Source organism: Oculina patagonica, chromosome 1 (genome assembly GCF_052425735.1).
Source record: "Oculina patagonica isolate OP01 chromosome 1, crgOcupat, whole genome shotgun sequence".
Lineage (NCBI taxonomy): Eukaryota > Metazoa > Cnidaria > Anthozoa > Scleractinia > Oculinidae > Oculina > Oculina patagonica.
Window position 1 is genome coordinate 37411218 of NC_135758.1, and position 122830 is coordinate 37534047.

The 122830-nt window shown below is 39.2% G+C and overlaps 7 protein-coding genes, 7 non-coding genes and 3 pseudogenes across 16 annotated transcripts; 9 read left to right on the forward strand and 8 right to left on the reverse strand.

Moving 5' to 3' along the window:
* Window positions 1-1832: 1832 nt before the first annotated feature.
* Window positions 1833-9745, reverse strand: LOC144628616 (calcium channel flower homolog). The gene is made up of 5 exons (XM_078486756.1): window positions 9514-9745; window positions 6843-6915; window positions 6313-6441; window positions 5831-5938; window positions 1833-4881 (listed from the first exon to the last, which is right to left on the reverse strand). The coding sequence occupies exons 1-5, from the start codon at window positions 9593-9595 to the stop codon at window positions 4776-4778; spliced, it is 498 nt and encodes a 165-aa protein (XP_078342882.1). The 5' UTR covers window positions 9596-9745; the 3' UTR covers window positions 1833-4775.
* Window positions 9746-9794: 49 nt separating this feature from the next.
* On the forward strand, window positions 9795-20568 carry LOC144628610 (ubiquitin-associated domain-containing protein 1-like). Its single transcript, XM_078486744.1, has 11 exons — window positions 9795-10202; window positions 10281-10336; window positions 11490-11609; window positions 13399-13492; window positions 13701-13735; window positions 16026-16096; window positions 16731-16863; window positions 17269-17355; window positions 17892-17959; window positions 18055-18125; window positions 18777-20568. Exons 1-11 carry the CDS (start codon window positions 9950-9952, stop codon window positions 18887-18889), a joined length of 1101 nt encoding a protein of 366 aa, XP_078342870.1. The 5' UTR covers window positions 9795-9949; the 3' UTR covers window positions 18890-20568.
* Window positions 20569-21035: 467 nt separating this feature from the next.
* LOC144628655 (uncharacterized) lies at window positions 21036-26886 on the forward strand. The gene is made up of 2 exons (XM_078486798.1): window positions 21036-21106; window positions 23821-26886. The coding sequence occupies exon 2, from the start codon at window positions 23823-23825 to the stop codon at window positions 26259-26261; it is 2439 nt and encodes an 812-aa protein (XP_078342924.1). The 5' UTR covers window positions 21036-21106; window positions 23821-23822; the 3' UTR covers window positions 26262-26886.
* An 864-nt stretch (window positions 26887-27750) lies between these two features.
* Window positions 27751-44368, reverse strand: LOC144628626 (A disintegrin and metalloproteinase with thrombospondin motifs 6-like). The gene is made up of 23 exons (XM_078486769.1): window positions 44090-44368; window positions 43902-43968; window positions 40695-41026; window positions 39987-40167; window positions 39307-39470; window positions 38460-38543; window positions 37581-37705; window positions 37271-37329; window positions 36651-36756; window positions 36240-36374; window positions 35242-35392; window positions 34520-34618; window positions 32915-33063; window positions 32673-32736; window positions 32074-32191; window positions 31436-31578; window positions 30882-31008; window positions 30472-30555; window positions 30139-30305; window positions 29429-29600; window positions 29104-29230; window positions 28740-28950; window positions 27751-28390 (listed from the first exon to the last, which is right to left on the reverse strand). The coding sequence occupies exons 1-23, from the start codon at window positions 44159-44161 to the stop codon at window positions 28238-28240; spliced, it is 3090 nt and encodes a 1029-aa protein (XP_078342895.1). The 5' UTR covers window positions 44162-44368; the 3' UTR covers window positions 27751-28237.
* Window positions 44369-48610: 4242 nt separating this feature from the next.
* LOC144628634 (A disintegrin and metalloproteinase with thrombospondin motifs 6-like) lies at window positions 48611-66022 on the reverse strand (annotated as a pseudogene). Its single transcript, XR_013566274.1, has 23 exons — window positions 65828-66022; window positions 65666-65732; window positions 64347-64681; window positions 63601-63787; window positions 62495-62661; window positions 61774-61857; window positions 61503-61627; window positions 60000-60055; window positions 59618-59723; window positions 58683-58817; window positions 57784-57934; window positions 57172-57267; window positions 56523-56671; window positions 56187-56250; window positions 55984-56089; window positions 55583-55713; window positions 54407-54530; window positions 53896-53982; window positions 53247-53413; window positions 52596-52784; window positions 51963-52173; window positions 50732-50909; window positions 48611-50327 (listed from the first exon to the last, which is right to left on the reverse strand). The product of XR_013566274.1 is annotated as an A disintegrin and metalloproteinase with thrombospondin motifs 6-like (transcript).
* Window positions 66023-67495: 1473 nt separating this feature from the next.
* Window positions 67496-87565, forward strand: LOC144628644 (phospholipase A-2-activating protein-like). The gene is made up of 29 exons (XM_078486791.1): window positions 67496-67801; window positions 68552-68611; window positions 69537-69627; window positions 70667-70773; window positions 72338-72467; window positions 73199-73270; window positions 73700-73773; window positions 74178-74268; window positions 74744-74807; window positions 74926-74975; window positions 75177-75238; window positions 76052-76110; window positions 76756-76785; window positions 77046-77120; window positions 77562-77634; window positions 77826-77972; window positions 78502-78588; window positions 79996-80067; window positions 80266-80357; window positions 80825-80905; window positions 82104-82143; window positions 82443-82550; window positions 83235-83340; window positions 84136-84238; window positions 84661-84737; window positions 85359-85428; window positions 85513-85575; window positions 86020-86112; window positions 86537-87565. Exons 1-29 carry the CDS (start codon window positions 67570-67572, stop codon window positions 86582-86584), a joined length of 2457 nt encoding a protein of 818 aa, XP_078342917.1. The 5' UTR covers window positions 67496-67569; the 3' UTR covers window positions 86585-87565.
* Window positions 87566-93068: 5503 nt separating this feature from the next.
* Window positions 93069-102728, forward strand: LOC144628665 (octopamine receptor beta-2R-like). Of its 2 annotated transcripts, none has more exons than XM_078486804.1 (2): window positions 93069-93337; window positions 99871-102728. In XM_078486804.1, exon 2 carries the CDS (start codon window positions 100209-100211, stop codon window positions 101325-101327), a length of 1119 nt encoding a protein of 372 aa, XP_078342930.1. In that variant the 5' UTR covers window positions 93069-93337; window positions 99871-100208; the 3' UTR covers window positions 101328-102728. The 2 variants fall into 2 exon arrangements, with proteins under 2 accessions (XP_078342930.1, XP_078342936.1); XM_078486810.1 differs by lacking the exon at window positions 93069-93337 and adding an exon at window positions 96930-97066.
* Window positions 102729-104158: 1430 nt separating this feature from the next.
* Window positions 104159-104230, forward strand: Trnad-guc (transfer RNA aspartic acid (anticodon GUC)). Its single transcript has one exon. It is a non-coding gene; the product is annotated as a tRNA-Asp (tRNA).
* A 363-nt stretch (window positions 104231-104593) lies between these two features.
* Window positions 104594-104665, reverse strand: Trnad-guc (transfer RNA aspartic acid (anticodon GUC)). The gene has a single exon. It is a non-coding gene; the product is annotated as a tRNA-Asp (tRNA).
* Window positions 104666-105164: 499 nt separating this feature from the next.
* Trnad-guc (transfer RNA aspartic acid (anticodon GUC)) lies at window positions 105165-105236 on the forward strand. The gene has a single exon. It is a non-coding gene; the product is annotated as a tRNA-Asp (tRNA).
* Window positions 105237-105630: 394 nt separating this feature from the next.
* On the reverse strand, window positions 105631-105702 carry Trnad-guc (transfer RNA aspartic acid (anticodon GUC)). Its single transcript has one exon. It is a non-coding gene; the product is annotated as a tRNA-Asp (tRNA).
* Window positions 105703-106289: 587 nt separating this feature from the next.
* Window positions 106290-106363, reverse strand: Trnat-agu (transfer RNA threonine (anticodon AGU)). Its single transcript has one exon. It is a non-coding gene; the product is annotated as a tRNA-Thr (tRNA).
* A 392-nt stretch (window positions 106364-106755) lies between these two features.
* Trnap-ugg (transfer RNA proline (anticodon UGG)) lies at window positions 106756-106827 on the reverse strand. Its single transcript has one exon. It is a non-coding gene; the product is annotated as a tRNA-Pro (tRNA).
* A 340-nt stretch (window positions 106828-107167) lies between these two features.
* Trnap-ugg (transfer RNA proline (anticodon UGG)) lies at window positions 107168-107241 on the forward strand. The gene has a single exon. It is a non-coding gene; the product is annotated as a tRNA-Pro (tRNA).
* Window positions 107242-108792: 1551 nt separating this feature from the next.
* On the reverse strand, window positions 108793-110279 carry LOC144650474 (D(5)-like dopamine receptor; annotated as a pseudogene).
* Window positions 110280-112476: 2197 nt separating this feature from the next.
* LOC144628683 (octopamine receptor beta-2R-like) lies at window positions 112477-115794 on the forward strand (annotated as a pseudogene).
* Window positions 115795-117553: 1759 nt separating this feature from the next.
* On the forward strand, window positions 117554-118944 carry LOC144628787 (histamine H2 receptor-like). Its single transcript, XM_078486904.1, has one exon. The coding sequence runs from the start codon at window positions 117680-117682 to the stop codon at window positions 118814-118816; it is 1137 nt and encodes a 378-aa protein (XP_078343030.1). The 5' UTR covers window positions 117554-117679; the 3' UTR covers window positions 118817-118944.
* Window positions 118945-122830: the final 3886 nt, after the last annotated feature.

The window sequence follows — 122830 nt, forward strand, 5'->3', positions numbered from 1 at the left end:
AAACGGCTGGCTGTCAGATGCAGTGCAAACCGTAGTAAGCTAAACGTGTTTCGTAAAAACAGGCAAAAATTGGCCTCTTAAAGGGGGTGTGTCAAAATTTTTAGCCAAAACTAGGCTTGGGAAATGACCATCAATTAAATTCGGTGAAATATAAAAAATAACCGTTTAAAGCAGTGAAGGACCATTTCAATAACACAGCAAATACAAAAGAAAGTACAGATGGCCAAAAGTTAAGAAGATTGAAACGGATTGCAATATGGGATTTTGAAATATGTTGGGCTGACCAGTTTTCAAAGTTAATCTCGTTTGCTCGTAACTTTAAACTATAACGCTCAAGAGACACATTTGCTGGCAATAACGGCTATGATCCATGGAAGTAATTTTTTTTTCAAACAATAAGTTTCATATTGGGGAGCAAGGGTGGCACAGTGGTGAGAGTGCTCGCCTCCCACCAATATGGCCCGGGTCGGTGCCATATGGTTGAGTTTGTTGTTGGTTCTCGTTCCTGCTCCGAGGGTTTTTCTCCGGGTTCTCCGGTTTTCCTCCCTCCACAAAAACCAACACTCCAAAGTCCAATTCGATCTTGGATGCACGTACACGTCTTAACGAGCTCCTGAGCTCTTCTGTGTCACGTGGATAAATAAATTACATTTACAAAAAAAATTACATTATGGAAAAAAGTTATAAAATAAACTGATCTCAGACGTGACGCAGTCTCTTTCACGTTCGAGACAAGCGAAAGTAGATCAGGATTTAGGTTTTTAAAATAAGGTGGGGGCCCCTAGATCCGCCACTGATCCCTATCTTATTTATACCTAACTGTTATTTTAGTTAAAACTTTCTCCGCCAGGCTCTGGAGTTCTTGTAATTACTTCTCACATCTTGGTGTTAGCGCACTTATTATACTCGGTTAAAAATAGACGCATGTACAAATTGCATACAGACAACCGCACTTGTTATGCTTTTTTCGATTACAAACTGAGTTAGAATAAACTGCTGTTGGACCCAAGCTGAGTTGTTGCTGTTGCTGTCCATCCAGTACGTGGTTAGATCCCGGTACCCAAGAGCTAGTGTAACACCTCTTCCTTGCAGTCGAGTGCCCCATTTGTATCGTCACAGCTGTCTCGTTATCTCAAGTCCAGAGTTCGCCCGTCCCCCTTCGCTTCAATACAGTCAAAATCTACCGTTACAAAAGCTTCAAAACAAACGCAACAAGAAACACAATTTTAGACGGAATCCACCTGGAAGTCGAATATTTATTTAAGTTGGACAAAAATCGAGTACCAGAATAATATATTAAATCCTATTGCGTTATTTCCTACCCTTAATAAAAGGTAAAGATGTAAGTTATTATCCGTGATAACACCAACAATTTCTTATCAGAATCTGAGAAAATGAATTTCAAGTTCACATGAGGTGAAAGACACAATCTCACATATAGCCATTTTGTAAAATAGTCTTTGAGCGATTCAGTGGAACGGAATTTGTTTTTGTATGGTGTTGTTAAAATATTTCGTTTGAAAAGATATTTGAAGCGGTACCACAGAAGTTTGCTAAAAGATTTGAATAATTTCGGTACAACAATTTCTTATCAGAATCTGAGAAAATGAAATTCAAAGTTCACAAGCTATAGGCAAAAGCTTACGATTCAGTGGAACTTCGAAATTGGTTTTCGATGTTTGGTGTTGTTAGAAAAGACTTCTTTTGATAAGATATTTGAAGCAGGAACACAAAAGCTTGCAATAAGGTGTAAATTATTTTGGTACATAATTTTGTCCAATAACTACTCAAAGTCCTGGCGAATTCCATCTTTCTGTTTTAATAGAACCACACATCCCCAACGAACAAAGAAACAATAGAGTTAACCGTAAACCATAATTTATTGATTAAAAATAAAACTTTTCATTGAAATGTTAAATATTCAAATTCCTAGTGCTGTCGATGTTTCTTAAGTTAACTTTAATATAGTGGAATTTATATCCCATCCACAAAAATACAAACAGATTTAGTAAAACCAAGTTAAGCCAAGGTTTTGTTGATTATAGCAGTTTTCCATTGAGTGTCATTGAAAATCAAAACCACGGTAATCACTCTGGCCAACCACATAGGACGAAAATTAAAGTAAATACACGTGGCCTGTACGAAACGCGGGAAAACGGGCGCGAGCGAGTTGGTTTTGGTTCTATTCTGATTGGCCGAGAAAGTGGCGGGAGATTTTTAAACCAATCACCCAGAGTAGTAATGCGAACCAAAAGAAACGCGAAATACTATCGACACTCAAGTGAAAACCGCCCTATCGAAAATCCGTAATAGTTAAAGGAGCAAGTTTTAAGGCGATTTAATAGAAGAAGATTTAATAGACATTCCGCCGTTTATCTGTTATCATGTGCATCAAAGAAATGTTTGAATCACCTGCTGCCCATAGATTTGAATTGTAAAGCGCATTGATCATGAGCTTTGTAAATGCGCTATATAAGCACCCATATCATCATATCATCAAGGCGTTTTCTAGTTGTCAAAACTGGTCGGCTAGACCGGTATATTCGAGAACAGAATTCCGTTGTTAATCAGATTTGTCCTGTCAACTCAGTCAATACCAGGGCTCGAGACTAACTTTTTTGCTAACTAGCCAAGTGGCTAGTGACAGCTTTGATTTCACTAGCCAAAACTTATTTTCTACTAGCCACAATTTTTAAGCATAGTTCTTCTTCTTTTAAGGGGGGGGGGGGGGGGGGGGGGAGGGTGAAAACAATATGCGATAATGTTTAAACCTTGAGCCGTAAAATGTTCCTTAAATCTTCATGATGTTTTTCTTACAAAATTGGGCTTTGTTCTTCACTATAAAAAATGTACATGTACATGCGTTTTTGTCAACTAGATTGTTTAAAGCTTCACATTCTATAATGTCAACAGTTTACTTGTTAGTTATATTCTCTGAGAGACGATTTTAATAAATGCGGTTTCTTGCCACTTATGCCTGATTTTTTCACTAGCCATTTTGGCTAGTGAAAGACCAAAACCTACTAGCCAAAACTGCATTTTTACTAGCCTTTGGCTAGTTGGCTACCGTTAGTCTCGAGCCCTGATTTATACATATATATTATACATTCTTATGGTCGGAAAATCTCGTGGATAAGGCCCATTTCACATTCAAAACCACCAGACCGGCCGGTCAGTTCTGACAAATGGAAATCGCCTTTAATCAATGAACCTCAGTCTGGCGTGTTAATACACAAAACAATTTCACACTGTGTTTAACAAGTCAACAGGTCTTAAATATGTTTTTTTGTGTGAATGGGTTTGTTATCACATTTGTTTATCTGTAATTATATTACAATTTAATCTTCTATCAGTAAATAAATTAAAATAAATTAATAACTTAACGCTTTCAAGTCAATCTAGAACTGGCCATAAGAGTGTTCTTAAATAACCCGTCATTAATCGTTTTTACATATGTATAATGCATTTCTGCAGTCAATGGTGCTGTATGCACATATTGTACTGCAACCTTTAAAACAGTATCAAAACATTAGCCTTTTATTAAGTAAAGGTTGATTTCAAGTTGCATGCCGAGAAAATCAAGCTTGAGGAAGCTTTTAAGATCAATATTGTTTGTGATCTGTATCTAGCTTGGATAGCCGACAACATAGAATTAATCTAGTTATTTTATATAAGATGGCACATTTCCTTGATTAAGTGCCTCCTCAAACATATACCCCCTCAGGATAATTCTAAGGGGAGGGGGCTTATTTGAGGTATCTTACAAAGTCCACACTTCAGAGAAAGAATGAATAAGATGAGCCTAGGTGGTATTTGTCCTACATTTACCCCTTAGAAGTGTATTATTATCTAGTTGGTTTATAAAAAAGGAAATATGGGATTGAAATACCAGTACCAGAAAGTACCTCAGCACTTAACCAAGGAAACATGATAAGATGTATTTAATGACACTGTTTCAACAGAGCAGGAAAGAAAAGGACCCTGCTATGACAGTTGAAACAGGTTTCATATTCATTCTTTTCAGAAAATGAGAATGTGCATGTTGCTATCATTTGTGGTGCCTAAGTCAAAAAGATGATGCCATCGTTATCAGAGACTGTGTTAGCTAATAAAACTATGTGTGACACACTTGGTGGGGTTAGTTATTTCAAAATATGAGGTACTCTAGGATTGGTTTGGTTTCCTTTTAAAATTAAATAACTTTCTATCATTACTGAAAGAATATTTGTTTTCAAGATGCTAGAGTTACCACTCTCAATCCTCCCCACACAGTCATTTCTAGGGGCATTCCGTGACACTGCTCCCACCACACAAATAGAAGTGGGTGTGGCAAGTTCCCTTGAAAATGACTGCTAATTAGACCTTCAGTAACGTGTGCACCTCATCAGAAACATTTTTAAATAAAATTTCACAGGAAATTACTTCATATTAATTGACATAGACTGATTCAGACCAAAAGTACATGTAGGCATATTAAATGCTTGCCTAAGCTAGGTTTCACACAAACTTTCAAGTTCTCTCAAGATAACTCAGTTGTTTGCGTTACGCTCTGTAAGTACAGTTTCTACGTCAAGTGTAGAAAATAGAATTGTAACATGACTTCACAACTGTGTTACATGGCCTTATATAAATGTAAACCAACTATACTTGCAATCCATCCAATCAGACAAACACAGGTTTTCTCCTGATAACTTCTCCATAATAACCTTATCATTAACTTATAATCTTTAAATATCTAGATAGAGTGTATTTTATACACAAACTTTGAGTACATTTCAAGGTCCTGTTTCTTCTCCATAATTTGGTTCACCTTTGTTGTCAACTAAGTTAGTTTTCATCTCAATGTCGTCAGAATTAGCAGGCTTGTTTGCATCAGCTCCCCTGGAAAAATATTTGCACATTGTTAAACTAGTGGATGCCATAATAATCAGTATTACAGTTCTCTGGAGCAAAAACAACTTTGTTCACTTAATGAAATTGAGTTTGGTCTTACAGAACACTTTAAGTGGGTGATAACGGTTTTCAGTGTTTTCCAGCCCTTATACTTTGATGGGTCAGTACTACAACTCTTTATTAGTTCCTATTACAGTAATAGTATGAAACAAATGCCCAATCATTAGTCGACAAGTTGTGATTATTTTCTCAACATTAGTGGTTACCATAGCAACAGGCCACCTAGGCCACCTAAACAAAGTTAACCAATCACAGGGCAGAATAGGCAACTCAATGGTATTGGACATTCTCTAACATTTTCTTTTTGAAAAAAAGAGTTTTGACTGAATGGCTTGGAAAGCAAATACAGTAGAACCCCGGTAACTCGAACTCTGAAGGGAAACGAAAAACCGTTCGAGTTAGCGGGGTTTCGAGTTATCGGGGTAGATTGAATATTTAATTTGCCAAGTTAATAATTGATAGTTTACTAATTTTACAGCACTTCAGTATACATTACAGTGCAAATTGAACTTATCTTGTCAGAAACTCTAACACGATCATAAATTCTTATGATAAGAGTGGAAAAAGGCTGTCAAATACGTGATCTGTTTTGTTGTTCTAATAAATGGGCAACCATGGTGAGTTGCAAGAACCGGGATTCGAGTTATCGGGGTAAATTTGACCCAAATTTTGATCAAGGGGAACGAAATTTAGTTCGAGTTAGCGGGGTTGTTCGAGTTATCCGAGTTCGAGTTACCGGGGTTCTACTGTATAGATGTAAGTGTCAGTGATAACAGTGTTAGAGAAATTCGAAACTCAATTCAATGTACAGTATAACATGCAGCTGAAATATTGGTGCAGAGATATTCCTCTTCTCAAACTTTATCCATTCACTTACTTTTTTCCGATGGCTAGAACACCATACAAGGCTGCCGTGATCATGACTGAGCCACAACCAACAAATGTGGAGACTTCAAGGCAAAATATTATTGGAAGAAGAGCCATCCTACACAATGTACAAGTCAAACAAAACAGAATTAACTTCCATAGTGCATCTAGGTATTTTTTATGTTTTCAGATCAGTTTTATCTTTAGTTTCTGTTGTCTTATATTGATTATCATTATCTGAAACTGGTTTAAAATAACTTAAAATAGGGAAAAAATTAAACCACAACATGCAGTACATGTGGCCAGTTAAAGCAAGAACAAAATGTTATGGCAATACTCAGAAGACAAAACTCAAGAGAGATAGTGCACTGGAAATCAAGCTCCTACCGGCATATTCTGACTTTTAAAATACAGTGGGAATAAAAATGATGTCTTGGATTAAAAGTTATCAAAATTGTTATTACAAAGAATAAAATTGTCATAATCACTTACACAAAATACAAGCTTCCTCTCATCCAGAATCTAAAGTGAGCGTCAATCCAGTTACTCATTTTCACAAGAGCTGGTACATACTGACAGCACACAGGAGCCTCAAAACCCAAGATAAGCACACCCATCAATCTGAAAAGTGTTAATGACAAATACCATCAACTTAGCCCTTTTTATTTAACATACATGACACAGCCAAGCATTACTGTGAGACTACTCCAACCATGGCTACATGACAAAATCTGTGCAAAATAGAAAATGAAAACCAATGTACTGTATGCTCAACAACAAATTTCTCACAAATAATTGATCTAAACCAGCTGGATGCTACAGAAGCAATAATTTTTTGACCATTTTGATTGATTTAACATGCAAACATTATTGGTCAATTTGTGAAGAATTTGCTTTGGTGGCCATGGTTGGATGAGCAACAGTGGTAATATTGACACTTGTTTGTCCGCTTGTTTTATACCTTCAATTTACATGTATGGTAATAAAAAAATATAGTAATTTTCACAATACAAGTAACTTACACCATATATATTCCCATTCCTAAACATGTTGCTGAGAGTGTAAAAAGAACAAAGAAACCAAGGGCTGTAGAGCCTACAAGACAACAACAAAATAAATTATGACTCAGTAATAAATTTATGAACAACCTATTGAAAGATCACCAATTTTGCATAAAGGTATCTCTTCTTAACACCCGGGGGCGGGGGGCACTTCCTATAAATGGGCTAATGGGGATGTGCCGCTGGATGGGGTCGCATTTTCACGACTGGACTGACTATAATGGGGTCGCCATTTCAAGCATTTTTTATAGGGTGACTAGAATGGGGTCACACTTTTCCGGGATTTTGAGAGTAAGAAAATCTGGTAAGTTGTGATTTATGAACGGAAATATTCGCCGAAAAAAATGTTACCGTATTTATTGCTGTTGTTCAATATTTGACAAACAGCTCCCAGAAAGTGACTAAGTTGGGGTCGTAAAAATTAAATTTACCCAAAAGTGACTAAGATGGGGTCTATTATTGGCCATAGAATATGACTATAATGGGGTAGGGTTTCTGAGAGGCCAGCGGCACATACCCAACAAAAATTTACCCAAGTACCCCCCCCCCACCCCGGGTCTTAACACCAGCAGTGGAGTAATACCATTAGAGATCTGCTGCTTCAACAACAAAAATGCATGAAATATTTCCCCAAAATCGAATAAAATAGATGTGAAAGCACATATTTCAAGCACTTTCCATTAAATCCAAAAGATTTAGTGACCTGCAAAGGAGACCAGGAAATTCAGGCGGTATCCAGAGAGTTTGCATATAATTATATGCAGTTTAGTACAGAGGTTCAGTTTAGTGAGGTAGCATAGAGGTTCAGCTAGTGTATTGTGAGGTAAGGTTAAGTCTGTGTGGAGCCATGTGGCCCATACCGCCAGAGCTTATCCTAGTTTCCTTAGCATTAAGCGACTAGGAGTATTTCTACTTCCCCCTGGATGGGATGCTAGTCCATCGCAGGGTTACCTGGGTGGAGAGAGGCACTATGAGAGTAATGTGATTTGTCCACGAAAACAACACAATGATCTCAGCCAGGGCTCAAACCCAGGCGGCTTGATCTGGGGTCCAGCATGCTAATCATTGGGCCACCACGTCTCCCATATTGTGAGGTAACAGAAGAATTCTCATTATATTAACTGCAGTGGTATGAAAATGGTATCACACATGTGTGGATAAAAATGATATCCACACATGTGTGATATCATTTTTGACCAATCAGCTTGCAGAGTTTGCCATGTTTCAATCCTCAATGAGCCAGAGTTTATTGATATTAAGTCGAAGCAGCTTCGGATCTTCCTTGGAGAATGTTTGTATGACATTCGTATGACCTTCGGACAACATTTTGAAAGTCTTCAGAAATTGTCGGAAATTTTTGGAAAATCGTTGGAAATTTTAGGAAAATCGTCAAAAACAAAATAATACATGGTTGCTTGGAGATATAGAATATATCTTCTCATGTTCTCACTCGTTCGCTGCACTCACTCGTGTGCATGAGATATCAATTTGAACACTCAAAGGTAAATTTTATATCCCCATGCAACCATGTCTTATCCTCTTTATATCCCTGTAAAAGGGTGATTTTTATCTCCATAGAAACAAGATAAGACTCAAAAAATTATAATTTAACATCCATACTAATACAATTAATACCAAAAAATATAATGTTATGCAAATCTTTTACTACACAATTTTGCCTATCTGAAGTTTAGATAATTTTTGGTACATTTACATGAAAATTCAATGACTGAACTGGGTCTAAGACCATTCACAAAATTAAATTGAAATAAATTGTTGAACGTATCTTCATTCATGAGCACCAGACGATAACAAAGTAATAAAACATGACAGCACCATTGAAAGCTACAGTTTATATGTAATTTTCAATTGTAATTCAAATTTTATTTCTACTTCATGTTTGCAGTTTCAGAATAGATTTATGCTCCTTTCCGGTAATAAATACTTCATTTCAGTAAGGTAAATAGACAAAAATACTGGCATCTACTTCAACCTCTGGTGGAAACTTTGTATATGTTATCTTATAACCATGAACATTTTAAATTTTCTCAATATATTATACATGCATAAACGACATTTAGTTCCAAATTTATACGCTATTGACGAAATTCAAAAACACTTTTGTTATGTTCAATTCATTTAGTCACCCTTTGTATTCATCGCAAGTTGTTAAATTCAATTGCAGATTTTCCTGCATTTAGCTTTCTTACACCTCAGATTACAGCTTTTCCAAGTCGCGATTCTCAAAGTCTTAAAATTTTATTAGAAAATGCCCTCTAGCATTTTATTTAGAGGCAAACAGAGGCTGAAGATATCGTTGTTGACTCTAAATTTAAGCCAGAACACGAAAGGACGAGAGGGCAAAAAATAAACAAAGAACTAGACAATCACTGACAATGTACTTAGCCGGTCGGTTTCACTGACGAACGCGGACATAAAAATTTTTTTCGGTGCCGGTTGACTCAAATAAATGGCATAAGGCTGTATAAATAGAAGAAGCCACAATACTCGCATACCCATGACCTTAACGTGATCAAACAATAATAATAAATCTTTCACTTTATATATTTTTGACAGAAAAAAAATCCGTGATCCTGAAAGATCAAATATTCAAACAGCAGCTAGCACTCACATAGACCAGACACGGCGCCCCAAAATCGCACGACAAGCCTCAATCCTTTCGGAACACCACCGCTATTTGTGTCATCTGCCATCCTTCAAACAGAAAATCTATTTCAATAACAGAATAATATTATGATCCAGTGATTTCAATTCACATTCTTCAAGGATTCACTTTCATTCAGCTGATTTCCATAATACTGTAAAACGCGTGAAATAATGACTGCGTGGATAATAGAGTCGGACAAGCTCGGAAATCCCGAGCATTCACCGAACTTTTTACGTTACGATAGTTTCCATATTTGGTCATAACTTTCACTCTCGTTTATAATCGGCGAGAGATGCGCAGCGGCCGCAGAAATTTGGTTCATATTTGCGCATGAACGTCAACTTTGTGTCACGAAGTCTTGTTTTGCAAAAAATTTGGAGATGAAAAACAACGGAGAAAGATGAGGGAATTTGAACTTCAGAAGTTAACATCTCGTGGATCTGTCCCTCTGATCTGTATAAAAATTACTACCTCGTCTGGGAAGGAAAGCAATCTTACAGTTAGTTTAAGAGACACAGTTAATTCAGTGAAGGACAAAACTCTTGGAGGCGAATATTCGAAGGAATCTCCCTTCTATAAGCTCATTCTTGCTAAATCTAATCGCGAATTAATCGACGAGAAAACCCTAGAGGAAGAAAATGTTCAAGAAAATGGTGAGTGTTTTATGTTAGGTCGTCTGATTACATTTTCATTGCCCCAGGCCCTCACTCTAATGTTGTTTTCTTTTCCAGACGAATTAATTCTCTTCAAAAAACGTCACAATTCGAGTTGTGATATCGCTGAAAAAGTAAGTGTTGTCTGAAATATTTTTATTTAATTTAAAGCATGTTAGCAGGGGAAATTATTCTGGAATTTTTTATTACTTTAAGGATCCCAAGGAGCGAAATATTACGTTCTAACAATTAGCTTGAGTTCAGTGGAACCAAAACTTATCTAGTTACCGAATGGTAATAGGTAGTATACACTGAAGTGACGTGTTTCCCACTCCACGATACCGCATACACAACGTGCTGAAGAGGTTAAAACGCCATTCAGCACATGTCCAACAAATTATCCATAACCCATTCCCAGGGCCCCGGGAAAGTGAAACAAAACAAACGAAAGAGGATCAATACACATCCCGGGAAAGAGAAAGAAGCCACAGCCGAGAGCACCACAATGACCCACACAAGAAACACAAACGAAAGAAGTGAGATGTACGAAGCAGCGCACATGCAGTTACCGCGCTTACACACACATGCGCCGGCACTTCGTGCACGTCATCCGCCGAGCGGGAGCGCACCCAGACGCCCAAACGCCACACCACACCGCAGGACAGGACACGGAGAAAAGACCACAAGGAGCCGAACACAGGACCAGGACGAACGACCGACCCCGAGGGGGTGGTGAAAAGGGACGCCGCCACCACCCCGCACGCGCGCCGCGACGGACCGGGGACCGACCGCCACGAAGGCAAACAAACAAGGACAAAGGACCACCGAGGGAAAGCGCACCGAGAGCACGAACAACCGACCAAGCAAAAAAATGAGATGACTATTGACACTTAGAAAAGGCGCCCCCAAACGAGGGCTCGAAGAGCCTTTGATCATTTTCTCATCATTCAATTTTGTTTACATAAAGCATTTCATTCCTCGTTTTGATTTAATTATTCGATATTGGTATCAAAATTGGAGGCATCGCCATCAAATCTATTAGTTGTCAAACAAATTCATATTTATATCTTATACATGTTCATGTCATATTTCTTTGTTCACAATTTCTGATGTTTAAGTTATACATTAACCTAATTATCTCCTGACAATTTTTCCAGCCTTAGATATTTAATATATATCTCATTGTATATGTTACTCTTTTATACACATTCAACAAGAAAACATCCAAGTTACATGTAATACACTGAATAAATGTGCTATTTGTTGTTTTTTTCCAAAACCACACAGGAATGTAAAAATAACAGTTATCAAGTACCTGACCTTAAAACTGTCAAGAAACTTACTGCTAAGCTCACTGCAGGAAAGGTGAAGGAGCCTTCAGCCAGCTTGTCCCCACTTACTTTAGATGTAAGTACATTAAGAATGAAATGTAAATTAGGCCCAGGCCAAACATCAAACTCCACATGAGACGAACTAAATTGCAGTTTTGGTCGACCCAAAAAGGTTAATCTTGGCCGTTGTGTCAAAGGCAGAGCACAATTCATCAAACAGACTCTCGAACCAAATTGAGAGCAGCAAGAACGAGTATTTTGTGGCTAAAAATACATTAACATACAAATTTAAAATTTATTTATTAAGTTTGTTTCATGAAAAGATCGACGTTTGTCCCACAGTCAATCTTTACACGTTCTATCCGTCTGAAGCAGACAGATAGAATGTGTTGGTTGCTCTTAATTCAGTCGAACAAACTCAACTGAGTCAAACATCAAACTTATAAAGAATTTGCTCAATTTAATTTGTTTCATGTGAAGTTCGACGTTTGGCCCGGGCCTTATTCGATAGTGGCATGGGGAACAGTGAAGAACAGCTCCCAAAACTTTTTGTGTGTTGCAATTTAAAAAAAAAGAAAGTTGGTTGGCTGACACCTGGCAAACTGTTTGCTGACACTCTTCTGACAGTCTTATATGGAAGCTATTATTCACAAATGCTGTATAAAGATTTCAACCACAATAAATAGTTATATTTAACAAATTAGTGAATGAGTTTAGAGCAAAACACATCAACTCTGTTTATTTCTTGGCCAGGCAAAAATGGTTAGCACAAATTACTTGGTTCAGAGTCAATTTGGATTTCTTTTTGCTTTCCAAGATCAAAGTTGTTCTAGCTGTCACTTGGTTAAGGTGGCTGAACACAGTTTCCATGCGCTTTTTGGATTCAGTGCTGATGTGAGTCAGCATGGTCCAAAGCTGCACACAAAATTTACAAATGCCATAGCTTATCTTGTAACCTGCCAGTTTTGAGCTAGTTAGCTGCAACAGTTTGGGGGTGAAAGTAAATAAAGGATAGGTACTCCAAAGATTGCAAAAAAACCCGTGTTCAGCCACCTTAACCCTATCCAGACCAGAGGGGAAGTGCCCACGCTGAATTTGAACGCTTATAACTTTTTCAAGATTCAACCAAATACTGCCAAACTTTGTGAGTTTATCTAAAATGTATCTTGGAGTAAGTTGGTAGGATAGGTTGTGGTGTCTGGAACTTGATGTTACCATTATTTTTCCCCCAGGACTCAGAGTTATTTTTGTCACCCAGCTCAAAATTATTTTTGTTGCTTGATTCACAAATACTTTAATTTGTCATTCAGTTCATAAACTATTTTGTTGCTGGGTTCTTTGGCTTTTTTTAGAGAATCATATTTACACTGGATGTGAAGTTACTTTTATCATTCCATTCAGAATTTCTTATATTATGTCAACAAATATAAACTGCCTAACCAGTGAAATTTGGTCTTTTCTTCTAACAATACATCCAATTTCAAGCCATCCCAGATTTAAGCCCGCCTCTGCTGGATGAGAGTGCTGAACAGGGCTAAATGTTGCTTTATTAATAATGACTTTTTAACTTAAAAAGGTATCTTGATCAACAGTACTGTGGCTCATTTCAAAACTTTTTTTATTCCGCTTATAAGCCCCCGGATATAAGCCCCTCTGTTTATAAGACCAGCCAAAACCCCTTACAAAGTTGTATAAACCCAGGGCTTTTAACTGGATTTTATGGTATTTAACAAGTTTCTGTTAATTTCCAATATTTGTTTATATATCCAAGGGCCACAATGTAAATTACTGGGACACCAGTAGTAGCTGTCTACCATATAAAGTTATAATTTTAATCATTTACATTTTATATATTTTGTTTTTAGTTTAATTCAGAACTTAGAAGGATACTTATCTCCTTGATTGACTCTTCAATTCTGTTACAATCCGTGCATGCAGAAAAAGAATCTGACAATTCAGGTATGTTTTTGTGTCATTTTGCAAGCAGATCTCACTAGCATTTAACTGGGATGTTTGCCCCATTTATTGTTAGCGTAAAGTTGACAGGTTAACTAATTAGATATGTGCATTAGCAGGAGTTTGTGAGAAAGAAGATCCCAATTCATTATTGCACATGTACCATGAGTTTAAGCTTTAACAGTGAATTTATTGCTTGCTGTTTTTTTAGGTCAGGAAGAAGATGTTCAGCCAAATGTTGATCCTGTAAGTATTAGCTGTTTGTTTTTACTAATTGTGAAATGAATGTAAAATAAATGTTGTGGTTTAACCCTCGGATGTACAAACAATTTCATACCCCCACCATTGTACAAGGGGGGTGGAGGGGGTAAGTGGAGCCCCTCCCCAGAGTTTTGGTCCTGTTAGGGGGCAGCAAAATTATTTTGCACTGAGTAGAAAGCCCATAGTTTACTCTTCAAGATGACATAATTTTTTTTCATATGATGTTATTAGAGCTGCCATCTTTGATCTGCCATCTTGGATTTCACCATTTTCTTAGAAAAGCAGAAAATAAAGAACATTGATGCAACAAATCATACAATTCTGTGTCAGAAAACTGGAAAAAATAAAGAAAAATGTTAAAAATGATGATTTTTGGCAAGACCTGCCTGCGCTGGGGGTGCCTTCTATGTCCGAGGGTTAACTACGGTATTGTTTATCTTTGGTTCAAAACTTTTCAAACCAGCTTGATTTTCATTTTTCATTGTCTTGTAAATATGGATATGATAACTTGAGACAAGCAAAGACAGCTCTAACAAGAGTTTTTTGTACAGTACTATGTACTGTTAGAGGGGGGCGTAAGGGTTTGCGGTGATGCGGTTTTGCGTTATTTTTCGTGCGGTTTTGCGGTAATTTTTATTTTAACCTGCGGTATTGCGGTTTTACAAGACTTTGCGGTGCAGGGTTGTTACAAGTTTTAGGTCGCGGTAGTCGGTGAGAAAATTGTCTGCGGTAATATGATTTTCTTATGTTTCCACTAGATCCTTTCACATTCAGTTTTTTTGCTTTAGTTAAACAAGCTTGAGCCAAGTGTTTTGCGTATCAGCTTACACAATTAGGGTTCGTTATTAGCCAAACTTGTCCTGTGGTTTGTAATTGCAGCCTCTTCCAGTTAATACTTAATGTGTTTAAGAGGAAATCCGCCAGGACTTTGAGTAGTTATTGGACAAAATTATGTACCAAAACTATTTACACCTGATTGCAAGCTTTTGTGTTACTGCTTCAAATATCTTATCGAAAGAAATCTTTTCTAACAACACCACACATTGAAAACACATTTTGAAGTTCCGCTGAATTCCACTGAATCGCTTAAAAGATGTAAGCTTTTGCCCATAGCTTGTGAACTTTAAATATCATTTTCTCAGACTCGGATAAGAAATTGTTGTACCAGAATTATTTCCACCTTATTGCAAACTTTTTTGTTACTGCTTCAAATATCTTATCAAAAGAAATCTTTTCTAACAACACCACACATCGAAAACACATTTTGAAGTTCCGCTGAATTCCACTGAATCGCTTAAGACGAATTTACAAAATGGCTACACGTGAGATTTTTCCTATACCTTGTGAACTTTGAAATTCATTTTCTCAGACTCTGATAAGAAATTGTTGTTATCAAAAGAAATCTTTTCTAACAACACCACACATCGAAAACACATTTTGAAGTTCCGCTGAATTCCACTGAATCGCTTAAGACGAATTTACAAAATGGCTACACGTGAGATTTTTCCTATACCTTGTGAACTTTGAAATTCATTTTCTCAGACTCTGATAAGAAATTGTTGTTGGTGTTATCACGGATGATTACTTACATCTTTACCTTTTATTAAGGGTAGGAAATAACGCAATAGGATTTAAATTATTCTGGAAATTGATTTTTGTCCAACTTTAATAAATATTACTCGACTTCCTAGTGGATTCCGTCTTAACTGTTTTATCCAATGATACGTTGACTTGATGACATTTCAGATCAGATCCAGTCTTATCTACCGTTGTTGGTCATTTGAAACTGCGGTTCCGGTATTTTGGTAAACTTGATGCAGTTTGCGGTTTTGTAGCGTATTTCTGTGCGGTTTTGTGGCCGGGTTTTCGGACCCCCCCTTTCGTCCCCCTCCTGTTAAAGTTCAAAGCAGAAAATGGTACATAATTTTCTCCAAACACCTTAATAATGATGTAAGGTGGGGTAAAGTCTGCTTATGAGCCTAGTGGCCTATCAGGCTGGAGCTTATCCCAGTTTCCTTAGCATGAAGCGACTAGGAGTATTTCTACTCCCCCTTGGATCAGTGGATGGGATGTTAGTCCATCGCAGGGTTACCTCCCAGCAGTAAATCGTCTGTACCCATTCATACACCTGGGTGGAGAGACGCACTGGAGGAGAGTAAAGTGTCTTGCCCAAAACACAACGCAGTACTGATGTGCTAAGGAAAAAAACACCTACAACATTTCCTGCATGTTTTGTTTTCCTTACCTTATACTGTTTTCACCATTCTTCTTTCAGTCCATTCTCAAACAGCTAACAGATATGGGCTTCAAAGAAACTAGAGCTAAGAAGGCTTTGGTTTTGAACAGGTAAGCAAATCATTTGGCCATGGAACAACAATCCAATCGTAATTTGTAATTGTAGTATGCAAGTTGCCAGTCGGGGGAATAAGTGCCGGTTTTGGCAAATCTTCGTTCAAGCACTCAAAGAATTTCTAAATTATTTCATCCAAACAAAAACTAGAGTGAGCGTTCATGAGTACTCCGAAAGCAATCACAAGTACAAATACGTGCTGTTGCTTAACAATTCAGTTCTGGGACAAAAACTGCGGGCTCAGTCACTTCTCGAAGAAGTGATGTCGCCATCAACTGGCACTTGTTCCCGGACTGTGTCAGGGTGACTGAAAATCTTGCCAGAACTCAGAAGCATGGAATAACACACAAAGAAACAAACCAGTTTCTTTCACAGGTTACTTAATTTTAGAGCCAAGAGGTCAAGTGGAGGGAACAGTATAAATGTACAAAATTAATGTACATCGTGATGTCCTCTATCTTGTATTCCATTGTCGGCAGAAAATTTGCAGTTTTAAAGTTGTAGGGGGTATTTTGGTGCAAAAATGAAAGTTACATGTACACGTATCTTCAGTTGATCTGTGTCTGGGGCTTTAAAAATGTATATCATTTTTTCACAAACATTGTAATAATTTGCCTCATATATTTACAGAATGTCTCCAATGCTGGCCATGGAATGGCTTTTACAGCATGAAAGTGATGCTGATATTGATGAGCCTTTGGTGCTTGGAGCCAGGGCTGGTAGAACTCGCAGAAAAAGAAAGGAGTTTGTTCCAAATCCGAGGGTGAGTTGCATATCATCCTCAGAGACCCAGGGGCAGTTAGTTTGGACGGCGGAAAGTCTATACGAGCGAAAAAAAAATCGGCAAAGAAAAGTTTTCGTTCTTCACTTTTCTTAGTCGATCCCCCCCCCCCCCCCTCACCCTAACTGGCCCTGGGTCTCCGGGGATGGTTGCATATAAAAATACTTAAAACATTATGAAGTTAGGTGTTTCATTTGCACCGTGTTTTAGTCACAAATCAATATTATGTGTAGCAGCAGAAGCAGAGATTTTCTGATTGTAACTTCAGGGTTTTATTTTTTTTTCCATCAATGTAACACTTATCAAGAAAAGGTTGTTAAGAGAATTGATGCGTGTTTCGTCAATGGCTTTCATTGTAATGAAGGCATTTTCCCTCTTTTTTTTCAGGCTGTAAATAATTTGAAAGAGATGGGCTTTCAAGAGGAAGAAATTCTCATGGCACTTAAATCAACCGGAAACAACCAGGAAGCCGCTGTGAGTCTGAAGCTCTAATAATGTTTAAACGAGGCTCACAATTTCTTCACTTTGTAGGCGACATACATGTACAAATGGTATTATAGAAATTCTCACCTAAATATTTAAACTAGAAAGCTTTTCGTAGCATTGTGGGGTTCATTTGTGCCGTCTTAAGCAGTAATTAATACGATTTTGATAAATAGAGCGGTTTTCACGTGAGTGTCGAAAGTAAATTGCGTTTGCTTTGGTTTTGCATTACTACGCTTAGTGATTGGCTCAAAAATCTCGCGCCACTTTCTCAGCCAATCAGAAGTAAAACCAAAACCAATCGTGACTCGCTTGCGCACGTTTTCCCGCGCCTCGTGCCAGCTACATGTATTTGCTTGGAGCTGATTGGCTCACTGGATTGTCTGTCTCCTTTGTGATTGGCCGGAGTAATTACTTTGGTTTTGGTTTTACGAGACTCAATTGGAAACTGCTCTAGTATACACTGTAATTGGTTATATTATTTCTAATGATAATTTTTTGTTGTTTCTATAAACTTGGCATGGCAGTGTGATTGGTTGTTGGGTGATAGACAAGGAGGAATAGGAGATATCAATGAAGGCCTTGACCAGTCTAGGTATGCAAACTTCATGTTTTTCCCTCACTTTTTTTGGTTAGTTTTATTTTCTAACGTACTTATTAAAGTTATTGCTCCTTTCTATATTTCTGCAGTCCACTGTACCAAGCTATTATGGAGAACCCTTTAGTCCAATTAAGTCTTAATAACGCCCGAGTCCTCGGAGGTACGTATGTCAAAACAGTCTGCTTCTAAATAAATATACATATTTAAACTTTGTAGCGCTGGTCAATAGAGCGGTTTTCACCTGAGCATCGAAAGTAATTCGTTTTTGCTTTGGTATTGCATTACTACGCTTAATGATCGGTTTAAAAATCTCGCGCCGGACTCGCGCCACTTTCTCGTCCAACCACACGTTTTCCCGCGCTTCGCGTCGGCTTCATGTATTTGCTTCGAGTTTTGATTGGTTCACTGGATTGTCTGTGCCCTTTGTGATTGGTCAGAGTTACTATCATTGCCGCACTCAGTTAGATTTCCCTGTAGTACAGTCCATGTAGCCATTGCCTACAACCTGTAAATTCTTTCGCTTGTTACGCTTTGTACAGCCGTGAATTTTCGTTGCACCTAAATCTTTTGTATGTAATGATTGGCATCAAGTTGGCATGCATGTAGATTTTTTATGAAGTATACTAACAAATTACTTGAATGCCTGAAAAATTTAGGCTTCAACGGGATTCGAACCATTTTGAAATGTGCAAGCTGTTGTAAAATGGCAACGTCGTCTTCCTCTTTAATTCTTTCACGCGCACTTTTCATGGGATTTATTTCATAATTTCTGTATTTGATATATAATTTTTTTGGTTTGTTTCCTTTTCAGCATTTGAAGACATGCTTGAAAATCCATCAACGAGCTCATTCTACATCAACGACCCAGAAACTGGACCAGTGTTACTTCAAGTCTCCCGGATAGTGCAGGGATTTGCTAGATGATATTGAATCGTGTTACGTAAACTGTAAATAGTGCGTTTATAAGTGTAGGTTTAGCAATTTCTACCTTCTGGGATACTGGGAAGTCATTGGTGCAAATTTCGTTGAAGCATGATTTTTGCTAGTCACGCCATAGTGGGAACAGGGATTGCGTGACGAGTCGAAAGACTGGGAAGAAATACCTTCGGGGACTGAATACGATTTGTGATCAGTCAACTGAGCCCAAGCTCATTTATGGTCGGTTAAGTTGCTATGCGACATAACGTAGATAATGTATCATTTCTCGGCGGCCATGCTTGCCATGGTGTGTTCTGATTGGATGGCAATGATCTGAAAATCTTTCAGTGGTCTTACAAGTGTGTGAAACAGTGTCATGCGAAAATACCATGCGAGCTCAAAAAGGTTGCTAAAAACAAACCATTGAAATATCATAGCGTTAGCCATCGCTTTTAACCTGCGTCTATGGCGTGTTATGCGAGATTTACAGGCTCAATTTGTTCAAACGATACTCACACTTGGTATAAGGAACATGAAGACCATGAACCCACGCCCTTCGCCAACTATCAGATATTAGCATAACCACACTGACCTACTATTGGTAATCGCGCAATCTGATTGGCTACACAGGTGCCTACTATCGATCCGTAGAAAGTTCTCGGAGCGCTCGCTTAGTCTCCGCTGAATATTATCAATCAAAACCTTCAATAAATCAATTTGAGCGATATTCTGAGTTTAATAGATCGGTCAGTGGGTTATGCTAACATAATTAGACGGCTCGAGCTCGCCGTCTAGTTGTTAAATAGAAGCCTCGTGTTCGTAGCCTATGACCACGCCTTTCTCACACGCTGTCTTAATTTCATGTAAATATTTGGGCCGTAAGTGTTGTGTCCGTTTGGCAGCTTGTGGGTTTAATTTTGAGCAGGTAGCACTGGAAAAAAACCGGTTAAACTTGTAATGTCACGAGAATGGCTCTTGGGAAAAGAGGGGAGTAGGAATAATAAATTGATTGGAAAAAAATTGATGGAAGGAGGTTTTCAAACGAACAATGCGTTTTTTAAGATTTTTCAAGGTGACTGGAACGGTGTCTTTTTTACATGCTTTTCCTTTTTTGAGAACATTTTTTATGGATCAAAGTTATAACAAAAAAATAAGCTGAGCCTGAGTGGCAAGCGTTTCCCATACCAGTAAAGGGTTTTCCACATTGTAGCCGCGCGAAAATTGAGGCGAGGGCAAGAAACACCCTCAATTTTCGCGCGCCCAAGAAGCGGGTACGCTTGCTACGCAGGCTAAAAGAAGCTAGAAATAAAGAAGATCTGATCTTCTTGAAACTGTTTTGAAAAGGGCAAAGCTTTCTACTATTTCTTTTGTGCCCATTTTTTTGTGCCAACCAAGGTAAACGATATGAACTATTTTTTGTATATTTATACGTATTTTTGGTTTGGAAATAGTGTATCCTCGAATTGATGGGTCGTTTTCCTTATTTTGATAACGAGTCAAATGTACGGTTTTTGCATGGGTGAAAGAATAACTTTGTGGTTAGACCATTACCCGACTCTAGAATCAAACCGCCGGCATTGATAGGTTGTTTTATTTGTGATAGAGCTGGGAATTTTCAAGTATTCTTAAGGTGATGCTATTATATTTGATGCCCGGATATGCTGAAAATAAACCATACAAACCGACCTCTGTTGTATTGAATGCTGTTTTTACCGTCTGGCCTTCCCAATGAAATTTTAATACCCCGTTAATAACTCCATAAAATAAGATAACAGACGCAACCATAGTCAGGCAATCGGTGCCTTATCAGGGTTTTTTTTTTTAAAGAAAAAAATCGCAAAATGTGGAAATTGGCGCTACAGTTCGAGTAGATGGGGTTTCCTACACAGTTCCATCAAGGGCAAGACAAATATTTGCTTAAGTTGGAAAACGAAAAAAAAACTCTTGGCTATGGTTTCCTTTTAAAGAAGTCACTCATAGCATTGGTTTCCATGGTTCTTGATCACTTTTGGACGATTTAACCGAAAGACAAACAGAAAACTTTATCATCGCGAACGCGAATGAAACGTGATGCCCACGTTTGTCACGCATTCTCTAATGTGGTATCCCGTATGAACTTTCCCGCGTTCGCGCCCAAGGATATCGAGTTTCGCTTTCGAGAATCTAGCGTGTTGTTGCTCTCTAGACGTGTTTGGGTTAAAATCGCATCTTAGAAGCTGTCCGGTGAGTTATTCGCTTTATCCATTCTTACTTACATATCAAAATATTTGTATTTTAGGCTAAAGTTACCGATCTCTGCTATTTGCGCGTGTCAAATGTTTCCTAATGCTCAAAGTGAAGTCGAATTCGCAGTGCCAGCGTTCCCGTACGAGATGATTACACTCACTCAATTAATCAAAGACAACGTGTAGTTGTAGAGAAAATGGTAGAATAATTCTTTAATGAGCCACGCAGATGTTGAATCAGTACACCGTGACTCGACACTGAAATGTTTCCGTGGAAAAATCACTTTACAAGACCGATGTTCTTGTTCGACAAATTAAAGATGAAAGCGGAAAATAGGTCAGTCAGGGGGGGGGGGGGGTCCTGTCGCAGTGGTGGTTGGTGTGTGACGGAAGCTGATGTAGCATTTCACTCTAAACATTTATCTTGTGATGAATTATTTCAACATTGGAAGACCAAAGGCTTCCGGCTTTTCTGAAGATTAAAATATATAGATTTAGTTGCCCCAGTTTTGTTTTCTTTGCTTTTCACACCCCTACTATACTCTGCTTGCCCAGTTACACAGAAGCACAAGATGATTTTTTGAAAGAGGTAGTTAAACTATTCCTGCTTTCTTATAAACGCCAATGTATATCTTAATTGATGGCCAAAAATTATTTTGGGTTTATCTGCAGATTAGGTCTGACAGTTGGAGGATGAGATGAGTGGGGAGGGACGGGGACTTGTATTGTTAGCTAAACAGAGTGAAGAAACCTGTGATCTCTGTTGTAGGATAAATTTTTTGTGCTTTCAATGATTATCCACAATTATCAGGGAAGGTTTGATTCACCTTTCAACTCTCTTCCTTCTGCTATTTTGGTGTTGTAGTACTTTTTGTATATGAATTAACTTTCGCTTTTGCATATGAGGAAGGTATGCTTGAGTGACCTGAGACATCAATGTTTTAGACTTTTGTCATATGATGAAATCTGAGTATCAATGGCATGCATGGTTATGTTCAGGTCAGGTAACCTTTTAGGTTGCCACAAAAAATCTCTTGACAAAAAACTCAGAACAGCTCCCGGGGGGGGGGGGGGGGCACTCCCATATATGAGCTATATAGGTATGTGCCGCTGTGAAGGGTAGGGTTTTCAAGCAGTTTAGTCTGGGATAGGGTTGAGAAATCAGAAAGTTTTGGTCTAGAAAAGGGTAGCATTTGCCGGAAAACTGATCTGTGTTATGACGAATTTAGTCCAGAATAGGAATAGAAACTCAGAAGAGAAAGAGGCTTTCCTAAACGTAAATAAAATCATCGCAGCATCGTTGTTGACAGATGGTTTACCATTAAAACACTGATAGTGATACAGTTCTAAAGGGTAGGGTAGGGATTTAGGGTGTTAGTCTGGTATAGGGTTGCAAAAATCAGCTGAACATGGTCTGGTATAGGGCAAGGGCTTCAAATTCCCAGCGGCACACCCCCACCCAAAAATATACCGGGTTGCCCCCCCCCCCCCCGGGAACAGCTGCAGAATACGGTCCACTTTGGTCCACCTTGTTTATTAATTAACTTTTGAGAACAAGGAAGTTAAGCTTGAGTGGCCCTGAGACATCAGTGTATTAGACTTCCATCACATGATGAAATTTGTTTGTTTCAGTATCATTGTCATACATAGTTCTGTTCAGGTCAGTTTGCTTTTAAGTTGCCACAAAGAATCTCGTCACACAAAAAAATTCATAGCAACTACAGAATGCAGGAACAATTTGGTCCACCTTATTTACATGTATCGAAACACTTTGTAGAATGAAGCAGAAGACAATGGATGCTATTCTTATTCAATGTAAATATAAATAGGCATGTAAATAAATGGCCCTCTATTGTGTAGTTTAGCTAAAAATTCTTTTGAAAACAAATTTCTGGACAGAAAATAATTATTGTATGTCATTTAAGTTATGATGTATTTTCTCGAAGAAAAGTGTGTTCCAGTAGGACTCATTTGAATAGTTCCTGCAATAGGACTTAAGAAGAGCAAAGCTGGGCATTGGTAATGGACAACATGGACAAACGGCTTATGAACGAGAGGCAGACCCGGGCCCCCCGACCCCCTCCCCAACCTTCCGCCCCCTTTGCAGCAAAACTGTAAGGCCAAATTCCTCGAAAATAAAAATTCAGTCATCTACTTTTGCAATGTGGACCTCGGGGGTGAAGACTTGAATCTCAAACCATCTCCTTGATTTCCTCGTTTTGGAAAGATAAAGTTCAAGATGTGGTTTTACAATCCGTTTAACTGTGTAAAAAGGCTTTTGATGTTTTTTTTTTCACTCCTGTTGTTGATAATTTACTCGATTTGTTCCGTGATTTAATTTGAAGCCAACGTTAGTCTCGTGCGTGCATCAACTGAACGAACTATTATTCAAAGCTTTCGAGTGAAGCTCTTAGCTTCTTCGCCATGGTTAAAAGCTATTAAATAAAAGTTCGGAACTTGCCGAAGCACCAATATCTCTATGAAATTATGACTGAAACAGTAATTCTTTACGATGTTTCTAACTCAGTTGAATCCAAGAAAAAGAATCCTATTTTCTCAAAGACGTCCGCGATTTTACTGCTGGATAGCATTCGTGGTTTCCTTTTTCAGTTGCGCAATAAATCATGACTTTTCCACTAAAAGCCATATTTCAGCTCAGCTCAGCTCAGTTCGGTTAAAACTCGATTATAATATGGATCTTTTTGCCTTCAGGAATGGATTCTAAGTACTTACTACTAGATCTTCCCGTGCGTGAAGGCAAGGATATGGGCGAAGGAAGAGTGATTTACTCGTTTAAAAAAGACGAACATGTCAAACTTCTGTTGAACAACCTTGCTGAGATGCAGGCCAATGAAGGACTTTTGACGGACGTGAACGTGCGCACTACGTCAAAAGATTACAAAGAGCCGTTCTATTCCATGCTTCTCGCAGCGTTCAGCCCAGTCATCAGACAAAGTCTTACAGGGGAGCACTTTGACTGCACCGCCGGCGTTCTTACCATGAAGGATTTGACCGCAGATGTGCTTAAGGCTTTTCGCAATTTCTTGTACAAGGCCGAGTTCCCATCAGACGAAGAATTGGTAAATCCTCTGAAAGCGTTTGCCAAGAGGTATGACATCGACTCTCTGAAAAAGCTGTGCAGAAAAGATAAGGATCAACGTAGCAGCGATCAAGAAATGTTGGTTTGGTCGAGTCATCACCGCAAAGGCGTACTCTCGGAACTACATGAGATGTTCCAAAGAAAAGAGTTGGCAACTACTTTGTTGGAAGATGGCGAAGGTAACACACAGTTTGCAGTCCATGGACCACTTGTTGCAGCAGCATCGCCGGTGTTGAGGCAAATTCTGTCGAATGACCTGTTCTCTCAAAATGGGGCAAAATATCGCTTGAAAGAGATCCCGTCTAACATCTTAGGAGATCTTATAGAGTACATATACACTGGTGAAGTCACCTTGGAAGGCGAAAACGTGGTTGGTCTGCTTAATGCTGCAAGCAGTTATGAGATTCCCGCGCTTGGCGTGGCCTGTTGTGATTGGCTGTCCTTGCAGCTGGATTCCCATAATGCAGTCGGCATTTTGTGGCTGGCGAGGAAAGCTAACAGTAAATACACCAAAGCTCTTGAAGAGGAAGCCAAAACCTTCACCATCACCAACTTTGCAAATGTTTGCGAAGAAGCTGAATTCGATGAGCTTGAGTATGAAGATTTGAAAGAAATCATACAGCACGACGACCTCTGCGTGAATTGTGAAGAAGATGTATTTTACGCGGTTGCTAAATGGGTGGAAGCTGACGAAGACGGGCGTTCACCTTACATGGAGGATTTACTGCAGTGCGTTCGTCTGGAGAACACAAGTCTTGAGTTTTTGAGTATCCTGCAAGAAGATCCCCGTATTGTCAGGTCTGCACATTGTCTTCAAATTATCCAAAACGCTCAAAGAAAGCTAGTTCAAGCACGTGTTAAACAAGAACCCACAGACAGAGGTTCGTTTGATAGTCTCGAGCAAGACCTCTTCCAAAGTGGCGACACCCCAGGATTTGTACCCCAACACTATGATACCGAAGAAGATATCAAGAGAAAGCTCCTGGAAGAATTCCTGCAGTCGACTGTAACAAGCCGTCCTGAGTTGGACGACGTTTCTCCACGTAGGGGCCAAAGGAAGAATGGAAAGCCTGACATGAGGTTTAAAGAAAACAGACGGTCATTGGGTCTACAAAAGAAAGACGGATCACCAGATATGAGGTTTAAGATCAACAAAGAAGAAGTTAGCAAGTTATCTTCTCAACGGAAGGTCACTGCGCCCAAGAGCCAGAAAGGAGCCATCGATGACCTTGGTGGGCGACCATTAAAGAAGGACGGCACACCTGACCGAAGATTCAAAGTAAATAAAGAAGCCGTCGCACCACCATCTTCCCAGAAGTCGTCTCCAAGATCTGGTCCTGTCAAGAAAGATGGTACGCCAGACATGCGTTTTGCAGTAAATAAGACGCCCACTGGGGGTAAATCAAGTCCAGCAGCGAAGATACCTTCATCTGGCAGTGTGGCATTCCCTGTCAAACGAGATGGTACACCAGACATGCGTTTTGCTATAAACAAACAATCCAGTACCTTGGTGGTTTCACCACAAACAAGCAGCCCAGTGCCACAGTCATCCTACACAAGGGGTCCAGTAAAGAAGGATGGGACTCCAGACATGAGATATGCTGTAAACAAGCAGTCTGCCTCCCCTTCACCTTCCAGCGACTACGGAGGAAGCTCGCTATTGCAGCTGTCATCCTACAGCAGTCCTAGTGGTCCGGTTAAGAGGGATGGGACCCCAGACATGCGTTATGCTGTAAACAAGTCATCTTATGGAAGTCCGATGTCTTCAGGGTATTCTTCTGGCGGATCAAGCTACAGCTCTAGATCATCTTCCAGTGGAAGTGTATCAGGGTCCAGTTCCTGTGGTCCATTGAAGAGGGATGGTACTCCAGACATGAGGTATGCTGCAAACAGGTCCTCCTATGGTAGTCCAGTGTCCTCGGGGTATTCGTCTGGTGTTGCAAGCTACAGCTCCAGGTCATCTTCCAGTGGAGGTGCCTTTAGGTCCAGTTCTTGTGGTCCACTGAAGAGTAATGGCACTCCAGATATGAGGTTTAAAGCCAATAGGCGATAATTAAAACAGAACTATGCATTGTACTTTCTATTTCAGAGTCGCTGTTTGTTGACATTAGCTCAATGAAGACAGTAAGCAACAGTAGGCAAATTGTTTTAGTTTTTAAATTGTTTTACCAGTTTTCTCGTTGTCAATTTATATAGGAAGATGTGGGTAACCAGTGGTTTTGTTGCTAAAGAACGTGATAAAAGCGAATTTGATTTTTCCTACTTTATATTTGTAAGGTATTACAGTGTGGTCATTTTGGATGAAACAGTTTCCCACGAGGCTCAACTTCCTCTAGTATTCACGCGGAAGTTGGTAAAGCAAATCCAAGGTTTGAATTGTTATGATACTTGTAAAACGACCTAATATCGAGGCAACAGGGTCTCTATATTGCTAGAATGCCTCTTTGGCATGTAAACCGTTGCCAATTGTAATGACTTTGCCATTTGGGATCTTTATATTAGATGGATTTCTACATTTATACGTTAGGTACCGTAGTTAAACGTGTAAATCGCAGAACTTGAGTCGTAAGCATTCTGACTAAAAGGTTCGTGAGGTTTCAGTTCAAAGTTTCAATTCATAATGAGGGTTAACATGTAGTCTAATGTTGTGTCACTGGAAATACACGTAAAAAACTTTATCTTGTTATAAATCATATCTTTCTTTCTAGTCGCTACTCTTTCTACCAATGCAGCGTAAGTTATGTTGATTGTGGAAGCTACAGTTTTAGTTGAATCTGTCGTTTAAAATCGTTTTAAATACCAGCTACGTTAAATACAAAAATTACACTGAATTTCGCTGAAGTGCAAACGCTTTAAGTATCCATGTTCAGCAGACCGGACTTTGGACGGCATTTTGAAGATCGATGGGGACCCCTTTTAACTTTAAGAGTATAAATGAGGTAAAAAAAAGAGAGCATGAAGTATTATGACGTGGGAATTACGATTTCCAATTAGCCGCTATTTGGGGTTCCTTGATTTTCCATGACGTCAGAAAACAATCAATAGTGAATTAAACGTAATCACTGAACTAAATTTTAAATTTTCGTTGGAGCCGGAAACAGAATATATAAAACACGGAAAATCTGGCTATTAAAATGTTAATGTTTGATGGTGATTTCTTAAGCTTAAGTATCAAAAAAGTTGTTGTTTGCGTTTAAAGTCCCCCCTACCCCCTGGTGTGAATAGGGTTAAGAATTGTCCGGGGTAACACACCTGTCCCCGCAACAATGTTGCATTAAATGTTATTGTAATGTCACTTCAACCGTTACGGAAACGAGCATTAGGGTACTACTTGCTAAAACACCCTGTTGAAACTTTGTTTGAACAGAAAATTTTGCGGAGAGGCGTTTCATTAAGTTAACACGTTACCTAGCAACTTCACTGACTACTAGAGTGAGCTCAGTCGACCCTTAAACATTATATGGTTATTGTCTCCTTGACGCGCAATGTTAGATTGGTACGATGACCAATCACTGGTGGCCTGTTAAAACACGTGACTAGGCTTCGCATGATCATCCTTTATTTGGTAAAGTGCCTTCACACCACGCTAATATGGGAGCGAGACAAAAAGTGCAGGCTTTTGTGAATGGCCGTTAATTAGCATTGAAAATAATAGCGAACGTATTTCTTGATACGCCAGAGCGCTGTTCTCTGTGCAGCTGACCTGGACTTTGCCAGGGAGAGTTAATCCTTTGCGAAAATTTTTGTTGCCTTTTTCAGTTCATTCCTTGGGATTATCTTTTTTCATCCATTACTCAGTGTTATCCTAGTGCATTATAAGGCAACTTTCGAAATACTTTGCTTTTATATCTATTGAGTTATCTCTTGTTGCTGTCAAGAAAAGAATATTGCTATTTGAAAAAAAAAATTTGGTAGAAGGAAGATGCTTAATATATATTATAGTATTTGATAAACTAATGGTAGTATCACGTACTAACAAGTTAGAAAAGCTATTGTTTTCTCAGGCTTAAACTTCCATTCTAATCATCATTAACATGGTATCCCAGTGTCACACGAGGCCGTAGTGGGAGGCTTTTGTCCGGCGCACTCTTCATCCGCTACTTTTTCTTTGTTGTTGGGTTTCGTTGTCTTTACACAGGCCACTTCAATCTTGCGTTCACCTTGGCCACAAATAGCGGAACACTGGAATTACGAGAAAACATAAGGAAATGATTAGCAATACAGAACTTGTTTTAGAGACATGAGAAAATAGCCGAGTGTTTGCTGTACTTGGAGACTACTGGTTGAAGATCTTGAAGCGATCGAAAGTGCTTCAGCCAATCAGCGTCAAGGCCAGTCTTGACGTCATTTCCGCGACGTTTCCGCTCTTGCCGTGGATTTCATGTTTTTAATGAGACAAATGTACAGAAAATGTTATTCGAGTTGTAAACTAAACTCCCTTGCGTCAATATGCGCATTATTTTTTTCTGTTAAACTTAGTTACGTATGTGTTATAAGAATATTAAATTCTGATGTTTTCCTCCTTACTAACCGGGCCTGATTTCACCGTGACCCATTCAGCAGGACAGGCCTCAACTGCGCATGCCTCTCGTGTCACGGGTTTAGGTCCTGCGCAGTAAGATTCCTGATCTTCAGTCTCGATTTCATGTGATTCATCAACGCAGATAACCTCCCGTGTCCTCTCCCCTGGTTCGCCGTCGTTGCATGTCTTCGAACAGTCGGTCCATTCTCCAGTTTTCCACCTAACGAAGTTCAATATTGACTCCTTTTTAGCATGACCTGACAGAAAATATCTACAGCATCTTATAAAGGAAGAGTGAAAATAATTGATAATATTCATAATCTAATCTTGAAGTGATAAGCTCTAGAATTAACTTACAGGGAAACGTTTTTACCTCGCTGGACATTTTTGAACATTGCACTCTAGCGTCTCATCACCAGGCCTTTCTCCACCACAATAGTGGTCGCTGACCATAGATCCATCATCAGCGCGGACACAGGTGGCTTTCAGCAGCTCGATTCCTGTAAAGTGGTAGAGAGCGGTTAAAGAAAAGTGCGAAGAATTTAAATTCTCTCGTCTCTTTGATTTCAGTATGCATTGAATTCGAAACGAGCGATATCTCGAAGAGAAAATTTCTTTATTGCTTCTTTATTGTTCCTCTTTTATTTAATATTCCCGCCACTTTCTCGCTTGTTAGTGACATTAAGAATACTACTTACCTCCCCCACAGCTTTCAGAGCAACCTAACGAACGCTTTGTCCACTTGAAACTAACTTTCTCGTGTTTCAGGCTGCGCGCAATTCTTGTGTCCATGGCGTTTACGTCTACAGAGCGTGGGACAAGATATCGAATCCTGACCTGGTATTCTTCCTTCCATGACTGAACTAAATACTGCAAAGACAAAAAGGACATACTGCAGAAATGTCAACAAACGCCTCATAATGCGCGTGTGAAGAGAGACGGACAGATAGTTGTCTTTTCGTCGGGTAGATTGTTCGACTCCTTTTTCTCTGTTATTTGACGGACGTTACGATTTCCTTCAGCTTCAAAAATTTGTCTTGCATGGGGGGATGGGATTATTTGGGTAGACACGGAATCTCTCAAGTGGCGGTAACAAACAAATCGGTGATATGTTGTTAACCAAGACTATCTATTTTTTAAACTCATCTTCCTTTGGAATGCATTGGCATTTTAGCTTTAGCCGGTGTACGGCGGGGAGTAAGAATTTTCTGGTTTCGGTAATTTGTTTTGGAAGAATGCTTTTACCTTCGACAGCCTTCATCATGCTGTCTCTCAAAGTACACCTCAATTCCTCACTCACTAAGACTCAACTAGCGCCTAGCCTCAGCCGAAACTTGTAGGGTCGGAATTGTTAAAACCGTTGTTCCGTTTTCTGACGTCATACATTACAGTTCATGTCTAAACTCACTAGTAACTCCACATCCTGATTGAGTGGACCTTGAGCAGTAATTTTCTCTTTCTTCAACTCGTCTCGTGTGTATTTGAACCTCGTACCAGCGCCAACAAACCCGAACATTCGCGGTTTGATGCGAAAGTCCATGTTGAGCAAATCTTTGCCTTCGACGGTCATCATAGCTGAGGATGTTAACAAGCACTGATTATCATACAGTTTTTTTATTGTCATTTCTCCTGATAATTTAGTCGTTCAGACGCTGCTACGATAAAACACCTTCTATTCGATGATGCTTGTTTCTTTTTGTCACCCGAATATCAATGTTTGGTAAGCCGACCTTAAACTTACCCAAGTAGTTCTTGAAACCACTCAGTTCTCTGATCTGAATACTTCTTGCTCCTTCAGGAATAACACCAATCGGCTGGTAATGTCCTGTCCAAATACAGAAAAAAAGAGAACAAAAAATCAAAATAGCGAGGTTACTTCCTTAAGGGGGAGGTAGTTACAAAAGTAGTGTGCCAGTTTCTGTTACCTTGGTAACCTCACCATTCCGGTTTTGAGGACCAGATTGAGCCTGCAGTTGTCAGAAGGACCCATATCTTTAATAATAATTACTTGCTTTGTTTCAATACTTGACGATTAGTCCTTTTTACTCTTTTAGCCACTGTGGTCTTCCCAGTCGAGCTCTTCGAACTGTTCTAATGTCTTACTGAGTGTACAGTTAAGCCAAAAAACGTTTATATAAGCAATTCACTTACCCTTCATAGGATTGGGCAAGCCTTTGTATGTTAACCTTTTGCCGATACATGAAGTTCCATCTCCATCGCAAACACCACAACGGTCAAACACTTTTGAGGAGCCCAGTTTTTTATCACAACCTAAGGGCTGGAAGATAAGACAACAGAAATGCCGAACGTGAATTTGCTGTACATAACACTGTAAAATCAAAAAACTGTTAAAACTACAAAAATGTTAAAACGATACTTTTCCTTGTTGATCGTGTTTCATAAATTTTTATGGTGGAGAATGTGGGTACTGTGTCAACTAGAGGGTAGGGTGAGGGCAGTTGATTGGCACGCAATTACGTGCAACCCTGTAACCAAGAAGGAAGAATATGAACTCTGGGAACGAGTTTTCGTTTCCGGCTTTGCTTCAAGGGATTTTCTCTATGTTCCTTCGCAAATCTCTCATTCTCTCAATGAAATGATACATGCACGTGGGTTGAATTGTCCCTGTTTTGTTTATGACAAAAATGTGTGGGGATAATTCAGGATGAGCAATATGAAAGGCTTTAATTTTAACACGACTTTACCTGGCATTTGCCGCTGATACAAATCCCACTGTTTTCATCATAAGCATCACATCGTGTCCCGTCATCCACGAAGCCAAATGAGTACTTGGCAAATTGGCGAATACCCACCTGGGCGATACACGATAATTTACACTGCTGTCCAGCTAAAAGGCAAAAGAAAACATCAGCAAGCTGCACATGCGCTATACTTTATGTTGTCATTCTCAAGTCACATTTCATTTATTTTTGATTGGATGAATGTATCACGTAACAATGATCAAAATGTTCAAACACCGTAAAAAAACAAAATTATATAACTCCCAAGAGAAACAATAGATTCACTGTAGCTCTTAATCATATTTACGTCAGACTAGCTAACTTTACTTCCCCTCCCACTAGCCTCGCTCGACTTTTGCAGTAAAAACTTGTAAATGTTTTTATAAGCGCATCCTTAAAGAAGCAAAGGGGAAAATACCCTCGGAAATAGTATGTAAAATACCCACGGAAATGGCAAAAGTAGCGGAGGTTTGAGAAGAATTTTCGAGGAGGCTTTGAGGTGACATTTTTTGCAACTGATCATGACGTAATCGTGCATAGAAACAATTGAACATGCACGTGAACAAGGCGTGCATTGCGTCAGCTGATTGGACGATATTTACCTATTACAGGAACAGCAGGATTGTAAGTCCACTGATACTTGTTACCATCAATGAATCTTATCTGTCGCTTTGCTTCACACTGGCCTGTTCTAGGGCTAGGCGTACCTGCTGGGCATTTCTAAACAAAGCAAAAACGTTTTCACGTTTAAGCTGATGTGGTAAAGCTCTTTTGACGATTGTAAAACCTTTTTTTACTAGCAGATGTACTTAGTTGTTTGTTTGTCCTTTTTTTCTTTTGCGACTAGTTTGTGGCACTTGCTTATTAATACCTTTGTCAAAGTTAAATTGTTTCTTAACTTTGCTCACTAAAGTAGAAATATCTTAATTATAATTAACTTTTACGTCGTAATTACTAGGTATTATTACACAGATTCTTGATTCGGTGGTACACACGACATTGTCCTCCAATTGTAATCATATTCTAGCAGTCAGGACAAACCAGTTTTTGTTTTTGTTGTTTTTTTGTTGTTGTTTTTAATTTTTGCTTTTTGGATTCTGGACACGAATCAAATCGTGCACAAGATCTCACGAACACATAAAAAAACAACCATTTCAAAATAAGCATTTTACATTCAGGTAGCTAAGGGCTGTATACTCACAGGCGTTTGGCAGTATTGAAACTCTGCAGAGTGTTCCTTGCATAATTTTCCACCATTTTGGGGTCTGAAAATTAAAATAAGATACAACAGAGGCAACATGGGATACGTACTGCTCGACTGATACTAATCCGCCCTGGATATATGAAAAATTATTTACTGTCTTTAAACAAAACTCTTCAGGAGTTGCGATTGTGACACATTCTGCTTTTTTTTCTTTTATCATTTTCCGCGTGCCAACTTACTCTGGATTGTCACACTTCCTCTTTCTTGTTATCAGCCCCCCACCACAAGAATGCGAACAGTCGCTCCATTCTGCCCACGGGCCGTAACCACCGTCCACAGCCTTTGGTCCCTCGCTGCCAAATGGGACGCACTTTCCGCGTCGACACCACTGGAGGTTGGTAAAAAAAATATCAGGAGTCGAGGCATGTAGTCAACCATTGTCATATTTAAATACCTTATTATAGGAATATAACGAAGCATTTTAACAACGCGAACAAAATGTACGCGTAATAAAATTAACACGAATTGTCGAAAATTTATGTTTACATGCATATAATTAACGCGAATTCTCGTGTGGTGTGTGCTTACATACAGTTAATTAACGCGAATTTGTTGCGTAGTAATCTTTATAGCAAGCTGCGCTATTTAAAAGACAAAACAAGAACGTCCAACATCAGAACTTGAGGTTTAATTCCGATAAACCATACACAACAAAGATATTTTAACAGACCAAAAAGTGACTAATATTCAATGCATGGGTCCAGGGATGGAATACATCCCGTCCTGGCGCTCGCTTTCTTCTGCCTCTGCTATCCCTGCAGCTTTGACGGAGAAGTAGATGACGTGTTAATATATCTTACCCGGAAATAAAGGTGTCTTAAAATAACAATGCTGTAAAATAGAGTGTTTTTAATTAACAATGACTTAAATTAAGGTACATTAAATTAACGCGAATTTTTGAAATTCGCATTAATTACATGTATCGTTAAATTCCTATAATAAGGTATCACTGTAAAAGTATATATTATATACTGAAGTGTCTAATGATAATGATAATGTAATTAATTATATAGCGCATTTTTCATATGTATATGTTCAAATGCGCTTTACACGTACTGTAATTTTACTACACAATTGTAAAGGCCAGACCACAACACCGGGAGCTTCGTGCCCTACTCTTTGTGCGAATAGTGTGTGGGTTCTTTAACGTCCCCTGTTATAAGACTGAAGATACAGGAGACGGGACCTACGGTTTATCGTCCTTTTCCGAGAAGACTAGAATTTCTAACCATTTGCAGATGAAATTACAAAGGCAGCACATTCTCCTCAGTTATTTTAAGACCCTGAGTGTTGGTCCGGTCTGGGGTTCGAACCCACGACCTCCCGCACAGCAGTCAGTCTATTGTACACTTAATGAATGTTCCCGAGGAAAACATCGAGTTTTGTTTTCCCGAAGATGACGATATTTTACCAGGACGAATTCGAGAGAAAAATCGTGGCAATTGAGGGAAACTTCTTTTTATGCGTCATTATTCAGCCTTGTCCCGAAAGGCTCTATTCGTGAAGTACACGAAGGGCGTGGAAATGGATTGGGTGAATCTTTGGGTGTCGTTCAGTCATTCAGTGACGTCATAAACATTGCGCGCCAAATTGAGTTAGTGCGCCATGACGACATGAGGTTTCCCGCCAATTAGTGTGGGAACGACTGGGTTATAGGCAAGGTTCTCGTTTGTTTTGTGTTTCAGAGCAGACCTGGGACACAACACAAGACGAATAGATAGGATTGATATATCGATACTTTTCACAAACTACAAGTTAGATCTTCCAAAAAAATACCAACTTACCATTTTATGACCGCATTCCGTTCCCTCGGCGGCTGGTTCGTGATGTGTAGTGCACATTCTAGTTGTCGGATTCACACACCAGAGTTGCGTGCAGATTTTCTAAACACAGAGAAAAAAGAAACATGGTGAAATGCGTTTAAATCATGGACGAGAATTACCACAGTGATTTGAGATTTTATTACCACGTTAGTTCATTGTTTTTTTGTTTTGTTTTTTTTGCTAAAGAGCAGACGTACTCACGTACAAACTTTGCCGAGCGTGGGAAAACGCGCGTAAAAAGGCCAATTCGACCAAATGGCGGATCAACAACTGCAGTGATATACCCCCTCTCTCCCCCCCCCCCCCCGCCAACCCCAGGGAAATTGTACAAATCCAAGTTCTCTGAGATGCTGGAAACATTCGTAACGAAAACGTTTAAGGTTTGGAATGATAGACTGATTTAAATTTCCTAGTTGAAAGGGGCAAGCCGCCCCCTCTCAGCTCTTCCTCTGACTCCGCCTATGTCAATATTGGTTTGATTTGGCTTCTGTTGTTCAAGGGGGGGGGGGGGGGACATAAGCTTAAGAAGCATAAGCGCAAGAAGAATAAACACTTAAGTTTTGTTGTCTTTTCTTGTCTGAAGCTTTCTTTTCGCGAAGTACCTTAAACTGTCTACTGCTCCCATGTGCTGCCATTTAAGTATATCAGTAAAAATAAATCACCACAGTGGCGGTGCAACTCACCTCTTTCAGAAAAGGCGCTGGGCATGTAATTGACTTATCACCAAAGGCCCGCGAGCATTGATCGTCAGCGTTATAGAGTTCTCCTGGCAGACGTTCCGGCAATGTCACAGCCTTCTGAGGTCTGTCTTTTAAGCACGCAGAATGATCTCCACTAACAAGAAAAAGTAATATGATCTATCGAGATAGTCTTGATATTAGTTTAAGACAGTCGCAACTGCCTTTTATAAATCAATCAATCAATTGATCAATCATTCAGTCAAAGGTTTCATTTGATACTATGAGAGATGCCTGGCAACTTAAACAGAAAACAACAGGGAAATTGAATTTTTTGACGTACTTTAAATATGATAATGAATGGAACAATCTTTGAACATTTCGACAAATGAGTTCTTTGCTATCATATAGTTCTAAGTTGTTGAACATTTCAAATTTTCATGGAGGAAAAAATATTGCAACTACAAACAATGAAGATTTGGTTTTTACTAGCGATGGAATCGGAGTCGTTACCAGAAGCGCAGAGCGTTACGATCTAGTGAAAAATCAAATTGACGGAGTAGTAAACAGGTTTCTCTTCCGCTTGACTGCGTCGTTATGATCCAGTGAAAACTAAATTGTCGGAGTCGCAATCTAGAAGCGGAAGAACAAACCAACAACAGTGCTAGTTCTCAGGACTCTTCCGAGTACTTCCTCTCTGCCTTGCGGCTCCGTCAATCTAGTTTTCACTGGATCATAAGCGACGGAGTCATAAGAGGAATAGTAAGAAAATGGAAACATTCTGATTCTTTCGACTCCAATTCTTTCGAGCTTATGACTCCGCTTACGATTCTGATTATCGATTTTCACTAGATCGTAAGCGCTCTCTCAACATTCTAGACTCCAGAGCACTTCTCTTTTGCGCATGACTGACGGCGAGAAGAGCTCCGGAGATCGTGTCACCGTCAGTCAGGTGCAAAAGACAAGAGCTCTGGGGTCAAGAAACAGGAAAGAAAAATACTCACATCAGGAAAGTGTGAATTGACTGTCTACTACAGTGAGACCATTCAAAGGCTGTTTCTTTACCACTGGCCTGTGTAGACATGATGTTTGTTACATCAGCACACGGATTACCCGCGCTGTCGTGCTGAGCTCCCAAACTGCAAGAAAAAAAAGCCAAAGGATGATTACGTTAAGTTTTGGGTGACTCATTTGACATACTGCCACAAAAATGGGGTGTGATTTCAATGAACAATTTCGTCGAAAGTCAGCTACTGGGTTACTTCTACATTTACCAGGAGTCCCAGAAGTTTCAAGAAACCTATCTTGGAAATAGTAGACAAAGTGTGCCTATGCAAAAATCAAACCAAAGAGCTTTGAGCCTTAAAGCTAAGGTTTAGATTAACCACCAATGCTCTCTGGCTTATTTTACTCACTTGTGACCTGTTTCATGCGCCATGGTGTAAGCAGTTCCCAGGCCACCATCTTTGCTCAGTGTACAACTTCCAGTGAGACTGCACATTCCTTCGACTTGAGCCAGGCCTTCGTTTACCAAGATAAAAATAAAACAAACAAACAAAGATACATTAACAAAGACAACCTCAACCAGACTTCTACGAGGTATTTTTAATTCCGAGACAAGAACAGAATCCTAAATAAAGTCTTCCATATAGAGTATAAAATTAAACAAGTGACGCCGTCCGATGGCCTTTAATTATGGACGCGGTTATTACTTGTTCGCTGATGTTTTTCGCACATTCTAACGTATACCGATCTACAATAGCAGAAGTCCCATACACCACTTCAAGCCTTATTTATTCTTTTATGTATTTCCCACTGCCTCGTTTAGAGTAAAATTCTTTGAATGTTTCACATGCGAGAAGCCAGTAGGGCAATAACATACATAAAAGAATAAAATGGCCGCCAATGAAAGTGGTGTATTTCTAGAATAACTAACTCTTTAGGGATGTTTAGATCTCTAAACAGCTAAAATTCGTCTCGCGTTAATGGCATACCATTATATTTATTAACTGTATAAGCCGAATAAAAACCTCACCTAAAACTTTCTCACAGCCTTGTCCTTGTCTGTTGCCCGCGTTTCGACAGAAATCGTAACTGAAATAAAAGCCACAGGCATGTTATGATCAACTACAAATTGGATAGAACTAGACAAGGGACAACCTTACAATAGCGGCAATCTCTGCGATACGAAAAGACTAAATTTATCAATTTTGTTTCTCTTCAATTTTTCTTCCGTTTGTTGTTCCATCTGAAAGTTTAAATATCGAGCAATGTATCATGACCGTGAAAAGTCCCAAAATCAAGCAGTGTATCCTAACCATGAAATAAAGCAAATGTATCCCTACCGTGAAATAAGTGCGGCGTGATCAAAGTGGTCAGGGTGATTATCATCCTCTACGTTCTGTCTTTTGGCCCACTCACAGAAGCTTGTCATGGTGTTCCCAGCATGAGAGCTTATCACAAACCCTTCCTACAATTGTCAACTAAAACGGTCAATTCCCATAATGCTTACTTTATTAGCGAGTTTAAAGCACAAGAAGGCATCGTCGCCAGTAGCTACTTTCCATATAGATCTTATATCAGTGCACACTTTTTGTGGTCCAATCATAATAAGGCTAGACAACAAAGTTAGAAGCCAAGGGTGTTTTCGGTTTTCTAACGTTCCCTGTATACTACTAAGATTTATAGTTCACCACTACTCCGATCTGATGGAATTGACGTGACGCGAAGGCGGCCGGAGGGACACAGCCAAGGCCCCCCGGGCCGGAGAGGCCCGTGACGCGCGCCGCAGACACCACACACTGAAGTGGGCGCGGATGAGATCCCAGAAAACGAGTGGAGGGCGCGGAAGAAGGGAACAGAGGCGACACGGCCAGAAGAGCGCGCGCAGGGGCGAAGCCCGAAGAACTTATTGTTAAAGTAGAAGTACTTCTACACTTCTAAGGATGTAGAAGACATACTGCCCCACCGAAAGACGTAGTCATTTGAACAACATTCCTTAAAACTACAGAAAATACATCTTTTACTGCACAACCAGTGTGATCTGGGCTAGGATTTGGGCTGCTGTCACTGAGTGTCAATTTCAGAAAAGTGGCAAAGCTCAAAAGCGAACGATTCACTAAAAAAAAACTAACATTGGAAATTCACAGTTCACTGTCTGTGCACACATTTTCCTGTGACCAGCGGAGGTTTTCTCGTAACTCATTCCCAGTTTCCACACTCACCTGATCATGTTCAAGGATCAGCAGCTTGTGCAAGACGTACTTCATGTTCGCACCAATGGAAGTGTCGCCAATAAGATTGTAAACCTAATTGGAAAAGCAATAAGAAAAAATTAGCTTTAGAAATACTGCCATTTCCTTGAATTTTAACTGGCTGTGAAGGCGACTGGACGGAGTGAACTAGCAACATGTACACCGACTAAAATTTTTATCGACAGCAAATTATCATTGTTAGAAGCCAAGCTATGTGTCTACATCAAAACTGTTTTTACAGCTTATAATTTTTTTTACGAAATCTGAATGATAGAAAATTTGTTTCATATGCATACAGTGCAACTCCGATATAACGAACGGGCTCAGTTCCACAACGTTTACTTGTTACATATAATAATATCTAACGTCTGATATCCTTGACCGACCCAAGTAAAGGCATTTTCAATACCTTGAAGTGCTACTATGATGAAATTCGTGTCTTTCCTATCTGAGCCGTTTTAAAACATTAACAAGAAGTCTGTATGAGAACAAAAAATGCCGCCGGTTTACAGTTTTCAAGTATCTCTTTTCTTTCCAGAGATATTCAACACTCTAACACTCTACTAATTGTGTTTTACAATATGAGCTTAAAAGTTTTGTTACCATGTCAACATACTGGTTTCCAGGCCTTAAGCTAAAATATCTCTGGAACTAAAACAGATATTTGAAAACGAAAGACGCCATTTTGAATCTTTCGTTGAATTCTCTATGATACACCTAAAATTGCAAGGGGTAAAATTTGATCATCAGCCGGAAAATGTTCTTTTAAAAGCAGTGTTCGAAACAAACCATTTTTCAAGAAAGTAGGTGAACTTACGATGTTAACGAGACTTGGTACATAGACCTTGAGCTCCTCAATTCCATGGAATTCTGTCATTTTCTTGTCGGCAACAACAAGTGTTTCGATGGTGTAATCCCCGTTATAATCTACTGGTGCAGGCAGGTCAAATACCATTCGCTTCGTCCTGGAACTGGGCTCGTCTGTAATGACGAGAAAATAATGCGCCTTTAGGTAAGAGATGAACGGAAATAGAGTTCTAAAGTGATCCTTTGCAAAAAATATTGGCAATAAAAAATTGTGCATGCAATCATCCATGAGTGTTTGATTGACAGTTCTACAAATTACTATTAAACTGAGAGAAGTGTCGTGCTTGTGAATGTGAAATTGTTATCGCGCTCGCCTCCCACCAATGTGCCCAGAGTCGAATCACGGACCTGGCGTCATATGTGAGTTGAGTTTGTTGTTGGTTTAGGCCCTTGCTCCGAGGGTTTTCTCTCCGGGTTATCCGGTTTTCCCTCCACAAAAACCAACATTTCAAAATTCCAAAATGATCGGGAATTCCAGGTCCACGTGTTTGTCAAATCGACTGTCATGCTACCCCGAAAAACAGAGATTATTTTATTTTATGTAGCTCATTTTGTCTTGGTGGAGCACGAAAATATATTTAACATCGACAAAAAAGCTTGACTCAGTTCTATCCAGATCAAAATACCAACCTTCCACTCCGCACCAGTTCTCTGATCTTTTCTCAACTTTCAATGCCTTCCCATCACTCTCCAGGGGTGTGGCAGATCTTCTGTGGATCACGTGAGCACGAGTTTTGTTCTTCTCCAGTCCCAGCCGGTCCGGTAGCGGATTTATTGTAAATACATCTTCTGGAGTGCGAATCAAACCTCGCTAGAGAGTAATAATTTTTGTTTTTAAAAGAGATAAATAAGATCAGCTGGAGATAATTAATTCATTTGGTGTGATAGTCCGAGTAGGAGTAGTCCTGAAAAGTTATGTTGTTTATGACTGACGTTTGACAACATAAGCAAAGGTCCACTTCACTTTGAAGATCAAAGGACTTGTTGTGTAGATAAACCCTGATACTGGAGAAGCTACTGATACTTTTGGGTACAAACCATTTACTTTGTGACTGCGGGGTTAATAGATTCACACCCCCTTAGTTGCCCCCAAATTGAGGAATTTCGATATTTTTAAGGCGCATTTGTAAACCGTCTTCGATGAATATCAAATTTAGACAAAGACTGAGGTGGTCTATTGTATTCCTAAGTGAACAAGTTGATGAGAATGCGTCCAAATTGCTCGTTGTTAGTTTCAGTGGCTACTCTTTGAAAATTTGTCAAAATGTGGCAACAATTCCCTTGACTACATATAGAAAACGGAAAAAAAAACAAGAATTTAAGACTATCTTTACTTACCAGCCCATCGCAGTTGCTCACGGCCACTTTAGTACCCAGCCCTTTTGATGATACCGCGTGACCAGTATAATGACAATGCTCAACGTCAAAGTGAAAGCGAGAACTTTGATTTCCACGAACCTCGATGACAAAGTTTGGGGAGAGAAGCTCATCATTAAGAGTAACATTTAGGTGAAAATTCTGACCAAACGCGGACAAGTGGAAGAAGACGGGCTCTTTAATGGCGCTTTCGATATCGCGGCGTCTGCGATGATTTCCATTAGACAGGTCACGTGTCAAGAAGTTGGCATTCTCGTCGACTTGAACTGGGTGGGTCACGTGGTAATCTGGAACTAACGTTATGAGCAATTATTTTTCAAAGGCGTTTTGAAAGGCGTTTCCTAAACTAAAAGCATTCTCTATAAAAATGATTCAATTTTGGATATAAACCAGTTTCATAGACCATTTTCAAAAATACCATATTACTCTTTCTTTTTTTGACAAAAAAAATAAAAAATTTATACACATACATCAACTTTAAGTTTGAACCCCGGATTTACAGACAAGCTGTAGAGGCTAATATCTCCGAGAAAGAAAAAGAAGAAGAAGAAAAACCCTATCTATAGTGTAATGAAACCCTATTTATAGACGTGTCGAATTTTATACTTTTCTACTTGCGATGTATTTATACCTCACCATATTTCTGCAGTGTTCTATTAATATTAGTAAATTTACGGTGTTTTTGCCATTTACAGTGCTGATGTTGATAAAACACATCAACAGCAATATTGTTATCGGTGCAAAAAAAATACAGTCTTGAATATTTTTGACACTAAAACCTAAATGAAGGTGAGAAAACCTATTCGGACTCGCTGTATTGTCACTCAAGACCTTTTTCATTATTATGTTTCGCAGCTGATTTTTGCATTTCATTCAGAAACCATTAATGTATCAAGGGAGAAAGTTCACAGCTTTCACCAATGCTGTCTATTCTTGTTAGTTATTCCACATTTTCAAGTAAAAGCTAAGTTATCTTTTCCAAATATATTTGAAGCTTAAAAACAAATGCTATCGAATTTCTATTAAGGGAAGACAAAAAACCGATGTTTTTTTAATGGTCAAGACCAGACCACCTGTATTTGTCAACTCAAGAACACTTGTATTGTAGCTAGCAGTTTATAAGTAATATCAAATCATAAATTTATTTCGCCCCCTCCACGTAAAATGGGCATTACGGATGCTCAATTTTGGATGCTTTTAAGGCAATGTTTTACATTCAGTACACATAATATATGAATGTTATATCAAGAGTACATATAATATGTTTTCTCTCATAGGAGTTTAGATAAGAAACAAGGTAATAAGAACTGAATTTAGGAGCTTAACGGATTTCGTTATCTTGGCTTAATCTCTTAATGGAGCTTAGTTTTTCGCAGTTTCTTAATTAAAAGCTATTGAAAAATTCATGCGGAGGTAATTATTCTTGTTGTGACTAAGCTGAATGAAGCAACCATTATTATTCATATTCCCTCGAATTCCTGTAAGATAACCTTTGCAACTGTGCGTAATGATAGGGCGTTAAAGCTATTTATGGATATTATTTAAGTCCATTTTACTACAAATTGTTAACAATGGTGTTCCCAAAAAGACAGAAATAAATTTTCCTGTCTAAAAATACAGTAACCACTCCCACTGTTCATCAATTTCGCTTCCTACTCCTTGCTGTTACGCAAAGGTTCGTCAATAAATTCAACACAAAACGTTCCATTGGATCTACAGATAAACTTTTCAACCGAAAAATATAACATTAGTCATGGTTTAGTCTTGTTTGGCGAAAGATAGTAAACATAGCCCAAACAAACTTATCACAAGACTTTTTGGCGTCAGGATTATCAACCAGTTTCAAACCTGTTTGAATGTCGCTGATCATAAAAAAAAACAAGTTATGCACAACAAGTCATAATAAATCCGGTATTAATACTGGATTTCCAACGATGCATAAAAATATCGACCCTTTCTCGATAAATACTACTAGGTTGTCCCTTTCACATAAGAATTTGTTCCGAGGCGTAAACGTGAATTAAAGGTGTTATTGAAGGGTTTGTTAATATTTTGCACATTTTATTTTTAGCTAAATCTGATTCTCGATCAAATATAATTGACATGCTTGCAACCACAGTAATTTTGCTGATGAATTTCAAAGCCTGGCATAAATTTTAAATTGATTGCTTTCAATATCAGTTTAGACCTCATTTTATGGTAGAAGAGGTTCTTTTTCTTCTCTTCTGTCTTTTTCCCTTTTGAGAATTCGTCTTGTGCATTAACTTGGCAAGAAATCTCACATTAAAATCCGGCCTAAATTTGGTTAAAATTAAATCAAGTTATAACTAAAGTTCGTATTCTTTCATGATCACCGAAATATCATTTTCATTCCTTCAAGATGAGCCAAGGGGCTTAAGAACTGACTTCGAAAGATACTAAAGTTTTACATCAGAAGGACCCATGCATTTGCAAAGAGGGGACTCAATAATACAAGAGTTTTTTATTTACCTTAGATTGAGGTTAGATTATTTGCAGCCGCTTTTAAAATGCGTCTTCTTATACCAAGTAAAATTAACCTCAACTACAGATATTTTTTTATTACAAGATTGTTTTGAAAGAATCCTTTTACAAAGAGATTCATTTTTATTGAGAAAATAATTTATATTGTTAAAAATTAAATAAAGATTTATAAAATAAGAATCCGTTTCGCACTCGGTACTGATATTGGTAAACTATAGTGACTTTTGTTACGGTGTGAAAAAGTCAAAGCATTTATAAAAATAATTTGTTGTTGCTGTGTATGAAGAACATATAATCGCACAAAACGCGCGCGTACCAGCATTTCACTGGTTTTCTTACATTCGAAATGCGGCGGAATTTATTCAAGGACTACACTCAGCAAACGTTCATTGGAGTTTACTTCAAATTATTTTTTAAGAACAGATGTTGGATGATCTGTTCCAAACAATAACCCACATTCTTAAAGCTAGCTAAATATGTATTGGGTTTATTTTGATTTTCTTTTCACTTGTTAGGTATGACTGTAAAATAAGTTAGCTCCCCAGATATACCGTGATCTGTACAATTAGATTTTAAATAATAAATTGCCACTCCTCCCTGTGTTAAAATCGGATACAAAAGAGAACGCACTAACACGATTATATTAAATCTTGTCACACTGCTTACCATCTTGTGGAAAGGGTTCGCCGAATATCTTTTCTCTCTCGTGGGGTGTCAGTAAATTGTGCACATCCTCAATTTAAAACAAAGCAATAGAAGATAAGTAACAGTTTTGCGAATTGGATCAGTGTGAAAACTGATTAGTTTGTCTCCCAACAAAGCGTTTTTTTTTTCAGTTTCAAACACGTTCTTACCTTGTACAAATTTGCTCGAGCCCGCGGAAGAACTAAAAGAGTGAAAACTGTCGCGACAATCCGTGAGAACATTCTGCCCCGAGGCACGAGCAACGTTCAGGCTGACGACCCGTTAAATGTAATCGTAGAATCGCCGCTCGCCGAGTATGTGTGTGTTTCCTGAACTAATTATACTTTCAAATGAGCACAATATCTGCCACTGTTTTGATGTTTTCATTCGGTATTGATGGAATATTGCTCGCAGCTACTCAATGATTTTGTCTCGGTCGGTTCCTCTCAAGTTTTCGCCATTAACGATCTAGATAAACAACGAAATGCAATTAGAAAAACTCGTCCTGCCTTTTAAGGATTCTTGAAGAGTAAGCTCTCGCGGCACTGCCACTTCTAAACTTGATAACATCTTTTTTCACTTCTGGTGCCACAAAAAAAAAAAAAAAGCGCCTCGTACATCGTCTTACTAAAAACGCCATACAAAGTTCTAAATAATTTCAAATTTTTATACCCCCACTCTTTTAAGAGAATAAACGATGTAATAAAACGAAAAGAAATTGAAAGATCTCCCGCCGGTTTCGGAATAGTCAGGTAAACCGCAGCCACGCCAAGATATCTCACCAATAAAGCCATCTTGAGATGGCAAAGTGCCTTTGTTGACTTAAGTAATTTCTTTCTAGGAATCTGATTCACAGATTGTTAATTGTAGCTTATGTGTTGTCGAATTTTTCGCCACGAGAAGAAGTGTTTGATTTTACCGCCCGTCACGAAAATTGTTATACATTTGACTTTTTCCCATGTCTTTTCACGAAATATTTTTTAACTGTTAAAATCCAAGATCTTGGAAGCTCACTGACAAATAATGAACCTACTACAATTTATGGGTAAAGGTTAGGTCATGTTTCTTTTCTTTATATAAAAGAATAAAAAAAGCATTATTTACAACAACAATAAGGGAACGTGATTCAATCAAAACTATCTTTTTAGCTATGTTTATTCTATTGACGGTATTCTCCCTTTTGGTAATTATCAATGGAATACGATAACAACGAAAGTAATGAAACCTAAATTCTAACCTTCTTTAATATATTTTTGGTGGTTTTTCGATCCCATAGGAAAAAATTCTTCATCGAAATACGAAGATTTGAGTACACGGCCAGATTCGAAACCCATTCCATGTCTGTGCTCAGTATTGCTAATTTAGGTTATTCTTTTCTGATTGAAAAACGTCTCTGTCGGAACACCATGTGACATTTGCTCTGTAAAATCAAATCAAAGTTTATATATTTACAATTCAAAGACGCATTCTTGCGAAGTTGTTTCTTTCGCAATGGTAAACGCCCTTAAGTAAACGCCCTCCTGGGTCGTCGTGTACATTTCCATAAATCGTCTTCAGAATTAAGCCCCAACTAAGCGGTACAACCTTTTAATCCAACATCATATCGAATAAACCTGCTTTAAACGATGAAACATCGCTTTACGCAGAAAATGTCGAGTGAAGGTATCTGAACAAGGGTCGGCAAAACTGACACGTTCATTAAAGCTATATTGGATGAAAATATTTGATCCTTTGTTAAGGCTTAAAACCCGCGTTTTCAACCCGCCGATGGCCTAAATGAATTTCACGTTGTATCATTCATTTGCATTAAAACTAATCAAATATTTAATTGTTATTTACTGTGTGGTTTATCCCGATTATAAAACAACACAAGACGCCATTTTGCTGTAAATACATACGCAAACATGCGAAGTCCCTGCGACCGCTGATACATCGATTAATTACTTTGCGCGTCTTCTCGGCGCCTGGGGCACTTAACGGCGACAAAACACGAAATGAGGAGATCTGCCGATAAACCCTTAGCTTGATTTTACTGACGAATTTTTCATGAGCATGAAGGATATGTCAAATTATCTAATTCTAACAGACATACCCGTTGCAAATACAGACCTCTTAATATCAGATTGTGACTGACAATAGATCACAAAATGCGTGGAGTTTGAATAAAAGAAAATTCAGGTGTTTTTGGTTTTTGTGTGAATTAATGCGATTTTAATATACAAAATGAAAATTAAAACGGAATGTTTACAGTCATAGAGAGACTGGAAGTAGCTTTCAAAGTGAATTACATTTTTATATTTAATTCAAAGAAAAAAATATGACTTTTATATTCATGCTCTCAAAATGATGTATCTAGTTAAGGTTACTTTAGCTAAGTGTCAATCATCTTGTTCTAAATGACCGTGAATCTGTCGATAACACACTTTCCGTTAAAGAAATGATATTGCGCTCTTTAAGTACACTGGCGATATTGATTTTTAATTTCTGGATATAATTTACGTATCTACCCCCAAGCTACTTGACTGCTATGTTTTCGATACATACGCAGCGTCGTTAAAGCTATAATTTACAGCACATCCGTCGTATTGTACAAAAGAAGATTGATATATTCTGTATAAGACTTCGAAGTCGTGCGATAAGGGTCGGAATAAACTGTAATAAGTCAATATAACCTGAATCCTTTAAATCTAAAGAGCACTAGAGGAAATACCATTTCCGATTTCATGCTTATGACAGCACTTCTAAGTAACTGCAAATATAAAATTTTCTTACCCACCTCCAGTCCCACATTTATTTTATTTAACTTAAATAGAAAACCAGCTTCGTAAGCGTGGGCGAAAACATCAAAATAGGATCCAAAAATACAAGTTAAAAGCTATGAATAGCTGCATTTTACCTGTGGCCGATAGAATATACTTAAATATCTTATCTGTCTTAAAATGTTAAATGGCTTAATCAATGAGGTATCGTTGGTTTGTACTAGCCACTTAACTTAAGAAAATTTAAGGATTTTTGTAAAAGCAGTGATATTATTAAACTGCAAGTAGAGTCCCTTCACAAAGAGAACTCTGCTTGCAGAGTATGGTGTCATGTAATCCGAATACGTTTTTGAAACAGGATTTAGCAAAAAAAACCATCAAATCTTTACACTATAATAGTCTTTAATTTAACCTATCTTACATGCATGAATTTTTTTCAATAGTTTTTAATAATAAGAAAGTGCTAATATCTAAGCACCATTACGAGAATAACGAAATCCGTTAAGCTCCTAAATTCAGCTCTTATTACTTTGTTTCTTATCCACACTCCTATGAGAGAAAACATATTATATGAACTCTTGATTTAACACAAACATCATGTGAACTGAATATAAAACTTTGCCTTAAAAGCAGTCAAAACCGCGCATCTGTATAAATGCCAATTTTACGTGGAAGGGGCGAAATGAATTAGTGATTTGACATTTCATACTTGTAAATTACTAGCTACAAAGATACAAGTCCGGTCTTAAAGGTCAGATGATGAAAGCCAAACACGTTCTGACATTTGCCGATGCAAAAAATGCTGTTTCATAGATCCTTGCAAAAGACCGTCCTAAAGCACTTTATACCTTTCGTCATTTTCATGTCAGTCTTTAAATTTGGCTGCCCCTGCAATAATGATTGCTTCCGTCATTTATCGATATTATCAAGTTCAAACTGAAACCGAGTACGGCAGCCTCGAGGCAGCCCGTTTTGTTTTAAAAGCATCATGGTTTTCAACGTATGCGTACGTGATGCACCGTGTTTTTCAGCTTTTAGAATCACTGCATGCCTGAAACTTGAAGGCGCTTTCCAGAAGAGTTTACGCTGATGCCGCATCACGTTCATGCCGCAGGCCTGCTGGCACCCACCGCGCGAAAAGGAAGCTTTAAAGAGATTTTCCATTAACGGAAAATTTGTACCTAATTACTCTTTTTCACGGAATCACGAAAGCTGTTTCAGCTGTTTGAATCAAGAAAAGACAAAAGAAGGGAAAAGCACAGAAAGAAACCGGTAATAGGCCTTAGAAAAAAAGCTCTAATGTCACATCGGCGTTGCGACATTAGAGTTTTTTTTTTGCTAACATCAGTCATGGGCTCTAATTCAGATTGAAATACGAAGGGGTGTTTTGTCTTTAATTCGATCCGCGCAACCCTAACAGACTTAGTTTAACCGATTATAGCTAGACTGGCTCAATAACAAAATCGATCGCTGTTAAGGATCATAAAAGTACCTGAGACCAAAACGTGACCTCTTTAATCGCTTCACTGTTATAAAAACATTTAGTTTGCGCGGAGAACCAAGATGAAATAAACTAGCACGCGTCCAAACGAGAAAAACTAATTGAAAAGGCGTGGATAAACACGAAGAAAAGATTTCTTTCAACATGCCTTGCTTTTGTTCCTCTGTTGTAACAATTGGTCATTTCCTCACAATGGAAAACCTGATTTAGAAGGTTTTCAAAACCGTTAAAATCTCAGGAATGATTCACATCCTATCCCTCTATTATCAATAAATATACAAGCAATGTTACAATTTATCTTAGTTCATACCCAAGTTCACAAGAAATGTGAATTCTTTTTCTTATTCATATTGTCATATATTTGTTTTTATGATCTGCAGGAGCATTCAAGAACAACAGAACAAAGCAGACACAAGGTAAAAAAACTGACATTGTATAGTAAACACATCATTTAATCAGTGAAATAACACTTTTCCATCGAAACAGATCCAAACGAACCGTGTTCACTGTTTTGGCTGCTTATAAAAGGATGTTAGCTCCTCTAAGCTACTTTTCTAATTAACTGTACAAAAGAAAATTACACGACTTGTCCTTTATCGGCAATAAAAACTGATTCTATCTTTTTATATATTGGTATTGCTGCTAATTACAACGCTTCTCGAGTAAACGTACCATAAAATTCCGAAAATAAGCCCTTCGCTACCTAGCCTCCCACGCAGTCGTTCTTTTCTCACTTTTCATTTTCCGCCCAGCCCCTGAGGAAGGTTTGTTTTGCAAACCGAAATATAGGGCAAAGTTTGTTTCAATATATTCTAGTTTTCTTTCTTTTTATCCACTCTGTTTATTTTTGACCGCTTTAGCCGTCAGGATCAGTTTGCCGTCTATATTTTACATTTTAACTAAGTTACCGATCCAGGTCTTCAATAGATCCGGCACCACTCATCGGTTTGTCGCTGTGATATTGCAGTTTTTTATTGTATTTGTTCTTAGGGGCGATCGTGTTTCACTCCTCCCCACGAAGGAGGAGGAGTGAAACACGATCGCCCCTAAGAACGACTGCGTGTGGGCTATTCGCTACCCCGCCCGGAAATAAACCCCTCAAAAAGTAAGCCCACACCCTCCCCTCCCCCCGTATATAAGCCTCCCGAATAACCTCACCTGAAAGGGACGTTGAATAAATATAAAACCTAGGGCTTATTTTCGGAGATTTTTTCTCAAGCTATACAAACATTAAATTGATGCGCGCATAAAGCTGGTTTCTTTATATCACTACAAAATGCAGTAGAAGAACGAAGGCACTCATTCTTGCAATGCTGGTCTTACTAGAATCCACTGCAACATAAACATAAGCATAAGCACAAGAAAACCGTAACTGTTTATTCTTCTTGTCGGAGTAATTAGTGAGGACGTCATAAAAAGAACGCGAGTGTTCGTCTTTCTCATTTATGCTTGCGCTTTTGCTTTTGTTTTTGCTGCCTTCGCTATATAGATCCTTTTCCCCAAATACAGCAAATTACATGCACACTAGAGCAGTTTTCACTTGAGTGTCGAAAGTAAATTGCGTTTGCTTTGGTTTTGCATTACTACGCTTAGTGATTGGCTTAAAAATCCCGCGCCACTTTCTCAGCCAATCAGAAGTAAAACCAAAACCAATCGTGACTCGCTCGCGCACGTTTTCCCGCGCTTTCTGCCAGCTACATGTATTTGCTTCGAATTTTGATTGGTTCACTGGAGTGTCTGTGTCCTTGTGATTGGCCAGAGTGATTACTTTGGTTTTGGTTTTACGGCACTCAATTGAAAACTGCTCTAAAAGCAAAAGTCAACGAAAGATCTCGTGGTCGTAGCGGTTGCCTACAATCATATGGAAATTCACCTCAACTGTTGATTTCTATACAACCCAACCACAGAGTTTCTAAAAAAGTACACTTCTTGAAAAATGACTTAAAAATTTTTCTATAACTATATTTATATTTTTACAAAATAGATGAGACAGCGAAACACTTCACTGAAGCGAAACCAACCGAGAAGTTTAAAAATAAAAACATGCCACTAAACATGCCAAAAAAAGTAGGTTTCACTGTGAACCCAGGGAAGGTCATTTTTTGAAATAGTTTTCTCCGCTGCCCCACTTCTTCCTTCAATCTGCTTCTGTGGATATATACAAGAACTATGGTCAGTACATACAGACAAAATATGAATGTTTACAAGTAGAATTTATATAAAGAGTCTTTTCTAGTTTAGCCTCTTCGAAAATCATATAAAACACAAAATTAAAATAGTTAAAAAAAAAAAAAAAATAAAAGTTTAACATTGTTTAAAAATAGTTTTTTTTTAAGATAAAATTAAATCACAGTTCAGACATAGAAAACAATGGCAGTAGTAAGGCAAATCATTTTTCACTATTTATCTCTCGTGAGAAGGATTTAAACTACTCTCACACTATAAGAACTACTGATACTTTTGGGTTCAAACCATTTACTATGTTACAATCAACTAAAGAAATGAAATTTAGTAGCTGCGCGTTAAAGAGTTATTAATACATCTGACTTTACCTTAATCTTCAGCTTCCAGCTGATTCTCACAAGGATTTTCCACGTTACACGCCACATGGGTGGGTGGCATGATTTCAGTACATTCCTTTGCATCAACCGTCTTAGTCTCCCCAGATGAGTTAATTCTGACGCACTCTACCGACAGAGGTTGGACGCCAGGACCGCATGAGGTTGAGCACTATAAACAAGAAGGGCGTAAAAAAACAATACATAGGAACTGATTAGAAAGGCGTGTCTCTAGCAGTCCTAAAACCAAAGCCATGTCATTCCTCTCCCATCCCTGGTTGCAAGCGCGGGAATTACACAAGCAAGAGCAATTGAAGCACGGACAAAACACAGGCACAAATCTCTAGACCCGTCTTATAATCAGCGTGATGGCCGTTTTAACAGTAGCTTGTGCCAGGAAATCTTTTAGGAGACGTCTGCGCCCCAAAACCCAACCTCCAACCCCGGTGGGGATTCTCATATGGAAGAGACGGGGGTGCTCGTCGGAAAATTAGATTAAGCCCCTAAAGGAGACCAATGTGAACGTGGCTGAAACGTTTTCTGACGCCTAACAGAGACCACCATTTTTTATGCGTGATCAGTCTGACCGCCAACACAGTATGACGATGTATTTTTTTTTCTTCACGTGCAACCCCAAAAGCGAGACCTTGAAGGCTAAAAATGTAGACGTTTTGCCCGGAATACTCTCTGCAGTAAGACCAAAATCCGTAATTGACACCCCTAAACAAGACGACGGGTATCCTCAACCCTTTCAAATGTAATGGGCTGGTTTGTGTATATAGCGTTCTGAATCAGAACAATGCTGTTCATCAGGGAAATTATTCCTTCCCTGTACCCCGTTTTTTTCCCGTTTTTTTTTTTTTTTTTTTTTTTTTTTTTTTTTTTTTTTTTTTTTTTTTTTTTTTTTTTTTTTTTTCCCTTTTTTTTTTTTTTTTTTTTTTTTTTTTTTTTTTTTTTTTTTTTTTTTTTTTTTTTTATGGAGCGCCCCAATCTTTTTTTTTTTTTTTTTTTATTTTAAATTAATTTTTTAATTTTTTTTTTTTTTTTTTTTTTTAAAGAATCAGAACAAACAAACGAAAAACTAAGCAGATGCGAACGGACTGAAACAACTACAAGATTCAGTTCCTCCAAAGATTTTTTCTCATTGGGTCTCTTCCGGTATCAAGTTTGTAACTGAAAGGGTCAAATGAAAAAGAACCATCATACCCAAATAAAGTGTGTTTACCTGGCCAGCCTGCACCGTGTACCACTCTGCAGGGCACGGCTGTTCTCCACAAGTCTCATGGGTGGCTGGTTTAGGTTCCTTACATTCACTATCTTTTAATTCCAACTCAACGCCTTGAGAATCTTCCACACAGAATACCTCTCGTGTCCTTACACCGTGTTCACCGTCATTGCAGCTCTTTGTGCAGTCTGTCCATATACCAACCTCCCACCTGGAATGGATGTAATTAAAAACCACACATGATGAGTCATAACAAAGAATCCGGCGCCTAAAAGGAATGCGGCACGCCTTTATCTTTGTGCTTTTTTTCTCGCTTACATCCACCGAAGTTTGTAGCCAGTGAAAGCATTTGCACCATTTTGTATGTAATTCTATCGTGCTGCCTTTTTAAATCTTTAAAGAAAAAAGAGGCTCGAGGGCTGGGATTAGTGTAAATCTCTCGTCCCAATCCTCTTCGCTTTGCTACTCCAGGGTAAAGGCCAGATACGCAAACAGGGCACAAAAACTGCTCTTTTGAAGGCTAGGACACTTGGCCTTAAAGCCTTTCATTGATTTAAGGCGATGACATTAAATAAATACCTTATTTAATAATTCCTAGCATTAGCTCCCAGTATCAAACGTTTGTATCCTTACCTCACTTTTGGCTCTTCAGCATCTTCACTTCGTTCGTCAGCTTCTCTATGCTCTTTGTCCACTTCGTAAATTTCACGGAAAAGTTCTGGGAAGTCGCTGTACGACGCTGAGACTCCTTGTAGACTGGGCACCAGGTTTGACGTATTCGTAATTCACTTTGTATTGATCCCACTCATTCACCTTCTCGTACTGCGGAGAGGTCAGAAAATTGAACTTAAAATCGACCCCAACCACATCTGACAGTGCTTTTTAGGATACGTTCAAACGCGCGAATATGGCAATTTTGAGAAATTTGGCCTAATACTTCAGTTCGTTCTTCGAACCTGCCATATTATCCTGCTGAATCTTATAACTACCCTTGTTTTACATTTTATTGCATTAAAGTTTTTCTATCTTAGTAATCTTATTTCGGTTGACGATTCAAAGTTAATAGGAAGGACATTCCGAGTAAATTCATGACTAGATATTCAAGCCAATGAAATACACTTAGGAGAAAATAACAATATTTCGGTTTTATTGCAAAACAATCATCAGGTATAAGGTGCAGAATAAAAGACAAAAAACTGAGCTTGCGTTGCCTGCTGTAGAGAAAGCGGTGGAGAAATAGAAATAGCCGCCGCGTCTCTCTGCTTAGTTCAAGTTGGTACTCACCATTAATGTTACACTTTTTTTCAGAGGTCCTCGAGCAGTAATACTTTCTTTCTGATTTTGTTTCTTGAACACAAAAGTAGTTCCAGCTCCTTTGAAACTCTTTGGGCCAAAATCAGCGAGGTACGTATCGTAATCAATAATATAATTGTAGTCTGTATCCTCCAGCACTGAAAAGAAATAGCACCCAGTCATGTAGAATCATTTTTAGTTTCCTCTTGCAAATTGTATGCTATTTTGGCACGATTACGTTCGTACTTTAATATCCGGTTAAGAACAACACTGGAATTTAAAGTCGCTGAAATTGATTTTTACCGAAATTGTTGGCGGTAAGCTAAGTGACGATTTAAGATTGTGCTATTGTAGCTCTACCTCGTTCCCAGGGAAGACAAGAAGAGACTGTCTACGAACAACGCGAGGTCATCGATTATGAGCCCCTGCTCCTGACTTTGAGCAAGAAGGTAAGATGGGATGTATATAATTTCTCACGATAGGTGAAGATTAAACCAAAAATATAAGCGATAGTTTGACCACAAATTGGGTTTTTGGACACGTAATGACCGTTACGTGTGCCAGAAACAGTGCCCACCCTTTCTCTTGATAGAAAATAAAAAAACGCTTTAAAGAACACGTCTAGCGTAGTAGTACTCACGCAAGTTGTTATCTGAGGCGGTTGCTTCTTCAATCTTTATATTTCTTGCCCCGACCGGCAGGGTGGCGATCACCACATAGTAGTCGTCTAAAACGGAAAATTATCATCAGCATCATCATCATCATCATCATTATCATCATTTATTAGCCACTTCAAAATTAATATTATCACAAATTTAACAGTTATGTAGGGCGAGGAGACCTCCACGAAACCACCAGGCTTACAGAGGAGGCCATCTCCGGCGGTTAGCAATATGTTAGTGATTTAGTTGTGGATGTACGGCTAGGTCAATTCAGACTCATTTCATAACCAATAAATGTTAGTTCCATTAACTGCTAGACCTTCAGTCGAAAACGAACTTCTTCCCAGCCGTGAGCTGCCACGCAATATCCTGAATAGGCGTTGCCTGACGCCCTAAACAATGGCCGTTTTTATGACTAGGGGAAAATATGACGCACTATATATTAAAATTTAACGTTGTCCAAATGTTTTATTATTGTTGCTTACTTACCCCCAGATCCGGGTGTTTGATCGTACGTAAACTTCTTTACTTGACTACTGGGCGTTGGTCGCTTGTTCGGTTTCGGCTTTTTTCCTGGTTTAGGTCCGTTACCTTGATTACCGCCTCCTACAGTCTGCAAAAATATTCGAAAAATTCCATGCTGATTAAATAGTTTTAAAGAGATCCGACGTTTTGTGTCTCGGATAGTTTGTTATTTGCGCGCGAAAATCCAAAAACCTACTTACAATTATCAATTATCAGTAAATGGAAAATACAGTAGAACCCCGGTAACTCGAACTCTGAAGGGAAACGAAAAACCGTTCGAGTTAGCGGGGTTTCGAGTTATTGGGTTGGATTGAATATTTAATTTGCCAGGTTAATAATTAATAGTTTACTGATTTTTCAGCACTTCAGTACAAAGTACAGTGGAAATTAAACTTATCTCGTCAGAAACTCTAACACGATCATAAATTCTTAGGATAAGAGTGGAAAAAGGCTGTCAAATACGTGATCTGTTCGTTGCTCTAATCAATGGGCAACCGTGGCGAGTTGCAAGAACCGGAATTCGAGTTATCGGGTTAAATTTGACCCAAATTTTGATCAAGGGAAACGAAATTTAGTTCGAGTTAGCGGGGTTTTCGAGGTATCCGAGTTCGAGTTAACCGAGTAAAAATGTCTGAAAAGTGAGTCCAAATCCAACGGGAAATGGAAGTATGTTCGAGTTAGCAGGATTGTTCGAGTTATCCGAGTTCGAGTTACCGGGGTTCTACTGTATATACACGATCCTATTCCACTGTTGAGCGTAGCCCCCTCCGCAGGACGAACGGAGAGAGAGGACGAGAGACAGGGGGGGGGAGTCCCGGACCCCCGTCCCAGTCCCCAGTAGCCCCCCAGACACAGGAGGAGAGCGGGAGAGGCGGGGAGGCAGCGCGAGAGGGGCCACACGCGCCCCGGGCGCGGCAGGGAGCGCGGCGGCCAACGGCCCCCGACGGGAGACGTGGTCCGGGAAGACGCAAAGTCGCGCCCGGGGGCAGGGAGGAGGGCGCGGGGGAGAGAGGAGGGGAGGGGGGGGCGAGGGGAGAAGCCCCACAAGGAGAGCAAGAGAAGAAGCCTCAATCTTTCATCCATCTACTCCCCAGGTGGACAGCCTATTCGCAGGCAACCTTGCACGCCATGTTAAAATACCTTCTTGCACTCTCCGTTAATACAGACACCACTATTCGGCTTGTCAGTGCATGGAGTTCCATCCTTAACATTTCCAAAGGTTGTGGTATCTCCTTGCCTTGTGGCACAGCTCAGGACACACTTGCCACTACCTAAAAACAGTACCCAGAAAATTAATTTTCATAACATAACGCGGAGGCTTTTTAGATGTTCATAAAATTCTCGTTTTCCTCTCTCCCTCCTCTTTCAACGACTGCCAAGCAGGCTGAGACATAGTCGGTGTGAGATAAGCTACATTCATCAAGGTCTGGTGTTTCGTTTCCCCAGTCGACTTCACCACTCTGCCACCCCTGCCTGAGGTCTTCAAACCCATCTATGTTTCTGGGAAACAGCAGAAACAGACTAAAACATCCTGCACAAACCTGATGCGTAATATGGGTCGTAAATCCAGTCATATTTTCTCCCTCCTCCGAAATCAACGTTCCTGTTGCTCATACACTGTTCCATTCTAGGATTTGTTGTACATTTCTACAAGAGTAATACAACCAATTGTTATTAGAAACATCACCTGGATCGAAGTCCTACTACTGAATTACATCAGACAGGGAAGAGTTATAATAATTACCGCATTGTTACAGAACTTGTATTCCGCTCCTTTTCCTTCGCATTGTTTCCCTCCTCGTTTGGGTCTAGAAATAATTGATAAAAGGAATTTGCTTTTCAAATTTTGCAATTGTATTTTATTAAGCCTGGCTTTCACTAGCGACACAAGCACAAGCGCAAGCACAAGCGCAAGGATAACAGCTTCGTTTAAAGCAAAAGCACAAGCGCATTGCATTTTGATGTTTGTGCTTGTACTTGCCGCAAGCACAAGCACAAGGATTAAAATTTGTTGATTTTACGACACATATTTAATAACACTGTCCATTAGGCTACAGTATTGTGACTTTGTAATACTTACGCAGGATTGTCGCACTCGCGCACTCTCTTGCTAATTCCTTCCCCACAGGACGGGTAGCATGGGCTCCAGGCTTTCCAGGCCCCCCAGTTTCCATCCACGTCCACGTATCCTTTGCTTTTAACAGGAACACAAAGGCCCCGGCGACACCACTAGTAAAAATTAGGAATAATTAGATTGAAGCTGAAAGTTATTTCTCTTTAAGAATTGCAAAACAGTTATAAAATCTTGAAAGCGACAACGTGTCATTTAACTAATTTTAATCACATATAATTATAACTTTTCGATTTCTTTTCTAAATGATGTTTGATGGAGAGGGGAGGGTGCCTAGAGCAGTTTTCAATTGAGTGTCGTAAAACCAAAACCAAAGTAATTACTCTGGCCAATCACAAACCACACAGACAATCCAGTGAACCAATCAAAACTCGAAGCAAATACATGTAGCTGACGCGAAGCGCGGGAAAACGCGGGTGAGCGAGTCACGATTGGTTTTGTTTTAGTTCTGATTGGTCGAGAACGTGGCGCGAGATTTTTAAACCAATCACTGAGCGTTGTAATGCAAAACGAAAGCAAACGCAAATTACTTTCGACACTCAAGTGAAAACCCTTCTAATGAAAATTGTGTATACCTCTTTTCTTGATGTTTATTTACCTTATTATCGCCGCATTTTGTTCCATCTGCAGCCGGCTCATCGTTTGAGGAGCAGTAACCATCAGGTTTTTCACAATGTAAATTGACGCACATTTTCTGTTGAAAGAAAGACGTGGCTTCAGTTACCAGGTCATCTGATAATAGATTTGAAGTTTTGCGGAGCCAGTCGGAGAAACATATACTGTTTTTGGCAAAATCTAATCCTAGCAGTTTGCGCGAAGTTTGTCACGTTTACACCTAGTTACATGTCCTAGCTCTCATGAGTCCCCTGTAGCTCAGGGCCGTGTTGCTCGAAACACTAACCCAGTATTTTAAAGTTGATAGAGATTTCCATTTTTCTTGTACAAAAATATTTACATTGCTTATGTTTTGTGGATTTTAAGTCAAGTGGACGGCAAAACTAAACGACATAAACAAAAAACCTCACTGAAAAGTTAAAGAGCTAAAATCAAAAATCAACCTAATCTTGGTCGTGGTTTGATCAACCCGGCCCACAACCTCGTTCCCAGGGTCTCTCTCTTCTCTCGCTCTTGGGGGCGGGGAGAGAGAGACCCTGGGAACGAGGTTGCCCGGCCAAGGGGTAGAGCGTCTATTTCCCAGCCATGACTTTACCAGCTTTAAATCCGGGAGGTCACAGACTCGTGATCCGGCACCGAACATGCGCACACACTGATCGTTTCCGTCATAGAGCTTTCCCGGTAAAACTGTCGGCATTATGACACTGTTCTTTGCATCGTCGTTAAGACATCCAGATTGTTTAGTCCTAAAATAAATCAAATTACAAACATTTCAGATTGTGAAAAGCCGCTCTTTGAAATGTATCGGATCCAATTCTCAGATTTTGCAGTTCAATCAGCGTATTCAAGCTCCTTTAAAAACGTTAACTTTAAAACGAATTTCCAGAATAATATTAATGGTTTTACTTGCTTTACGTTAACTTTTGAAACTTTAGATAGCAAGTATAATTTTGCTTGTAATTGGCAGATTATTTTTCTTTGTTTTTCTTATTTTATTTTTTAATTGTGTATTGTCCCAACTAGGGGACATTGTCCCCGGTTTCTCTCCCACAACTCTGCGTGGTATTTTCGCTTTCGTTTTTCGATAAATTCTTCATTAATCGCATATCTTAAACGCGTGACTACTGTTTAAGAAACAAAATTTTTGTGGCTGTAAGCTCAATTTGATCCCGATATACTGTTCACAGCCCTCTTTTTCCTCGTATTTTTCTTTGATCGTAGCCTGCGTCGCAGACAGTTTTGTGACAAGTCCGGCTCAGCAACGCAGGCTATTCGATCGCTGAACGTGGGAAGAGAGTCGCGAGAGAACTGGACGCCAGTGCAAAAATGGAAGACGCGAGGGATGGGAGTTTCTCTTGCGTTCTTTTGCGTTTAAAAATAGAGAGGCTGAGAACAGCTATGATTTCGATGGCTGAAGAAATCAAGAAAGCCTACTCTGCAGTAAATCTTCAATTGTTACCGTGCTAGAAAACTCTTCTCTGTATCAACACTTACTGTAAAAACTTTGTTACATAATTCCTGCTACACGGCGACCAATCAAATGCCGTTGCTTTACCACTGGCTCTGGTAGCCATTATGTAAACACCATCATTACACTTATTGCTTTCCCCGTCGTGTTCGGCGCCCAAACTAGTATAGAAAAAAAAGCATTTACAGATTATTACGATTTGTGGCCAGTTTCTGAACGGCTTCTCAAGTCAGATTCATTTGAAGCTAGGCATTACTACCAATGATTTTTTTTTCAAGTTTTTTTTATCAAGTTACATTTTCTATTAATTAATATATAATTCAAGTCTCGGGGTACTCTATATAGCTGACTATACGGGGAGACTCCGCCCGAAAGGGCACGTTTTTCAGACTAGAGGTATATAAATAAGTAGGAAGCCGGGGACCAAGGGAGGGAGCGGGAGAACCCCAGAGACACGGGCGGGCAGCCACCCGAACGGAGGGGACAAGAAGGCAGGGGGACACCAGGAGACCCGAAAACCCAGCGAGACGACGAGCCCCCCAGGGCCCCCCCCCCGGGAGGAATTCACGAGTTGAAGTATAGGAAAAGGGTAGGGAAAACTGTTATTTAGGATTTTAAAAGATCCTTTCAAAATTATCGAACAAACGCACCTAACGATTAGTTCATCGTTGCTCAATTGTATTTTAAGGAGTTGCTCAAGTCATAAGTTCATAAAAAGTGCGCAGTATTTTTACTGTAGGTATGAGATAGGGGTACCATCTTCTACGGAAGTTTGTTTTATAAAATGGTTACTTTTCTTCCAAAAATGGTACATAACAGGGGAGGGTTTGAACCTCGAGGCGGAACCTCGCAGCATAAAACTGCACTTGTGCTGAAAAAAAATATCCAGCTTTAAAAGTGCACCAATAAGTTACCTTATTGAGGAATAAAACAACACTCCATTTGATGCACTGTGACTCACTTGTGAGCTGTTTCATGAGCTAGTGTGAACGCAGTTCCCAGTCCTGTATCTTTGTTCAGAGTACAACTCGTGTCTTGTTTGCACATTCCCTTCAAGTCAGCTAATCCTGGAGACGTACAGTAAAGAAACAAATTAAATTTCTTTGCTCTTCTATAGCATATATGATGAGAGGATTAAGTAAAGAGAAAGGTAGAGCAGAAATGGAACGAACAAGATTATTTTATTATAGCATCAGTTTATTTTTAGCTTATGAAAAAAGAGAGAGAAAGAGAAAACAAACGATTTCAATAACTAAGTAGAGGCTAAAAATAATTTAAATTTCAGACAAAACTTCATTCACTTGTATATTATGCGTGGGTGAAAAACTTTTCAGTCGACTCACCCAGTATTGTTCCACAATCCTGTGCATTCTTTTGCTTGCTTCTACAAAAATTGTACCTGTAGAAGAAAGTTTAGAATAATATACTGACATTTCAGCTTGCAGAATAAAGGAGGCCATTTTTTGTTATTGTGTATCCACACACTGGATAGTAACTTTTTAGCGTAACCCATCCGGTGACTACCTTTTAGGCAAATTCGCAATCTGATTAGCTACGTCAGCGCGGTCTTATTAACAATTAGACAGCAAACTCGAGGTTATATTAGTTGTTTTAGCATAACCCAGAGGCCGATCTATTCAACAAAAAGTTAAGTCAAAGTGTTTTTTTTTAAATAGAAACCTCCAGTTTCCCGTCTAATTGTTAAGATAGTAAACAATGGGAAGACCAATCCAATTCGCGGATTCCCCGGCAATGGAACACGACTGAGTTTCTACTAATCTATATGACGGTTAGTTAAATAAAATAAATAGACAAATAAATAAATACAAGTATCAATGATAGCCGCGTGAGGACACTGCAAAGACAAATATCAAACAACAAAACTTGAGAGCACGCCACCAACGTCGAGACGACGCCAGCAGGGAGCCAGAAAATCACAACAACACTGCGGGCCCAAAGCAGCTCACAACAGACCGGCGAGGCGCAGCGCGACGCGCAAATTGCACCCGCGCCCCGGGAAAACCAGACGAGGCGGGCGCGACGATGCGGGACCCGGCCAGCCCCCGCCGGAGGGAGGGGGCCGAGCCGACCCCCGGCCCCCCGCCCCGCGAGCGCCCGAAGCGACGAGCCCGCGAAGGCGGGCCGCGCTGCCCGCGACACTCCGGAACCCGTCGAGAGAGTGAGGGAGCGGCGGAGGAGGGCGAAAAAAGGAGAAAGTGGGAGGGGGGGGGCCCCGGCAGCCGGACCGCGGGCAAGGCGACGAGCGGAGAAAAAGTGAGACGGACACAGGCCCCGGAGGCCGGCGACCGTCCCAGACCCGAGGCCGGAGGTTGGGAACCCCGCGACCGAAAACTACGCAAGACCACCGCCGCAGCCCCGACGGGCGCCCCCCGGCCTGCGCCCCGCCGACAACGCACCGCCGAGCCGCAAGGGGGGCACAGAGGGAGCGGAGGGGAGCAGCGAAAGGAGGAGGAGAAAGAACGAAGAGAGGGGAGAGAAAAAAGAGGGAGAGGGCGAAGGAGGAAGAAGAGAACGATAGAAGGGCCACAGGAAGAGAGGGCGAAGATATTGTGACCTTAAATGGGGAGGGAAGGGAGGGGAGAGGGGGACCAAAAGGGGGAGGAGGCCGAGCGGTACGCGCGTGTGGGACGACGTGACGGTGTGGCGTTGGGGACCGCTCCCGACCGTCAACCCCCGCGCTCCCGTTTTCCCGCCTACCGCCCCCGCGGCCACCGGCGCCGGGGTACCAGGCAGCGGGGCCTCGGTTACAAGTCCAGCACCCTATACCCTAACCATTAGGCCACGCCGCCTCCTTAAAAAGTCAAAACCTAGAACTAATTTCTTACTTGGAGATGAGAGCTGCATGGTCAAAGTGACGGCCATTTTTGTCATCTGCTACGTTTTGTCCCGTTGTCCATTTACAGAAACTTGACAACGTGCCAGCTGCATGCGTACTTATCACAAGACCGGGCTGTTTGGCAAATAAAGGGCGAAAATACAAAGCAGAAAAGATTACGTTAAAATTATATAAATAATAACACAATTATGGATAGAACGAATAGATTCCCAATTTTTTATGCCTTTCTACGAAGGTCATGCGTGCAGTATTAAACTTACCATATCTTCTTCCAAAATCAAGAGCTTCTGTATGATGTATTTAACATTTGCTCCAATGGAAGCGTCTGCCAGAAGTCCATGCGCCTAGAAAATAAATTAAACGATGTTTAATAACGCAAACGCTAATGAATCTGTTCCTGAGGAGGGCTTGTTCTGAAATGGGGGATCGAATCTTGGATCCAAGCTCTGAAATAGAGTAGGGAAAATCGCATATTTTGGTCTGAAATAAGGTAAGGGTTTCAACAGTTGGCCGCGCAGCCCCCCCCCCCCCCCCCCCCCCCTCCCCATTTAAACTTTCGGGGAATACCCCTTGGCCTTAAAGCCTGGCGAAACGGAGACGCAAGTGAACGCAATTTTTTTGAACTTGCATTCACTTGCTTCTCGATTTGGCAAGGACTTGCGTGCACTTGCGCTGAATTGCGTTCACTTTGGTCGTGATCAAATTTTCACGCTAGTCAACGCAAGTTTTTTTACGTTTGGCCACCCAACACAAGTCAACGCAAGTGCTGTTCTTCAAGTACTTAATCGCAGCGCGCGCATTAGCGTTGATATGGCTTTTTTGAAAACTTGCACTTGCGAGTAAACCCCAGTTGCGAGTCCGTTTGGCCAGCCAACGCAAGTCTGTACGCAAGTTCAACTTGCGACTACTTGCGACTACTTGCGTCAACTTGCGTTACCAGTTTGGCCAGGGCTTTATACACGTTCTATTTGTTTATCATACCATGTTGACAATAGTCGGCACATATTTCTTGATTTGAGGAACACCATAGAACTTTGTCATCATTTTCTCCACCACAATCATAGACTCGATCGTCCTCTTACGGTTCGCTGAGCGCGGAATATTCATGTGAGACTCGCTTTCGTCGGACTGCTCAACTGCTGATCCGCCTAGGAAATAAAACAAAACAAGAAGTTTATCACCAAGCTGACTTTTAGCATGACAAACAGGGAAATGATATAAAACAACAGTTTTTGCCTTTGAAACTCACGGCCAGTCTAGCTGTTACGCAAAACATCTCACACGTCTTATCACACAATTACATTTATTGCCTTATTCCCTTATATGCCCGGAACGCTTGCCTTTCTATTAATGTTTGAAGGAGAAACTAGATGGTCATTATCATAGAGCTTATGCCAAAAGGCTAATGCCAGTTCTAAAGATAGAAAATTCCTTTCACCCCCCCCCCCCCTACCCTACCACCACCACCCACGCCAAAGGCAGTTTTAAACTGACCCACTGTGGAGACAGCAAAATCAAATAGTTTTCCTGGTCAATCTCAGCAAACACGAATAGACCCTGGGAATGAATGACCCAAATAATTATTTCAATCAAAATTCACAGTCAAAAAAACCTTGCGACAGACTGAAGCGCATGAACACATAACAACTATTAACGCCAAGCACAGGAAAACATGCATATCCTGGATGTCAAGCGGTTGTAAGCGCGGGAAAATATGATAACCGGGTGTATAAAGCGCGGGAAAACATGTCAAGCGGTGCTAAGCGATAAAAAAAAGAAAAAGAAAACCAGTGCCACGCGCTGGAAAATATGTCAGCCAATGTCAAGCGTAGGGACATATCTGTCTATCAGTGCCACTAGCGAAGAAACCTGTCAACCAGCGCAGAAGGCACGAAATCATGTCAACTGTTTCCAAGTGCGGGAAGACGGGCAGAGCCCAGGCCTAGGTTTTGGTTCCGCTTGATCCCATTGGTTGATGGTTAAAGTAAAGATACAGCACAGTAAACTCAAACCCCAAATCGCGTAATTACCCAAAGACACGTACAGTCATATATGAAAGATGTGTCAGTAGAAAGTTCTTATTATACCTTCGACTCCGCACCAGCTGTCAGATCTTTTCTCTTCTTCAAGGGCGTCCTTAAGAGACTGCGCATGCATGGGCGCTAAAGACCTCCTGTGTATAACGTGGGCTCGGGTGTTGTTCTTCCCCAGTTTCAGTCGGTCAGGTAGAGGATGGACCATGAAAACGTCTTGTGGCGTGCGAATCAAACCTTTCTGTGGAAATTGTTGAAAAAGGAGACGAAGAATGAGTTGCGTTTAATTTCCCCTTTTTCCCACGATATGACAGAAAACATTTGACCGTTGAGTGCTAAAAACAATACAATACAAAACAACTTTTATTGTCACTGACCTCCCCATGGGGCCTTTTCAGAGACAAAGAAAAAGAAATACAATAAATATAATAGATTGTCTATAAAAAATTATTGATAAAACTAGTTACAATGATAGAATAAAAATTCTTAGAAATGCAAAAAATTGTCTATAAAAAGTAACTGCTAAAACTAATCACATGTAGAGTTTATGACATTAAAACCTGAATTATAATTATAATTTCTAAACTGTGTAAATGAATAAGGTTGAAGGGAAAAAATGAGATGGAATACGGACGACGCATTTTATGCTCCCCTCTATTTTTTTTTTTTTTTCAAGCTGGGCCATATGTAGCCTACGTCGCAAACGAACTAAATCCCGGACTATATCGGGGTTTAGTTCGTCTGCAACCATAGCAACGCAGGCTAGGCCATTTGTGACTTCAATCTAAAACACTCCTTACCAGTCCATCGCAGTTGCTGACCGCTACTTTGTTTCCTTTCCCCTCTGCGGGAAGCAGCTGACCAAGGTAATGGCAGTGGTCAATTTCATAATGGAATTCCGACGAGCCGTTACTGCGAATCTCAACCTCAATATTGGGCGAGAAAAGCTCACCGTTAATGGTGACGTTCAAATGGAAATCTTGACCGAAGGCGGACAGCTTGAAGAAGACAGGCTCCTTGAAGCCCTCGCTACCGACATCTCTCTTACGACGAGCGTTGCCATTGGCCAGGTCACGTGACAAGAATCTACCTGCCGCGTCAATTTGGACTGGGTGTGAGACGTCGTACTCTGGAACTGTGGGTACAAAAGAAACAAGTAAATAGAGTTAGTTTTATTCAGAGTTAATATTCTTGGCTGGTGATTTGAGCCCGAACAAACGAGACGAGATGAACTACAACCTTAGCCCAGAAAGCTGTACAACCTTTATCAAAATAATCTCTTAGTTTTCCATTATGTTATTTCAAATAAACAAAAGTAAAGTATTAACAAAATAAGGAGTATTTTATCCATCTTAAAATCAAAGCCCGGGACAATTTTATGCGAATTTTGTGTTTTCATTTCTTTCAATGGCAAGACATGCATTTCACGCTTGAATATTCTATTTTAAATTTTTGTGTGTATTTAAACCGAAATTTCACGGTTGATCTATGAACGAAAATATTTAACGGTAACGGCGGACGTCATGTGGTGTGGACGGCGGACCGTGACATGCAAGCGGTGTCTGATTTAGACATCTAATCCTATGATTATAGACATTATATGCAACGGAATGCTGGCGGTTACTGACGACACGCAACAACTGTCATTCTCATTATCATGTGCAAAGTCTACAAACGGACCTTACAGAGAAAATTAACTGCTTAGTCACGTGTTTAACTTTCTCGTACTACTATTGGTGGATTAGCTAAAGCCGTTAACTTTCCTTGCGGATGCCGCTGACGTTTCTCTGGCGGGGAAAACGAGTCGACCGATTAGACGTGGATTTAAGTTTTTTTCAGTTTTGCTAGAAATTCAGTGCATTGTATACGTACTTATTCATTTTTTCATTGCTACCTCTTCAATGAAATTAAAACAAAATTCTAGTTAAAACTGTATAGAGGAAGTTAAATTAGCATTGTAAGAATGTTTTTTATTGTTGAATTTTCCTCCCTTGAGTTGAGATGAGGTAAATTGATATTTGACTTCAAGAGGTTAAACAATGACTTAATAAAGAGACGGTGTTCGGCACATTAAAACTACGTAGCAATGTTTTCGTATTATATCTCCAGTATCTCTTACCATTTTCTACAAATGGGTGTCCAAAAATCTCCTCTCTTTCATCATCGGTCAGTAAATGATGGATTTCCTATTTCGAGAAAAAAATGTAAAAACGCTGTAAATGCAAAAATGCTAACTGTAACAACATGGGAGTCAGACTGGATATTAATAATATTATTTTACCTTGTATGACCTTGCACATGTGTATTTGATATACAAAGTGAAGAAGCTGAAAATAATGGACGTTGTTAACAGCATTTTTGAGCGTTTCATTTCGATATTGTTTGCTATGGAAGCAGATCCTTTCTCCACAGTTCAAAGTCGTAAATGAGTTATATTGCTTAGTGTACGCTGTTTTATTCTGATTTTGACCGTTAGAAGTCTAGCTGGGACTGTTATTTATACGAAATAGCGGTGTTGTTTGACTGGTTATTAAGATATTAACGTTATGATTGTTTTCGCTTGGCTGGGTTCTGTTAATGTGATTGCCTTCGGGCATTGTTCAATTCTAAAAACGCCTTTCATAGTTTGCTTTCGTTCATTTTTGGCCATTGTATTCAATTTATTGCCTGGTTGAGTAATACCCAAATTATCACGGTCTATAAATTGTGTACAAAAACTTCGTAGAGACAATGTAGTGGCGGTTAGAATCAGTTAGAAACGCGGAGTTCGTTAAATCGTTGGAATTTGCAAGCTGGGACAACCGCTGTTTTATGAAAACATTCTCAGTGAAAAACGATCTGAAAGATGTTGTTTCCTTGTGAATTAATATGCATGTTACAGAATGCAATAATGAATATGTAGCCGTGTCAACAGGTTTTCATATTCATAATTCACGCAAGAACAGAGGTCCTTTTGAAAACAGAGTTTAGAGCATTCGTAGCCGTCACTCAAAATTATGAAGATTATTTTTTATTATGATGTAGCTACCGGATCTGTGCATTTGACCTGATTGGGACGTCAATCTCGAACAACGTCTAAAAATACAAACCGGAATAGATTAACACTGACGATTTGTTTGTCGATTTATCCCTCAGGCAGAACGACGCATCATTTTAACATTAGCCTAAATTAAAAGTACATTGTATTGCTTTTGGATTATAACAAATCAATCATTGTCATTTCTTTTGTTTGCCGGCGAAACTTTAGCTTAATTAAATGTCTCAATTTCAAAATATACTGCACCGTTAGAAGACCTTAGAAGAATGTACGTTTCCCGCGTTCTGGTAACGTTAGTAGCCGCCAACCCCCACTTTTTAAGTACACAGTATGCTTTCCGAGAATCGATCGTCAATTGACTCAAAATGACAAAACACTGCTTCATCTTGCCAGATCTCAATCTTTTACAAAGTATTTTTAGACGTTTTAAAGAAGCCAACGCAAAGAAAACAAACAGTGTACCTCCTACCCCTTGCCTCCCCCCTCCCCCCCCCCGACCAGATTACCCGTAGGCCTACCTAAGAATAGCCACTGTGGCACATTTCGCTTTCCATTCACATATACGTTAATACTTTCAAACTTAAACATTTTATAATTTTAGAGTGCTTTAGAAATTCTGGGGTATTTTATAGTTTCCATGCAGAACAGTTTAGACCAGGAGCCCATAATGGGCTCACAAAATAACTTTGTCCATCCTTTACTGTATACCAGATTAACCTTCAAACAAGGCTGTCAATGAACTTTCCCTATCGATTCCCTATCAAAATTCTCCGATGGAATTTGAAACCAAAAGCTCGAAATTTTGCGATCACCCCTCTCCCTTTCGGCCCCGACATCCTCCCCCAAGATTTTCGTCAGCTTTGTGACCTTTCCTCATAGCGGTCAGTGGTTTAACTTCCTGTCCACAATTCACTTCATGTATTCTACGCCAACTGCTCTCATTGTGAAACTGAACCGTACGTACTTTCAAGAAAGGAGATAAAAAAATGTCATATAAACTTAGTAGTGTTCTTCGTGGTCATGAGCTAGACGTAAGAGCAGTTTGTCCTGCTGTTTTTCCTGAAGGAGGAGTCATAACAGCTTCACGGGACAGAACCGCTCGGCTGTGGATTCCTTGTGAAGGAAGAGTTGGCTTTGAAGAGGGCCATGTTCTCAGCGGCCACAATAACTTCATTTCTGCTGTGTGCACAATTCCTCCTACGGACAAATATCCACATGGTACGTCCTCTGTGTTCATTATCAACCATTTTTAAAGGAACAGGAATCAATCTCTTCAAATTCTGATTTGAAACGACAGTGTTCTGTGTAATGTACTTCTGTGAAAGCTGTGGAAGCTTTGAGTTGCTTGACACATCCATTCATGACTCAACAAAAATGGCCAATTCTTTACCTTAAATATGTTGGAAATTGAAAAGGCCTCTCGAAGCTTTCAGTCAGCTTATATGTCCAGACAGACAACCATTTTATATTATTAGTTTTAATGAATAAATAATGCAAGTGTACATCTACACAATAGATTGAAATATTATATATAAGCTTACAGATCTTATTCTACATGTACTATTAATAATACAACAGTTTTAGTGAGTTTAATTAACCAACTTGATAAAAACTGTTCAGCAAATTTTGAGTGATGTGGTAAAAATTCAGGTAAGAGATTTTCGAAACACACTGCAATTAAATTATTATGTGCAGTTTCTTTCATACTAACTGTCCTTATAAATTATCTGAGCTGCAGTCATCTTACATTGTATGTACTTGACTAAAAACTGTATACATGATTTATTATGTGGCTAATAAAAAAATCTTGCTTAAACCTACTGGTTAGAAAGAATTGTCAATCATGTGCTTTGAGTATTTAACCAAGAACAGACTTAAATTATATCATTTTGAAATTCTTAACCGTATTAGAGCTTATTATAAGAGAATAAATAAAGCTTAAAAACTGAATGGTACTGTTCTTCGCAGGTCTTTTAGTGACTGGTGGACATGATAATGTCATTCTTGTTTGGACACTGGATTCTGTTGGTAAGCTAATAAATGCAGCTCATGATTATACAACAGACTGCAACCATGGACTAGATAATTTTGCAAAACAAATCAGGAGGCCTCTATTTGAAGCTAAAATTTACTGAAAACATGTGGCAAATCATCTTTTATTAAGCTTGGATACCTACGTTAAAAAAGCACAACAGCCGGTCAATATCAAAGTGGACCTTTGAAGGAACAACATCTAATAGTCGTAATAATAATGAGGAATGAAACCCACCAATAGCAGCAAACCAACATGCTACCAATATCGACATGTAAACAATCAACCTTATATCCTGATAAAGACAGGCAGTATTGTAGTTAAAACGTCGCAATCAACAACTCAAAGCGATTCCATCATAAGACAAACCATAGTTAGTCTACTAACTATGGACAAACGAAATATTGTTACAAATCAAAGAAATCAGCCACTAAATGATGATAATTTGCTGCATGAATGTCATGAACTATCACACTTGAAAACAAACTAAGTTCACATCTAAAAAGATTCTCAGTGGCCAACTTTCTAGTCTATATATTACGTTTAGGTTAGAATTTTTTTTATGTATTTACGAGTATTTATTTTTCTTTAATTCCATGCATAGATGTAACACTTTTATTCTTTATATTTAAGGAAAATTATTCTTCATACAGGATAACCTTTGTATTTCACTATCAGGAGTCTCTTGAAATTATGAGTCTTGACTGAATAAATTGTTACTAGAACTGACAGTACAATGTCGCCAAAACAGCCACTAACATCAACATAGCACTATAGCTGAAATGTCGGTCAACTACAGCTGTAAGCTGCACAAACTAATTTGAAAGGTCTGCCAAAAACACTCCTGAGTGTGCATGTATCAAACTTAAGGATGTAAACACACACATTTTCTCTTTCTTATGAAAACCTTTTTCTCCACAGAGCCTCTCCACAGACTGGAGGGTCATACTGGAGCTGTTTGTTCTGTAATAGCTGGAAAATTTGGCACCCTCCTTTCTGGATCATGGGACAAGTAAGCTGAAGACATCTTCTATACCAAAATATAACACACCGATTAATTTTTGCGTGTGCTCATTGGACAAAATGCATCACGTGGTACAAAATTGGACAATGGGTATCAGGCAATATATATATACCTTGTTCGATCTGATATCCGTAGCCCAATTTTATGGACAAGTACAAAACAAAGGAACAAAGTCACCTTTTTTAATCAAATCACAGTGTTAAAAAAATTCAGAAACCCTCAACTTGCACTTTTTTCAACTGCAGTTACGCCATGATAGTCAACGTAGGTTTTTCCGTATTTATCTGCAATAAAGCATGCTGTAGAAATTAATCAGAGGGTTATAAAATTGATAAACCCCTTTCTGGCTTGCTGGTATATTGGAGGATAAAATGCCCTTGGCTGAAAGATTGTCCTCAAAATTTCACAGTTGCCCTCGAAGCTTCGCTTCTCGGCCAACTATTCACCTTTCCTACAATCCTTCAGCCTCGGGGAATTATCCTCCAGTATACCAGCCGCCTGAATGGGTTTATTTACTATTAATATCCAATCTCCTTACTTGTCTTTGTGTTTTTACTTAGTCAGGGTTGCCGTGGTAAGGGAAAAGTCAGGGGAAAATAAAAAAAATTTCAAAGTTAGCGAAAAGTCGGGAATTTTGCAAAAAGTCAGGGAAAATCTTAGTTCTTGTCAAAGTCAGTGAAAAGTCAGGGAACTTTGGCTGAAACAAGAAAACAAAATGGATTTGTTGGTGAAGTCAAATGCCATGCATTCAAAATCCTGTAGAGAGATCAAAAATGAAGACTATCGCTGGTCTGCAAAAGAAGCTGAAGCAAATGTAAAAAAGGTGTGGCTTATTTGTCAATTCACCTTATTCAAGATCAGTGAAAATTGTTTTGAGGTCAGGAAAAAGTCAGGGAATATTCTGGGTTCTAATGAGTGGCAACCCTGTTAGTGCTTCTTCATAGAATTTGTTGCAAACCAACGTGATTGAGTTTTACAAAAATATTTTATTCATTTGCTAGTTTTAACTCAATGTCTGTTATTACAGCACAGCACGCGTGTGGATTGGAAGCAAGTGTATGATGACATTACAAGGTCATGACGCAGCTGTCTGGGCTGTGCAACTGATGCCAGAACATGGGCTTATGCTTACAGGTACTCTCACTGACATTTTAGATCATGTATCTACTGGTAAACTGTATAATACAGTCAACTCTCGCCTTGCGGAAATCTTACTATTGTGGACACCCCATTATTATGGACAGGCGTTGAAGTCCCGACGAATAAGAACAAGTAAAAATAACTCGATCACTTCTACAGACTTCCTCTATTATGGACACCATATGGTGGTCCCAAAAGTGTCTGTTATAGAGGGAGTTGACTTAAATATTGTTTATTTAGAACATACGTCTCTCTGTCTATCTGCCCCTTCATTCTTTTATGGCCTTTTTTTCTATTATAACATAGAGAGCAACTATTATAACATAGAGACCAATTTCTGCAACTTCCGAAAACATGCGTGATATTACACCCCTTCTTATTAAAGCGTGAACACTTAAAATATGTCTGGAATGTTCTTTGTGTTTTAACCAATCACATGCGAGAACTTCAGACCGCAGAAACCACAAACAACGAATGGGTTTCCATCGGTCACGTAACAATATTCAGTTGTTTCGCTCCAATTTACAAGTACGGTAAACACTAATTGTAATTCCTTCCTTTTTGAGAACATTAACTGCCCTACTGAAAAATATGTTTGAGTGATTTTTTTTAAAGAAAAAATTGAAAAACCGATGCGCCCGACGCTACGATTTGCCCCAGTTGCCGCCAATTTTCAAAAATTGTAACGAATTCGTATCTGCAGTTACCGTTCGCCTGAAGGCATGTTGCAATATGTACTGAGGTTTTATCTCACCCCAACTATTGTATATGTAGCAGACCTAAACACTGATAGAAGGAGGGTTCGTTTCTTCGATAACAGCGGAAAGGAAAAGCGAAAATCAAACGATTGAACGATTGACTGAGGTGTTTACTTTGCACCAATCACGCCAACGTTTTGAATAATTTTCGTCCGGAGCCTTTGCAGTTTGCAGTCCTACGATCATGGAACCTCTGATTGCCTAAGGGTTGAAATCGTTTGCCGAAATAAATCGAATCCCTTGTTCTACCGAAAAGATTTACAATCACTAACGAAAACTCCACAATTTTCTATTTTATATTCGGTTTATCGTGTTACATCTTATGTCTAGACGTGTCTACAACATGCTGCATGCACTGAACCATGTCGTATAACGTCGCTAGAGAAACCGTCCTTCTTTTCTTTCAAAAATCCCTGAAACCATGTTCTGGATGTGGCCCTCGATACGAAAGAATAGCAGTTCTTTAAATTCCTGAAAAAGACAGAGCGTGATCCTGAAACAAAATAAGAACTAAAGTTGCTCCGTGACCGATGGAAACCCATTTATTGTTTGTGGTTTCTGCGGTCTGAAGTTCTCGCATGTGATTGGCTAAACACAAACATTCCAGACATATTTTTTAGTGTTCACGCTTTTATAAGAAGGAGTGTAATCCTTAATTTTACTCAGTCCCATGTGATTACCAATTCAAATTCATACACTGGTATTTGTCTATCCATGCATCCATCTGTCTGTCCATTTGCTTGTTTGTGTATTTGTTTGTTTATTCAAAACTAATCTGTTTTATCGCTTCTATTTTTTAGGATCAGCTGATAAGACAATCAAGATGTGGAAGGCAGGGGCATGTCAGATGACCTTTACAGGTCACAGTGACTGTGTCAGAGGCTTAGCTGTTCTCTCAGCTCTGGAATTCCTGTCCTGTTCTAATGATAGGTATTCAATGTACTCTCTTGACATAATTGTTCAACCTTTCCACTCCAGAATAATGGTAATAAAACACAGAAAAAAGTCTTATCACCTTACCAGATAAAAGCATAGCTCAATAGCTTTCATGTGAATGGTTGCAGATTTGGTTCTCTTCTGCAGACTTTAAAGCTAGAACCACCTTGACCAGCATAATAAACAGTATTACATGAGAGCACTGCTAAATCACTTTCATTTATAAGCCCCAAACTAAGGGGGGGGGGGGGGGGGGACTTGTATATGAAAGGGGCAGAGATGCTTGTTGTCTCGCTTAGGGGTGTAAATTTCAGATTTTTGGCCTTGCTTAGGGTCTGGGCAAAATGCCAATATTTTTAGCCATAATGGCCTCGTTCAGGGCTGCACACAAAGAAATATACAAATATAAATTCTATTCTTAGTTTTTTGGTATCTTTTAGGGGTCAAGAAAAGCTTGAGCCCTCTTTTAGGGGTTCTTTATAAAATTTCCAACGAGCATCCCCGCCCCTTTCATATTAGAGTTCCCTCTGAGTTTTGTCCAAACATTGAAAAGACAAAACTGCAAACCTTGAATGGCTAAGAGAATCCCCACTTGTGGCTTGAGTTCTCTGTATATTATCTCTGTAGAAAATGACATGCCTATGATCTTTATGAGAGTTCAATAAAAACAGAGCATCAAATAAACCATAATCATATATTGTTGAATTACTTTGTTCTCTGACCAGTACCATCAGAAGATGGATGTGCACAGGTGAATGTCTTCAAGTGTACACAGGACATACAAGTTTCATCTACAGGTCAGCAACAGTCCTTGACTAGCATACTTGTCCTGGTTCTATCTTAACTTTTTGTACCAATATTAAGTTAGGAGATGGCGAGGGAGTCATGTTAGGGTTCATTTTGATCCCTTCCAACCACACCCATGGAATTTAATATACCGGCAGTTGAACCTCGTGTTAGGAGACACCCTTGGAACCAGAAAAGTGTCTGCATAGGAGACGTGTCCATCAGTTTACAGGAGGTCAAAAATGTAGTGTTTGTATGTAGCTGGGGACCTGACAGTGTCCACTTGTGGGAGGTTAAATATGCAGTGTTTGTATGTGGCTGGGACCATGATGATATGTCTGCCTACAGGAGGTTTTATGACTTTATCTCAATCTGTGTATTACTGTGGTCAATAAACCTTTTTCATTTTAATTATGTTTCATCTCTGTCGTCATCAACAGCATTGCAGCTCTGCCTGATGAAAGTGACAGTTTTGTTTCTGTTGGAGAAGACAGATCACTGCGAATATGGAAAGGTGCGTCTACTCAGACGGACTATTAATTTTTATAACATCTTGGACAGAATGGAACATTATAATATTAAATTTTCTAAATAATCCATTAAGCAAGGGGGTCAGAAATGTGATGATCTAGTTTCAGTGGGTATTTTTTAAGCTGTTTATTGATATGTTTGGGCAGCTGTATATATGTAGATGTAGCAAACCAGCACTGCTGTATTCCAGAGATTTCCGCTTCATTGCTTCTCGCGAGACGAGACTCTTGTCTCGAGAGATGAGAAACTTGTCTCACAAGAAACGAGACGAGAGGTCAGGTGGTAACTTACTTTTGAGTGGTACTGTACTTCACAGTTACAAACAATAGTTAATTAAACAGTGCATCATTTATGTAACCTCACTCAGCTTTTATTCTCACTACTCAGGGGGAGAATGCTCTCAAACAATCACACTACCTGCCCAGTCAGTCTGGAGTGTCACATGTTTAAGTAATGGAGACATTGTCACTGGGTCAAGGTCAGCTTGCAATATTGTTAATCATATAAACTCTAGGACAGCTTCTTCTTAATTCATAAAATTGTTAATTGTGATATTCTTCAAAACTTGGCAATTTAGAATGATATAAATATTTTCTATATATCTATGTTCTTGACAAGGAACGACGTATTAATAGTGACTTAAAAGCTAACGGCTATCCTGAGAGTTTCATCAAATCAGTTGGTGAAGAAAAAAAAACACACACACACACAAAAAAAAAACCAAGGAGAATCCAAATGGATACAAGTTGATTCTGTATGTGAAAGGAGTGTCGGAACATACATGTATTTGACAGATTTTTAACTACGAAAACATCAAGACAGTTGTTAAGCTACTAAGAACATTGGGAAATGTTTATAGATGCCCAAAGACCGGCCGATAAAAGAGCAAAAGGCATGCCTACAGAACGTGCCCATTTTTGTAACATAAAAAAATCTCCTTTTTTTCTTTCTAGTGATGGTATTGCACGTGTTTTCACTGCTTCAGAAGAGAGATTGGCATCAGAAGAAGATTTAAAGGTAACTTTATTATCAGCATTTGCCTATTCTTTTTTATTTGTTTCATATTTAGTGGCATTTACAGACAAATGTTGTCCATGTCAGTTACCCTTGATCATCCCTTTATCTCCTCATGTAGCAATTTGATGCTGAAGTTGCAAGTCATGCTATTCCAGCCGAGGCTGCCAGGTACAGGATAAGTAATCTCACTCAATAAGTTTTCATCAACCTCAGCATAATTATACACTAACAAGGTGGTACATGGCACACAGGCCTTATATATTATTACACTTGTGAAACACTCAATCACTAGTCACAACCCCCCCTGATGTCTTGGTTTAAAGGGTGTAACTGAAAACCCCGCTGATTTTTTTTTTTTTTCGTGTTTAGTGGTCAGTTGGGTGATGTCAAACTAGAGGATCTTCCTGGGCCGGAGGCTCTTCTAAGACCAGGTACAAAGCAGTTGTTACAGTGTAGAGGCAAACAAAGCATTCTTTGAGATCGAAACACTGGAGAATGCACTAAAGCCTTTCTCAAACATAAAACTAAATAATAATTCATCATCTTAAAACAAAGGAAACATAACCGTGACATTGGTTTGGAAATCCGGTCTTAATAAGCATAGATTTTCTACGATTTTATTTCTCTGTTTACTCCCTATTTTTAGTCTCAATTGAGAAGACATATCAAACAAAAGAGAGAGTTCATCACATTTCCAAACACCTTGAAGTTCATCAAAAATACTCTGCTGCACATCATTTTTCTAACAATCTCCTCAGTGTTTGGAAGAGTGATGAAACACTCCTTCCAAGTGTTTGATATATGGTCAACTCTCTCCTAACGGACACCTCTATAAGACAGACACCCCGATAAGACGGACACCTGGTGTTGGTCCCATCCCTGCCGTTTTTCAGTCATTTCACTGTAACTAAAATCCCTATAAGACGGACACCTTTCTTAGACGGACAGTTGGAGCCAGTCCTGCAGGTGTCTGTTTTAGAGAGAGTTGACTGTATTATATGTTACATTACTGGCAAATTGTTTGGGAAAACCTTTATGCCATGCCAAGTGGTGACCACAGGTTGGGCAGGGCTGATGAGTGATCAGGTTCCTCCAGTTTCTATAATTTAAACAAAAACTAGTTAATATGTATTGATGCTTTACCACCTGTAACATGGTGCTATTGTTAAGGATATGCATATTCATTGTCAGTAAATTTTACTCGGGCTTTATTCATGGTCTTACTAAACTGTTTCCCTGCATAGGAGATAGAAGTGCTCAAACAAAGCTCATAAGGAGAGGAAATGTTATTGAATGTCACCAGGTGAATAAACATTCGTTTAGCACTTACTTGTTTTTGCTGTACTTGGGGCAAAGATGGATTTCACTATAACTTTACCTTTACCTTCTTTACCAAACCACGACACAATAGACAACCAACATTATAACCCACAATTAATTCATGTGTGCTATCTTTGGAAAAAAACTTGTCACATGATACACAATCAGGGCAACAGGTATCAGACAATCCTGATTTCATAAAGAGTGCAAATCATCAACAAACAAAGTCACTTTTACAGCTTTAACGACCTTTAACATTTCAATCACATCAGATTGTTAAAAAAATTACGTTAACTTATCAACTTACATTTATTCCACCCGTAATTTCATCCATGATTATCACTGTAGGTTTTGTTTCCTTTTTATCACAATTAAGTGAATTGGATAAATCAATACAATAAATAAACCCAAGATTTTTGAGAGCACAACCCTTAAATTGTACAATGTTTTTTTGATTGACTGTCAAAAATAACAATCATATCCATCCTTTACACGCATTGCGTGTCCATGGTGTTAGTTAGTTATCCATTCACACTGAAAATACGAACATTAGAGCAGAATAGGGATAAGGGTATTCTTTGCGTACGTATTAAACAGCTTCTAATGATGTAATCTTGTTTACTTTTAGTGGAATAGCATGGAAACAAGATGGGATAAGGTAACAATTATTGTTATTATTCTTATGGTAGAAGCAAATAGACCCAGGAACAGATACCCGTGGCAAGAAAGAGACATCGCACTTGTAATGTTTCCTCCCAAAAGAGGAAAGGTGACATGACATGCCAAAAGAAAGGCTACAGGAGGGTAGCCCTTATCTCATTTACGATTTCTAACAGAGGCTAAGGGATGGTAGGGACATGTAATTGTTGTTGCTGCTGTTGATAAAAATATTAACTTTATTTGCTCCGTGATTTCTAGGTTGGTGAAGTAGTGGGATCGGCAGGAACAGAAGGTGCTGCCAGACAAACCAACAAAACAATGTATAATGGAAAGGTTGGTCCAGTAACATGTTGCAATTACTCACTTGTACTCTTTTGTAGGGTTTATCACAAACATTAGAATGGCTTGCAATTTTTAGACAAGGCTACTCTATCTCCTCTATAAGCATGTGATCATTTTCTCATTCTTTTGATCTTACAATTTCTAGTTTAAGCTGTTAGAGTAAAAAAAAAAAAATCTGGGCCAAGTTGTTCAAAGTACAATTTTAATTAGTGTTTATTTTGATTTCAGTATTTTAACTTTTCTGTGAGGGTTTCTGTTTATATTTTCTGTCCTCCAGTCTTGACGTCGATTTATCTCAAAATTCACTAAACACTTTTATGCAAAAAGGAATTGAACCGCCGATCTACTTTTAATCCTGGGGTTAGTGTAATCAGCTTTCAAACAACCCGGCCCTGGTGACATAATAACATTATCTTTTTGTTTGTATCCTAGGAGTATGATTTCGTGTTTGATGTTGAAATTCAAGAAGGGCGTCCTCATATGAAGCTCCCATATAATCTGAATGGTACGATTCTGTGTCTTTTCCCTAAGCAACTTTAATTGCAGCTTCATCTGCAGTAGTTCTGTCGGTCGTCACACAATGCTCCATCGGGAGCGTGACTGAACAATCCATTGCAAATAACAGCGCTTTGAAGAGGACTTCTGCAGTCTTGCTTTAAACTTGGTTACTTATTTGTCGCTATTGTGGTCTTTTAGATGACCCGTGGATGGCTGCACACCAGTTTCTAGAGCGGAATGATCTCAGCCAGATGTTCTTGGATCAAGTTGTTGACTTTATCCTGAAGAACACTAAAGGAGTTACAATAGGACAGCAGGCACCGTCAGCTTCAGATCCATTCACTGGTAAGTAAATGTCGGCAAGGTATTAAACAGCCAATCACTTGTATATGCCTATAAATAACTTCCTCTGATAAGCAGAACTCAAAGCAAAGACGTGTCACTGGTTTCAAGCGCGGGATAACATGTAACCAATGTCAAGTGAGGAAAAAGCATGTAATCAGTGTTAAGCGCGGGAAAACATGCAACCCATCTCAAGCGCGGGGAAACATGAAGCCGATGTCAAGCGTGGGAAAACAGGCAGCCGAGTAACGAATCCCTGGGCGAATAGACATGCTCACAGAACTCTGGACAGTTCCGCAAGCTCATTTTATGTTTTATTTGTTATTTATTCATACACCGTAAAACAGCTCGCAAACTTTTACCGACCAAGAGCTGGTTGTTATTAGACAGATTACACTGCTTGTAACGTCTCATACTCATAAAGTATTTTGGTTGCAAATATTGAAATAAACAGCTAACCAAAGGGTTTTTTAATTTGCTTTTTATAGGCGTGCAGCTGGTTAACTTTGTATTTTCTCCTGTGGTATTTTAGGAGCAGGGCGTTACGTTCCAGCTACTGCGCCATCGCAGCCAGCAGCTGATGTCAGTGTGGGAGGCGGGAGTGTTGATCCCTTTACAGGTACGCACCCTTACTTTAATTTGAAACCAAAATGATTCACTTGTGAATTCCCCTTGTAATGTCAATACATCAACCAGAAACAGGTAATGAGAATAACGAAACTTGTCAGCTGGGGCTATTGTCTTGACATACCACCCCAGGGGGGGTACTCCGGCTTGAAAATGACGGGGATGATCGAAGGATTTTTTGGGGTTTGAAATTTTCGATTCCGGGATTTTTTTGGGTTGGAAAATTTGGCTTGCAAGTATTTTTTTGGGGGGTGACTTGATTTAAATAGGGGATTTTTTTGGCTTATTTTTGGTATGATGAATAAACAAACACGGCGTTCAATTTTTTAAGACTTTTTTGTGTTATATTTTTGCCCCTCCTGGCAATTTAGGGGTAATTTGACAAGGGATTTTTTGGGTAATGTCGGGAGACTTAGGGAGTTTTTGGGGTCCTGAGTTTTGCCTCCATTCGATCATCCCCGTCATTTACAAGCCGGAGTACCCCCCTGGGCGTACCACCATATCCTCAGAACTAACATTAAAGGAGCTATGTCACGGGATTTCCCAGATTTTTTGGTCAAAACTGTTCTGAAATTAGTAGTAGGCAACAAAACCCATAAAACCTTATCTTTGAACATCTAAAGGAAGATATAACCTTCATGACGGATAGAAATCAAGCTGCTGCTATAAATATCGTTTTTTTTTTTTTTTTGCTGACGGGCGGAAACAACTTGAAAATGTTAGGCTAACTTTTTCAAGTTTTAATCCGTTTCCATCCGAGCCATCTGCAGCCAAAGATGCTCGTTAACAGTTTCAGTGCTCTAATATAGTAGTTTTTAATGAAAATGGACTATTATTTTTTGGTTTCCTGTGATATAGCCTGCGTTGCAGACGAGGATTTTGTGACACGTCCGGCTGCAGCGCAAGCTAGCTGCGACACAAATATAAATTTTGGCTGTTAAAAAATATGGTAAAATCCTTGACATAGTCCCTTTAAAGGATGTATATGACGTTTGACTAGGAGAATTGATGTTTCAAACAAAGGTCCAAAAGATTTTTTGCTTTTTAAATGATCGGCGCACACAGACTTGCAAGTTTGGTCAGGTAGGCAGTGGATTGCTCAGCATATTAGTATCAGCGTGTTGGTAACCTTTTGCACTTCTAACACACCGTGAAACGCTCCTAAATGCGTGTTTGCATTGTTTCGCCGGTCAGGCTAATCAAGAGAAATCATTGCCACTTGTTTCTACTCGTAAAACTCTCCTTCCAAGACAATATTTACAAATGTCCACTTAAATTTGTGATTTGTTTGGCCAACCTTTATGTGATTCCTCTTTTCTGTAAGCCTCGAAATCAATTCAGAATATTCAACATACTGTAAATACCCAGCTCGATTTCGTGTGCTTTCCATGTATTTTAGGTGGTGGTAGCTACAGACCATCATATACAACTCAACAGACTAATGCTGGAAGTGGAGTGGACCCATTTACAGGTACTTGTCTGACAGATTGTAATTTAAGTCATATTTCATACGTTATATTTCGTATTTTGTTCGTGCAACGTGCTACACCATAGAACATTATTACTATTATTCCTCTGAGTCAAAAAGCCTAGTTTTCTTCTTCAAGGTTGTAAGCCCAAGCCTGTTGAAGATGGGATGGATAGTTTATTTTGATGTTGATATTTTCAGGTTCCAGTAGTTACAGATCCGGACAGGCAGGAAATCAAGTCAGTCCGTCAAACGAAAGTTCCACACCTACTCATAATCCTTACTTCCCAAAGGTAGGTTTTGATTCTTTACACATATGTATAAAGGCTAATTTGTTAACAGACTCTAGATCTGTGACAGGTTTACGTAGTCTAGATTGAGAGTTCCTGAATAGACCGTTTGTGAAAAAGCTTAATAGTGCCTTCTTGTGCGTGTTTTTGAAACTGCAAAGACTCGGTGATGAAAACAAAAAATGAAATGTGTTTAGTCTTGAATATGGTGTGAAAATTTGGGTTGCCCCTTAACCAGGGTCACAAAAGAAGTTGTGTTATCTTAAACATAACTATCAACTGGTTAGAAATACGAATGGATTTTGTCTTTAACGGGCAAAGGGTTCAAACGCATCAGCGGCACACCACAACCAAGCTTCTGTTAAGAACTACTACCCACCCACCCAACCTTCCCCTCACCCACGGTCAAGCATATCACTAATGTTGCGTGTTTCGGTGTTTCTAATGGAATGCGTTGGCTTTTCTTGTAGACATCATGTGTATCATTTGATAGCGCTAACACCAATGCAATCGCTGGAAAATTAAAAGAATTCAATGGTAAATTGGAAGAGGTTAGTAAGGTGATCTGTGCAGACGTTTTAAATTCTCACTGTCCCAAGATTCAAATAGAACTTCTCCTTACTGATTGTCATGCATTTTGTTTCATGTTAGTTATGAGAATTCAGTGTTACGTCAACACCATATCGCCTAGTAGTCGATTTTCATTATTATCGACTCCTGCCCCTGCCTTCTTGATTATGTTTTAATAATGTATTGCAAGGGGAAATTTGTTTTCGGTCACCCTTATTTTGGACTTAACCAAATAAGTGTAGTCAGCCTTTGCTTAGAACCCCCCCCCCCCCCCAGGGGTTTCAGGGAACAAGGGAACAAAAGGAAACTTTTTGGGAACATGGGAACAAAAGGAAAATAAAACTGGGAACATGGGAACAAAAGGAAACTTTTTGGGAACATGGGAACAAAAGGAAAATAAAACTGGGAACAGGGAACAAAAGGAAAATAAAACTGGGAACAGGGAACAAAAGGAAAATAAAACTGGGAACATGGGAACAAAAGGAAAATAAAACTGGGAACATGGGAACAAAAGGAAAATAAAACTGGGAACATGGGAACAAAAGGAAAATAAAACTGGGAACATGGGAACAAAAGGAAAATAAAACTGGGAACACGGAAACAAAAGGAAAATAAAACTGGGAACATGGGAACAAAAGGAAAATAAAACTGGGAACACGGGAACAAAAGGAAAATAAAACTGGGAACACGGGAACAAAAGCCTCTATTAGGGAACAGGGAACACCAAAAACGAAGAAATACTTTTAGGGAACACGGGAACACAATGGAAATTTTGTTGGGAACACAACGGAAATTTTGTTGGGAACACAATGGAAATTTTGTTGGGAACACAATGGAAATTTTGTTGGGAACACAATGGAAATTTTGTTGGGAACACAACGGAAATTTTGTTGGGAACAAGGGAACAAAGACCCCCGTGGGAGTCCCTGTTTGCTGCAAACTTCTAAAGGGCTGATGTCAAATACATCAAATGCGAAATGTATTTATTCTGTTCAAACCAAGTCAGTTTAGTCAGACATTGTATTGCCTTTCTCTAAAGACTAATGCAATATGGTGCGTTATTTTTGTTTCCATCTCTCTCATAAAAAGGCGATTCTCGCCCTCTTCATAAAAATGAGATGCGGGAACGGTATTACCTGAGGTTTATCAGCTTAGTTTTATGTTCTCTTCGTTCTGTAGGAACAACAATTAACAGAGGACGAACTCCAAAACTTAATAGGTTTGTATACCATATAAAGTTGAATTTTTTTTCATTGTTACCCCAAGAATTTTTTATAAAAGTAAAACTAGAGTTTTCATCAAATCGACCAAGATGAAGAAGAAAACGCAATCAAACAGGAAATAACATCCGCACGGAAAATTTCCATTGCTGTGATTGGTCAAGAGATTAGCCCTACCTGCCTTGTTTGCCAGGGGTGTGCTTGTAAAGCAATCATAGATTCTCTTGTTTTTCCATTAGTTTTTCTGTAATTTTTGTACTTTTTATTGATCGCTAACCTGGTTTAAACCTTATTCTAGAATTTCTTAGCGACGTGGGGAGTACAGATAAGTCCAGATCACCAAAGGTGGAACACGTGTCTGTGCTTGTGAAAGCGTTAAAATGGCCTCCAAATCAGCTGTTTCCAGGTACGTGGATTGTAGAATAGCTTTTTGTTTTATTTGGCTAATCCCCGCCGGGATGGGTTGGGGCTAATCACTTCTTCTACTCGTTGATACTCTCACTCAAGTTGTCTAAAAAGTTCAAGCTTCAGTGCGAACAGATTTGTTTTGAAATTTTGCCATAAGTGACACATTTAGAGTTGACAAATAAAGAAAGATGGTTAATTTTAAGCTCGGTAGTGAAATCAGAAAGATGTAATGTCACGAGCGTGGGACAAAGAAAAAATCTGCGTCCTCGACAGGAATTGAACCCACGGGGCGGGCTCTCAATCCACTTAGCAACGGTGAGGCACGTGGTGAGCAGTAGTCTCCTTCGCAGCCGCTATTTAGGATGTCACGCAATGCTCCCCGAAAACGCTGCGTGACATCCCAAATAACTTCTACGAAGGAGACTAGGTCAGCAGGGCCATTTACTAGTTTCACATGTGACTCGCGTCCTGCATATTGCTAGGTTCGCAATGCCAAGCTTAAAATTTACCATCTTCTTTTGTTTATTATATCACATTTAGAGATATTTTACTGTTTACTACCCTTCGTTACACTTCCAGTTTATTAAACCTTGCCGTAGCAAAGCATATAAAATAGTGTCCGCTAGAGTGAACAGTGCATTAGTTTAGTTGTTCTCAGTAGCGTTGTTGTCCTTCCAAACAGCTCTGGATATTCTTCGTCTTGCTGTACGTTTTCCGTCCGTCGCCAACAAGTGTTGCACTGGTTCTGAGGGAGACAACTTAATAGCTCACTTACTCGCCTGTACAAGGTAGGAGATTGTCAACGCAATGTTTGTTCTTATTGTCATGTAGCTTTTTAGATATTTATTTATTGCCATCCTTATTTTTTGGAAGTACGACATTGTGGGAGGCGCGGTGGCCTAATGGTTAGCGCGCTCGCCTCCGGCGGAGTCGAACGGCCCGGGTTCAAGGCCTGGCCGGGGCGCTGCGTTGTGTTCTTGGGCAAGACACTTAACTCTCACAGTGCCTCTCTCCACCCAGGTGTATAAATGGGTACCGGCGAATTTACTGCTGGGGGGTAACCCTGCGATGGACTAGCATCCCATCCAGGGGGGAGTAGCAATACTCCTAGTCGCTTAATGCTACGGAAACCGGGATAAGCTCCGGCCTGTATGGGCCACTAGGCTCGAAGCAGACTTTTACGACATTACAAGACAAATTACACGCTAAAAACCAGTAGTGTAGCAGCTCTCGTAAGCATGTAATTCTACAGGTCCTCTTGTGTAGCAGTTGCTATTGTTTGGGGGGCGAGGGGCATTGTCACTGTTGTTTGTCCATTTTTCTCTGGAGGGGTAGCGAGCCGTTCATGTGAGACTTGAGAGAGATGCTATCCGACTCCTAAAAACAGCTAATTCTATTCAGTTTATCTAATAAGAATGAAGATGTCGGTGACTACAAACATTGTTTTCTTTTCCAAACGTCTCTCTCCTCCGGAACATATTTGAGTTTGTTTGTTTGTTTGTGTGTTTGTGTGTTTGTGTGTTTGTTTGTTTGTTTGTCTCCATGACAATTTTGACAACTCAGTATTTCTTCTTTTCTTCCAGGGACGATAATCCTCAACCCAATGTGCTCCTGTCCTTCAGAATAGTTTCTAATTTGTTTCTGTCTTATGACGGTTCAGCGTTAGTACTGAAACACAGAGAAAAGGTGAATTGAACGGATTTTAGCACAGTACATACTGTTTTTAGTGCACTGTACCCAATATATGCATAGGAGGAACTGGCAACTTGAATGCCCCTCCCAAGAGTCCCAAAGTTGAAATATTACAGTGCATTTGGTAAAAAATGTTGAAAATACTACTGCTCATTAGCTTTCATTTGATTGGTCACACACTAGGGTTTCCTCCAGAGCCTTCAAAGTTAGAACAATTTGATAATCTTGTACCCAGATGATTCCTCACTTTGAAGGAAGCGTAAGAAGAAGATTTGCAATTTGAATTAATGGACGCACACTAACCCTGTTATTGAACACAAAGTTTGACCGGGTCTGGGCCCTAATAGAAGGATTCATCTTTCAATTTTGATAAATATCATGAAAATTGAGCTGTTTTGTTTTTCTTTATTCTTCAGATTGTAGAACATTCAATACCTTGGTGTAAATGCGCTAACAAGAACATCAGGATATCTCTATGTACCGTTCTTCTTAAGTAAGTATCATGAGAATATCTTTGTAAAATACGAAATTTTGCAGCACTCCAGTCGAGGATGGGGAAGGAGGGGGGAGGGGGGGACGAGCAAATCCTCGTAAAAAATCTCGAGGAGTTTCCGATTCTTGTTGCCCAATCAGAAAGAGCGCGAGTGTTCCGAAGAGTGCATGTCAGCTTGTCGCCTTTAAGATACGTCATGTTGTTAGGCAACTTGATCGAAGACCGCGGGCTCGGTCAGTTTTGAGATATATTGTACGTGATTGTTCTCCAACCGATCTGTCACTCAGTTGACAGTGATTCAGGGGCAACGACAATGCAAATTGTTACTCGAGTTATTTGTGTCAAGAAATCTGACTGACTTGGGGCAGAAGCGTTCTTATTCAAAATGTCATCTGATAAACCTCGAAGACGCAAAATGTAACCTGAGCCCAAACATTGATATATTTAAAATCAAACCTTTTTTCTTCCGTAGTGTTGTTAATTTGACCAGAATGCACGAAATCCATTTAGAAATTGCGTTTGTCGCTGTTGTTTTAATGAAAACTCGCCAGCTTTTTTACGACGCCTGAGAACAATTATCGACAAGCAGGTTTTGAGTTTTATTTCTTATTATTTTTACAGTTTTTCTGTCCTTCTACGAAAACACGATGATTTTGAAGCAAAGACACAGTGTCTATCGACTCTAGCTGAGGTGAGTATTTTGAAGTTTTCAGCTCATTGTTCCGACCATGCACCAAACTTTTGCAACAGTCTAACTAATATGTGACTTTTCCAGATCTTAGAAAACGAAACAGACAGTGAAGCCAGGTTCAGATCTCTAGTTGCAGTTGGAACTTTGGTAAGTGAGAAAACACTAAAATCTTCTTTTGAAGAAATCAGCTAAAATGATATCGTGCACGCAGAAGAACTATCAGGTACTTTATATTACGGACACCTCTCTAATACGGACACTTTGCTCTGTTCCTTCGGTGTCCATATTAGAGAGGTTCAACTGTAAACAAAAATTGCTTCGAGAAATCCGGCGAGAGGATCGAGAAATCGGGATTCTGTACTGGATGTCCAGAAATCTTTGTTCTAATTTAATTGAAGATCTTATGTTTCACAACTGGAAGCAAACTTGCCTAAACATCGCTTTTCGAGTTTTCTCCGTGTGCCATGCCGTCTATTAAATGTTTTAACACTAAATGTTTATGTTTTTCACTGGGGATCAAAATACCCAGTGACAATAGAGACAAATGAACACCGCAGGTGTCTAAGTTATCATTATTTTGTTGTTCAATAGATCTGGGGTGATTCAGATGTCCTGGCTTTAGCTCAGTCGCTAGGAATTGAAACTTCACTGAAGTCGTTATCCTCTGTTACAGATCCACCCAAGGTATGTAATCAGGCTGAGCACTTTCAAACACAGACCACAGGATAAGTTTGCTTGTGTCAGTAATTTGCAAGGCCAATTTTAACGGTGTTCACAGTACTTTAGACCTTCCTGTCATTGGCACAGTTCAAAGACAGGCTGAAGAAAGTTCAGCGTAAAAAAAAAAAACATTTACGAACCATTTACCATCGGACACAATCAGATGTACATGACGTTAGAATTCGTTGACAGGGTAAAATCAAAAGAGGTGAAAGGTGCTCTATTTTAACGGCTAACAACTTTAATGTTAGTCGGGTCGAGTTTTCCTTTTCGTATATCTTCGCCTACTTAACAAAACAAACACTTTTATTGTTTCATTTTTTTACAAATACTGACGATGGAGCTCAGAGACACCCAAGATGAATTTTTGATTTGATTTTTTTCACAGGTTGGTGACTGTGCGACTAAAGTTCTATCTGCATTAACGATGGCTTAAAATCTTACTACTTTCAAGCCATCTAACTTCATGGACGCCCTTAAACGCAAGAATTGCAAGTTAATTTAGCAGCAGGGTGATAAGCTGCAGGGACGAGTAGAAGCACACTGTACTTTGTGCTGTTGAGGAGCTTTGAAAAAAAGCGCTACCGATGGACACTAACAACAAAACAATTTGGTTTTATTATATTAAACAGTAACGCTGTAAGGCGGCCGGTCATCTTGATTCATCTGCCGTTTAACGGACAATGAATCAATTGACTACGGCAGCAAGAGACTATTCTAATAATAAAAAAATTATTAGTTTCTAATAAAAAAAAAACTATTTAATTTTACTTGCACCAGCTGCGCAAAATCATTTGAGTTGCCATCAAGAAAGGCGCACATCACGCTGCTTGCAGTGACTGTGACAGAGTCATTCCATTCAGGGTGGAAAAGCTTATTAAAAGACACGTGACTATAAGTATGTTTGCGAGTGCCCGTATGAAGTGGGTGTCGTTTGTAAAACAATGTTTCCCGCGCTTCTTAGACGCATTTTTTGGAGGTGATACCGAACGTTGGCTACTTCAAGGAAGCGAAGTGTTTATTTCTTATAATTTATCTTTAGTGAGAGCTTAATTTAAATGAAGAAAGCGTCTTACAAATAAACAGCTCAGCTTCTATATACTTTGTATTTTTGAATTTTCCAAGCATTCGCTTAGCAGGTGAATTGTCATAATGGCTAATTTCTTAACCGGAAGCTTTGTTTGTTGTGCGCAAAGTGTTCTTTCGAATTTGTCCACATCATTATCCAGGGCTTCTTTTATCAGTGAGCCGGATTTTTGCTGTCATGCATTTTTGCACTCGAAATTTCTTTTTTTCTGCCAGCAAAATGAACACTGTCGGAAACGGTCAAAATGGCTTCTAGCAGTAATCGATGAAATGACGAGGTGAACAGATACGGAGTGTCTTTTCTATAAAAGGCGATTTTTTAAATGCTTCTTTCCTATCATTCACGTTCAGTTTTCACATATACTCAGACTCAATGAAGACCTTTTGTCGATGAAGACATGAATCGTGAAACTTGAAGAAAACAAAATAATAGAGGGTTTTGAAGTGGAATACATTTTCCATGGGCATTCATTATTCCTAGCCGGTGAATTTCCACGTGTACTCAATCTAAATCTTGCGCTCTATTTTAAACATACATATTTCTACAACAAGTATTTATTATTCGCGGGTTACAACAAATTAAAATCTATTTAAACTCCTTTTCTTTTTTAAGCCAGTATTCAATGTTCCATCAACATGTCATGTCACTGAGGAAGAGACAAGTGTAATAGCTTTTAGTGACTTGAAGCGTCTAAGTCATGCAAATTGTTCAGCGGTAACAGATGTTTAGTTATCAGTGGATTAATACTACCTTCAGTGTGCGGGTGGCTGAGACGGCTAACAAAGTAAATCAAGCTAAAACGAGCTCAGAATCAACTCACCATCTTTCAGTTACTGATTAAGGTAAAGTAAATTCCCGTTATATCTCGAACTCGAACGATAGATGCTTTTTCACTTGGGTTTTTCCCCTCCTCTGTTTTCACCTTACTTTGGTCTTTCTCAGTGGCACTCGGCTATCAAGAAGCATGGTCTCTTCGCCTATATCTATATCTCCACTCCTTATCTAGAACTTAAATTGGACAGCCTTCCAAAATCGGAAAAAAAGTGAGCAAAATTACCGTCAATTTTTAACCCTCTTTGTTCGTGGCTAACAATACTTAGTTTAATATCTTTCTAGCAAGATATCTGAATTATAAAAGCTGCAACAGTGTTATATTAAGAAACATTTCCTCGTACGACTAGCAACAGCTAACAGCCAGTAGTCCGAACCACCATTCTCGAACGATTTTTCGTTACCCTCTATGAGTGTGCCAGTTTCCTTGGACTTTTTCGCTTTTTTACAGTAATTAATTAAGGGCATTGGGAGGCGCGGTGGCTAGCGATTTTAATGGTTAGCGCGCTGGACTCCGAATCGAGCGGTCCGGATTCGAGCCCTGGCGGCGGGGTCACTGTGCTGTGAATTAACGCTAGGGGAGTAACCCTGTGATCGACTAACATCCCTTTCAGGGGGGAGTAGAAATACTCCTAGTCGCTTCATGCTTCGGAAACCGGGATAAGATCCAGCAAGATGGGTCACATTGGCCCAACGCAGACTTAACCTTTATTCTCTATCAGAAGCAAACGAAGTCACATAACTTTACCTCTCAGTGTTCGTGATTCACTGTATTTTGGGGCAATATAAACATTGTCTCTTACATGAAAATCCCTTTTGTTTTACGTTATCTGTGTCCGGTACTTGCAGAAGAAACCGGAAAACTGAATAACTAACTTTGCAAATGCAGTCGTTGGAGATGGATTATTTAAGTTAATGTTAAAACACTGACAGCTGAATAGCGTGTAATTTCTTTTAGTGAATAAATTCTTACTTATGCTGGTAGCTGCTACATGTACTTTGCTAACGTAGCATGACAAGCTCATGTCAGGATTAATCCATTTAAATGAAGGTTTTCGAGTTGAAACTAATACCGTTGTTGTTACAGTCATTCTTACGACACCAAACTAGTAGAAAGAAGAGATTATTACGAAAATGGTCTAAATTCAAAAGTTATGTTCTACTAGTCGATTTTGTAAGCGCTAAATTAATGGCATTGTTATTTATAAAGTAAGGTAATGAACTCGATAAGAAGGAAAACCATCTATAGTACTTAGCCGGCGCAATATTAACAATAGAGTGATAAAAAGGAGGGAGGTCTGAAATGTCAGAGAGACTTGGTATCATAGTCAACTTATTTGACGATGGGTGATCTTGAAGCGGGTAAAACTTAAATTTCCAACGCTTTTGTGTGAAAAGCTGTCATTGGTAGTTTATTCTGCATCGAAGACTTCTTGCATTTTTGACAAAAATGAACTGATTAAAATCTAAGGGAAAAATTCAAGGACGCACGTCTGTTTTCGAGACCGTTATTTTGGTTGTCTGACATTACTAGTGCTGACCGGGGACATATGATCGCTTTGTGATGATCTTTACTAAAACACCACACGGGTACTACAAGTAACATGAGGAGTAACCTTTTTTATTCGGTATTTTTTATCATTAATATTAAATTGTTAGCCTTATTAGTCATATCAACCTCATCCCCAGATCCCGCGCCATGTATCTTCTGGCATATTATAGATCACGTGATATGCCAGTACAAAAACGACGCTGAGATCAACAACAGAATATCGCTGAGATCAACAACAGAATCTCCAAGGCATGCAGCGCGTTTGGGAGACTGCGGGAGAAAGTCTGGGAGAGAAGAGGAATCAGCCTCAATACCAAGCTTAAAGTCTACCGTGCTGTGGTCCTCACCACCCTACTCTACGGTTACGAAACCTGGACTGCGTACAGACGGCATGAGAAGCTGATCAACCACTTCCATCTGAGGTGCCTCCGAAACATTCTCCACATTCGCTGGCAGGACAAAGTCCCGGACACGGAAGTACTGAAGCAGGCAGACCTTTCCAGCGCTATAACCATCATGCGCAAGGCCCAGCTGAGATGGGCAGGCCACGTCTCTCGCATGCCAGACGATCGCATTCCAAAGCAGCTCTTCTACGGAGAACTCTGCTCTGGCAAGCGCACAGTTGGAGGGCAACGAAAGCGCTACAAGGACAGTCTGAAAGTCTCCCTAAAAGACTTTAACATCAGCACTGAGTCCTGGGAGTCTCTTGCCTCCGACAGACCCTCCTGGCGCCAATGCATCACCAAAGGAGCCCAGGCAGCAGAGAAACGCAGGTCCCGTCAAGCCGAGGAGAAGCGAGCAGCACGCAAGGGAAGAGCCGTCAGCACAAACAGCACAGCCCCTACCCACTTCTGCTCCACATGTGGGAGAGGCTTCCTTGCCCAGATTGGCCTTATCAGCCATCTGCGGACTCACCAAAGAATCTAGATGTCTTATGGTCATCTTCGAATACGAAGAACGAACAACATCAACCTCATCCCCAGATCCCGCGCCATGTATCTTCTGGCATATTATAGATCACGTGATATGCCAGTACAAAAACGACAATGAGTTGCGCATGATCACCAACCGTTATTGGATCACGCGATCAGACATCTCCTCAGTGCCGCCACTATGAACGCGAAAAAGCTCCTGCCGAGCACGGCCCCCTATGTCACTACCCAAAATTGGGTCCCTATGAAGGACCCTGTTGTTTTGTCTTCTTTTGTCTGCGTCCTCTTCAAGTGCAGAATTCCACTGAATATATTTTTTTAGTTTCTTAAAAGAAAACTCCTGACATTCACCAACAGCGTAAAACCATTTGAAATGCAATCAAGGAAGGCGCGCGTCACTACGCATCACATTTCATCACACGTCTGCGACCCCATTGGTCGGAATGCTTTTCCAGAGTCACGTGACTATTAGCAAGAGAGGATGAAGTAGCCCGGATGAAGTAAAAACAATGTTTTCTGTGCTATTAAGAAGCGTTTTGGGGGGATATATATCATTGAAAGTTAGCTACTTCAAGCGTGCGATGTGTTTATTTCTCCGTCGTAGACAAATTTACTTTGGTGGGACTTAATTCAAAGGGAGAAAACGCATTAGAAAGGAACAGCTCCGGTTTCTCCATACTTTGTGTTTTTATCCTTTAATTCCAAAAAGTCGCTCAGCAGGGGAATTGAGTTTTGTGTAAGAGTTGTTTTTTTTTTTTTCACTCGTCAGTTTCAAGGAATACCATCGATCGTTATTTTTTAGCTCGAAATATCTGCATTCAAAATAAGGTCACATTCTTGTTAATATCACCTGCAATTCTGACCCGAAAGTTCAATGTTTTAAATAGAGAAAGCGCCGCATAAACTTTGCGTGTTTGTAATGTCGCTCAGCATGTGATGGCAGAATGCTAAGTCAGACCAGATTAATCAACAAACTGTGAACCTTATTATTTTCTTTTACAACAACTTTCTTTGCCTGCTGCGTGCGTATAAAATAATTTTCTTCTGATCTCTCTGAGATTTCCATATGGCTACGACCAGTGTTAGCTTTGCCTCTGAAAGAAAGCTACACAAAAATAAAAAAATATATAATGGACTTCCATTTCTGATTCTTAGTGAATACTACAAATACGCTGTTCTTAAACTTTTCTTGTTTGTAACCTCAGCCATAGGCTGAATTCAAATAAAAACTGTTCCCAATAATAAATTCAACAGCTAGTTTTCTCCATTACACTTCTGTGCTTTTGAGTCATTCCAAATAGTAGCTCTGTAGGAGCATTGTTCTTTTAATGGCACAATGGACCTACACTGCAGTCCAAAATCATTTGTATGATTACCGCTTGCTTTAGCCAATCATCCTTAGCGCAACTTTACATTTCAGTTTGTGCACGCATGATGCAATAATGTATTTTTCTCTCTAATAGTAACACTACAGAATACCATCACTGAAAGAAACTATGTTGTAATGAAAACGCTTCTATTGCTTTTCTTGTTAGTGTACACATTTACGGAGTTACAGATTGCACACAACAATGCCATAACACTCAAAATGTTTCACACTGGCCGCAGATTTGCAATATTTACACAACAATTGACCATTCCTTTTTTTCGGGCCTTGTGTTCTCAGTGCGACCCTGTGTTGGGTAAATAGAGTGGATGTGTAAAGCTCAGCATGGATTCTTGTTTACTGTCATTTTAGGAAACGTGCAGGTTATTGCTTTTTGTAACTAAACCCTTGTGGACCCTCGTAAAAGCGGGACCGCACCGGAGTTCGCATCTGTCCGCCGGATTCACGCATTTTTTTTGGTATGTCATTTTATTCAAACGCCTCCGCTTTTCAGAAAACTGCTATAATATTGTAAGGGACCTGACTGGTTATGTAACAACATTGCGGCTAACTGTTCTTTGCTGCTTTTAAAAAAAACATCACTTTAACTGTTAAGCTGAATTGGTAACTGAGATTTGTGCAGACCATAGCAGTGTGAGCTCATTCATTTTCAACGAAAAAAATTAAACTAACCAAAAAAAGTTGTTTACTTTCACCTAAACAGGTGATTACGATTTGCAATTTTGCTCGATCGTTTGCAAATTCTATTGTGTGGTTTCACGGTCTAACAGATATTCAAATAAGAAGTAGAAACGTTACTTAATAGAGTGTTTTAACATATTAAGTACTTCGTAACATCGCGGGTATTATTTTTTAATTTAAATTCTTGTTTTTCTATGGCATTAACACGGCTTCATACAAAGCAGTAAAACATCCTATGTTTTCCTTAAACAAAACAAAAAACGCTCCGTATGTTTTACAGTGTTTAGTATTTAATTAATTTGCTGTAGTGTTTTTTTTTTGCCGGAGGCGGAGCGTGAAGAAATTGTTTTAAATACATTTGCGTGTGTCACCCCTCTATTGCATTTGCCGCGCAACTTGCGAGCCGTTTCTATTTCAGTATTATTTATTATTTTTGCTTTTTTAAATCAAGCCGTATATTTTTGCGTGGGATTCTAAAAGAAAGAAACCCCCTTTTCGCTTTCTTTTAACAAAATCCGGTTTGATTATTAAATTGCAAAGACGAGGGAGCTTGTGACGTAAGAGCAACAAGAACTTTTTCGAGTCTCGTATAAATTATAAAATAAAGATTAAAAAGCATTTAAAATAAGACTTAGTCTCTGATATAAAGTCAACAGGGCTGAAGCAGGCCGGATTAGCTCTCTGAGTGTTGTGCCATGGCAGAGCTGAAAGTACAAAACGTGAGTTTGCTTATACTTTTCAATCTCTTCGTTGCGTTCTGGTCTCTTCCCTGGTTCTTCTTTTCAGTTTCTTTCTGTTTAATAGTAAAATCAAAACTTCTCATGATTATAATAATCTGGCTGAAAGTTTTTACGGGCAGTTCACCCATTCGGCATTCAAAATTATGAGTTCAATTCTCGCGTTGTTAAATTTTCCGGCAGTACTATCGACTGGTCTTTGCGAGGCTCTGCTTGCATGTTCGCTCCTCGCCGAAAGCAAGTGCGTCTTTTACAGATGCTCGGGCTTACACAAAAAGCTCTGCGTGTACACTAGGTAATTTTGCAGTGATTCAAAGCCGTTTTCGCGACAGACAGTTCTTTGGGGTAGTCAGCTGTCCCCATGGTTTAAAATCATAGCTTTTTCCCGCATAAATATGCAAAAATTATTCAGTGATAGGAAGATAAGAAATCACAACTTTGTTAATTCGCGAAGTGAATCTAATTTCTTGGAACATTTCGGCGTCTGTCAAGAATAATTTAATCCGAGACAAGTCTTTTAGTGCCAGCCTGCGTGCTGCTTTTGCTGCGTGGCACGTTTGAGGCTGAATTTAGCACAGTAAAATTTATAAGCAATTCCGTCCATTTTCTTGCTTACTTGCCTCCAGCCGTTGCAATTGACTTAAATCCAGTGATTTATGCTTGGATTGTTTAAAAAGAACAAACGCTTTAATTTGCGTACCAAGAGCGAGCCATGCCTGCAGTCTGTTCAACAGTCACTTTCTATATGAAAATTTAGTTTGCGATCTGACAACCGCTGTTGTAAATATACCAAGTACTACACATATTTATTGACATCGCGATACCGGGATCTCGGCTAACCGGGCTGGCCCGGTTGTCATGTAATCGCGAAGTTGATTTTTGTTGCGTTTAACAGACGTTCCGAGATCTCGGCAAACCGAGCCAGCCCGGCTCATGTTACATGACAACCGGGCCAGCCCTGTTAGCCGAGATCCCGGTATCGCGATGCCGGGATCTCGGCTAGCCGGGATGAAAATTTTCCATGTAATCGCGTTCACCGGGCCAGCCCGGCTAAGCGGGCCAGCATTAAATTTCTCTTCTGAGCACAATATCCGACGAAAAAATCAATGCAACTCCTTCTAAATAGGATGTAGAGGTAAAGTAACCCATTCAGATGCATAAGTGCAAAAAATTAACCACCAAATATTTTTTTATTGCCGGAAAAAGGTGATTAAGATCATTCGTGCTCTGATCATTTATGCTAAAACCGGGCTGAAAGTCATCTCGGGAAACCGGGCTCATGTAATACCGGGCTGAAAGTCATCTCGGCAAATCGAGCCAGCCCGGCTCGTGTAATCAGGCCCTAATTGGCTGAAATTGTTTAAATACCAGGAGATAGGAAAAATACTTTGTAAATTTTATGCCTGCAAATTAATTTACCGTCGTTTTCAAATTCTGCTTTTGAGTCTTGGAAAAATCGCTATAAACTTATTACAATTTGCTCTCTCCTTTAAAATTCTCTTAGATCCAGTAAATCATAGTCTTGCTGTTCTGGGTGCATTTCGAGTGTCGTCGTGTGCGCTACTTTAGTCAAAATGTTCACACCGTTTTGACCAAAAATGCTGCAAAATCCCTCAGTGATAGTGCACACTGGTTGTTTTAAATAACGGTTTCAGTGATCAAAGTCAGAAAATTTCTTAAGCAACCCGGAACAAACACAAAACTGTCTTAAGGTGTATTTCTTCATCAACAGCTGCAAAGCGGCTTTGTTTCATCAAAAGCGAAACGTGGCACATCGCAGTTTATAAACAGGATACCGACTGCGTTGAAAGAAGAAAAACAGCAGTCCTTTTTGAGGGAAGATACCGGTAAAGAGATCCAAAACAATCTGTTCCACGCAGCAAATTAAAGTTCGTTCTAGGGTGATCGACTTTACAGTATCGCTAGCTCACGCAGAACGTCAAATACTGAACAGTTTAGCTGATTGAGCAGCTTTGTTATACATAAAAGAAAGATTTTAGACTAAAGCCTGGTTTTCACTAGCGACGCAAGCACAAGCGCAAGCACAAGCGCAAGGATAACAGCTCTTATTTCACCGTGAAAACGGCGTCGACTCTAGCAAAAGCACAAGCGCATTGCATTTGGATGCTTGTGCTTGTGCTTGCGGCAAGTACAAGAACAAGGATCAAAATTTGTCCTTTTGTGTGATCGCACTTGTGCTTGCGCTTGTGCTTGCGTCGCTAGTGAAAACCAGGCTTAACTGAATCCACCGAAATTGAGCCATTGTGAAAAAGCGGAGAATGAAGACTAAAATAAATCAAAACAATATTAAGTAAATGTAACAATGATCTGTTACTTATCGGAGACTTTGCACTGACCTTGCATTTTTGATTTCAAAATTTGAAGAGTGACTTATGTAGTAAGATTGAACATAGAATTTTCATGTGATGTATCTTTACAACAGTTACAAGTGTAACGACAACAAGTTGAGTGTGTAGTGACTTTCCTGTGAATGGAGAGAGGACCGTTATCCATTTCAGAGAACAATTCGGTTCTTAGACGAAACTTAGACTAGATTTGCGTTCCCAGTTCGGATCTACGTTTCGAAACCGTGGAGGATTGGTATCTATCTTCACGGCCCAAAAAGATTGCTGGGACATATTTCCTCTCCCCAGACCACTGCTTCCTGTTCGATACTGATGGGTTTTTTAACCTACTTGCTGGGCGATGCAATAATGTTTTATTTAATAAGTGAAATTATCGTCAACGACATTCGCGGTGATCTCATAAATAACCCAGAAGTATACATGTTAGCTCTTAATTTGTCAATGTGAATTTAAGTTATTTAGCAATATATATGTTGGATCATTAGGTATGGTCTTACGTAAGTCCTTTGTGTTAACACGTTGCGATTTATCGTATTTATTGGGCCATCGTCACGCAAATATGAAATTGAGACGTTTTATTATTATGAAGAGAATTCCAAACGCAATTCTGTCTAATTATAATGTTTGGCTTTTACGAAAATTACTTGTTACACAGTATTATTAAAGCTTTCAAACATAACTCTTTGGTCAGATTTATATCTTGATAAAAGCTTGTAGTACTTTATGTTAATTTGGATGAGTTTAAACTGAAGGAAGTTCTAACAGCTCTCTCCCTCTCTCTAAGCTGCCGGACATATACTGACACCGCAGCTTGGCGGCGGAGTCTCATTGACTTGTTAACGACAGGAATTCTCGACTTAATTCTCCACGTAAGCCTCATTTTATTGCAGATGTAAACACCGCCAAGTTTTAATAAATTAAAGACGTGTCATCTTCCACAAAGCCGCCTTCCGTTTTGCCCTCCCAAACTCATTACCAGAGAAAAGTAATTAACATTTCGCAGCACGCAAAAGATCGTGTCTTGTTCAGATGTTCTGAAAAACTGAATTACAATTTGAGTTCATTAAACAGTCAGTTGAGATAAGTTGGAGATATTTGTTCTCCGTAGGGGGGCAGAGCTTCATAAATCTTTGTCACCCCTTGTCGATAACATCTATTTAATAAGATTCGCTACTTTGCGGAAATTTGTTTGTCCTTTGGTGTATCACCCTTAGGCACGTCAAATTTGAACATCTAGTGATTCTTTCTAGACTTGCGCATCAATCAGAAGAAACCAGAGATACCCAGTCATTGTTTACAAGGGCGTAAGGCGGTAATCCTCTTCTTGATCCGTCAAGACTGTAATGTAAGTCAATATTTTTTAATTTAATAATCAATGCTTCAAAGTTCTCAGTTCAAAGCCAACTTTAACATCCCAAAGAGATGAGGTAAAGATAAGAGTTTGGAGCAAAGACTAGGTAGTTTTCCATTTGCTTCGTCAGCTGCCTGAAATTGACTTTGTAAGTAATGTGAATCGCTTCTGTTTGTTAGCTGACTAGAAAGGTCAACATACTTTTCTAGCTAGTATCGCCTGCTGTGATTTTGTATGTTTTTTCCATTCATTTCTCTCTTTATTTTGTTTTAAACATAATACAAGCGGTGTAGTGGAACTTACATGGATAATTCATATAGCAGTTGAGCTAAATTGGCGGACTAAATTTTGCAATTATTTGTTAATTTAAGGTTTATTTGATGAACATTGACCAAGATCGACAAAACAGGTTCTTTTTTCATTGAATTCAAAATATACGCCTTTTTTCCGTTAGCTGACTCACCAAAACAAACTACAGGATTGCTTTTAAGAAAGATCGGCATTTGCATGTAAGAAAATATTTCAATTAAAAGTAGGAAAAGCAATTTGCTTTTACGAGAACAACGCGACAAAACAGGAACATGGAAGACTCAAATCAACTTATCTGGCCGTGACTGAATGAAATGTCAACATTTTCTTATTTTGACTCAAGAATAGGAAAGACTGAAGAGATCTGAGTGCTGTAAAGTCGTGCTCGAGCATCCTCCACCATTACTAAGTGAATTAATAATTTCAAGAAAATACATATATACGCACTTTTCAAAACACAGTGCAAAAATAACTAATTGCAGGTGGCCACCGCCCACCTATTTGTATGATTTATTGACTTGTGAGTAAATAAGTCTTAAGTATTTTATAAAGATTCTAGAAAATCATTTCTCAAAAATTGAAGTTCGCTAATTTTCGACAATGTTTTTACTTTGTAGTTTTTATCACCGTATTTGTGTTTCAGAGACCAAGAATTTGTTTTCGTATTAAGTTTGTCAAAACAAAATCTCATTTTGTGAAAAGCTTTTAGCTTAAGACGAATTGAAATTTTAACCAAAAAATCAAACCATGTTTTCTTTAATATTCAAATGCATGAATTCTCTTTAGGAAATAGCCGACAAACAAACAACTTTTAATCCACAAGTTAAAATTGAGGCGGGCTCTCGGTATAAAAGACCATAAATCGTTATTACTTAAAGTAATCCCCAAAATTTATTTTTGTGATGTTTTCATTTTATTACCTTGCGTGTACCCCTCTAGCTATCGTTTCCAGCTTAAAATCGTATTAATCATCAACAATAGAACGGAGCAATTTAGGAACCTCCTAAAACTGTGAAATTACCGCAAATGAAAATGAAATCGGCGCCGCTTCCGAATTGTTTTGACTTCGCAGAAGATTTTGTCTCTCGACAAACACAGAACTGAATGCTGTAAAAGGTCCGGCCCGAACAGTGAAAAATGAAACTGAATCAGTGAAATGTATCAAATTTATAACCTTAGCATCTGACAAAATACTTAATAGGTCAGGTTATGAGCACCTCGATGAACTTGTGTGTTAGAGAAGAAAGGCAACTCATCAACGAATGACCTTTTTCGTTTTACTTAGTAATTAAATATCTCGATAGGGAATGGTATTTATCTTCCCCTTTAATCGCGTCTTCAGTCTCGAAACTTTCCCATGGGTAAAAATATAAATTGATTCGAAATAACGAGAACGTTTCCACAAGACATCTAGTTTGACGATTCTGGAAATTAATTAAGATCGCTTGCTGGCCAAGCCCTCAAGCACCGTGCATGAAATTTCATTATTTCAAAAATCTCCCCCTAGATTTAACTCAGTTGATTATGGGGAAGCGTATAAATGGCATGGGCCGCGGCTTGTAGTTGTAAGTTGATCAAGAAATTGACATGAGGTTTCTTTAAATCACTGTAAGTCTACTTTGATACAGATCATTATAGCTGTTAAGTTTTGCATAAAATGTAGTATATGAAATTTATTAAAATAGGCTGATAACAATGTAGTCATTTTTACCCCTTCTAAAATGTATACGAACGTCATAATCAGTAGATGGTGATACTTTGTCCGTCGCATGCATAAACTTTATACATTAAAGTTCGTCAGTAGCTATCTAAATCCCACTTTTGCAAACAGATTTCATTTTTAAGTACTGTACGTATTAGCTTTCGACGTCTTATAAAAGCACTTTTAATCAGTATACATATATACATCGCTTTTTCGTTTTCCGAACGTCCGTTTTCATGCGTAGTTAAGACAGATCGAGGCAACAATTATAGTAAAGTTGCCGATGTATATATCTACTAGCAATACCACGCAATATTATACAATTGCTATCGAGATCATCCGCACTTCATAATTCACTTTGGTAATGAAATGAAGATTCAGCTAATGAAACATGAGCTCATCAGATTGTATGTGTCTCTACTTAAGGGAGCTGCGAGCCAGAATCAGAGTTGTGTTCCGCTGCGTGCATCATTTTGTTTGTTTATAAGCGACTCGAAGGTTCCATTGACTTAAGAATATCATTATTCGACGGAAATAGAACTATTTTTAAAACGCCCACGTTTAAAAATTGCAACTATAATTTCTAAATTTGTGATAAATTTTCGTGACGTTCTTTAACAGCAGATGTAAGTAAAGTTGAATATTTAGACGAGTGTAGACGAGCTAAATGGAAAGGCCAGAAACTTCGCCCTGACACTACGCAAGCCTTAAAGTAAACTACCCAAAATAGCTTTTCTTTGCGAATACCGCTTCTAATGAAGTGATTTCTATTTTTTTTCATTTTCAGCTCAATTAAGGAAGAATATCTCAAGGGCCTTGGATTAAATTGATGATTAGTCCTGGAAAACGCATTTATTGAGGTTTAAATACTATGTCATGTTAACTTTCCGACACTGGCAAATGGGCACCTTGTTTGTGATATAAAAAACGACAGACTCCCAACGATCTTTACATGGTCACAGCTTAACAGGGGCTTTCATCTTCACTACTGAAAACTACAAGCCATTAAGACAAGGACTGCGTAGCAAAAGAGAACTATAAGGTTTAAAAAATTAGGATAACGCGTGGTGTGCTCTTTTCGAAGTATTTTAGCAAGCCTTCTGGGAAAAGCCTCCAAATTAAAAGATGAACAACAGTTCCGAACTCGAGCCCAACTCAAATACCACTGAAGCTTCATTCTCGTTCTCGCCAGGCTTCGTGTATCCAGTCGCGACGTGTCACATCTTAATCGTGGCAGTGGCCATCGTTGGAAACCTCTTGGTTTGTTGCGCTATTCTCGTCAACAAAAATCTTCGCAGCAATCCAACAAACCTCTTTATTTTTTCGTTAGCTGTCTCGGATCTTCTCACAGTCACCATTGCAGTGCCGTTTGACATAGAGGGACTTTTTCTTCAGTGGCACTGGAAACATGGAGAAGTCATGTGCGAGGCCTGGATCACAGTGTACCTCATCACTGTACCCACCTCGATTTTGACCCTTTTGGCTGTCAGCGTTGATCGATACAAGAGCCTCAGTGATCCTCTGAATCGCTTCCGCCGTCGCAGGTTCATGACTCGGAAAAGGGCGTTGATTATCAGTTTCATAATCTGGCTATACAGCTTGCTGTTCGCTTTACTTCCCATCATGGGCTGGCGAACACACGACAAGTTCGTCTACGACAGCGTCTGTTATTTTCCTTTCACCTTGGTTTACATGACGCTCAGTTCTTCGCTGAATTTTATTTTACCTTTGCTGATAACCTGTGGCATTTATATCAAGATTTATCTCATCGCTCGCAGGCAGCAGTCCAACTTTGACGGAGATGACAGCCGAAAACTACGTTCCACAGAAGAGAAAAAGGTTTATTCAAAAAACGTCCAAGCGGCCAAGACGATATCGATCTTTGTGGGGGCTTTCTTCTGTTGCTGGGTCCCATTCTCCTCGGTCAGCATGGTCGCCACTTTGTGTCAGTCGTGCGCGAGCCACATCCCGTACGAAGTTCGCATAGTGCTGTTGATGTTTGGTTACCTTAATTCGGCGTTAAACCCGTTTCTTTTTGCGTTCCGTAACAGCAGATTTAAAGCCACCTACAATATGGTGTTACGATCGGTGAAACCTCGGCCCAAGGCATCTAACGGCTTTAGGCGCTCCACCCTGACACAGAGCACTCTTGCATCAGAGATTCCATCCGATATCGAGGTTCGTCTCCACTCAGCGAGATCGAAAAGAGACAGTTTGTCAGGTAAGATGCAGTCCAAGTTGTGAAGAGTCGTATTCTGCACAGAGACGGGTTTTCTGGGACACAAAACTGATAGACATTGAGATTGAAAAAAGAAACGTGACAATCATTTTAATACTGTGAACTCCTGGCTAGAGCACTGGTTAGACTTTAAGTAAGGTAAATGTTATCGTTTAAGGCTTGTTTACATGTACGACGCAAGGATAAACATAAACGCTAAACTAAGCGCAAGGGTATTCACACCTATGACAATCATGAGAACAAAGTGCCATACACAGACATATAGTTCCTTTAAATTTTAGAGAACACTGTGCTTATGTTTGTGTTTGCATAGTAAATCAGCCTTTGAAATTTTATTGAGAAGTCTTTTAACTTTTTGTGTAAACTATGATAGAATATTGAGGGTGCACTCACGGATCAACAACACAACCTTTGAACAACAAAAAAGGCATAAATTAAATTTTCAAGGTGTGAATAAACGCAATCAGTGGTTTAAAAGTGATTTTCTTTTCAAACTTGCCAAGCGTCGGCCCGACTTTTTCAAGTCAGTTTAGGCCACTTCTGTCCTATCCGTCCGTAGCCAAACCACCTCTTAACAATTTTCATAGCCTGCTACAATTTTCATGACTAGTACAGTGTGTTTTAGCAAGGCCAGGCCACTTTTAGTGGATTTCCAATTAATACCAACACTTAAATTGCATTGCATTTTCAAGTAGCACTAAATAATGGTGACACTGTCCCTTTAAGAACGGGAAAATCGATATTAGTTTTGGATTTGCACACCATTGGTCGACAATGGGCTCCGGGAGGACATCATTATCCGGCGTTCTGATTTATTGGAATACGTTCCGCGAGATTCTTGATCCAATCAACTTGCAACCAGTGTGAGACATAGCAACTTTGTAAAGGCACTTGATAAGAAGATGGTTTAAAAATAGGTGAGCTGAATTTATGGAGATAACATTAACCATAGTGACTTCAAATAAGAGACATTCTAATTTTCAGAGTTTGATTTCAAAACGTTTTCTTTGTAAAGTTTTTAGAGTTCAAAGCTAGTGTTCTAGCCTATTGTGTTATCACCAGCCTCTACATTACATAGAAATGTATATTATTATAACCAGCCACCGTGATGTAAGGCTAGCTACTATATATAGAATACGTACACTGTATATATATATATATATATGCTAAAAAAAAAGCTTGCGCTTTTCAACTCGTTGGTGGAAGTGAAATCGTACTAAAAACAAGAACTGTGATTTTACACTTTGACTGCTTGCAAGCTCATTAATTTTAGGATATCCAATGTCTGTTTATCTGGTGTAAGAGCTGTTTCATTGTAATTGTTTTACGACTGGGTATAAATAATTGCTAGGAGAAATTATATATTAATGTCCTATAAGGCAGCTTAAAATTAAAATGGATATTGAAAGAAATGTGTCTCTGCTAATATTTCAACGTAATTTGATTCCTCGCGAAGCGAGGCCGAAGACCGAGCGTAGCGGGGTGTATAATTTTGTCCCTCAAAGGGCTCAGGCGGGATGAAATCTCGTGTGGAGTTTACGGTCATATATATATATATATTTATTTATTTGTGAGCTTGGTGTGTGGCGGAAATGACGTCACACGGCCGCCGCGTGCTGGTGGCCTAATGGTAAGGCGTCGAACTTGAAATCAGATCTTCGGGACTGAGGGCGCGGGTTCGAATCCGGCTAGGGTTTTTTTTTTTTTTTTTTTTTTTTTTTTTCCTTATTTTTTTTGTGGGTTCGAATCCTGAGCCTTTCATTTTTATCGTTTTTCTTTTCGGATTAAAATAACACTGATTTCCACATAATACTCCCTCAACGCCTATTCAGGCTATAAACCTTTCATCGCCATCAGGGGCGCGCGGGCGGAGGGTTCGAATCCTCCTGCCGTTCGTTCTTCTTTTTTTTAATGCCCTCAAATAAATGTCCAAAATGCGACTATCCAATAATTTGTCGATGATTTTGAAAATAGCCTGCGCTTCCCAACGCTTTATACCTCTTTACGAACCTGAAAGAGCCGCCATCTTCAAAGCGGAGTAGACCCTGGGAACGAGGGTGTCGCGGCCATGCCCGTTACTAATTTTTAACAAATATATCTTCCTGCCTACTGTGGAAAATTGAATATGTACAATGTTCAACTTCAAATAATCCACTCCAGAGCTTCGCGAGGCCCTGCGAGTCACGTATTACTAGTAGATTTGATTGATTGTGTCACGGTTATATTGAACTACTCAAAGTTACCTTCTTTTTTTATTTTTCTCTTCTACTTCTATCCCTCCTAGCTCCTCCTGTTGCACTTCTTTATGGAATCTTGTGTGACTGTTGCTTAGAATTTCACGTTTTCTTAAAAAAATGAGGAAGGGTGTCTTAACAGAAAAACCTCACGTGTACGGATGGAAACCAAAATTTTTCAGCTCGATGGGTTTACCAAACTTTCTTAGGTATGAGACTCCATGCACCTTCGGCGCGCTCGATGCTCGGGGGAAGCGCTGAAATTACTAAAAGAATTCTCGCAACCCCTTTGGTCGGGAGCTTAGTCGATGTAAATTATGAAATCTGCCATCATTTATTGATGGCCATTCAGGGCTTTATACAAGCTGTTTGCTGTTTACTGTTTACTGTTTCTGATAGTGAAAGTCTAAAAACACCAGACGAGAAATATTTTAATGGAACCCTAGTCCGCAGAGGTCTTTTTTCTTCTTTCTTTTACCGACGAGGGAGACTCGCTGTTCGCATTTCAATGAAAAATTTCAAAGGCCAATTAATTGATGTTTGCAGACATAAGGCGAATGCCAAATTTAAGTATGTAAGAAATATCTTTCCGCCATCCCAAATCCTCGGTAGTATAGTGGTGAGTATCCCCGCCTGTCACGCGGGAGACCGGGGTTCGATTCCCCGCCGGGGAGGTTGAGTAAACGTTTTGTCCAAAATGTTAGGAACTTTATGTCTTGAATTTATTTTTTTTCCTTTGACATCTTTTGTTTTCGGCTTTGTTTATGGTATTTTTTTTTTCAATTGATGTACTTTCACCACTGTGTTAAGTGATATAATAAAATTAACAAAACATTCGAAGGTATTTACACGAAAGTAAAAAAAAGCTAAACACACGAGGACAACTATGTTACTATCGAAATTTATGTTTACTGATGGTTTTACGCGAAAGCAAAAAATAAATCAAGTCACTCGAGGACATCAATTATTGTTCAAAATTCTTTGTTTCAACTCAACACAAAAAACTCCTTACACTTTGGACAAAACGTTTCCCTAACCTCCCCGGCGGGGAATCGAACCCCGGTCTCCCGCGTGACAGGCGGGGATACTCACCACTATACTACCGAGGATTTGAGATTGGAGATAGAGAATTCAAAGATATTTTATTTCTTACATGTTTAAATTTTAGGCTCCATGCACCTTCGGAGTGCTCGACGCTCGGAAGAACCGTTGTAATAACTAACAGAATTTTCGCGACACCTTTGGTCGATAGCTTAGTCGATGTAAATTATGAAACAAATAATACAATGCAAGAATTTGCAAACAATTTGCCATCGTTTATTGATGGCCATTCGGGGCTATATATACAAAATGTTGATTGTTGTTTTTTTTAATGATGATTTAAGTGCTAGAGAAAGTCTGAAAAACACCAGACGAGAAATATTTGAATCGAACCCTAGTCCGCAGAGGTCTTTCCCCTTCTTTCTTTTACCGACGAGGGAGACTCGCTGTTCGCATTTTAATGAAAAATATAAATAAGAGAAATCAAAGGCCAATAAATCGATCTTTGAAGACAACAGGCGAATGCCAAATTTAAGTATGAAAGAAATATATTTCCACCATCCCAAATCCTCGGTAGTATAGTGGTGAGTATCCCCGCCTGTCACGCGGGAGACCGGGGTTCGATTCCCCGCCGGGGAGATTGAGAAAAACGTTTTGTCCAAAACGTTGGGAGCTTTATGTCTTGAATAATTTCTTATTTTCCCCTTTGACGTCTTTTGTTTTCGGCTTTGTTCATGCCATGTTTTCTTGTTTGAATGAACTATTTAATTTTTTTTTTCAATTGATGTACTTTCACCACTGTGTTAAGTGATATAATAAAATTATCAAAACGTTCGGAGGTATTTACACGAAAGTAAAAAAAAAGCTTAACACACGAGGACAACTATGTTACCATCGAATTAATGTTTACTGATGGTTTTACGCGAAAGTAAAAAATAAATTAAGTCACTCGAGGACAATTATTATCGTTCTAAATTCTTTCTTTTAACTCAACACAAAAAGTTCCTTACTTTGAACAAAACGTTTCCCTAACCTCCCCGGCGGGGAATCGAACCCCGGTCTCCCGCGTGACAGGCGGGGATACTCAACACTATACTACCGAGGATTTGGATAGGGGATATAGAATTCAAAGATATTTAATTTCTTACATGTTTAAATTTGACATTTTTCTGATGCCGTCAAAGATCATTTATGTGTTTAATTATCTTTAAGTATTTCTCTGGATGAAGAGTTAAGCCCAGGCCAAACGAGGATGACAGTCCATGAGAGTTGACTCTCATGAGAGTTTTCGTCAACTCTCATCGACTATCATCAACTCGGGCCAAACGAGACAAAACTCTCATCGACTCTCGTGAAAAATTTGAACAGGTTCAAAGTCGATGAGAGCGCACGAGAGTCGATAAGAGTGCATGGGAGTTACATGTTAAGCGAGAGTGAAAGTTTGAACTCTCATAAACTCTCATCCTCGTTTGGCCCGGGCTTTTGAGCTGCGAGGCGTCGAAAACGAGTCTCCCTTGTCAGAAAAAGAAAGAAAGGAGAAGTCCTCTGCGGACTTGGGTTCGATTATCACGGAGCCTCATACCTAAGAAAATTTGGTAAACCCATCGAGCTCAAAAAAATTTTGGTTTACACCCGAACACGTGAAGTAAAATTTATAGTTATGAGTTATGAAAATTAAAAAGGTTTTCCCATAGGCACCGATGGGATTTGAACCCATGACCTCCTGTTTACTAGACAGGCGCTCTAACCAACTGAGCTACGGCGCCATATGTAGGGGTATATGAACTTTGTTATTAACATCTGATATTTGATATCATTTTCGCCAAAACAAAAAAGCAAAAACAAAAACCAATTATTTTTTTCCTGCCAAATTGGAGGTTCGTGCAATCATATTGTCTTTTTTGCAAATATGTAACCAACCGATCACGACCGTTCAGTCTAAGAAAAAGAAAAAAATTAGCAAATTAGCACAAGCATCAAGTCATTGGCATATGACGTCACATCTTACAATAAACGCAACATTTTGCGCTTCTGAAAACATCGTTCTGTCAACCAAAGGGAGTCCGGCACTATTCTAATTTTCTAGAAAATTTGTATCCGCCATGTGTAAACTTTCAACAGCTCCTGGTCCTGGTCCAAACAAAACAAAAAATATTCTGGGCCTGTCCGGGAGTCGAACCCGGGACCTCTCGCACCCAAAGCGAGAATCATGCCACTAGACCAACAGGCCTTTCATGAAGTTACTTACGACATTTAAGAGTTATTATTATAACTGGTACCAGTCTATTTCGGAAAAGTTGATCAAAAGATTCACCATCGAGATCTCATAGCTGCTGAGAGGAGCGGTTTTCCCTTTATGTGAGAGGTATCATTATGTTAATGAAACTTGTATCATATAGATTCTTGATTTTAGGCCATCGTAATTTGATTATCACCGCTGTTTGTTCTATATTTTTAATGAAACTTGGCTATGAAATTTTTCGCAGAACTGTAACGCGGAAAGGTGATAACTACCAGCTAATCAGAGGAGTAGCAATTTAATTCCTTATCACAAGGCAGTTGTTAAGTGATGCCTGTTGGTCTAGTGGCATGATTCTCGCTTTGGGTGCGAGAGGTCCCGGGTTCGACTCCCGGACAGGCCCAAAAAATTTATTTTTGGGACCAGGGTATTTACATATGGCGGATACACTTTTTTCAGAAACTCAGAATTGCCACCTCTTTTAATTGAAAGAACAATGTTTTGAAAAACACAAAAAGTGGTGTTCTCTGTAAGTTGCGACTTTTTGATTGTCAGAGGCAGTGTTATCATATAGACTCTTGGTTTTAGGCCATCGTAACTTGATTAAAAATATAACACAAACAGCGGTGATAAACATTATGAAAAATCGCATTTTTATAAACTTGACGTTTCGTATGCTAAGCTACATACATTTTCAAAAGTATGACCGTTAAAATTTTGCAACTATTTATATATTGTTATGAAAGGGTTCTGAAACCGAGACTGAGACAATTGATCTACAGCAGTAACTTAATATTTACATTAGGTTAATAAAGTAACAACCTCTCACTGCCGACATTGGCATTTAAAGAAGGTTGTAGTTCATAAATGTATAAGGTCTCTTTAATCTTGCAGTGGAGGTCAGTTTTGCCTGACGCAAGGATTTCAAAATGATCCCATTTGATGTTATGGCCTGTGGTTTTTATGTGATCAGCAATAGCTGATGGATGGTCGCATTTAGTGAGGGCCTTAAAGTGTTCAGTTTTTTAAAGTATTCCCTTTTTTCCCTCGGCCTAAATGATTGCGATCAGTTGCATAAGTGCATCACTTGACAAATAGGCAGTGGGCGTATCATTCTCGTCCCCATAGCCCTTTCGTTTCTCTTAGCCGGCTGGGCCTTGGGACGAGAAAACGAAGGGATCTGGAGACGCAGGATTTCCAGTCCTAGATTCTAGGACTTCCGGTCTTCATGTATGCAGTCATGATGTCTCAAAAGAATGTATGAGAGATTCGTTATGTTTTTGACTTTCGTTCAGGAATTCATTGTTTCAAACAGTCAATCAAAAAAATTCGAATAAATTCAAAAATCCTATGTCTCCAGAGCCCTCCGTTTTCTCGTGCCAAGGCCCAGCCGGCTAAGAGAAACGAAAGGGCTATGAGGACGAGAATGTGGGCGTATCCAATTTGTTAAATTTAATAGACCTGAATGTTTTCGACAGACTTGCAAGATTTATGAGCCCCAGCAGAATTATATTTACAAAAAAAAAGAATTATATTTACGTTTAACAGCCTGACCACAAATTATGAGGCAAAATGTAACAATTTGAAGGATAAAAAACACAGTAGCCTCCATTTGCCTTTGTTCTTGAACATTTTTTTCTCAAAGATCACAGTTTTCCTTGAGCATCCCCCCTGAAAACTGCTCTCTTCTTGGAACAAATATAACGTCCGCTGATAAACATCAATTCAAATTTTTGCACCAAATTGAGAGGTGTTTTATCAGAAGAAATCTGGGGCGAGTCTCGTATAGCATGACTTGTGGGACCGTTCCTGGTCTTACTTGGGACTTCTCGTCTTTTGTTTTGTTCCTAGTAACGATCTCACAAGCGACTGCAAGATGCAACTCGCTACAGATTTCTTTTCGTTTCTAAATGGGCAAATATCAGTCATATCACTCTCATTTGCATTTTCCACCGGTAGTGTTCACATCTCATTTATTGTAGGTGCATTATTACAGTTAGGTTTTTAATGCTCATTAGACGATTAAGTTGTGTGATCTTTCGGTTTCTAACAATCGAAATGTAATTGGAACATTTTTACATTAAAAAGTAATATATTTACAATCAAATACTGCATGCGACTGTAAAAATAGACTGACAATTTCATTACACATCTTCTACAAGCTCACATCAAGGACAGATCTTTCATCATTATTATTATCAGGTGATTCCTGTTGTTGTATCTTTATTGCTCGAAGCCAAATGCCACTGTCCATTGTATCCGGAATCTCAGAAGTCAAAGTGAGTTGTGATATTGTAGAACCTCTCCGGACCTTCACTTTTGGCTGTGCCTTGCGGACGACTGACCTTAAGATCTTGGAGTAAATGTTTTTAAAGCTCTTGCTTTGGAAAGCGAAAAGAAAAGGATTCAGGGCCGAGTTGAGATAGCCCAACATCAACAGAAAAGGATAAGCTTCAAGCGGTATCATTTCATCACACTCTTTACACAAACTGATGATAATGATATACGTGGAATAAGGGACCCAGCAGAAAAAGAACACCCCCACAAACATTGAAATAGTCTTAGCTGCTTTGAGGTTTCCTAAATAACTGTTAGTTTCTTGTGTAAATGTCAGCTGTCCACACTTGCATCGAGCGACTGTAACGCTCTTGTTTCGCTCATGTGCAATACGATAGATCTTTATGTAAATTCCGCAAGTGACAAGTAACGGCAGAATATAGTTCAGAAAACATGTCAGCGAGGTGTAAGTTTTTGTGTAAGGAAACCAGCAAATGCCTTGGTAGATAGCCGATTCTCCTGGATGAGTTCTCCAGCCCATTAGAGGAACTGAAGCAAAAACCACGCTATAAGTCCATATTAAGAAAATGATCATCAAAGCCTTTTTGCGTGTCATGAACCTTGTCCGGCGAAATTTATTCAGAGGGTCGCTGAGGCTCTTATAACGATCGATGCTGACAGCCAAAAGGGTCAAAATCGAGGCCGGTACAGTGACCAAAAAAACTGTGCTCCAAATTTCGCACATTATTTCTCCATGTAGCCAGTCTCCTTGTATGAAAAATACTTCTATGTCTATTGGCGCGACGACCGTAACCATTACTAGATCCGAGAATGCCAAAGACAACAGAAAGAGTGTTGTTGGATTGTTTCGCAGATTTCTGTCGGCCAAGATTGTACAACAGACAATGAAGTTTCCAACTACTGCCACAGCTGTGATGATTACGTAACACGTTAAAAGAGGGAACTTAAATGCCATCTGAGAATGAATAGCCGTAGATATCATCATGAACATCACTTGAATTTGGTGCGGAGGAGTTGTTCATCTCAGTCAGTCTCAGTCTAAACCCTAAGCAGTTTTTCCTGGTTTGGCTATTTTAATCCTTAATCTTCCTGGAAGCTTCCTGCGTCACTCACTGTAACTTGTCGTTTGGAAGGAAAGAGCGATTTTTTTACTGACCACAGAAATTGAAAGCCTATTACTGATTATTCGTACGTGAGTTTATCCGATCTCTGAATTAATTTCCATAACAAATCAATATCACAACGGATCTATATCTGAAAGAATCTCAATACCACATAAACGGGACCTTGATGTGGTTAGTTATGACAGTTCAAGGTTACTAATCGGTCAAGAGAAAATAATTTTCTCTGTGATCAGTTTAATCGGAGAACTCTGAAGTCTAGATGAACCGAAAACTATACTTCAGGCTAAGCATGGTGAAACAATGCATCATGTCTATATAAGAACTGATGTTAGGTGTTTCAGCAAAGGTTTGATTGTTTGTAATCTTAGTATCTTGCATACGTTGGCTATAATCTCTGTGCAAACTTTTACACCGATACCCATTAACTTCAGCTAAACATGTTTATTCAAACCAAACATATTTTTCTAAACAGCTTCTTAAAGTTCTTTGAGATTTAGTTTGAATAGGATTTTAGTGTTCTCTTCCTTTTTTTGTATATACTAAGAGATTACGTCATGTTTACGAGATTATTTAAGAACCCGATGAATCTTGCTGATAAGCAAATCGTCGATCCAACACTTAACTTGTTCTGAGAGCTTAATATCGCCAAGAAAAATATGAGAAGCAGCTATTTGCAGCAAATATTAGAAGGACTCAGTTTTTGACTCTATTATTTAGATGATGCGGGGTTTTTTTTCCGTTGGCGGGTGGAAAGGAAAGATCTGTTTAAACTTAATTAGTTATCGGCAGTGATTCGTCTCTTACTGTTAATTATGGGTATCGCAAAAGAATATTTTGTTGCATGTTTATCTCCAAAATACTTGATACCGGTTCTTTCCGGAAGTGAAATTGTGATAAAAATAGATGCCCGTATTTTGAAAAGTTGACAAAACTTCTCATTGCACATTGCGGACCTACATAACTAGAAAGACAGTTGGGGGGGATTATTTGTAACGCAGTTTAGACATCGTTAATGAAAGTCCTCGTCTAAAGCAGGTATAAACCAACAGCCAAACTCGTTACGCCCAAATTAAAAGTTGAAGTGCGCGTGGAATCTTAGGAGGTACTAACATAATTCACAACTCTAAGAGAAAATATTTTATTTTCTCTTGACTATTCATATTCCGATAACTGATTACAATTATTGGACGAGGTCGAGCAAAATATCGTAGTGCGAGTGCGAGCAGATATTTTTTGAGAGCGAAGGCTTAAGAAAATAATTTTCGAAGTTTTTCTTTATTTTTTCCTTTTTTTTTGATCCCCAAACCCTAACTACGCATGAGCGGAATATTATACAGCACGTCAGACGGTAAGGCAGAGCAGAAGATTATTTGAGCCTTTATTTGCAGCTCACTTGGGGGCCGGGCCAATGAAAAGAAGAAATAATAATCTAATAACAGAACAATTTAGTCTCAAGGTTTTTTAATAAAACTGTTTCTACAAAAAATATCGCTACTGGGCCCGTAAATTGTAACAAACAGACACAAGGCACTTCTGGTATCTATGTTTAAATTGATCCGTTTTTTTGTTGTTGTTGTTGTTGTTGTTTTCTTTTTTCCTTCCACGTGAGAGCAAATTGAAAAAACATTACATTCAAATTTGTTAATTGACGTAGGCGCGTCTCTGATATCTGCTATCTATAGCAGGTTCTATGCTTTTTCCGTATCAGATATTATACTCTTATAGTGCGCTTATCATGAAAGCTAACCGAGTTTTAGAGTTAACTCGTAACCAAGACGTATTAGTTAATTGCCTACACAGAAGACATAGGCATCGTTCTAACATGGCGCTATGTATTTGATGATGAGGTTTATTGGCTTTACCACCATAAAAATGTATATACTGCACGCTATCCTCCTCATCTTCAATTATTGAAACTTGGTAAGAGAAACATAGCCAAAGTATAGGCGATATTACAGTTGCAAAGAATCAAACCCTTGCAGAAATGCCTAACATAAGTTCGTGTCTAGACACCAGAGTTGTTTACAATAAAAATTAATATTTCGGTTCACGAAAACTTGTAAAAAAAACTGAATTGTCAAATTCAACAAATTAAAAAAGATCGAGTCAGCTAATAGACTATCTAATTCAAGGCACTTGACTAAGTGTTGCGCTCCAGATAAAGATCGAACGATGTTATTGGTTTATTGTGGAAATCTAATTCGGAGAGCAGACGCACGTAAAAGCAATCAGCTTTCTGCGGTCCATAGTCAAGTGTAATCGCTTATTCCCACCAATCTTCCAGGAAGTTAAAGGCTAAAATATCCAAACCACGAAAACTTGCGACCACTAATCAAGATGAACAACTCGTCTGCATTAAATTCAAGTGATATTCCCGATGATGTCTACGGCTATTCGTTCTCAGATGCCTTCACTTTCCCTGTTTTCACATGTTACATAATCATCACAGCTGTGGCAGTAGTTGGAAACTTCATGGTCTGTTGTACAATCATGGCCAACAGAAATTTACGAAACAACCCAACAACACTTTTTCTGTTGTCTTTGGCATTTTCGGATCTAGTGACCGCCACAGTAGTCGCGCCATTAGACATTGAAGTATTTTTTCGACATGGAGTCTGGCTGCATGGAGAAGTAATGTGCGAAATTTGGAGCACAGTTTTTGCTACTACCGTTCCCACCTCGATTTGGACCCTTTTAGCTGTCAGCGTCGATCGCTATAAGAGCCTCAGTGATCCTCTAAATCGCTTCCGTCGAACAAGGTTCATGACACGCAAAAAGGCTTTGATAATCAACTTTCTGATATGGGTTTACAGCATACTCGTTGCTTCAATTCCTCTTATGGGCTGGCGAAATTATCCAGGAGAATCGGTTATCTATGAAGGCATTTGTTGGTATCCTTACAAAAGAGCGTACACCTCGCTGACATGTTTTTTGAACTTTATACTGCCTTTGCTCATTACCTGCGGAATTTACCTAAAGATTTATGACATTGCGCGTGAGCGAAACAAGAGCGTTGCTAGTCGCTCGATGCAAGTGCGGACAACTGACATTTACACAAGGAACTAACAGTTATTTGAGGAAACCTAAAAGCAGCTAAGACTATTTCAATGTTTGTGGGGGTGTTCTTTTTCTGCTGGGTCCCTTATTCTATGTATATCATTATCATCGGTTTGTGTAAAGAGTGCAATGAAATGATACCGCTTGAAGCTTATCCTTTTCTGCTGATGTTGGGCTATCTTAACTCGGCCCTGAACCCTTTTCTTTTCGCTTTCCGAAGCAAGAGCTTTAAAAACATTTACTCCAAGATCTTAAGTTCAGTCATTCACAAGGCACAGCCAAAAGTGAAGTCCCGCAGGGGTTCTACAATATCACAACTCACTTTCACTTCTGAGATTCCGGATACAATGGACAATGGTATTTGGCTTCGAGCAATAAAGCGAGTCGAACAACAAGAATTCCCGGGTAAAATAGCTGTCCAAGATGTGAGCATGTAGAAGATTTTGGCCTGTGTGGCAGGCGCTTGTGTATTTTTTGGGCGCGCATTTGGGAAAGGTTAAAAGCTCGAGACCTTACCCTCGCGTAGCCGTCTCTCTCCTTGCCCATTTCCCAAAAAGAAGAAGAAGATTTACACTGATTAAATTTTCAGTCGAGTTCTTCAATTCGCTGTTGGTTTATTTTAAAAATTTAAACGCTGCTTTCTACAGGTTTCTCTATCCTGACGAACTTGATTCGATCCGAGGGAGTATCGATATACTTGGCGCAAAAGTAATCCGATTGTTCGGCATTATCTCAAAGTATTAAGACGGAATCCACCAGGAAGTCGAGTAATATTCATTGTAGTTGGACAAAAATCGAGTACCAGAATAATTTAAATCCTTTTGCGTTATTTCCTAACCTTAATAAAACTGAGGTGAAGATGTTAGTTAGTATCCGTGATAACACCAACAATAATTTCTTATCAGAGTCTGAGAAAATGAATTTCAAAGTTGACAAGCTATAGGCAAGAACTTGGAACTTCGAAATTTGTTTTCGATGTTTGGTGTTTGATAAAATATTTGAAGCAGTAACACAAAAACTTGCAATAAGGTGTAAATAATTTTGGTACATAATTTTGTCCAATAACTACTCGAAGTCCTGGCGGGTTCCATAGTAAAACCCTTTTCGCCGCTGTATAGCAATATAAATATTGCTATTTATACTTAATTATTTATTCACCTCTTAGTTTCTAAAATTTGTTGAGAGTGGCAATTGATTGTTTCATGAAAACACTAGTAATCGAACATGACAGCTGCATTCTTTCTTGTGGCGCGATCTTGTGCACTTTCTCAAACAATTATATGAAGTGGTTTTGATTGTAATAAGGGACGGACCATTATTTTTTTGGAGGGGAGGGGCAAAAATATTGAAAAAAATTGTTTGCAGGGCCTGGAAAGACAAAATAAATTGTTTGCAAACACGATGTGTATAACAAAAAATAGTAAGAATTTCGAAAAAAAATGTTTGCAGAGGTGCATAAACTAAAAAAAAAAGTTTGCAGAGGAAAATTTTTCATCCCCCCCCCCCCCTCCAAGAAAATAATGGTCCGTCCCTAAGGGAAACATTTTATAATAAAAAGTTCCAGTATTCTGATTATTGGACTGGAACCGAGAGATCAAGCATCATTACTTTGTCGTACTGTGTTCGTCTGGTGGCGATAAAAAACACTTAAATATGATAATACACGTAACTAAAAAGTAGATCATATATGCACTGCCAGTAGGAATATGTAGATGAAAGGAATGAGAGAGACTTCATGCATCGGAGGAGCGCAATCGGCTCATTTATTTCGTTCTTTTACAGATACTGGCCGCACGACTAGTTAAGTTGTTCAGCTATTCATTTTGTTGTTCTGGATGTTCTCTTTTCATTCATGGTACTTTTTTCGCTTGATTTGGACCATTGTCCAGTGAAAGCAGAAAAATAACCATTTAAAGATGTCTGCGTAAAGACTGACATCTCCTATGTTTGTATTATTTTGAGTCAAGTACTAACTATTTCTAGCCTAATTATCATCTTTTTTTTTAGATTTTAATCCTGGGTGTAACAATTAGTTTTAGTGTGGGTGGGTTAAAGCATTTGTACATTTTAATATTTTTACTAATAAAATATTGTAATCTGGCTATTGTTAAATTTTTAATTATTTTTATTATTTATTACTTATACTAGTTCTCATTGTTTTTATACTATGTTTTAATTTTTGTCATGCGCTTTTCACATGAGCCTCAGGCTCGGATAGAGAGGGCAACCTCATCCCGTGCCATGACTTGAATAAATTGATTGATTGATTAATTGATTGATTGATTGATTGATTGATTGATTGATTGATTGATTGATTGATTGATTGATTGATTGATTGATTGATTGATTGATTGATTGAAGTATCAGCTGGATCTATCATGTACACTGAGGTCTGGAATCCTGTTAACGTATGTTAAGCGACTGCACCATGGCAACAAAAATTCCCAAGTGTGAGCTTTTGTCGGCCGGGCTAATTTTAAAATGCCTTTTTCACCGTATTTCCATCAAGCTTAACATGTATGCCTCGTTTTGTTTTCGTCAAGAGAAAATAAAAATGCGGCTTTTCTTTAATTACTCACTGAAGCGTGCTTTCTATAGGTTTTTACTTGCCCTTCTCTTCACGGGCCCTCAGAAAGGAAGTGTCCATGTATTGTAAAGCATCAATTTATTGAAAGATATTGACATTCAGTCAGTTTAAGGAAACCTGACAAAGTCCCCTGTAAAAATTCATTTCTTGTTTTACTTAAAAACGGCCTGACACATGTTTTTAAAATTGTGTCTACACGTAGTCAAACCACCATTCTTTGAATTTTTTAAAAAAGGATACAATTGTTTTGACTAGATTTGAGTAAACTCAAAGAATATTACTGTCGTTGCTATGGTTACCCTCTGTTGCTAGGAAACTAGGCATTTTTAATCATTATATTGCAGCTTGTCAGAAATCGAAGGTTGTCTTCCGACCAAATTTTTCTTTCAAAACCTGCACTATTAGTATTAAAGCTGAAAAAACAACATCGGTAGCTGTTTCTCGTTTGTAAAATTTCGAATCTTCGCTCGTTCGATAAGTCCATTGCAAACAAATTCAGGCCTGTTCCAATGAATGCCTGTTACAAGAAAGAAATGTGCTTGCGCCGTGTGGTCGATGACAAGTAATTGATTTTTCAAGGGGATTTTCCTTCCTTAAAATTTCATGTAATAGATAATGGTTTGAGTTCGTAATGACATGTTTTTCTCCATCGCATTTTCTTTACATCTCGTTCGTCAACTTTTAAAAAAACGTTTCTGGTAATAAACCCGAGTAATAAAGAATCATTAATTTAATGATGAATTTATGCATCGCAATATAAACGCTACTGGGCACCTACATTTGTCCTAGAATACAAGCACGTATAGTATTTTCCCCAAGAAGTAAAATTGTGTTTCTTTCTTTCTTCTTCATTTTTAATTGTAAAGCCAAAACAAAAAAGTAAATTTAGTTTTGTTTTTGGTGATATAGCTTCTAGCTGCCAAAATTGCATTTGATATAGCTCCCTGATGCCAACATAACATTGAAGTTACCACTTATCTCGATCCAGGTGTAATATCCCCGGAGTAAAGAATATTGTTTAAAAATAGTTTTTATGACGAAAATAGCACCAAACGTACAAAAACGGGTGATAGCTTTGATTTGTTTTGTTTTTTGCGTCATCACATCATGTGACCCATTTTCACCAATCGCGCGCGAGAAAATACTCGATACATATTCGTGATTGGATTATTCATTTTGTAACGCGTTGCTATCATTTCTGTTATCAAGAGTGTTTTGTCTGATATTAGTTAAAGATCTTTTTTGCTTTTATAACTCTTAAAAGATCTTCCTATTCCACTTGTCCTTAAGAAAAGCGGTCAAGATCACATATGTTTACACCCAGAGAGACTTCGATTTTTTTTTAAACCACTAACTGCGAAGGATGACCCTGTTTTCCCGATCGGTATTGCATTTTGGTGAAAGAAAAACAGCCGAGGACGATTTAATGTGTACAGTGATATTGCATATGGTAAAAAGCCGCAAAGATTTCAAGTGGTACGAATTAAATTAAGCCAAGTCATCCGAGCTAATATTACTGATATTTCACTCCTCAACGAATTGGCGCCCCCTTGTCTTTGATTACTTGGAGTAATAATATCAATACAAGACAACATGAGTGCATAAGAAGCTTTGTCGCGTCCAATTATTCATTCTCGCTTTCTAAATTGCAGTGTAAAGTGCAGTACAACTGAAGAACACTGAAAAAGCGAGAATCTCGTCACCACTAGAAAGTGATTGCTTCCTTGAAACTAGTCAAAGGGAAGTTTGGAACGTCGAAGAGCCCCGGAACACTAAGATGAACAACACCTCTGAACATCATGACTCCAGTCATGATGAGGAAGACCCGTTGTTCGGCTTCGAGCCCACCTTCGTATATCCTGTTGCCACTTTTTACATATTAATCGTGACAGTTGCAGTTGTTGGAAATCTCATGGTTTGCTACGCTATAATCGCCAACAGAAATCTCCGCAACAATCCTACAAACCTCTTACTCTTGTCGTTGGCTGTCTCCGATCTTCTCACCGTCACCCTTGCTGTGCCATTTGACATAGAGGGACTTTTTCTGAACGGGGTTTGGAAACACGGAAAAGCAATGTGCATTACGTGGATCACCGTGTACCTCATCACTGTACCCACCTCGATTTTGACCCTTTTGGCCATCAGCGTGGATCGATTTAAGACCCTCAGTGATCCTCTTGCTAGGTTCCGGCGTTCGCGGTTCATGACTCCAAACGTGGCATTAATCATAATCTTAATTCTCTGGCTTTATAGCATTTTCTGGGCTTTTCTTCCACTCATGGGTTGGCTAGAAAAAGGTCAAGAGCCAATTTACAAAGGAAGCTGTATGGTACCTTTCACGAAGGTTTACACGACGCTCACAACCATCCTTAATTGGATTGCCCCATTGATGATCACTTGCGTGTTCTACATCCTGATTTATCTCATCGCTCGCAAGCACCACAAGTTCACCAACAGAGGTGGCCTTCCGTCGACGAAACAGCCTTCCAAAGACGAAAACAAGGCGTATTTGAAAAACATTAAAGCGGCCAAAACGACTGCAATGTTCGTGGTGGCGTTCTTTATCTGCTGGCTTCCTTATTCCTTTTTCAGCATTGCCTCGAACCTTACCCACTGGGAACCGTTTCCGTTCAAAGTTTACGTAGTGCTGTTGATGCTCGGGTACCTAAACTCGGCGCTAAATCCCTTTCTGTTCGCCTTCCGCAACAAGCGCTTTAAAGCTGTATACTCAAAGCTGTTTAGGCGGCTCAAACGGAATCCAACCGGCTCATCACTTCGCCGGCAGTCAACCTTTTCACAAACCACCAGCACCTCCGAGATTCCAGATCTGGACAGCAACGTCGTTCGTCTCCAGTCGATAAAGATCAAACGGGGTGAGTCGTCTCCTAAATGGTTTAAACGGTCCAAAAACTAAGAATGAAACTTTGGCAGACATGTTGGACGTTTAGGAAACAAAGGCCAATGCATGGAAAAGAGCTAGTTCATTAGCAGACTGGTTGAGCTGCCTTTTATTAATAAAATTAATTGGGATTAAACAGCAAAGGCTCTCGTGTCAACGTTTCCCTCCTATTGAATGAGTGTGGCATTTACAAGTCACATAGTTTTGGATTTCTTTAGCAAAAGAAAAAAGCCAAAACCTTTGCCTTTTTCTCGCCAGAGTTTTTTTAAAGAAATGTGTTTTGAAAGCTTTTTGTGGTAATTAAAAGGAAATAAAGAGATAAAAAAACATTTATATTTATTTTAATACTACACTGAATATTGTTAAACTTAAAATGTAAGTATACTCAGAGCAACTGGGACATAATGACAAATAACGAATAAAAAAGCCAAAGTCGTGCATTTTACTGCCTTAAACATTCCGTTATTAAAGGAGACATGCTGGTAGAAATTTAGAAAGCACGAGTCGTAAGCGAGTGCTTTCCATATTTTGCAGGTGTTCAGCTTTACTACAGGACTTAGGTTTTTTACATGTGTTATGATCGATATAGATTTGTACGCGTGAAAACAATATAACATGCATGGTTTTCCGTGTTTGGTAAACATTTAAGCTAATCAGTAGAGCTTCTAAAGAAAAAGTATTATAAAGTTTGTTTACTTGACCTTGCTTGATTAATTAGAATTAAAATACTTTAATTTAAAACTGATAGAAAAAGGAAAATTAAGCTTGTTGTCGAGTCTTTCGCCGTATAAAGGCGAGGAGCTATAAAGCAGCCAGTATCTCAAGAACTTGGCTGCCTGGCTGCCCTAAAAGACTACGGAATTCTTCCAAGAGTTAAGAGTTGAGGAAAATATTGTAGCTTGCAGTGTTGCATAAATTTAGTAAGTTATTTTTTCACTTCTGAAACAGAAAGCAAAGCCCGATGGGATATAAGGTCTTATAATGGGTTCCTCAAGATATTTTTATACGTAAGTTTAGATTGGTTTATTTTTTTTATTAAATTTTTTTAAATTTTTTTTTTTTCCCTTCCCTTGCTAACAATAGTTTTGTGCAAGCTATATTCTTTTTTCATTTACTCATAAGTTACTTTTCCGCAGTATATTTAATGATGAATAAAAAAAGTCATATCAAGGCCATCACTCGCTGTTAAAGTATAACATATAAACGAGACTCAGCGTAAGTAAAATATAAAAACGAATGGCTTGTAATAATAAAAATTGTAAAATGAAAACTGCCTTGAGGCAAATCTCGTCCCCAGAGGCCGCGATCCTTCTGCTCTGCGCCAGGGATCGGGACCTCTGGGCTAATCTGAAAGCCCGTCACAACGGAATCGAATCTGATTGGCTGTTGAAAACTTGTTCGTTTCACTACAATGTCAAGCGCACGCGCAAAATCAAACCGGAACCAGGATTTCCTGGTTCCGGTTTTGGATTAGCCCAGAGCCGTTGTACAACATAACTAAACTGAACGCTTTGGGAACTTCATTCTATAAGTCAACGTCTTACTCTTAGCGCCCAGAGAGTGAAACCAGTTGTGATCTCTGCTTTTCGTTAGTGGTCTAATCCACTCCCTCGACCTCTCTTATGAATATCACCCTGCTTCGTCCCCAGGCGTCCTCCTCCTTAGTCGTGCACGGTTTGCTTGGTGTTGTGAGACTGACGTGCACGGTTCGCTTGACATTGTGGGCCTGATGCGGACGTCAAGCTACATCCACCCCCACGCTCCCTGTTTCCCCCCCCCGCCTTACCGACTTAACTGTCCGGATGACTGGTGCCTGGGGACGAGGCAAATGACATCACCCGCTTTCTTAGTGTCGGTGGTGTTGATTGATCTATAACCTGGTTGAAATCGTACCCATGCTGTCAGCACAGGTGCAAGTTCAAGACCACCTGGTGTTGGATGTGAAGGCAAGGGTATCAGCTGTCTGCTCGAAGATTTGGACTCGCCCAGGCATTCGTGACATTCGGCTGACCATAATCAAAATGGTTAAAAATAGATCTGAAGGTGAAAGGAGGAAGTGAATACTCTTAGATGTGGATAAAATATTGCCCCCCCCTCCCCCCCCCCAGATAAAACCCCACTGGCTTACCACCAATGGCCTACCTTAAATGAAAAATACTACTCAAATCTGGAATATTTTAAGTATATATTGTGTTACCAGTTTAGGCTAGACGGTTAGCCAGAAGCGCACTCCTTTAGCGAGGGACCGTAAGGGGCTCGTGAGGGGGTCACTTCTCGTGAAACGTGATTGTGCGTTTTTATTCTCTGTGATCCGTGATTATAAAATAATATTGTCCGTGAACTGTAATGACATGCTTGTTGTGCCACGTGAAAGCAAAAAAATAATGTTTTGTAATCTTAAAATTTGAGTAGAATTCTACACTTTCCCGTGAAAACCGACCTGCCATGCAAGGAAGATTTCTGTTGGACACAATTTGCGCGACGGCTAAATATTTAAGAACAAGAAGTAGGTCATTTTTGCAAAATTGCCTTTGCAGGAATAAAAACAATCAATATGGAGGCTAGAGTGCATAAGACTTCCTCGTCTATGATGTTATTTTCCGTGAAACGTGATTTACCATTTTTAATAGTCGTGAACTGTGCACGTGACCGCCCCTCTTTAGGCCTGGATAGTGCTCCGCTTAGCCTGTATATGGTTACCTCTCAATTATGGTGATGGTGTACATGTCAAGTTATACACTTAAAAACACTTTGAATGCGAGTAGTATTTTTCATTTTAGGGTAGTCCATTGGTATTTTCCATGGTCGGTGATTGCCCAGATCCAAATTAATCCGTTAATCATTGCACTGGGCACCAAAAAGGCCAAAAACCATAACGGCCGAGAGTCAATACTTTTACCTGTGACTATGTTATGATCTTGAAGTGTATTAGAGAGATTTGGAAGCCCCTTATGAATTTCAAACGGTCGGTATAAAACGCAGACCATGCAGACTGCAGACTGCAGACCGTGCAGACGGTGCAGACCGTGCAGACTGAGTAATCTTTTTTCTTCTTTTTTACATTGTGTTTCACAAAACTTTTCACGAACGGTTTCCGAAGTTCGTTTGAAATTTGCCAAGTTCGCTACGAACTTTAGGGGGAATTTCATTATGTAGTTGTCAATCAAATTAAGAACTTCGAAACGAAATTGTGAATTTCACGTGCAGCGAAGTTGAAAGGTTGAGGAGTTCGCAAGTTGAGAAGAAGTTCGTCCAGTTTGTTTAATTTGGTGAAATGAATCCGTTCACGATACAAGGAAAGGCAATTTCAAGTCCAGGAAGGCAGGAAATCATCTAAAGTTGGCTTCAAGGTCAAGGATTATTTTATTTAGCTTCCAGCTTGTCGAGTTTTCTTCTACGTCAGAGAGCGCGTTACACTGTAAACATTGGAACATTTTAAGTTATAGGTAAAACGAACTGGTCGGATATAGCAGTTTATTTGTTAAGTTCAGGTTTCTAGTTCAATTTTATAACGTAAACAAATGCTTTGGTTGGTAGTTATGCTTTGGGAATACAGTACAGGGTTTTCTTGAGAAATCCCCCAAATATATTTACACTGTCCTTAATAATAAAATATAAGTAATTCGTAAATAAATACACATTTCAATTGTTCCAAAGCAAGTGTTGTTTATTAGTAAAAAAAAAATTTAACCAAAGCTTATTTTTTTGCAAATATAAACTATTTCAGAGGAACAGAGTTTCATATCACGAACAGACAGATGGCGTGACTTGCGTGTTGTGTAAACACAGAAGTATAACAAACACGGAATTGAAAAGTTCTGGTTTTCCGCAGATTTTCCAAACTGATGTGTATTCAAGAAGGAAAACGTTTTTTTCTCTTAAGAAGATTTTTACGGCACACACAAACAGTATTTTTATATGTAAACCGGTTCATCTGTTGAAATTTTTTCCTTCGAAACTGCACACGGCAGAACTTGTAATCTATTTTTAGTCGGGTGTCGGGTGACATTGGGAAAAACTTTGTTGTAA

Bases quoted from the DNA above. Each gene is read 5' to 3' on its own strand.
- LOC144628626 (XM_078486769.1), bottom strand. From the start codon at position 44,161: ATGTTCTCACGGATTGTCGCGACAGTTTTCACTCTTTTAGTTCTTCCG. The intron at 29,231-29,428 runs GTAAGTAGTATT...ACCACTTTACAG, and splicing joins CTCTGAAAGCTGTGGGGGAG to GAATCGAGCTGCTGAAAGCC. The intron at 28,391-28,739 runs GTTAGTAAGGAG...TCGTAATTCCAG, and splicing joins TCACGGTGAAATCAGGCCCG to TGTTCCGCTATTTGTGGCCA.
- LOC144628787 (XM_078486904.1), top strand. From the start codon at position 117,680: ATGAACAACACCTCTGAACATCATGACTCCAGTCATGATGAGGAAGAC.
- LOC144628665 (XM_078486804.1), top strand. From the start codon at position 100,209: ATGAACAACAGTTCCGAACTCGAGCCCAACTCAAATACCACTGAAGCT.
- LOC144628616 (XM_078486756.1), bottom strand. From the start codon at position 9,595: ATGGCAGATGACACAAATAGCGGTGGTGTTCCGAAAGGATTGAGGCTT. The intron at 6,442-6,842 runs GTAAGTTACTTG...AACACTTTTCAG, and splicing joins GGAATGGGAATATATATGGT to ATTGATGGGTGTGCTTATCT. The intron at 4,882-5,830 runs GTAAGTGAATGG...ATATTTTTCCAG, and splicing joins GTTCTAGCCATCGGAAAAAA to GGGAGCTGATGCAAACAAGC.
- LOC144628655 (XM_078486798.1), top strand. From the start codon at position 23,823: ATGGATTCTAAGTACTTACTACTAGATCTTCCCGTGCGTGAAGGCAAG.
- LOC144628610 (XM_078486744.1), top strand. From the start codon at position 9,950: ATGAGGGAATTTGAACTTCAGAAGTTAACATCTCGTGGATCTGTCCCT. The intron at 13,493-13,700 runs GTATGTTTTTGT...CTGTTTTTTTAG, and splicing joins AAAAGAATCTGACAATTCAG to GTCAGGAAGAAGATGTTCAG. The intron at 13,736-16,025 runs GTAAGTATTAGC...TTCTTCTTTCAG, and splicing joins TTCAGCCAAATGTTGATCCT to TCCATTCTCAAACAGCTAAC.
- LOC144628644 (XM_078486791.1), top strand. From the start codon at position 67,570: ATGTCATATAAACTTAGTAGTGTTCTTCGTGGTCATGAGCTAGACGTA. The intron at 73,774-74,177 runs GTGCGTCTACTC...CTCACTACTCAG, and splicing joins ATCACTGCGAATATGGAAAG to GGGGAGAATGCTCTCAAACA. The intron at 86,113-86,536 runs GTATGTAATCAG...TTTTTTTCACAG, and splicing joins CTGTTACAGATCCACCCAAG to GTTGGTGACTGTGCGACTAA.